The 121896-nt window shown below is 35.4% G+C and overlaps 2 protein-coding genes across 3 annotated transcripts; one reads left to right on the top strand and one right to left on the bottom strand.

Annotated features, from left to right (window-relative positions):
- Window positions 1–652: 652 nt before the first annotated feature.
- Window positions 653–64377, bottom strand: DNTTIP1_1 (Deoxynucleotidyltransferase terminal-interacting protein 1). Of its 2 annotated transcripts, XM_051209625.1 has the most exons (12): window positions 64343–64377; window positions 61836–62050; window positions 51786–52951; window positions 43732–43829; window positions 37577–37685; window positions 33244–33345; window positions 16134–17111; window positions 14045–14085; window positions 11876–12118; window positions 9669–9921; window positions 7449–7727; window positions 653–4809 (listed from the first exon to the last, which is right to left on the bottom strand). In XM_051209625.1, exons 2-12 carry the CDS (start codon window positions 61981–61983, stop codon window positions 4459–4461), a joined length of 3768 nt encoding a protein of 1255 aa, XP_051075082.1. In that variant the 5' UTR covers window positions 61984–62050; window positions 64343–64377; the 3' UTR covers window positions 653–4458. The 2 variants fall into 2 exon arrangements, with proteins under 2 accessions (XP_051075082.1, XP_051075083.1); XM_051209626.1 differs by lacking the exons at window positions 43732–43829; window positions 51786–52951; window positions 61836–62050; window positions 64343–64377 and adding an exon at window positions 40325–42588 and having other exon boundaries at window positions 653–9921.
- A 17556-nt stretch (window positions 64378–81933) lies between these two features.
- Window positions 81934–84003, top strand: MS3_00002066 (uncharacterized protein). Its single transcript, XM_051209624.1, has 3 exons — window positions 81934–82046; window positions 82096–82183; window positions 83402–84003. Exon 3 carries the CDS (start codon window positions 83409–83411, stop codon window positions 83889–83891), a length of 483 nt encoding a protein of 160 aa, XP_051075081.1. The 5' UTR covers window positions 81934–82046; window positions 82096–82183; window positions 83402–83408; the 3' UTR covers window positions 83892–84003.
- Window positions 84004–121896: the final 37893 nt, after the last annotated feature.

Raw genomic sequence — 121896 nt, 5'->3', positions numbered from 1 at the left:
TTAATGTTGTAAATATTTAAATAGAATGTATGTTAGTGAGATTCACGACTAGTTTTATTAAGACTGAAGGTCTTATGCGTTTGATTGTCCGTAGAATCTTGAGGGTATATAAGATATCGATTTTAGTTCAAACCAAATGGAGTTCTTAATTTAAGGTTTTAATTGTTACAGAAGTCTATTTGTATTGAGTTTTATCTTGTTGAATTCTTATTTTCTTCAATAAGTATGGTTTATCGGATAAATGTTCAAATGCCTTCTTATCCTAATCAGCTATATTCCTAATTACTATTAAATTTCCTCTAGCCGTTTTAGTTATTACAATGTATGTCCTGTTTTAATGTTTTGAAGATCTTTCGTATTACTGTTTTGGTGATATTAGAGGACATATTCCTTTCTATCATTAGAATGTAAAGATTGAGGTTATTTCTCATTTGTTAATGTTATGTTCGTTAACTTGAATGCTACTACTGATTCGTCTTACTCGGAACGGAACGAAGAATCAAGGATTCAGAGATTCGATAGGCTTGTTAGGTTCGAAGTTGTCACGAGTTCACTTAATTGGCGAACGAGAACAAGACTCGGTGACCAAAGACCAGTAAGCTAGCTATTGATGCATCCCAGCCCCGCTAACTAGAGGGAGAAGTCCAAGCTTGGAATGGAAAGTATATTCTGCAAAACAGCCAGAAACGAGCGATAACAACAAACACAATTCAAAACGTATATATACAGTGCAAAACCGTTTTTGAGAAGAGTTACCAAATAGCATACTAAAAGACTCAACGGATCAATAGCATTTAAGATATTTCCCAGTGGGAAATACGACATGAAGGTGACAAGTGCGCCTTTGGCGCAAAAACAAAGAAATCCAGACTCTCTAGACAAATTACAAAAATTAGGTCCTTTCCAAAGAGAGTTCTGGGGATCTAACGTCCCTAACAGTTAATAATTCGACTGTAAGTTTAATAATCATTGTTTCCTTAACCATTAATAGCTTCCGAGTTATATGTTATATATTGTTTTAAGATTTTTGATATCATTTGTTAAAGTTTAAACAAAACAAGAATGAGAATATTTACAGAATATAATAGATTGACTGTATTACAACTTATTATATTTGATTATTTCCATTTATTATTACAATATTCAATATGGAAAATGTATTAACAATAACGAATATGAACAAGGTTATATAATTAAACTCGTTTTAACACATTTTTGTAATTGTATAGAACGATATTTTTTAGAGTATTCAATAGAATGTCACGTAATATCAAAAAAATTGTTTTAAAAAGTTCAGAAAGAAAACAACAACAAAGGATGTGTGTATTTAACTCACTAGATTGTGATTAGAATTATTTTGGAAAAAAAGATCAAAATATTTAATTTACTTCTGTTAACAAAAGAGTTAGAATCAGAGGGGCTTTTGTGGAGATTGTAGTAATTTCATTAGTTGAGATCATGAGTCAGTTGAAGCTGTAATATCAGTGGAGTTCAACCTGGTCTGTTGTGAGATATTAACTCGCTGATGACAATGGTGGATGTGTCACTCAATTTCGTGGATTAGTTGAAGTTAGACATTAACACCGTTGGATGCCAGCTTAGTGATCTAGTGGTTAAGTGCTCGCGCACGAGACTGATAGGTCCTGGGTTCGAGTCCCGCGGAGCGGGTCTTGGATGCGCACTGCTGAGGAGTCAAATAATAGGACGAAACGGCCGTCCAGTGCTTCCAGGTTTCCCATGGTGGTCTAGCTTCAACTGACTTGTGACCTCAACTATTGAAAACAGTTAGAAGTTAGCTATCAACTCTTTGAAGGTAAGAATTACATTTTAAATGGAATGTTATATCAATAATTGGAAATAGGTAAATGTATTAGGTTGTATGTAGATAACGAGAAATTAATAAAATATTTTGCAAATATTCTCATTCTTCCTTTGTTCAAATTTGTGAAGGCAACCAAGTGTATGAAATTTGTCGAGGTATACCTTGGATATTTTCGTTCTGTTACTTCTTCCAAACTATTGAATATGAACTTGATTTACATATACATAAATCATAACGAGTATTTTATTAAACCCTTTGTATTGATTATTCTAATCAGTAAAACTTGGAATTTCATAAATTTATTTTATAGATAAAATATGATTAATTAGAAACTCTTGAGTTAGAGAATAATCCAATTACGGCTTACATAACTTCTCAAAGATGATTAACATTAAACATTTGCTTTTTTGTGAAATGCGTACTGATGAAGGCATCTTGCATGAAACTGAGAGATTTCCTGATCAACACACCAATTTAGTCCACTAACTTATACACTGAACACTACGAACATTTGCTAATAGATTGAAGTGTGTTAAGTAATTCAAGGTTACTTCTAAGTATAGTAATTTTCGAATTGGTTTTTATGAAAGATTTTACGAGATATAACTTATGGATTTCTGCTATGGTATTTCTTAATACAATATGAGTCTTCGTCGGTGGTAATATCTGATTGTCTACTCAAAGACTTTTTAAAACATTTAATATAATTCTGTAGTATATAACGCAATACTGTAATGTACGAAATTCCTGTCCTTAGCTTTCAACGACGCTTTAGTTACAACATCTGGTAATCCTATACAGATGCTCAGATTGAAGTTGAAGGGAAAGGGTCCGAACGTAATAACTAGCGGTTGAAAGTCTAATACATTAGGTAATAAGTTACCATCTCACTTTCAACTTTTCATTAGATAAGTTAAATCACATTACTTGAGACTGAATCTATTGGATATGTGCAATTGCTTACTTCAACTAAACTCAATAAGATAAAACAAACAGATGGTTGGGTCGTTCATTTCTTTCTGATTCGACCCAGTTGGAGGAATATAAATGAATCATATAAATAAAAAAGTTTTGCATCGCAAACAATTAACACCTGAGTAAACAAACGATTCTTGTTTACAATCGCAGAAGAGTATTGTGGGAATTAACCTTAAATGATAAATGCACAACTGAGTGAAATCAAAATGTGAATTTTCATCATATTGCTTTGAAAGTGACACTAGACACAATAGGAAAAATGACGTGCCTTAATGGTGATAATGACGTTAACAATCTTAGCTCGAAAACTGGGCAATTTTAAATAAGTATTATTTTAAAAAAGTGTAGTGATGTTTAATACGAATTAATGAGACTTAGATAAGTGATAGTAGTTCCATTACTTTAAAATCAAGGTCATTTTATAACAGCCTTCCTAAAATTATTAATACTGAAAGGCTTAAATTACCGAAATTTTGATGTCAGTTACATAAAATCTATAGCAAGCGTCGATAAGACTGGGTGACTGAGAAATGAGAATGACATCTTCAAATGAAAGGCAATAACAATTTGTTTTCACAGTCAAACTTATTAATGAATCAATACATCTTGACTATTTATTAAAAAAAAACATGACATTTTAAATGAGTGAACCAGAAGCCGTACATGAGTTATACAGACACCCCCCTCAAAGAAAAATGTACACACAGCACAAATATAACAAAGCATAATGATGAATTGTTAGTATCAGAAAATAAAAAGAGGTAGTATACAAAGACATCGTAGAAGTAGTAGTATATATGTAAGTATGAACTGCGTAACTGAAGCAAATAACAGCACCGATTTTATATGAATGAATACTGATTATTCAAAAACAGAAATGTGTATTTATAATATGTAGTGATTTAAATCAAGCTTGAGAAAGATAGAGAAAAGAAGAACCATACATACACATAATGAGCTGAATTATTCTTCATTAAAAAGGAAAAGAATATGGAAACAAAAGAAATAGGATGAAATCAATACCAGACGACAGTGAAAATAATAAATGATGATATAATATGAAAATAATTAGTACACAGCCATTATTACAGTAACAATATTAAATACATATATACAGACAGCCATATTTTAATGTTTATTGTATGTACAATATTCTTTTTTTAATACAAAACAATTACATTCACATGCACATACACGGAAAAAAAATGAAGAAAACGTAACAGGATTTCAAAGAACAAAGAGGACAGTTAAATGACAATCTCATTGACAAAGGAAGAAACTTTTCAAATAGGCCTATTTTTTATTCACTTTCTTTTGTTATCTGTTTGTTTGTTTATGTTGAAATGCACAAATGAAACAATAATCACAACTACCACCATCACAACAACAATACACAGTTTATCGTCTTAATTAATGAATAAAAAAATATTAGAGATTATCAACAACAAGCAAATTATCACGTAATGAGAAATGAAATAAGGAGAGTTGTTGAGAGAGAAAAAAAACGGAATATTCTAGGATCGAAAAAGAAATGGCAACAAGTGAGTGATTGGATGAACGAATAAAAATAAATCAATCGAATGAACTGAAAGACCAAGTATTAATTGAAAGCAAAAAACTGAACATTATCAATCATGCATACATATATCACTAGCTATTTATCTATTAGTAGTATAATCAAAACGTTCCAATGTTGGTGGGTTGGGACTAGGAAGTGACTGAATTGTATTTACTAAATTATTATTATTCTGATCAGTGTTGTCGATAGACGTAGTTTTTGAGTAAGAATTGGTTGATTTCCAATTTGACTTGGTGTAATGACGGTTTAATAGAACATTATTATTATTATTATTATTATTATTATTATTATTACTGTTTTGATTATTGTCCGTGTCATGATACTCCTGCACCGATGATGATGCAGCCAAAGAATATTTAGATGTGACAGATGAAGAAGAAGCCAACGACAATGACGATGGTGATGAGGAGGGTACTATAACTGGGGAATTCTAAATTTTAACAGAAAAAACTCACATTAAACAAGTAGACATGATTCAATCAAATTAAAACCATAAAATATAAGTTGTTGAAGAAAAAATAGATAACAAGAGTAATATGGATCATTGTTACTAAGTCACTAGGTCTACGGTAACATCAAGAGTGAAACGTAGGTCAAAATCAATCTACTTTGGTTGTATAATAATAGATGGTGATATGGTATACGTAACATAAGACAAAAGCAAAACATAAATGATTCGAGTTCTTACATTATCGATTGATACACTTTTCTCCTTGTTAAAAACCTAAACAGAATATACTAGGTGAACCGAAGACATACAACTAAATCATACTGATTTTAGTGTCACCTGGAAAAGAGAGGGTAGAGTTGAGGTTGTGATTGGATGTTTTCCTTGAACTTCAAGCTTTTCGCCTGTACCTACTACATCACATACGTTAGAAAAATGGAGAGAGTATGATATAACAGAAACTCGGAACATAGGCTGGAACATTTGATCTTGAATGGCTCCAAACTACCTAGTATTACCATGGGAAGACACACAATGAAAATTCTGAGCGACAAATATACGGAATAACGGCAAATTTCCATGTCATACAGAGGCAGCTGCTACCCCAATTTTGTGTACAAAATAACTTGTAGTTTACTTGGCACTGTTATATTGATCGTTTAACTGATAATTTTTCCTTTATTATTTCTCTCATTTTCGAAAGTTTGCTTTATTTCACTAATTTTATCTTTATTTACTTACAATAATACTTCCACTGTTTAGTTTAGTGATACTGTGGTGCGTGCTACTTATATTGATATAAGTAGTATATGACGCGAGTTAAAAACGTAATGTCTGGCAGCAGAAGATGGAGGAAGATCAAGAAAGGAAGAGCAGGAACACAATGCAATTTGTAAGAAAACGCATGAACAATGAAATGTGAGACAATGGATTGATATGTTGCAAATGAACGATTTACTATATGGTTTTTCTATTTTACCAAGTAGCTCGGTAATTTTGTGCTAAATACAGTTCGATTGTCCCCACCAGTGTTCTGTTCACTACAATACTTTCAATTCTAATTAATGGTTATTACAACTGGTCCTATCATTTCAATATTATTTCGTTTTCTCATGACGTCTTCAACTACTATATCATTATTATGATCACTATAGAGTTATTTTTTGGTAATTACTATCGTTTTCATCATTCTATCTATCTATCCATTGTAATCTTAAAAATCTGCACATACGATGAAGTCATATTCTCTCTTTCTTGCTGAATTCGCAAACATACAAGTTCATTTTATATAAAAAAGGGATATTAATTAAAATCATTTTTCATTAGTGAAATAAATGACTTTATACATGTTACATACATAATTGCATTGTAAAACATATTATTGTTTATACAAATCAGTGAGTTTGTGGGAGAATTAGAGCACCAAAAAAATGAAATAAATTTAATCAATCCCATAATATTTGTTATTTTTCATTCATATAAGGTTATCAATAAAGCTAATCCAATGAAATTGACTAATTTCTACTTATAATTTTCTATATAAATAGGAAAATCAGTTTCTTTTTCAAGATGGAAGCATGTAGTGAATGTTCAAAACAGAAATTTATTCAGACACGGAAACAACCTAAATCCTAATGACATTTTCGATCTGACGTAGAAAAAATGAGAATATATAGTATCTGTGAGTTGAATAGTGGTAAAAGGGATTGGATCATTAAATTTTCATTTGAATTAATTGATCATGAAAAAAAAAATCGCCACTGTTGATTTTTACATAAGAATAACCAGAGGTAGACCAAGTTTACACTATGATTGGGAGTAAAAATAGATTGCAAAAGCTAAAAAAGGCTTTGGGATTAAGTTTGAACAATAACTAAGTAGAATAATTACATAACTGGAACACACTTCTCATCTTCAATCTGACAAATTGGACAGGTGAGAATAAATGAAGTATTATATATATCCATGTTAACAAAAACAAGCAAGTTCGATTTGGACTTTCGTTAAATCAAGAATAATTGAATTAATGAGTCGGTCTAAGCTAGACCACAACTGAAAACCTGGAAGCATTGGACGGTCGTTTCTTCCTAGTAGGGGTCTCCTCAGCAGTGCTCACTCGCGATCCCACATACGGGACTAGAACCCAGGACCTTCAGTCTCGCGTGCGAACACTTAACCTCTAGACCACTGAGCCGGAATCCAACTGTGTTAATGCGCACTGCTGAGGAGTCCCATAATAGGACGAAACGGCCGTTCAGTGATTCTAGGTTTTCAATGGTGGTCTAGCTTAGATCGACTCATGAATTCAACTACAATCTCCACAAACCCCCATTATAATAGAAATCAAGAATAATCAACTGTTGAATCAAACAGTTTATATCAGCTTCATTGTAGTCAGTCGAATGTTGGATACACAAATTCGGAAATTACCTATTCACTGAGTTTCACTTGCCTATTTAATTATTTATTGATTTAACACTGTTAGTTCACATCAAGAGTCCTACCAGATATTACTTGACTACGGAATTTTCAATATGGATTTGAACAGCTTAAGATTTCAATGTGTCAATTCAAAATGATTACCGATGATTTCATGACAATGTAATAAAATAGAGACATACTAGGATTTTTCTAGATGATGGTATATTAGTAATAATATTGTGAGTAGTACAATGATTGATTTCCATTGGATTCGACAAAGATATTGAATTGTTCGATTTGGATTGACTAATATTTGGTCGGGATATAGACGAAGATGATGATTGTATAAAAGGAGAAGGAAATGGTCCATCAACTGATGAATTATTCTGTTTATTTTTTTCTATTTCGTTCTTCGTGAACTCTTGTTCGGTTGATATAACATGAACGAAAAATGAATGACGTGATGCGACAGTTTTAACCTTTTTTGATTTATAGAATAAACAACAGAATGAGTAAATGATGATTGAATTATAAAAGAATTTCAGTTATGAGTGTATTGGAATAGAAATTAAGGTAGGGAAATATTTAACCCAAGAAAAGCGATTTAATTTTGCTAATTTCTACGATAAGGTCTGTTGACTTATTTGGCTCTTTTACTTTTACAGTTGTAGTAGTGAACTAATTAAACATTGAATTGTTCTAAATTATCATTTCATATGTTGACAGAACAGTGAAATGGTCTCTATCATAGAAAAGTATTTCCCCATTTCCAATTGACTGGTTTTTTTTAAATGCCTACCATTTTTGGTATAACTGACTTGTTTTCTGCTCAAGGATAAACATACCATCATAATTATTGAATTAGTTGTAACAAATTTTTCACGAAGAATTGTATTCGGCAAATGAACAATAAAGAAATACCCTTCTCATTCTAACATAATCTCTAACCAGTTAGATTAAATGAGTTGAAGACAAAAAACCTATTTACTCTAGTCTTTATAACTAATATCTACGGTGTTGAAGTAAATCTAATTAACAAGAAGCTAAGTTACTTTAGTCGTTATTCAAACGACTGATTGGATCAAGCTTCCAGTAATAAGTTTTAACTACTAGTTAAAAAAAAGTAAAATTTGGAAACGAAAATGCTTAGATCGAATAAGTTGGAAATACTAACTGATATGAATCACCGATGAAACTATAGTAACAATGAACTCAGGAAAATAATCATTAATAGTTTAACAGTATAAAAAACGATAAATATTGAGAAATATAATTTAGATCAAGTAAAATCTGGTTATCGGTCGGACGATCATAATCAATGTAGAACTTGTAAAATATATATGTATTTGGGCTCAATTCACCGAATCATATCAGCGCATTCAGAGTTCAGATTATTAACACAAATACAAGTCATAATGATATCATTAGTAGTAGTATGGTGTGTACTGCTTGTACGGACAAGTATAAGTATTATATATTAAGAACTCAAAGTAGAACTCTTACGGACAAAAGGGGAAAACGAAGAGAAGAGAAAGGAAAACAGAAACCAATCGAAATAACAACAGGAACAGAAGAATGATGGAGTTTGTAGGGGTCAAACCAGGGAAGATAGGCAAATAGTGTATTTAATGTATTGTTTTCAAATTTTACAAATCCAATGTGTGATTTTGGTTCACCTTACCCAAGTGTTTGTTGATTACAGTAGTAGTAATAGGACACGTTGGACATAGATAGTAGGATTTTGGAAGTGAGGATAAGATCGTGAAATAACGAGTATAAGATAAGTTTATGTTTTATCGCGTTATCGGGGTTTAGTACGGTCCTACGATTTGGAGAAAAACAATTGAGCTACTCTAATACGATAGGTACTCTCTGAATTCGACAAAGGAAATTTACAAACCACATCAACACCTGATGGCCGATAAAGAAAGAAGACGGATTGAAGGGAGCTTGATATTTGAGGTAGGACAAGCAGTACAAAACGACCTTCAAGCATACAGAAATTTGACGAACTAAGAGCAATAACAATCAATCAGAAAGCGAAAGTAATGTGGGAAACTGAATTAGAAAAAATGCGCGAGTTATCGTTTCTGAAGGGGTTTCAGTATTCTTAGTAAAATTTAATTATGCATGTGATCACCTTAGAAGCCCAAGACTAAAGAATTAGGGAAAGACAAAGAGTGAATTGATTTACATTATTTTGACTCGCTTTGAGTCATATTGCCCAACGTCTCCTCCAAACATTAGTTGCAATAGCCATATGGACCCGAATTAAGTAGTCTGAATCTACCTACACAACTTAGTCCAACAGTCACTGATTTTGTGTACTGATGTCACGTTTTATTGTGGCCGTCCCTAACTTTTATCTAACACAATCAGGATTCATACATTATCAACATAAAATACCAATAATTTCATACTTTTTGTAGAAACCAATAAGGTAGTTTAAAGGTTTTTAGTTTTTCTATATCAGCTTTTGATGAATGTGAATTAATTTGTTGTGTAGCAATTTGATGTACTTGTTCAGCATGAACTAAATATGCTTTGACACCATGACTAATAATGAGACCAGTTTGAACAAGCCATGCTTTATCTTCATTATCACAAATATAACGAAATAATTCTGGATGTTTACTGTAAATACGACCACGTGCAGTACCCATACCAAGCCATCTAAAATATAACGGAGCAACAGAGTGAGAAAGAAAGAATATAAACGAGTCAAGCAAGTAAATACACTGAAAAATAATTTCAGATGAGAAAATGTCCATTGATAGTTTAAACAATATAAAGAAAGATCGATACATGTGACTTATTATTACTCCAGAAATATACAAAGGTAAGATCCAACATTTCATCTAAACATACATTGAGTATGGTATATCTATTGTTTTCGGTGGCCTATGCTCCATTGGGAGTAACAGGCGTAAGTAAATAAGTAATATCAATTGTTTAGTTTTAACTTGAGAAGTTGGATTGAGCCAAATGTTATTCAAGAAATATACTTATATTTGAAATTGAATTAGAATGATGATGAATTACGAACTCATTGAATTTATAAATGTTGGCCAATGAGAATGACGATTCAGTGGCCTAATCTTATTATCATGAGATTTGAATATCTCGGATTCGATTCAAAGAGTATGAGGATGTGAATAGGTGTACTAACGATAGGTCACAAACTAAAATGGATGGAACAACTAACAAATGGTAACTGAATTATCGTGACACAAGGATCCTCCAAAAAGGCTTTAGTTCTTACAAAGAGAGACTAACAGCTGAAGCCCTATAAATATGGGTAAATCCAAATAGAATTAATAGGAGATATGGAATATAATTAGCTGTACCATGGCAACAAATAATTAATAAGTAAATGTGAACCCATTACATCTCGTTTAATTTAATCCACCACTCATCATGTGAACAAAAACGATTACTTTCAACTGTTCTAATACGTTATTTCATCTTAGTATATGATCAACGATCAGCTTGGTCAATATTTATCTTTATTTTATGCATGTTGTGACATGTTTAACTCATATCATCTATAAGATTTCTCTCACTTTAGAGAACTGTTATTTTAACGAACTTTTCTCATACGCACTACAGAAATTTTTTACTTTCAACGTTGTTAACATGACTGGATGGTCTTAGTATTTTTATTCGATAATTTTGATGTTTGATTATATTTCCTTGAAAAAGCTTGGACCAGATTGGCAAGTGAAACGCTGGATTTACTTAAATTTCAGTTGCTGAGATCTTTACAAATATCATTTCTCCTCCTCACATTAACTCGGCGCCGAACTACTGTGAAATCATTCGTCCAAATTTAAACGAAAGTTCTTATGAATTATTTTGAGTTTTCAGCTGACATCAGTTCGAAATGAACATTTCTAAAAAAACTATCTCAATAAAATACAAAACGATGCTTATAAATTTGTCAAGTTACTGTTTAAATTTTCTAGTTCCGATGTATTATTTTCGAGAATCTGAACACTTTTTGAAATAAATTCAATATATCAAAATCTAATATTCGTTTAGACACAACTTGAAAGAAATTTTAAGGCGGATTTACGAAACATTGGCTGATATACTTTTTAATTGTTAGTAAATTACGCAAATCATTTCCAGATTACGTCTTTAGTGCTGTTAGTAAAGATTAGCTACTTACCACCTTCAACTAAGACATTTTTGTTCTGAACCTTAAACTGTTAAATAAGAAAAAGGAATGTCTTTCAACTTAGGCAGGTTTTAAATCCGGTTAGTATCGGTAAATCTGGAGACAACAAGTATAACTTTAGACTGACTTAGTCATTTATCAGATATTCTAAATGTGAGGCCTAGTGATAACTAAGTGGTCAACCAAACTGAATTAGGTGGGGTGGGGTTCGAACCTCAGACTTAATAGTAGATGATAGTCAAGTGGTTTAATCAATGAGCCACCACTCTATGGTTAACTGTAGAAAACCTGACTTTAGTTTTTAGTTATAGTCTGTTTGTCCCTATCCGGATGATAGTGAAAAAAGCTAATGAACTTGTAAGACACTATTTGTGATATCCACCGACTGGTCAAAAAATAATTACAACAACCATGAACTGAGAAGATAGAAAAAGACAAAGAACTTACGTATTTGCTGATGAGCCCAGTGCGAAATGCGTATTTTGATCAAATGTGAACTTTGTTACATTGCTATTTTTGGTGGTAAAATTATTCACAGTGCTTTTTATTGCAGTGCACTTTTTTCTAGATAGACGTGAAGACGTATTTTTACGTGCATTACTACGATTATTGTGGATGTTTTGATTAGAATTATGCAGATCATTACTGATATTGTTGCTAGCATAAATTACAGATGAAGTAACGGACTGACTAGTATGGTGATTGAAAAAATAAAGAAAATTACAAAGTAATGATGAGAATGGTCCAAAATGAAATTCGCAAATAATTCAGTCAGACAAAAAAATGGAGGAAGGAGAAGATAAACAAAAAAAAGACGATAACTTCCCAGCAAACTGACAGGTTTCTTTTCAGGTAAAATGAGTGATTTCCTTGGTATCTATCACTGCTACTAATACTACTTTAAGCACCCTTAAGTAATATCAACTTAATAAAATTCAAAGTCGTATAGATAAATCGTGATGCGTCAAGAGAACTAAAATTTAACATGATTGTCAAGCGATAAGTAGAGCGAATCAGGGAGTACAGAGTCAACATATCTTAAGCATCTATTGATCTAGTTATTAATCTAGGAAGAGTTTTATAACGTTTCAGTAGGTATCTATAAAGACTTTATTGGTCCGACATTATTCATAATATACAGATGTATGTGGATATGATTGGTTCAGTTGATTAAGGGCTTCAATCTCAATAAATTACTGTCTCATTTATTTCAGTAAGACAGAATCACTAGTCGAAAGACAATACGCTTTAGTAATTAATGTCCATAAGTACGACATGTACTTAGCACACTGTAAATGCAAAGTAATGCTCTAAGAATGCTAGAAGTATGTGCCAGTAGTCAAGCTTTATGATAAAGATCTGGAAATAGTCGACAAATTTGTGTATCTGGGTAGTTGTTTGAGTCCTGAAGAAGGTCTAAAAGAAGAGATATATTGTAGCTGTGAGAAATTTCGGTACTTCAGCAGGAAATTCATGAAACGGACGGCACAAGTAAGAATATGAATATAGTAGATGAGGATTTATTTAAAACCGAAAATTAAAATTACATCTAAGTGCGTTATTTTTACATCATTCATTTGCAGTCAGATTTGAATAAACTGAACTAAGTAGTATTGAACATCAATTATTCAATGCCTTGCAATGTGAACAGACATTTACAGTACCATAAAAGTAAACGGTTATGAGCAACAAATATACCTAATTTAGTAAATTATATAGTTACGCTTTCATAAAATGTGATTACATATTAAAGATGATAAAAAAATCAATACCGCATGTCACTCGTACTCCAATCAATCAAGTCCTATTCACTACATCACAACCAACCTACGTATAGTAAAAGTCCGAGCGAAATATAACAATCTGGACCATTTGGATGCTAGTCTGCCTGGAAATGAGTGGGATTACAATGCGTCACTGAGAGCACTTTTACTGTATGATTGCGAAAACTGGTTCCTCCAACTTGAGAATGTACAGCAACTCTGTGTGTTCGAACGACTGCTGACATTCAGTGGCAACCCAAGCTAGTAATGCTGATGTTCGTCCATGTGTGTTCGGATGTTACCATCTCGAAACACTGGCTTGGATACGTTATACGAATGTCTTCTCAGTTGCTTCTACACAGTGCATTATTTGCCGACACCGGGACTGAGTGAAAAAATCTGTGATATGAAAAAAGTTGTGTAGAACTGGCATCTATCGATCCATTACGACAACATGGTTGTGGTCCTAACGATGGTGCAACACATTGACTTGATAATTTATTAGGCATGGGTCACAACAGAAGGCAGTGACGATTCCGTTGTAGTTTTCCTTAATATTCTTTATAAAAACTTACTTTTCAATAATGTTATATCGTTAGCTACGTAGTGCATACTTTCTTGGCGTTCAGTTGTGCTGGAATGTTATGTGCATAGACCCAAATGAATTTTCTCTAACTAATATGTAATGATTTTGAAGCACGAAGCGAATTAAAGCAGCTTCATTTCTCCAACAGGTGTAACAATAATCTTTTATGAGGATGTGTATATATAACACATGTTGAATGTAAATGCTTGCAAACATCAAAATGAAACAATGAGTAGTCCAAACACATTCAATGGAAAAACAACTCACTTGGACAGTGTGTTGATAAATTGTCGATAATCATTTTCAACCTGAAAACCAACAATCGAAGAAAAAGTAAACACTAAAATAATATTAATAATAAGCAATATTACAGTTAAGAGCTTGGTTTGCCCAGCTAAGTAGCATGTATCGGTAGATGTCACACAAGCATTATCATAGTTCAAAGTCTATGATATAAACCTGTATATTTGATGGAAGAATTACTTTGTTCAGAAAATCGATTGTGATAGATAATTAATGCTATTGAACAGCATAAAATGACAGTTTAATATATGTTACAGGATTCCCTGTATAGCCTCATTTTACACATATTATATCAATGTGGTCAGCATTTTAGTGCTAACGAATTCCTTAAATTTTATACGATTCAAAAAAACAGAATAATGGTCTGTTTTCATTTGCAATTTTAATGTAGCTAACACAGATAAACAATGTTGCCCATAAATAGGTGTACATATATTTGTGAGTTTGGTCATTGCTATGGAAACCAAAAGACGACCAAACTATCCTCGGAAGTTATTATTATTTTTTTTCGTATACGAAACTACCATTTCAGCAAACAAATATAAAATTGGAAGTTAGAACGTGGAGTAATAGATTCCATATATATAAACAACACCGAAAGATGTAGAGAAAGGTGAGCGGAAAAAAAGACACTTAAAACAAATCCTATAGAGAGAAGGCAGTGAGAAACTAAACAAATCAACAGAACTGCAATCCTTATTAAAGAAGGATTAACTTGTGAAACTAAAAGAAATATGTTATGAGTCATAACAACTGATGGATACAATTAATACAAAGATGGTTATAGTGCGACTCAATAAATTTGAACGTGTCGTAAGACACAAAGACAATCCAATGATAATATAAATGTATGAATTGATAAAAAAAACTGGTTTATTTATAAGAGAACTTTTGTATTTCAAGAGGATGCAATAATATAAAGAAACCTCATTGGGGAAATAATATTCACACAAATTTGGAAAATTGTTTACTTAAAAGGCGATTGAATTCAAACATCCACTCGCAATTAAAAACAGTAGGTTTTAAGATGTATTTAAAGTTTCATATGATGATGATATTGATGCAGTGAAAGAACAGTAGGTCGACCATAAACAATGTAGAACTTGCAAAATATGTACATGGGTTCAATTCGCCAAACCATATAAGCACATCCAGAGATCAAATTAATGACATAAATAAAAGAGTAATAGAAGTCGAAAATAATAATAATGATAGAACACAATGGACATAGACAATGATTTTGGAAGAGAATGAAATCGTTAAATACAATGAATATAAATTTAAAACTCAAGATTTGACGGAAAGAGTCAATTGATTTACATCATTTCGAGTCATATCACCCAATATCTCCAATCATTAGTTACGATAGTCACATCGACCCGAATCAAGTAGTCCGAATCTACCTACACGGTTTAGTTCAATAGTTATTGACTTCGTCAACTAATGTCATGTTTTGTTTAGTCAGTCACTAACCTTCAGTCAACTTACTCCTACAGTAGTCAGCATCGCTCATCGGGGTAGGCGGTGGTTGGGCATACGTAAGATATGTCCCATCCACCTCAGTCTATAAAGATTATATCCCGAGTTGTCATCTTTACCTAGTACCCTGCATCTAACCACAGGATCGTCTACTACATGGTCTGAACATATGCCAGCAATATTTATAAGGCAGCAATATATAACTACTAGTAACCTATATTGTATTCTTAAAGATCACGTTTCACAGCCAGAACAGTTTGAACTTCTACGTAGTATGCTCGTGCTATGGTTGACAGATGGACGACAACCAAGCTTTCTGAGTCAGTGGTAAGATTTTGTAAGACATCACGTCAATCCACCAGGACCTATGAAATCTCTGAAATAAGGGTAGTAATCGATGCACTGAACCACTTTATTCCCTATAATTTAGATGAGTAGAAAACATTTATCTGATCATAGTCACATTCTTAATAAGAAATAGTGGAGATAAAAATATATTCCATTTAACCAATATCAAACATCTGAAAACTGTTGTTGTTTACCTATTCATGATACACTGCAATGATAAACTTACTAGTGAATTCTTCTCATCTGTTAAATTTTCATTATGTTTATCGTATTGAGTGTTGCTACTAATATTAGTAACTTTGGATTTGGATTTTTTTCCGCGAGTTCTATCCCACCATGGAGTTTTACGACCTCTTGATGATTTTGATTTTAGTCTATGAATTGGAGCATTGGAATTATTTTTTATAGTTGATGATAAACCAGGTGAATAATGAAATCCATAAGTTGATGATCTATTGATCTGTGTATTATTACTTTGTCCTGATAACTTGATATTTGATGAGTCAATTAATGTCCCTTCACTATCTGAACTAAATGGATCACGGAAAAATCCAACCGTAGAACTTGATGAAGCTGATGACGGTGAATGAGAAGACAATGGTAAACTGGTACATTTTTCTTGTAAATTATTAATATCACAGTCTGCGGCGGTGAATGATTCAGTATTAATTAAAAGATTATTACTATTGTCAGACGTTGATGTATCATAGGAAACCGGGGAAATTTTCAAACGACTGGATGGATGCAATCTTTTACGTACATTTCTAAGTGATGAATTATTAGAGATATTTCTTAAACTATAATGTGATTCATTATCTCCGGCCACTGGATTGTGTAGAGGTGAATATACAGTTTGAAAGGTTTTGTCAACAGTTGGATTTGGAATATCATTAGTAGATAGAAAAGATTTATCGAAACTGATCGGATCTGAGCTAGGTATCGGTGAAAGTTGAGGAGAGTTATTAAAAGACATGGATGACTCTAATGAATCAGGAGTTGGAATACGTGAATGTAGTTTCGAATCTGCCCATTTCGAAGGAAAAGCACTAAATGAATTTATTTTCGACTGCATAATCAAATCTGATTTCTGAATACTCTGCTTTTCGGGTTTGTTATCCCCAGTTTTTGGAGAAGGATTACTTCTAGTACCCTGGTGATTGATAAAATCCCTCTGAGGACGTTCAGGGAAATAACGTATGACGGCCTACGAATTAATGGACACAAGTATGTTAAGTAGTCAAAATGTTCATCTCAGTAATATGTATTATCATAAATATATAATCTAACTATATTCCAAGTAAGAAAAAAACATTGAAAGGGCTTTTTAAATATCGACTGGTTGAGAAGAAGACTTGTACTGAATGTACCGATAAGTGATACAATAATTGCTGGTTAGATTCCTAAGCCAAATAACGCTTCTTCAACTTCAATCATCGGCAACAAAAGTGATAAAAGACGTTTTCAAGGGATATGAAATGGAGAATTAATGATTTATACCTAACTGGCCAAGTAAATAATATAAAAAAAAACGACAAACCAAAAGGTCTTACCCTGGAAAGATGAAATATACATTCGAAGATTATCGAAGTGATCAAGTACTCGAACACATTAAATTATTATACTGCGGATAGAAATTAAAGTTGATAAACATGTTGGAATTTACAGTTAGTTGAATGACATATGAAAACCTTAGTCCTGTAGTTATTTTTGCTCTGAATAAACGTATTGGAGGACTGTCGTTTAATGTTTGTGAAATGGAAAAATGTAACCACGTGTAAGTGGGCAGTATATTTAAATAATAAGATGTACATTTATAACAAGAGGCTTTTGAAAGAGTCTAAATGGCACTATTTACAGCGTAAAAATGATTGGTGGAAAATCGAACTACTTAATAGTAGTGAATAGTATAACGCAATCAAAAAGAATGTGGGGAGGCATGACATTACGTTTAACAAAAAAATGAATTTAAAGGGAATAGGTATAAAAACCATGGTATTTTGAAAAGATTGATTGCATAATAGAATACAATGATTTATGTACCTTACAGGACTATTTCAAATGAATTTCATTCATGTAAGATAGACAATTATTGAAAATGTCAGTACAGGGGGTTGTGGAGATTGTTAAGTTTTGATTGAGATCATGAATCGACTGATGTTAGGCTACCATTGAAAACCTGGAAGCACTGGATGCCGGCACGGTGGTCCAGCAGGTTAAGCGTTTGCGCGCGAGACTAAAGGCCCTGGGTTCGAATCCCGCGAGCGGGACCGTGGGTGCGCACTGTCGAGGAGTCACACAATAGGACGAAACGGTCGTTCAGTGCTTCCAGGTTTTCAACGGTGGTCTAACATCAATCGGTTGATGATCTCAATCAAAATTACTGAAAGTCTGGAAACATTGGAAAACTAATTTGTTCCGGTATGGGACACATCGGAAGTGAACAACAACGACCCCGCTATACTGCGACGAAACTAATTATCTCGATAAACCCCGTGCTGAATGGATATTATTCATCATAAAGAACTTAATCAGTTAGCGCAAAACGCAACATGAATAAATGATTTTCTTAGTTCCAAGATATTGATTCAGTTGTTTGTAGTAGTAAGATAAAACTGATGACCTGAAATTCTAGTGTATAAGCTAAGAAATATTAGTTAGCAGAATACAAAGTTTAACGGAGAACTAATTAGAAGCTCCGTAGAACAGAAACGGCAGTTATTTAAGAGTTATTATATAGAAACCAAGATAAAATTAAAAAGGAATATAAGTATAAAAAACAATATGTGAAAAATTAGACGATATTCAATACACCATATATAAACAATTATTACATACATCTATAAAGATTATGGTTAATTTCAAATCATATTACTTATACACTACAATTTAGTCAGTTATACACAATGTAGAAACTGACATGAATATTGTGTCGGTTCAGTTTGTGACAATTTACAGTAGTAAAATGTGGCGGGAATTGCTCAAGATGAAAATTAAAAATAGTTTAAAATAACATCCATGAAAATAGAATTTGAACATAAGAAATCTAGTTCAAAAAGAATAATTCAGGCAGAAAATATGCTTCCATACTAGGAAGTGTTGTGCATATTCTTCAATTAATAATTTTCATCATTCCAAAAAAATTAACTGAACACGGAGTAAATATATTTTTCTGTATAGATTTGTAATGATTTTGATATAACTGCGATTGCTAAGCAACAGTAAATTCTAACAAGCTTAGTAACTAATTTTACATTGTGCTAGTTATATTTATATGCAGTATTGAAAATCTTTGACATAACACAACTATTCGATTTCACAATTCCAATTCTTCATTAAAAATGGAATATCCGATAATGAATTATGGAACTAAGGTGTTTTCCTAGTTAACTTAAACGTATGAATTGTAGACGTTAGAATTTTGAACCAAAAGACAAAAGAAAAACCGAACATCTACAAAATAAATTGTTCCAGCCGCGAAAAACACCACATCGGATAAAGTAGACGTCCCCTTCATCTTCGCCTGCACGAACATCAATTAGCGGTTAAAGGCCATGACGTATCCTAGTTTATAGCGATTCATGTAGACACACATCCAACTGAGAAAATATTGGGATCTTGGGTAAAGGGAATTCTAAAAACATCAGAGAATTTTAAGGAGCTTGGAACTCAAGTCAATCAGCTATCAATAAACACGTTGAAAGTAATCCAATCTATCAACCAATCAGAGAAATCATAGACAAATGTAGGACCAAAAATCAAACCAATGGGAGATACAATCAAAATAAACAAGTAACCAATGACAGGTTAAAGGTCAACTATAATCAATCAAGATCGAGGTCTACAGGACAAGAGCTGTGAGTCATATGTGGAGAAATTCGAACACTTCACTTCTATTTGAAGTTTGTGCTCTTGATGTTCTTCAGAGGAACAATGAAAGCTCCACGACCAAACCATGCAGTTCAGAGAAAAAACTACACCAGAAATTTGCATCTATTTTTCAGGGCACTACAACCAATTGTCTTTATTACTAATCTTCCAATTTACGTGTAATTTTTTAACTTTGAAGCTGTATATAACTTTGTTGTTTGGAGTTTGTTTCGAGATGAACGTGAATGCTAGTCGAAAACATTGATGAAATGGACCCGTAATGGTATTATTGAACTGGTGTGTGCATATGTGAAGTTCACAACAATTGAATCACAGATATAAAACTTGAAATTTATTTGCTATGCAATGGTCGAAGTTGATTCTCATTGGTTGAATGATGTATTATTTTGACAGCTATTTGCAATTCAAATGATCATGTTTGATAAGGTAAATTAACAAAGTGATTACGTAGTATTTTGTCAGTTAGTTTACAATAATATTAAATAAGTATGGATTATTCTTGCACGGTACATTTCATCATCATCCAGTCAGTCGTGAGAAAATTGTAATAATGTATATATCGAATTGTGAGTGCACCCACATGAAAATGGATTCACTGCACTTATAAGAATTCATATAAATAATGCTATCAATTAGGAGTCAAACTGTTATGAATAATTTAGTTTCTATTCATTAGAGAATGACACAACCTATTTGATTTCTTTTCGTAGTTTTTCATTAACGACTGATCTTTAACTGGATAAACATTGAGGACCAGAAACTAGTGGACAGTTATTTTGTTCCAGTATAGGACTACTATTCTGTAGTAAGTATCCACGGCACCACCATGGATTGAACCAGGTGGTTCCATGCTTTGTAAGGAGCACTTAAACTTGGGACTACTACTGAGTTGGTATCTAATGGTTTACACCTTAGTCAGTCAGCTACAACGTAGGACCAGGCACATATGTGCATCGGTCCAAGTTGCCATACCGCATCAGCATAACAAGATGAACACCAGATTCATAGCAGTGGTTATGTCAAAGGTGTTAATATATAAGAGAAAGATTACATATAGAGATATAGTACAAGAAGAAAAAATTGGTTCGTAGAAACAAAGGTATGAAGCGATTTTAATCTCTTAGTTTAAGGGAAGACAGAGAGTGTATACACCTATGACATTGTGATCGATTCTGAGCCATGTCACCAAGAGTCTCCAACCATTGGTTACGATAGTCACACGGACCCTAACCAAGTAGTCTGCATCTACCAACATGGCTCAGACTACAAGTTAGTGACTTCAAGCACTGATGCCACGTTTTGGTTTGGCCACCCCTAACTATCTTCCAGCCATCCCGAACACAGGTTAGCATTGCACGTTGTGGTAATCGGTGTTCAGGCATAAGTAACATGTGGCCCAACCATCTCAGTCGATGAAGATTCACAATTTCATCAACTGATTTACCATCATTCCCTAATACCATGCGTCTAACCTCACTATTACTTACCCGGTGATCCCAACAGACGCCAGCAATATTTCTAAGGCATCTGTGGTCAAATACTAGTAGCTTACGAGTGTCTTCTACTATTAATGGCCATGTTTCGCTGCCGTAAAGTAAAACAGAACGGACTGCCGCGCAGTATACTCGTCCTTTTATTGATAGACGGATATCTCGCCTTCGCCATAGGTGACGTAAGTTGGCAAAAGCCAAACGAGCTTTTCGAATCCGTTCTGAGATTTCGTCAGACACCAACCGATTTGGGCTGGTCGGACTTCCAAGATAAGTGAAGTTGTCGACGCGTTCGACTACTTCACTCCCTATCCTTAAGTTCAGGTGTTGACGCAGACCAGTCCTGAAGCAACAACTTGCATTTAGAGGGAGAGAAGCGCATTCCAAACATTCTGACATTGTTGCTCAGTGCTACCAAAAGACTCTGCATTTTATCAGCGTCTTCACCAAACAGGACTATGTCATCCGCGTATTCTAAGTCGACAAGTGGACCTCCTGGATGGAGATCAATACCCGAGAATTCAGTCGACGAGAAAGTTATTTCCATCAGTAGGTCTATAATTAAGTTAAACAAAAATGGAGAAAGTGGACAGCCTTGACGGACACCACCTGAGGTTGCAAAAGCAGATGAAAGTTCGCCATAAGCTCTGACTCGACTAGTAGTGTTCGAGTAAAGAGCCTTTACAAGGTTTATGTACTTCTGATGTAAGCCTTTCGATGACAGACATTACCACAGAATCTCGCGGTCTACCGAGTCAAATGCTGCTTTTTAGTCAAGAAAGACCACCATTGTCGGACGCCGATAAGTATGCCTGTGTTCTAGAATCTGACGAATGGTGAATATGTGGTCGATGCAGCCACGACCAGGTCTGAAGCCAGCTTGGTTCTCTCGTGTTTGCAGTTCACGAGTCTTAGTTAGGCGTCTGATAATTATCGAGACTAGTATTTTAGATATTATATTAGTTAAACTAATCCCTCTGTGGTTGTCACAGGATGATTTTGACCCTTTCTTATATATTGGGACGATAAGTGATTGCGACCAGTCAGATGGAATAAGGTCTAACTCCCAGATCTTAGCTAAAATCTTAGTCAACCTAATCGCTAAAATTGGACGACCATCCTTAAAGACCTCTGGAGCCAATACATCTGGGCCAGCTGCCCTTCCTCGTTTCAGATTAACTATAGCCTTTTGAACTTCTGCTAGAGTTGGGGGACCTACTTCAATGTTCCATTCACACTGTCTGGGAATACAGTTGTTGCTACCTTGACATGGAGGTCGGGCTTGCCTATCGTGATGAAGCAACCGAGCTATACTGGCTGGAACAACCGTTCCTCAAGGTCCTACCATGTCAGACAGGTCGGTTGAAGAGAGGTAAGGTCAAAAGCAACAAACTCAAGGTCCGAAGGCGAAGTCGTACTGCTGACTGTACAGAGGTGTGACAGCAGTAAGGTGTTTCCTTCAGGCAACCAGCGTGACAGCGATGCTGCCTTCCCACAAGGAGGGGTGGGGTTAGAAAAGGTCGACCCTAAAAATGCACACCTAGCCTTATCCCACGGATATCCGTCTCCGGCGGTAAGGTCTCAATAAGTACGGAGCTAACACAAAAATTACCCATAAAAAGGTCGTGTGTGACCGGCCTCAAGCAGTTGTCCCTTGGGCACTGCTCCCAGGTCACTAAGACCACCTCTAATCCAATTTCCTTTTCAGGTACCTCCAGAAGAACCCTTCCACGGTATGGGAAACCGGGAAGTGGTAACCGCCCTCATACCTCTAACAGCACTCAAGACCACTGTTTTCAAAATCAATACAACATATTAATTGAAGAGACCAATAAAAATGTGATTAGTAGTTGGCAGTACAAAGTAATCAGCCAAACAACGACTTAGAATGTGGTGCTAATGTACGACGACTTACGTCGCCATATATTATATTGATACAACAAGGGGATGAGAAATTAATGGAAAATGATAACGAAAACAATTGAAAGCTAAATGTGACAAATATCATTAAAACGTAAGGAACGAGAAATTTGGAGTGGGATTAAACTTGTGTTAAAAAAAGACAGAAAATTAATGCGACTGTGCCATTACGTTCAATTTCGTGCCATGTCATAAGCCTTTAAATATAGATTGCAACTATTAAGTACTGTGACATGTTTCAGATCCCTAGTCAAGAACTTCATGGATTGATATTACGGTTTAGTCTGCTCACCTGTTGACTCTCTTCTGATCTATATTTATGTGTTGTGGATTGGAGTAGGTGATGGGTAGGGACATGTCTTAACTACCGCAGTCAATGAAATTTTATGGTCTCTCATCGTGTCACTAGATACTTTATATCTAACCTTAGTACAACACACTTGGTAGTTGCACCATAACTATGCGATGATCGGAGGAAACTTATGACCAAATAACTGCAACCTACTTATGTCTTCTCCTTTTATAGGATATTTTCCACAAAACACAGTAGACTATTGTACGATATACACACCCACGTGGTCGAGAGAAAACCATCTCATTTATGCCACAGGTAAAGCAAGTTTTCAGAGACCAGGCAGATCTTTATATTAATGTTAAGATATTGTTAGCATTATAAAGCTCAAACTTTCTAATTACTATTGTATATTTTACTTTATTATATACTTTCTTTCAACTTCAATCAAAATTACTACTTGATTAGAGTAAAATAGTTAAAATATTAGAGCGAATGTCGAATGAAATACCAACATACTTTTATTCATTTCTTTGTCTTACTCAGTTGTCTGTCACTGAAGCATAAACGTAGAGAAAACTTATGACTAAATAAATTCATGGCAGATTGTGTATTTATCATACAACACACAGTTATTGGCAAAATATTCCGTTTGATATCACAAGAGTAAAATCATTTCTTTTCAGTTATCAATAGACTGTAGGTCTTGAATTATTAGAACCAAATTGTTTCACACAAACACATTCGAACAAAAAATACTATTTGTTGAAGCTGAATGGAAACTTTATTATCACGTACAAAACGGATCAATATTTAAATATGAATCCCACACAATAATACTATAATTATCAGGTTTACTGTAGTCTATATTTTAAAAAGAAACAATAAAAACAAACATCAAACCTGTTTGAATACACTAAAGATAAGTTCAATTTTATATGTTTTAATGTAATTAGTTAATTTTAACTCGTTGAATGTTACTAATACTTCATAACAATTCAATATGCAGTGTTATCGTGGAATATGATCGTTGACAGTGAGGTATAAATGGCTGTTCATATTTAATGATAATGAACAGAAAATGATATTTCCATAGAAAGGATTGTTTTTTAGCAGTAAAGGTGCTAGATAACATAGCTCAAAATCAATCATAATAATACACATAAACTAGTCTTTCATTGTTTTCGAAAAATCGTGGGTATACTAGATATTGTAATTTATCACGTAAATTCATGTCACGACTTACAATTTCAGCTGTTATGAAATCAGTTAGTCATATGTAAAGTAGAACTTTATACTGATATGGACGTATAAGTTTAAGTAGTCATGGATCACAATATCAACACATTTAAAGAAATAAAAAAAAGGAAATCCAGGGAAGCAGAACGAATGAAATCGTGAAATGAAGTTTATGAAATAATATTTCAATTCAAAATATAGGGAGAGAAAAAACATGAATTATACTATCTGATAGAGTGGAATTCAAACCTGTGGCCTAGTTATTGAAATTTGACTTGAAGAAACAATATTGATCAAATTAGAGATATGAGATTAAGTACAAGGCTTTTTCCAAACAGGAAGTGTACAAAACTAATAGATAACGTACTATATGATGTATGGTCTTTAACTATAGACTATAATAGTTAATGTGCCAGGCATTATGGGTGAAATCACTTGAATATTATGCAGTCTACTATGTTGGTGTACATATATGTATGTGATTTTGTTTGATATAAATTAATAAAAGTTGAGTGTTTTAATCACCGGTTCAATATTACAATAAACAATTAAATTATTACTTCAACTAGTTGATATGTTCCGTTGTTATTGACGTGTATATAGATACTTTGCAATTAAACATACTTCGTTCCATTTGGTACCAAGTATCATTAGACTAAGCACTGGCTAAATTGATAATGACAGCCATTTTTTGACCACTTAATGTTGAACAAAAGCCCAATGGATTATAGATAATTGAATGCTGAAGCAGAATTCTGACGATTACATAACACATATCGATAAATATGTAAGTGACTATAGTATCGTTGTAATCAATTATCTAATTGTAAATTATGAATCCAGTTAACATGCAATGTCTCGACATTTATAAAAACGGTTGATAATACTAGTGTAACACACACATGAACATCATACAATTTCGAACAAAAAAACACTGACATAAAACGAAATTCAACAACAAATCAATACCAAGTCATGACAGTAGTGATGAAATTGGGCGGAAAAACAAACTATAATTGTTTGTGTGATGTTTTGAAACGAAATTTCATTTTATAAACGAGCTCATTATGATAATAGCTAATAACAACTGTAACAATATGTTTTCTTTCATCATAGGCTAAATAAAGTAACTATGTGATAGGACGCAAATGATGGGATTTAATTGATTTTGTTTAGCGTAGTCCACGTTACAATGACAAATATATACATAAATGTGAATATATCAACTGTTTGTGTGAAAAATACTTTCAATGTCCTTTTTGGGTCCTACAGTTTTGTAGTAAAGTACAATGCTTATGTTATAATGAATAATTAAAATTGCAATGATCAATCATGCAGTTAAATAGACCTATTAAAATATCTTGAAAACAAAAAACAGCTGAGTTTAAAACATACTGTATAAATTTGTTAAACATTATGCAACTCAATGGTTTATCAATAAGCTAGTTTCATGACTCGATCAGTTGTGAGACTTGGTCTCGGCGGTGCCCACTGTTGAAAATAATGAAACAGATGTCCACTGCTTACTCGTTTTCGATAGCTGTCCAGTCCGCGACGCAAACCAAAACATAAGCGATCTCCATACAATGATGATAACTACACAAACCGAACAGTTGAGACTTCGAACCTTCATCGATTGAAATCGGTAGGACGTGTATAACATATATTAAATTACTATCTACTCAAATAGTATAATATAGGCTGATGTAGGAGTAGGTTGAAATAAACTTAGAGGCGGTCAAACAAAGAAGTATGCGTCTATTCATGATATCAGAAACTAATAGTAGGTGAGAAATATCTGACTAGGTACAGGTAATTATCATGATCAATGATTTGAGACATTGTTAAAGGCCGGTTGGAGTACCGCAAACCTATTCTCTCTTTGTATCTTACTAGGTCCTCAGTTTCGAAATTATTGTATACTTTTTATTTTGTGAATTCATTATCTTTTGTCCGATCATATCTAAACTTCTCGATTATGATTAATACTTCTATAACTCTGGGATTTATCTTGATAATCTCCCCCCCTGATGTCATGATATGGCGATTTTTCCCGATACATATTGTTTATGAATGATTAATTGTAAAATTGAAAAGGGGTTCAAAATAGTTAAAACAAGACAGTATTGGTCAGTGAAGTAGGTGAAAACTTCCTGGTATAAGTTACGATGTTACAGTCATTATCTATGTTTCGAAACTTCATGTAACATAGCTAGGAATCAATCACTTAGTATAGTAAATGTATTTATTATTTATATTTCTCTAAATCATGAATTTTAATTTCATTGTTCAAGATGTATAAACATTCTTTACTATGTAAATTATTTTTCTTAATAGTTTCCACATTTAATATAAACAATAAACATGGTGACTTTCTATTTTGAAAAAAAACAACAAACAGTTCATTTAACAACTACCTAATTCAGCTAAATATATATTCACATGATAAAATTCAATGATATTTAGATCCCCCTGAATAAATTAAGTCATACATACATTAAATATAGGCTAACAATGCTACTCAGTCATTTAAACTTTTGTAGGCGAAAGGAAAACAATGAATTTAGATTAGTCGTTTTTTGTTTTGTTTTTAATGAACAGAACATTAATGTTTACATATCCAAACTTACTTACATTAAACATATCATTTTAAATCATAGATAAACTAATGTTGACCAATGAGGCGACAGTTATGAAGTCATTTCTTACCTACAAGATTTATTCAGATGGATCTAAACTGTCGAGTATATGCTTGCTCGTTTAAATAGAACAAGACCTTTTTTAAAAAAGTTTTTTTCCATGGGAAACTGAACAAAATTTATGGTAAGTCTAATATACAAAAAAACACTTTATAAAAACTCTTCTAAAACTAAACAATAATTATTAAAAGACTAGTTTATAAGAAAGATACATGGAAAGGGACTTATCTAAATTTCAATAGCTTTTGTCCAATCAGTTACAAAAAGACACTTGTCAAAACAGTTTCACAGAGCAGAAAGAATATGTACTGCCGATACAATAGAAGAGGAAGTTATGAATGTTAAAAAGTGTTTAAGGAATAACGGATACCCACTGAAATTTATTGAGAAATATGTAAAACGTGAAGATAAAAAAAACCCAAAGAAACTACTGTAAATAAAAAACCTATTTTTATTCAACTCAAATTCAAAGGTGATAATGTCACAGGATCAATCAATATGAGGCTAAAAACTGCATTTTTTGATACACATAGTTCCCTTTATTATTTTAAAGAGAACAAGAACAAAGATTGGTGCAGAATAATATGAATTCATTTTATTTCGTTAGGTTCTCATCAGGTGCTTACAACCTAAAATATTTGAAAATCAGGGTTATTACATATATTGACGTACTTACACATAAGAGGGTGCCATCGCGAGAAATCTCCTTGACACAGGACACGAAATCGATACACTGAAGTCGTTCAAGCTAATTAACAAACAATTAAACTCAAACCTTTTGAAATTTGCAGAAGCGATAGCAATCAAACGTCTAAAACCAGATCTATGTTTACAAAGAGGCAGTGATAAATCTTTATTTGTCCTGGTAACATAAACCCCTCCTTTTTATTTATTTATTCATTACATCATTCATAACTGACTGATTTCAATTCATAGCTTTCTCTATTACCATTAATGTATTTTCAGTTACTTCACTATATAATCATCTAATGTGTTTTTTAATTCCATGAGTTCTAATCACAATTTCAATGTTCTGGAACCTTCCCTCTCAAACTTTATTTATTCGAGACAGCGAATTATTGATCGGACTAAAGACGCGCAAACACGTAGAACGACCTAGGGTTCATCCCCGAAACAGCATGTACAGACAGTAGCATATCCAGCTCACGAAAAGGTCCCATTGTTTTGCCAGGAAATGTGTCTCAAGCATCGAATAATAATCAAGAGCCTGGTACGGTTTTGTTGGACGCGGATTATCATAATGATCCATTATCTACTAGTGATGCTCCCCATAAATTTGATAACAATATCTCAGAAGATTTAAACTTGGATGATTTCGAATTGAATGGTGTTTATCCTCATTATCTGGTCGATTTTACTGAATTCCCCGTCCAATATGTCTTAAATGCAATCAAATTAATTGTAATTTGGGTTTATGAAGACCCAACATTGTTTCGCGGGGGAGGATAGACGCGAAAAAAATTTAAAATCCGGTTATCAACTCCGGATCTCCAAAAAAAGGAGGTGTTGGGATATTCAGGAAAATATCCCAAAAATTATTCTATTAAGTCTAATGCTATTCTTGGACTTGGAGATGGTATTATTTTCTTATTGGTCAGTGCTTATTTCACGTGTCATTTTCCTACTGGTCAATATTGTACAATGTTATTTTCTATTTTATGGTACGATGTGGTCTGCTTGATTAGTATATAAACAGAGTGTGTTTGAAATATAATGATTCATATATCCGAGGCTGAGACTTGCGTTCTGAACTTAGCTGGCTGGGCTAGACAGGGAAGCAGGGCCAATCAGAATCCTAGGTCGTTCTACGTGTTTGCGCGTCTTTGGTCCGATCAATAATTCGCTACCCTCTAATCTGCCGCCATCACAGTTATAACAAGTATGATACATGGAGAAAGAATTAGATCGTAGAAAGGATATAAGCTAGTGTTAATCTCATGGTTTAAGGAAAGACAGAGAGTGTATACACCTATGACATTGTGATCGATTCTGAGCCATGTCACCAAGAGTCTCCAACCATTGGTTACGATAGTCACACGGACCCTAACCAAGTAGTCTGCATCTACCAACATGGCTCAGACTACAAGTTAGTGACTTCAAGCACTGATGCCACGTTTTGGTTTGGCCACCCCTAACTATCTTCCAGCCATCCCGAACACAGGTTAGCATTGCACGTTGTGGTAATCGGTGTTCAGGCATAAGTAACATGTGGCCCAACCATCTCAGTCGATGAAGATTCACAATTTCATCAACTGATTTACCATCATTCCCTAATACCATGCGTCTAACCTCACTATTACTTACCCGGTGATCCCAACAGACGCCAGCAATATTTCTAAGGCATCTGTGGTCAAATACTAGTAGCTTACGAGTGTCTTCTACTATTAATGGCCATGTTTCGCTGCCGTAAAGTAAAACAGAACGGACTGCCGCGCAGTATACTCGTCCTTTTATTGATAGACGGATATCTCGCCTTCGCCATAGGTGACGTAAGTTGGCAAAAGCCAAACGAGCTTTTCGAATCCGTTCTGAGATTTCGTCAGACACCAACCGATTTGGGCTGGTCGGACTTCCAAGATAAGTGAAGTTGTCGACGCGTTCGACTACTTCACTCCCTATCCTTAAGTTCACGTGTTGATGCAGGCCAGCAACAACTTTAACAGTTAGTTAAATAACAAGCATAGGAAATATAAGCAAAAGTTTACAATAATCTATCTTCAACACAGTACTTTTATCTTTTCGCTGAAAACATGTAAAACGATCCACATTAGCAAGTTTTTAAATTTCTACCGCTGATATTCAAAATTGGTATTGTTCAGTTTCTGTTGCAATACATTCATTGTGAGCAGACTGCTTTGATATACTTTTTTAGTTAGGGATTTTAATGTATTCAGACTACGAGTACTAGTGGTCAGTCAGCCAGCAACAACTTAGAATGCAGGACCAGCGTTTCATTCTATTTTTGAATCGTATGGATTTAATTTAACGTTTCTCAACTAATAACTTCATAACCATTGGACAACTTCATGGCTATCCAGATTCATTAACCTAGTTATGATGCGAAGCCATGACCCGTGGAGTATATTGTGTCAGTAGAGCGAAGCACATACCCACTGATAGCATTGGCTAATAGTCGCAATAAATGGTTAGTCGATTGACAGAAGCTGAAAATATAATATTGTATTTCAACTCAATAGTGATAGTCGTAACAATACCTGTGAATCTAGAATCCATTATGACGAAGAGAGTCTCAAATCACGTACCAAGTCCTTTCAGAATTTCAATGATTTCCTACCTTGGCAATGGAAGATATCAAATATTGAAAGATTTTTATTTAGTTAAATTCTCTTTTATTGTTCTTAGAAAGAGGTTGATGAAAGATGAATTATGAGCAGAGATGGATGGTGGTTAGCAGTGGAATCCAGGACGCGTATCTCGTCCTACTTAGGACTCTTCAGCCAGATGTACCTGAATGAGAGTTGATTTTCACGCAGGGACTTAAACTCAGTGCCATTCACTTCAAACGTCATCATGTTGTTAAATTAGAACGAAACGCTCATCCTAAACTCCATTGCTAGACACCATTCATCTCTGCTTATAATGCTTGTGACTTAAGGGAATATAGAGGCAATCAGCACAGAATGTACATATGCAAAAAAACAGACTGATCAGTTACAGTCCCAAACATCAATGAGAAGATTCAAACAACCAATACAAATGAAAATTTATTTATGCTTTAAATTTGGAATTTTTTTTCAAAACCAGATAGATATGTTGATGTGCCGATGGGGATTAAATGTACAATCAATAATCATTGAGAAATGTAGGCTTGAAGATTCTAAAAATCCAGCTATCAGACATTAAGAACGTTATAAATTCGAATTTAAAGATTTTACTTTCCGCCTTCTAGCAATCGTACAATTATATAAGATCAAGGTTATCCGATTGTCTGCGTTTAGACGAAATGATTTTTTTTTCAGTCTTTTCACAAAAAATTGTACATAAAAAATACAGAGTAATCTTCTTTGAAAAGTAGACCTTTAATTGAAATGATAAGATGACATAATTACAGTTAGAGAAATGAATGTTTATAAGTTGGGAAACTGGATCATGCAGAATTTATAGAGGACTTTAAAATAAGTTTAAAAATATAATATAACAGATGAGAATAAGTTTGCATAAATGAAATATGAATGATAGCTGTTGTAATCACAATTGATTGATCACTGGGTGGTGATCAATGTCATGTGTGCCAAGTCCTTATTAGTGCAGATCGAATGCTATCGACCATGTTGCACTGTGACCATCAGTCTAGGTGACTCGACACTGCGTGCGCTATGTTGAGATTAGATGGGGATTAGAGGTATCTGTTGTTATTACTATCCCCGCATGGTTAAAACTTCATGAAATTGAGAGAAGCATGAGCTTAAGATCTTCCTACTAATTACGAGTTTAATTGCTTAAGTCAATGAGTGACGACTTTAAGAAGTGTTAACCTAAATATTTTTAATTATTTAACAGGCATATACCAGATGCAAGTGGAATGAAAAAGAATACACTCGATTCAAATGAACCATTTTTCCTTGTATTTTACATGAAAACGTTTTTAACTGAATATTGAGAACTATTCTAACTTGCATAAACCGATAGTTTCGAAAGTGATACATGACTATGGGACAGGTATAATGCAAAATTTATATTACTTTATAATCTTTTGGGGAAAATTTTATTTTGTTAGGAATATAGTGCACTATCATCAAAAAGATGATAAACAACAAGTGAATAAGTTATTGCTTACAGTTAAAATCCATTTTCATGCATGTTAACACTTCTCAAATGATAGTGGGAAGATTTCATGGTGTATTGAACAAAATAGAACAAAAAGAAGACTGAAGTGAATTGGAAATTATTAAATTCTCCGAGAGCTAAAGCACTAATTAATAAGTAGACTTCGGAAAATATAATCACGACTGAAACTGAAGCCTATTGATAAAGATCTAATTATGAAATAATACATATGAAGAACATTACACTTACAGAACACTCTTGATGACCAGTAAAATCAGTCACACATTCTAGTTATTGATAATTAATCACAATGTTTTTTAGTATACATCACGAACCAATAAACACCAGGAAGCACTGAATACATGTTTCGTCAATCTTGTTGCATGTGAACAAGGTAACCACTAATGGCATTAGAAGATAGTTGTATCATATCAAGAAGTAATTGAAATGAGAAATGTAAGCTGTCGTACGGCGACTCAGTAATCTAAAGATCTGTAAGTTATATATCCGATTCCAAGTGGGGTTGTGGATGTACATAGCTAAGACGTCGAGTGTTACACTGAGACGGATATCTTATGCCTCTCAGTTCTTAATATTTGTCTAACCAAAATCAGTTCGTGATGCAAAATGTAAAAATTTAACAAACTTTTAATAGTGATAATGATCACACTTTATTGATCTAATCGGCAATGCGGTCACAGTAAACAAAATAACTCAACATTTTTACACTATACGTGACGCTCGTAAGGCTAATCATCAGCAGAGAATAGATTGTGAGAATTAAGCTTTATGCACTGTGATCATCACTGAAGAAACGAATCAACACAGCATACAACATATCCCAATCATGAATATTACCACTGGAGTATTAATGATTATTATTTATTATTTCTATAGTAATACAAAGGTGAAATATTAAACAATGAATATATAAGTGTGAAAACATTTCTACCTTAAAAAAATCAATTCAAACCAATATTCAACAGACAACTAACTTACCCGATGGATTAAACTTTGACGAAATTTAGTCAAATCACTTTCAGACACAGATTGTTCACCTAATACATCACGAATATTATTCACAGCCAGTAGAATGAAATCCTGTTTTTTTTTTCATATACACACACGAGAAAAAAGTAGATACAAATTTCAAAGAAGAGACAAAAAAGGTTTCTGTAAATCACATAAATTACAATCATATGACTTTAGAAAGAAAAAAAGAAATCTTTTTTTTGGCTAAATTTTCTTTAAAAGAAAATCACATTAAACACATACAATCATCACTGAAAATATAATTAGTAAACATTTATAACAAAAACACAATGTTAGTGTCTACGTTCGTATTTTCTAGGAAGACGATTATTTTGTGAAGTTTTTTAATCTACATTGATGATTTTTTTTAACATGAAGAACACTGAAGAACAACAGTTGAAAACCAGGAAGAACAATATTAAATTGTTGCTTTGTCTTAAATTAGCAGCACATCATGACGCAACACCTAGTATACAAAATCTTAATTCACTGAATAAAGCCACATAATCCAAAGCTATGAAGAAAGTGGAACTTTATTTTACGTACGAGTAATGAGTACCGAAACATTTGATTTAAAGCGAAAGCTAAAGTCACAAATCCAGTGATTTGGATGATAATAATCATACTAAACAAGTGATACAATGCAATCAATGTACGCAGTTATGTATAAAACATTAATTCCAGTCTATTGGTCAGTTAGTAAACACTTCATTTGTGAATAAATGAAGACAGGGCGGGAACAAACTACAATTTCATCAGTAATGACGAAAGTTCGTTATAGATTTCAAAAACCTGACAGACAAAATTTCGATTATTACCATGAGCTAAGCGAACAGCTAAGAAACTATGAGTATTTATAAATCAGTAAAGCCATTTAATTCTATTACAAATAGATAAACACCAGCAAAATACAAAGTTCGGTATTATTTCGAACAAGTTTGTTTTATTCCTATTAATTTACAGTTACTTTCTATCTACGTCACTCTTTTGTCAAAAAAGTATGTGGGTAGTTATCACATACCAGTTGTCAATACCGTGGAAGGGCACTTTTTCTTGAAGTATCCGAAAAGCTAACTAGGTTAGTAGTGACCGTGGTGACGTGTGACAGTGACCATGGAGCCGTAGGGACAAGCACTCCAAGCCAACCTCACATTCGACGTTCTTTCAGGCAGGTCTTGGTGTAGCAGCTCTGTGCTTTAAGGATTTTACCGCTCTCTGTCAGAAAAGAAACAATTAGTGGTACTGTGGTGTATGCTTCTTATGCTGATAGATATAAGTAGCATGTAGTAACAATCGGAAGTGGAATGCCTACCAGCAGAAAACTGAAATGAAGAAAACAGGAAGTTTTCGTTCACTACAGTACGATATAGTCATAGGACTTTAGGTATTTATGTCACAGAGTTGCGTGTATAAATTGATGTATCTTATAACTCTATATTGATTGCGATAGACTTACTTGGGAATTGAGTTTTATAAATTGGATATTTATCTAAAATCGGTTCGTTTTGAGGAAGAAATACTTAAAATATCCTTCTTCTAAATAACAATTTACTTCATCAGACAAAACTATAGCTAACAAAAACATTAAACTTATCTGTTTGGCTGCTGAAATAACTAGACGAAAGGGGCTTTAAACACCATACGTAGCATTTACCTCTGTCACTAGGCAATTGCTTTCTACATACAACTGTATGATTTAAAATAGGTTACCAGAAGAAGCTAATAGGTCTCATCGTTGTTACTCACATCCATTATATATATATATCAAACCGTAGCTAATATCTTGACGAGTTGGTAGAGCTTGTCTGTCGAAATAAACCAAGCGACTTATATTGACATGTTCCATTCCTGCTTCGGTCTGGGCACCCGGGCAGTATCACAGCCCACACATACAAATATGGTGTGGCGCATATATATTTGGTGCCCTCTTGTACCCATATTTATGTGTTCAAATAAAATAAATATAAATAACATGTTCCATTAGGTCTACCGAAACTACGTTTTAAACTACGTGCTTGAGCTTTTAATGTTCGGACATTATGTCAGACGGGAAAAGACTGCTTTAGCTAGAACTCTAGGATCTCACGCTATCGGCGTATGCTGCATCGCCGAAACGCACACACAGTATCCAAGTACAGTCATTCCTATAACCTCACCTTAACAATATAAAGAACCACCACAATTTACCCTTCAAGTATATGGAGACTTTAGTGCTACTCCCCGTGGTCTCGCTGTTGTAGGTATAGCGTTAAGTCCTAAAGCGGAACAGGTTCTGTTAGACCGGATTCTAATAGACAGTTTGTGCGCTGGTCGACTAAACAGGATAGTAAAAGATCAAAAAGGTAGAGACACACGCCGTTGCCCATTCGTTGTCTTTGCATGAATTTCCACTTATTGCAGCTCGGATGAAGCTAAACATGAGGTTTCGGAAAGCTATTTAATCTTCAATGCTAAACACTGATAATAATGACAGGCGATTTTCTTGCCTAAGTAGGTAGACCAAATCAAACCAAGAGGCACTTATGCAGATCTTACAGTTTTGCGGCACAGCGAACTAAGCTCAAATAACCGACTATTTCTGGCACACACCGACGTTAAACATAAGGAGAAATATCGTCTGACGTGGTGACCACTATAATTGACTCAAACCGACCACATTGTCATTAGCCATCGTTGAAGGGGATCGATTGAAGACTGTCTGTTGAGTCGAATTTCCGAGAACTGCAACGGAGCTTTCAGAGGCCCTAAACGAGCCGAAGAGTCCTAGCCAATCAGAGCATGATGGAGCTTTCTAGAATATCAACGTGGCGTGCCAGTATTGGTCAGTAGCATAATATGTCTTTTAGCGGATTGGCAAAAATATGATGTTGACTTAACAAATGTTAACATCTATAAATACCCGTGTTTTTCTGTACAAAAATGAACCTTTGGAGTAAAGTGTTTTTCGCTTACTTTGCACCTTTTCTCTCGAGTTCAGGTCGCTGCGTAGTTCTAGCTTGCGGGTTACCAGAATAGCTTAGGAACAGAATAAAGTGTTCAAATTAACAAGACTTATAGCTGTCCCACATTCTAGAGCCCGGATCATGCTCTAGTTCGAGCACGTATTTGTCTGCATTTTACTGGTCGTGTGTCATGAGAGTAGAGTGCTAGGTTACGATGGGGTAGTAAATCTTCATCAACTGAGCTGGTTGGGACAAGTGTTAAGTGTCCTCACCCACCGCCTACATCGACGGGCAATGTTTTCTGGAGCAGAAGGCAGCGGCAAAACTAAATCATGGCATTAATACATGAAGTCACTGACAGTTGGATCTAGACATTTTAATAGGTGCTAAATACCTGGTTGAAGTCTGCGTGATTATCATAATCAAGGGTTAGAGACTTTGAATGATATGGGTCTAAACCGTTTGCAATAGCGAAGGTCGATTCATTCTTTGTCTTCCCCCAAATTCTGAAATTATCAATTTCTCATAACATTTTTTTTTATTTCACTAAGTTATATTCACTTCTCGAGTCATAACTTCGATGCCTAATCTACTACCATTGATATTGTTACTACCTCTACTATTGTGGGATTCGGTCTAGCAACTTCATCTCTCTGTGCTAATGAGGTATGACAACTTGAACCAATGTACATACGTTCAGGTTCTGTGTTGTGACTGATTGATATATGTACCGTAAACTGAAAAGTAGTCTAACAAATCAGTCAGTCAGTTAGAACAAGTCTAACGAACAATTAAAAAAACGGCACGTGTAAATGGATGAATGACTTAATGTAAACCGTTGATAGATACATTTGTAACGATTGAATAGTAGCTTTTTGTTTAAATATTAACCCATATAGTATTCTATTCAATATCAAATTACAAAGAACCAAAAATATGTTTCTAGACTAATTATGACGCAAACTCCAAATATATTTCATTCTTTGTTCTTCACTTAGAATATACATTTTTTTTCGGGTATTACTGTTGAGTAAGCCCTTTATGAAATGATGGATGCTTTTTCGTTGTGTTCTCTGAGCCTAGTGAAGCTTTCATTGTTGCTCTCGGCAACATGATCATTTTACTTCTACGTGAAGAAAAAGCTGATGTTGTCCAAATCAACGAGAGCTTTACAATTAAGCAATTGATCTTAGAAAACACACAAAGTTAACAAAACACATTTCATTGGAATCCTAATTCACAACAATACTTATCTAGTTTAACGCTGAGACAGTTGTCCATATATTTCCAATAATATTTATAATCTAATAATAACGGAACTATATATATATATATATATATATATATAATACACTTACATCCATATACTTTTTCATAAGCTGATCAAAGTCACGATTAACGAATGGTTGTAAGAATTTTCTTAATAAACGTAAAGTTGACTTTGCATCTAAAATTAGTCCAGTATGTCTAAAGTAGAAGAAAAGCGAAAAAATAAAGACAAATGAGCAAAGGAAGTGGAAAAATGAAAGTGAGCAACTAATACTAGAAATAAGATATATTGATTTATCTTATATCCAACTTACACACCAACGTGTTTACAAATATTTTCATCATTCATTTTACTACTATTTCAACAGTTTAATATATATAACATTGTGCCGATTATATATGATATAGTATGACAATTTGAGCTGATGTATATTTGTAGCAGGCTCCAAGGAGACGATAACTGGATGATATAAGTGTTATTGAGATCTTATATCTTCAAATGTAACCCTGTAGCGAAATAGATTTTCGTTAACATTTTACTTCGCACACACGTGCTATGATTTCTTTGTATGTGGACAAAATACAGGCACAGATGAGGACAGAAGCCAACCCCCTTACATACTAAGTAAAAACCATGATAACTACACTCTACAATACGTAACCATGTCAAGAGAGCAGATAGGTGGGAGTTTGCAAGCGAGATATTAAATGTTTGTTTGGAAAAATCCGTCATTAGATGGCTTCAGTGTTTGATTACACACCAATCAGATGACTTTTCAATTTACTTATTAAAATAATCGATTGAGTGAACAAAAATAACCGAAGTATACGATTTCCAAAATAACTGAACAAACTGATAATAAAGACAATAATAACTTGATTTGCTCAATGACCTCGTCGACAACGTCATAATGTTAAAAGCAGTAAGGCAGTAAGGTTAGAAGATTAAACTTTCAAGCAATACTTCTCCGCTTCAAAACCCAATATGTAGCACTTGAACCGATATTTTGATATGACCACGAATAGAAAATAACAATATTGTGAAGGCAGAAAATTAGAAAAAATTATGCAGCAAAAATAATCATAATAATGCAAAGAAATAAACTGTTACAAGGAACAAATAGTCTAAGAGTAAGAAAATATATTTGAAGGGAATATTTTTCTTTCTAAAAGCAGATTTAACTAGTTACCATGATAGATTGAAAAATAAAACAAAATTTCCGCCGACTTCGAGAGTTGGGGGTTTTTTTCGATAAAAGTTTCAGGCCACTAAATCATATGAACCTTGAAAATTAACACAAAAGCTGATATTTACCACTCACCATATGTAAATTCGACATAACTTTATTTCACAATGTGTCATTAATTAACAATCCTTAAGTCTCTTTGGTATACAGTTTTCAGAGTGCAGCTAAGGGACACATGATACGTAGTTTTTAATGGCCAGATCACCCAACACCTAATACCTCATTTTTACTTAAGTGTTGATATACAGTGCTGATATAATTTTTCATATCCATAATTTCATATGAATTTTTACTCGCACACACACAAGTTTTTATTTTATTATTTACACTACATAATCTAGTATTATAACCTTTTTGTCAAATCATCATGCTTATTCATAGGTCGCTACGGTATATATATATATGATTGTAAAGCGTAATAACCAGTTCACTGAAAGTTGTCTTCCCTGAACTTCGTGTTTTAATATATACAAGGCTCTGATACAGTAACCGAGTCATGCTGAATAAGTCCCTTAACTATTTTCATACCTTGATCATCAATACTTTAACTAGTACTTTTTAGATGAAACCAATCGTAAGAAATAATGACTTCTGCAGACTAAAATGAATTATCTGTCTTCCAGTGAAATAGCGTGGGTGTAATACGATCACATTGTAGCTTTAGAACGGTTCGCGTAGCAAATGTAACCTGTCTCAAGGTCAATCATGCTTTTTTCACTGACATAGTCATGGCTGTTATGCTTACCTAGATAGAAAACAAGCTAACAAACATTGGATAAGAATAGTATATGAATACAAATATGCGTTAATTTGTCTACGTGTGTACATATATACATTGCGTAGGCGTGGAGTCCTAAAATCAGTGTAAAAATGTAATCTGTAAAAACGTATATCTCGTGCAAATAGAAAATAACAGGCAAACAAAACGGTCAACAAGCATACTTTAGAAAATGGTGATTGAAATCATACCACTACTAGACTAATTATAATAATCTAGGCTAAAAATAAATCTAGCTGAAATCGAGTTTCCAAATTGTTTAAACTAGGCCATTTTAACGTTGGTGATTGATACTCATGACGAAGGAAAGTAGTGTATATTGGCATTTACGCGTGTATTGGTAGTACGAATGGCTAGACAGTCAGATAACCGATTATTTAGTCAATGCTATGTGATTAAACATACATGTGTTGTGATGATGTCAAGTTCTTTTGGCTTCATATATAATAATCATTACCACATGATACGGATAATATCAAATCCAATATAGACTATAAAACAAAACTATATCAACCAGAATGGATGGTATATATATAATGTGTCGTGAAGATAGGAAACATATACAACAAAATGAACGTAACGTTAATCTTTGACATGATACAGATGTTTCCCCAATGTAATACTACAACTGTCTTTAAAGCTTGAAACTGACAATAATACACAGAGAAAAAAAACGAATTTTCTTTAGATTGTGTATCTTTTTCTATTTTTGGTATTATCAGGATTTTATTACAGTGGTGAATTTGGGAACCCACACACCGGAACAACATAAAACAGAAGACAATATTTATTAGGAAATCATCGACCCTCACTTGATTAAATGGTTACTGATCATTTGTAAATTTCATGGCCATGGTTGTTGAAATTCCCAAGTGAATATTAGTCGGACAGTAGTCATAACCACAGTAAGTAAGAGTTGAGATAGATACATGTGGGGATCAGTCTATGTCGCCAAATCAAATTAGCATAGCCAGTTTGAAATTAACCAAATGAATAGAAAATAAGTTGAAATAGTCGTTAAAAAAAGACTACACGTAGAGAATATGAACCAAAAAATGGAATGAATTGGTTGAATAAAAAATATATAAAATAATATAAAAACCCAATGTCTTGAGGAATACACTGGATAAATCTATCTGTATTATTGCCAAAGATTTTGAGCCATTCCATCCGAGATCTTCAACCACTGATCGCGACTACTGCGTGGACAGTACCACCCTCTGAACTAAGTACACTGATATATTAGCATGACTAAAACCAACAGTCTATGACTTTATGACATGATGCCATGTTTCAGCCTAACTCTCTTAACTTACCCTTAAATCAGTCAATAATTTAATTAATAGCCTACAATGGGTGCATGCGTAAATTGTACAAATGATTTGTAGACTACAAATAACTAGTTCATTGTTTTATAATCGTTGAATTTCTTTTCGGATATGTGGCGTCTGACAACGTTGGTATCCGCAATGTCCTCTTACACAATAACCCAAAAAGCAAAAACAAATGGGTACAGTTATATGGTAGGTTTCAATCCAGTTTAACAGTCGGATCTTAATTTACTGGAGAGTGAGTAACCATTAAAAGTAATATCCTCCAATCATTTAATGAATTCTAACGATGTTTATTTTATGTGACAAAATATTCTATTCTTCTAACTACCAGTAGTATTCATTTGTTTCTTCGGCCATTCGACTCAATAACTGTGTCATGTGAGTAACCATCACTACTCGGTTAAGATATATCATTGTGTACATCTGTTTATCAAAGTATAGAGTTTTACTTATTTTAACAATTAGAAATCTCGTTTATTTATACAATCCACCTCTATAGCATACAAGAAAAATATAAAACAGACGATATTAATAGTAATAACAAAATGATATACAAGACCGATAGGAGCATAAAGAGAAGAAATGTGTCAGTAGTTTGGATCAGTGTAATTAATTTCGAGTTACAGAATTCAATGATCTCTTCTAACCATTTATTTTGTTTGTAATGTGTACTTCATCTAGATGAAAAAGTCTGTGATTCGGAATATGTTTTAGAAAAATTAATGACTAGTCTTAGTACAAATACCTTCAACTTTCACGCAAAACTTTAGCTAAGAACATAGACAGGTTGTCTTATGGTCGGTAAAGATTCAAAACCTTATCAACTGGTTTATCGCTTATTGAAAAACACGCATATAAATTTTAATATCATTGTTACTAATGTTATTTTGGCTTTTTTGTTATATATCTTATTAATTTCCTATCTCATACTACTGATGTACGGTTAAAGGAATTTGAACCAATGCATATTCGTGCCAGGTGATTAAATGTGATGTTAAATGGCTAGAGGCAGTCGACAGAAAAACCCTGAACATAGTTCTTTAGTACTGATCGAATTTTATCAATCAAGTTACCATGTGACTCGATTTCACGTGCACAATGTTTTGGTGTTAGTTGGTTAAAGATAGTCGACAGGAAATACTGAACCTAGAATTCGTGCTACTTGAAGCTCGTCAGAAACCTGATAGACAGAATTCGATCAGCACAAAAGGGAAAGACAAATACAACATTGGCCACTACACAGTGATTGATCACATGTTGATATCTGACGAACTGAAGTAATTAGTTTATATTTTGATACATGTCAATCATCTGTCTGTGGTACAACTTTTAAACTTACTGAGGATAAAAAAAGCTCAAATAAACAGAAATAAAATTAATAAACATTCAATGGTGTACACTAGTTAACGGTTTTAAAAGAAAATACAATAGAGATTAGAAATAAAAAAAGATTTTTTTGGATGAAATTAACAGAGAATACGGGAACAGAACAATGCGATTCATTGGTTAGAGAAAAAACATTATAGATAAAGGCTTTGTGTGGTTGTGATCAGCTTCGAACCAGTTTCATCATCATTCATAATTGATAATATGGAAAGAAAAGTCAAAATTCAATTGATTTACTCATTATGAGTTTTGTTCAACATTACTTCCGTCCTGATTCAATGTGATGATTATTTTTTTATAATTTATTTATTTTAACACATAGATATTGGTACAAGAAGGCACCAAATACATATGCGCCACACAGATCTCATTTGATATGTGTGAGTGCTGTGATACTGCCCGAGTGCCCAAACCGAAGCAGGTGGTTTTCTTAGGGGGCCACACCCGGAGCCTTCGACCTGAACGTCTGATCCACAAGGCAGTGGAGATCGTAAGGAGATGCAGTTCCATGGTAGCCGGTGACCAACGATTGGTTCATACGCCATTTGTCCTTTTAGGATACTGGAGCCCATGTGAACCACTGATTTGAAATCAGGATTTTCCAACTCTTCTAGGTGGATTCTCCGTGTTCACCAACCCAGTTAAAGCGCCGGACGTTCGCTTTTCGTCCACTCATCTATGTAAACAACACCCACGCCACGAGAAGGCAGTGAGTAGGACTTCCCTGGCAGAGGCTATGTACGAGTGGGAGAGGGAGAGCGGACTCTCCCCACTCTCGGTCGTACCAGGGCATTTGGGAGCAATGATTATTCAGTGTAATATTTGTTTTGTTTCCTCGTATGATATCTTATTCTGTATAATATACGATATTCTTGTATTCAATTGATATGAACTATGCTCAGTATATGATTTATTATAACTCTAAGTATTTTTTATGTGTGATTTCATTCTAAATATTAATCAAAATGGGTGTACGAATCAATATATAAATGAGTGTATTTTCGACTAGGGTCGTTGTCGTCATGTTTTTGGGGTTAATAAATCTTCACTTATACCAGTCTTTGTGTTCTTACTTTCGCGTTGTGGGAATTGCGGAGGTCCCTCGTTCCGAGTATAAGTGATAAGCGTTTCTGACATAACAATCAGCGGGGACCAGATACAGAAAGCAACACAACCAGCATTCAATTCACAAGTTATAGCAATAATATTCTCACACTGTTCATTGTACATATTATAATGATACTCAGGGCGATAGACCTTACGCAGAGTTAAAGTTAATTTTAACGTCATCCAGATCGCTTATTATGTTGATATAGATTTTATTCTTAATGAAATTAACAGATTTGTGACTACTTTATTTGTTGAATAAAGTATTTAACGAAACAGACGTCCAATGCTTCCTTTTATTCAATGGTTGTTTAACTAAAATAAATTGCATTAACTATTAAAATAGTGATAATAAATAAGTAAATAGTAGTAATAAACGCTAACTGACTTACTTAAGACGTCTTTCAAAGCCTGAATTTTTACGACTGGAATATTTTGGATAATGAAGTACATTAGTATAGCGTAAATTGAAACGTGGAAGACCGTTGCGCTAAAAACCACAGAAAAAGAAATTAAAATAATATCTAATTAATAATCATTGAAGACTAATGAAGATAATATTACACATAGCTATCAAGTGGTTTCGTCGACATTTAATTTCTACGACAAACAACGGTAAACTAAGCGCATTGATGGCATTTAATGGAAGTCAATAGGTATTAAAAATGTAGATGACAATTAGTTGGTACCAATCAATCATATACACAGTAGAGCCTGAAATATGTATGTCCGCCTAAACTGTCACACTTGGCATTAGTACACAGACTTTTATTCAGTTATCATCAAAGTACAGTCTGGCACGGATGTGCGTTGGTCAAAGTAGCCATACCATCGAAACAATCTAGTAGTAACGACAATAAGAAGGAATAAGAGTTGAGAATGTGGTTAGAAAAACAGGTCAAAAAGATGTATGTAGAAGGAATACTTGAATTCAATATTCACAGGACGATAAAGAGTGAATGGATCTGCGTCGCTGTGAAAGATTTTGAGCTGTCACATAAAGTCCCCAGCCACCAGGCAACAAACAAACAAGGGAAGGAAATTAACAGGATGAAAGTAAAAGTAGCCAAAATATTATTGTTAGTACCTGGAAAATAATAAAGGATGATCATATCTGGTTCGCTGTAACCGACTGTCATTCATGTCACATGAGGTCTCCAGTAGCATTGCAGGATTACATCGCTGAATAATATCAAGCCTGTGACTTTCAACACGACCTATTCCAACATTAAATAATTTCACAGACCAATACCCTGTCTAGGTTTAACCGCCATTAGTTATTTTCCAATTGACACCAAGGTAGGTGTTGACAGGAAATAAGAAAGACATCGAGATAAACAAACCGATTTACCACATACATATTAGTCAGTATCGATTTTTGTTTCCTGTTATTTATTTACTCAAAACATAAACAGCGGTACAAAAGGGTATAAAAATAAACATGAGTCACATAAATAATAAAATGAGATTAAGGGAGGAGAGGGGAACGTAACCAAAACAAACAGCGAATAAAAATACATTAACGAGGATAGTTTAAAAAGAAGGATACGGATCGCCTGAAAATACAAGAAAAAATACTCTTCAATTGACGGGGTTCCTCTAACTTTTGTGAAGAATATAAAAGAAAGATATGGCAGGATCGTTAATGACTTCTATCATGACCCGTTTCTGATAATGTCAGTCAGTCAGTAACAACGTAGAACTTCGTACGTACGTACATCAGTTCGAGTTGCCACACCACATTGGCATAGAGATGCAGTCGACTCGAATTCCGTAGTGGTAGAGGTAGTAAGAGTATAAGCAGTAATCGGAAAGATTAGGGTTTGGAGATGTTACTTAAAGAGTATAATACAGTGAAATAAATTTGGGAAGAGAAAAAAAAGAGACAAGGAGGAATAAGGATATCAAAATTTGGGAGAACACAAAGAGTGTACGCACCTGCACCATTGCAAACGATTTTGAGCCATGTCATTCAGGGTCTCTAACCATCGGTTGCCATCATCTCGCGGTCTCCAACCAGGTAGTTTACACCTACCAACATGACTCAGTCCGCCTGTCAGTGACTTCATGGACTTGTGCCATGTTTTGGTCTGGCCGCCCCTAGCTTTCTTCCGACCTACTCCTATACCACTGAACATCGCACGTCGAGGTAGTCGGTCGTTGGGCATACGTAACACGTGTCCCAGCCATCTCAGCTGATGAAGTTTCACTACGTCATCAATTGATTTGCCATCCTAACCTAGTACCCGTCCCCTAACAACTGCGTTACTTACTCGATGGTCCCAGGATATACGAGCAATATTTCGAAGACACCTATGATCAAATGGATGGTGGTGCAAGTCCATGGCTTAATACATTCTGATAATGTATTAAGCCATGGACTTGCACCATTTCTCGGATCCCAACCGTTGAGTTATTTATTTATTTAAACACATACATATTGGTACAAGAATGCGCCAAATATATATGCGCCACACAAAACAATCAGAATTTGAGGGGAATGAGAAAAAAAAGAGATTGATGTAAGGTGGTGTAATAATAATGATGGTAAAAATGGCGGAACAGACAGGTACAATCAGAAGAAATCTTTCAGGTAAGGGAGACACAACCACTTTTTATGAAGAAAGTAAAAGAAGGTTACAGCAGGATCGCCACTGGCTTCTATTCTGAGCCATATCTGATAACGTCTCTAGCCACTGTGTAGCACCATCTCTCGGACCCCAACCAGGGAGTCGTGAAGGACCGACACAAGCCAGTCCTTTGCAGCTTTCTTTCATGCCACGACACCATGTCATGCACTGACCACCTCTCCGCTTCTTCCAATCAGTCCCAGAGTCGGCAAATAATGCACGACGTGGAATTCTCTGGGATGACATTCGGAGAACATGTCCAAGCCACCGAAGTCGGTGTTTCAAGATGGTGACACCAATTGAATTATCATCTCTGTGCCCGAACACACGATGCCGAACCTCTGCATTACTGACATGGTGTTGCCACTGAATGTCAGCAATCCTTCGGAGACAACGATGATCGAACACAGAAAGTCGTCTAACGTCCTCAACTCGGAGAGACCAGGTTTCACAAGCATAGAGCAGAACTGCTCTCACCGACGCGTTGTAGATCCGACCTTTTACAGCCAGACTAACATCACGAAGGCGCCAAAGATGGCCCAGATTGGCATAAGCCGCTCTGGCTTTCACTATACGTGCGTTGATCTCATCACTCACACCCCCACCAGCACTTATGCAGCTACCCAGATACACGAACTTCTCGACTACGTCTATCTGCTCACCATCCAGGGTGAGTACAGGATTGGAATCCTGCCAGTCTTGTAGAAGTACTTTGCACTTCGAAGGTGCAAAGCACATACCATACCTACGGACACTGATTGCCAACTGATTAAGTGCGGATTGCATGCCTTGGGCATTATCGCACAGTAAGACAATATCGTCCGCATACTCAAGGTCGAGAAGTCTTTCTCCAGGCAACAGATCTACACCACCATTACTTACATTCATCAGAGCTGTTTCCAGAATGTCATCGATGGCAAAGTTGAAGAGGAATGGTGAGATTGGGCAACCCTGCCTAACCCCACTGTTTGAATGAAACAATGGAGAGAGGTGGTTGTATGCCCTCACTCTGCCTGAGGTGTTTGTATATAGGGCTTTTAGGATGTTAATAAACTTCTCAGGCACACCCTTCTTCAATAGACAATCCCAGAGAACAGTCCTATCCAACGAATCGAAGGCAGCCCTGATGTCAAGAAACACTACGATCGTTGGCCTTTGATAAGAATGGCGATGTTCTAACATTTGGCGGAGGGTGAAGATATGATCAATACATCCTCGACCAGAACGAAACCCAGCCTGCTCCTCGCGAGTCAATCTTTCTCGAGTTTTGAACAACCTACGAAGTATGACGGAAGCCAATAGCTTGGACGCAATCGGGAGTAGACTTATCCCCGATAGTTGTTGCAGGAACGACGTGAACCCTTTTAAAGATAGGGACAACTATCGACTCATTCCATGACGTTGGTACACTCTCTAGCTCCCAAACCTTCGTAAACAACGTCGTCAATTCCTTAGTCAAAAAGTCACCACCATCTTTAAAAAGAGCCGGAGGTAATTCATCTGGGCCAGGTGATTTGTAACGCTTCAAGAGTTGGAGTTCCTTGCGGACTTCTGCCTCATTTGGTGGGTCAGTCGTCACCGGCCATGGAGGGCAGGACAGTCTGACCGATGTTGCCGGAGCAGCAGGCCAGTTGAACTGCCCTTCGAAAAATCCTGCCCATCGTCCATGACGTCGATGGATGTTAGTGATTGGCATCCCATCATCCTCGCAGATTGTTTCACTCGCACCAGACTTCTTGCTGCCAGTGGCTCGGATGAGCTGGAAGAGCTTCCGGTAGTTACCAGGTGCAGCTGCTGCTTCCAGCTCATTAGCACGCTTCGACCACCAGGCTTCTCGGTCCTTACGCAAGCTTTGCCCAATTTCATTACGTAACATCCTTCGTTTATGGTCAAACTCACGGTCACCCGGAGTAGACCGACGGGCTTCAATGAGTTGTAAGGAACCAGAAGAAACCCAGTGCTTAAAAGCGGGACGTTTCGCGAACCTACAACTGACTGTACCCGCCATTTTCAGGGCGTCATGCAATTGCAACCAATGCTCATCTATACTTTTCAGTGGAATGGTAGCTAGTCTAGAGTCTAGCTCGGTTCGATACTCACTTGCAACAGAAGTTGCAACCAGCTTGCTAATATCAATCCTTTGCTGGCGGTCACTTCGTTGTCCACTGAAAAGTAAGGCAAGATTGGCGCAGACCAAAGCATGGTCAGAGTCCAGATAGGTACTCCAAAAGGAGCGGCAGTCTTTTACACAACCACGCCAGCGGTAGCTGATCGCGATGTGATCAATCTGAGTCCAGGCTTGAGATGCAGAGGGAGGACGCCAGGTGGCACATCGGCGATGACTGTGCCGAAATTTAGTGCTAGCCAGAAACAGGTTGTGGTCTGTACATAGTTGCAGTAGACGGTCCCCGTTATCTGACCTGCGACCAACAAGTCCCCATCGGCCACCTAAACGACTCTCTTCTGTGCCTAGACGCCCGACCTGAGCATTCAAGTCTCCGGCTAGTACTACAATATCTGTCGAACGCACTTTCTGGAGAAGAACAGATAACTGGTGGTAAAACTCATCCTTGATTGCATTCGGGCTGCAATCTGTCGGGGCATAGGCGGAGATAACGAAAAGACATCGTTTCTCACGCCGATTTCTTCTCACATTGATGGAACTTTCTAATCTAACAGCACATAACCAACTGTTAATGGGGATCCAATCGATTAGTGCTGCCTCAGCTCTGGCGCTTAATGCGACACCAACGCCAGCGAGACCAGACGAAGATGCCACAGGGTCCCCGGATAAGCGCACGTAAAACAAGCTTTTTGAAGTGACAGATGTAGAGCGAATTTGTAGTACTTCACCAGAGTCTTGAATACGGGTCTCGGATAGACAGCAGACATCAATATTAAGACTTTCCAAAGACATAGCCAGCCCTATCTGTTGTCCGACCTGCATAAGTGTGCGAACGTTGAAGGCAGCCAGTTTGAATGGCGCACGTGGTTTCAGAAAAACTGCTTCAGTACTCATATTCGGTGGTAACATACAATTTTCGACGGGACAGTGACTCGAGAACGTTTAGATACAGTCGAATTTCCACCAAAGACGAGCTGCTGTATGAACTGAAAAAATAAGTATAGACGGAGTAGGAATAAAGGAGGGTGAATAATGATGTAGTAAATAATAATAACAATAATAATAATAGTAATGATAATAATTTGGATCAATTGATTGTTTTTCGAAGCGAGAAAAGTAATTTCCATAGATATAGAGAGTTCATCATTTGTGTGTGGGCTGTGATACTGCCCGGGTGCCCAAACCGAAGCAGGTGGTTATCTTAGGGGGCCACACCCCGAGCCTTTGACTTAAAGGTCTAACCCACAAGGCAGTGGAGCATCGTAAGGAGATGCATTCCCATGGTAGCCGGTGACCAAAGATTGGTTCATACGCCATTCGTTCCCTCAGGATACTGGAGCCCATGTGCACCATTGGTTTGTGATCCGGTTAAAGCGCCGGACATTCGCTTTTCGTCCTCTCATTTTCGTAAACAACACCCCCGCCACGAGAAGGCAGTGAGTAGGACTTCCCTGGCAGAGGCTATAAACGCGTGGCCGTGTGAGAGTATTTCGAGAGGGAGAGCGGACTCTCCCCACTCTCGGCCGTTCCAGGGCATTTGGGGGGCAATGGATAGATAGAATCCAGTCCTACACAACTTTTTTTCATAACACAGCCCCATTTTATAAATCATACACCATTCTGCCTTTATCACACCGTTCAGATGTCGACAAATAATGCACTGTATAGAAGAAACTGAGAAGACATCCGCAAAACATGTCCAAACCACCGAACCCAGTGTTTCAAGATAGTAACATTAGTTTAGTTACCGTCACTGCATTCAAACACATATTTCCAAACCTCAACATTACTAACTGTCAACGATCCTTCACAGACAACGATGATCAAGCACAGAGAGTTGCTAAACATCTCCAATTTGAGAAGACCAGGTATCAGAAGCACAGAGGAGAACTCTTATTGGTGCGTTGTAAATCCAACCTTTAACAACCAGAATAACATCATGACAGTGCAAAAGATGGGGCAGATTGGCATAAACCACTCTGGCATTCACGATACGTCCGCCTTCTGTATTTAGTTGTAAAAAGTATTTAAACAGAAGCGCCAAGAGAAGAAAGTATGTCAAAAGTAAATCATGCTAAAAATTAGCTTAAGAATTCAATTGGTGTTAGAATGGCTGATTAAAATATCATCGTATAGACTTAGACTACAGGTTAATGAAGGGATAGCTTAGTTGTTAAAACATTATTAATTTGGTTGCAGGCCTGAATCTAGTTCTAGTTACTTTGATTCAGGCAGCCGAATAATCTATCACTCTCACATAAAAAGCGTGGCTCGAAGTAGAGTATACAAAGCTACGCTTATTTACCGAAATACATTAGTTTATTTACACTGTGAACTACTCAGTTGTGAATCAATTTATCAAAATTATGGTTTTACAATTTATTAAACTTGGACAGACAAATGAGAAAGAAACATAATATGTGACTGAATAACATGTTAGTTACATGATGAACATAAGTGAATAATCAATGGTTGTTTCTTAACCTTGATTTAAGTGATTATTTATTTATTTGTTAAGCTACAATAAATTAGTAATCATATTACTCTGTCCGGATATTCTATGCATCAATAATAGCATTATCCTATTAATATATATTAACAAAGTGGTCCTGCTACATAAAAACAACTTGGATTGGTCCCGTGAGTATCTTATTAGTCTGGAATGGTGTCTTAGTGGTTAAGGAACCCAACCACCATGCCCTAGGTTTGAACCCCGCTCCACGCACCTCGGTTTGAGCAACCTGGTAGCATCATTACTCCTCGTACTTGGAGGGTGGTTTCTATCCAAGTATATGTCGAATGAGTAATCATATTACAATATTTACAGTAATTCATAAATCAATTAAGCGAGCATAACAGCCACTGTATTGCCTTTAAGTATAAACGATAAAGATTTATTTTTAAAATGAAATACAGGGTTCTTCAACTTCTAAAATAACTCATAACATATTAGGATTAATCAATATGCGAACTTATGTCAAAAATTTCTCGATGACAGAACAAATGGTCATTCAAATTTAGCAGTAAGCCTGAGACAGTCGAACTGGTAATTTGCTCACCAGACAGGCATCAAAATCGCGACTGAAAAAATTTTGAGAGAAGAAACCGATAGTCAACTGACTATATATATATATATATATATATATATATATATATGTTTTTTTGCATTTTTCCGGTAGCCCAATACACTCTCGCTTACTGTTATGTTCTCACTCAATTAGTCAGTTGGGGGAATGGCGCGTAGTACACGGTGTATCAGTATCAGATTTTGGACACCGCCCGCCACAATATACACGCTACTAAATCAAATTATTTAGCTTATTGTTTATACATTGAAAAATTGATTAATATCCAAAGGAAATAGACAATTTAATATTGTTTCATACTCAATTTACTGAACCGATTAGTGATAATATCTAATGTCGTTCATCTTCATTTCTATAATAGTATTCATACCATGTAACATATTAACCATGAATTTGGCTTCGAGCCACACACAGTGGGGGAGCCAGTGATACTACCAATTGGGTACCAAAATTAAAATAAGTGGGATCAGAAATTGGAACCAACTTATTGAAGTTCTAGTGCTTTAACTATCATATCATTGCGACCCATACCATGCTATATCATTATAGTATTTACTACTAAAGCATAAAAGCCAAAAGAATTATAAAATCAAAAATGATCTTACTTTTTCGTCAGCACTTGTGCTTTCCAAAGTATTTGACTCAGATGAATTGTTAATATTAAGACTAGGCGATTTTTTGTCAATATTCAAATCATCATTGATAGTACTGATGCAACTAGTAGTAATGGTACTACTACTACTACTACTACTACTACTACTACTACTACTACTACTACTACTACTACTACTACCGCTGCTATTACTATTACTGTTAGTAATCAGCATACCATTTTCGAAGTTATTCGATAGATTATCGTTAGTATTATTACTAAGCAGTTGAGTTGGAGACACAGTAGAGGTTTGTGTTAATTGAGATACATTTATGCAAGTCAATGATGTTGATGATGGAATTAAGCAAGTTTGAGGAATATTTGAACTAGATGTTGGGAATTGATCAGCAACTGAATTAGTTAAGGAGTTATTATTACCACTAATATTTTCAACGATGGCAGAAATTTTAGGAGAGGCGAAATTGAAAACAGGTGGATATAAGAAAGAGGATTTACTGTCTTGATTAGATAAACTATCACTGGATGCATGATGTAATATAGTTGAATTTAATTGCTCGGATTGATGATAAGCACAATCTTCTGTTGTATTTGTAATTATAGCAGCGGTATTCATAGTCGCAGTTGTTATTGTCGTACTGGGGGCATTGAATGTAGCCGTTTGATTAAATGATTTACTATTGACATTATCCAGTATAATCCTAGATGACTCTAAATATGTATGATTAGAGGATAAATAAGGTTTAACGCTTGGAATAGGTTTTAAACTATGAGATGAGAAAGAACAGTATGAAGGACATAGATGGTTAGAAAATGGTACGGATGGATAAACAGACGATGGTAAATTATACGGACTATGAAAAGATGATAAACTGGACGATAAGGTTGATGACGATGAAACTGGTATCACTGAAGACGAAGTCGATTGTAGTAAAAAAGGTAACGGTTGAAACATCGATGGCACTGATGCAATATAATTATTATTTGAAGTCAAATTTAAATCTGTTGGTTTACAATAAGATAAAATCGGGTCTGAAGGAGGAATAATGGACGAGGTTATTTGTCGACAAAATGATCCCATAATAGTTTGTCGATTTTCAGGTACATAAATTGAATTTCTTATTGAACATGGTTCTTTGGTAGAATTTAGTGAAGCGATGTCTACTTGGAATAAAACGTAAATCATACATAACATGAATGGGAAATATGAGTCATAGAATAATTGTAACAATAGGTCACTACCAATATTTATATAATCGGTAACATAATAAACAATAAAAACATAGTGAGTAAGGTAGTCAACTCCCAATTAACAGGTTTTAAACTTGAACCTTGTAGCATCTACATCAGTTTGGGCAGCCAAGTAGTATCATTAACCTTGAAATACAAAAAGTGGCTCGAAGTCGATTACACAGTCCTGTACTCGATAGGAATGAATGAAACTCATTCTTATTCCCTGGAATTAACGAGTAACAGACAACTTACGACCTGGAAGGAATATCTGCCAATCCAAATTATCGTATTTCATATTAGGACAGTCAGAAAGGAAGCTAACAAGAAGCAGACGAGAAAACAATATCAACTGTAATGGAAATTTAACTATGAAGAGTCAGTCATCTATATGCAGTGTAGAATCTGGTACAAATGTGCATCAGCTCAGTTTCACCACATATCACCATAGTGATATACCAGAGTACAATAAACAGTAATAGCACTAGCGTAATAGATAAAAATGAGATCAGAGAATGGAAAGTGTGGGATGACACTAAATTCAAAAGTTATAGAAAGATATGGATAGATGTATCTGATCCAAGTCATACAACGTCTGGCAATCACCGCCTCGACCGCAGTCAAGTAGTTTGAATCTACCGACATGACCCGGTCTAGATCTCAATGATTGCAGAGACCGATGCCATGCTTTGGTTTGGTAGTCCCTTCAATCCAACATCGCGTCTCAAGGCGTGGTAGTTTAGTATACATAACATATGTTCTAGAAACTCTAGTCAGTGAGGATTCACAACTTCATCAATCAGCTTCTCATCTTTGCTTAGCGTCCCGAGTCAAACCTCAAAATAGCTGAATCTGGTGTTCTATAATAATTGAGAAATGCTACGAAGGCACCTATGGTGAAATATTCATGTCCTATTCATATCTTTTATTTTCATATGCAATATTTCCCAGACATATAAAGATACAGAATGAACCTCTGCGATAGACATCCTGCCTACGCCACAAGTGACAAACGTTACCAAAAACCAAACGACCTTTCTGAATCCGTAGCAAAATTTAGTTAGCTACCAACCCACCAGGGCTTATGCAACTTCTAGGATAATTGAAGTGGTCGATAAACGGGACAAATTTATCTCCTCTTGTCGTGAATCAAAATTTTGGAGGGAGAGAAGTATATACTGAATATGCTTGTATTGTTACGCATGACAATCCTTAAATAGGACTGCCAATTTGAGGTCGATGAGTAGGTTTATAGGGAGAAGACTAATCTCTTGAAAGTTTGATAAGGAACGTAATAGTACTAGGAAAATATATATAACGAAATTAGACAAAAAAAGATGACCAGTTATGAAAAACACCACTATAAGTTGACAATTCCCATGACCGCTTGCCATAAGCTCTGACCCGAACGATAGTTTGCGGCTAGTGTTTGCACTGCGTACGTCTATGGTAGATACCCTAACGAGAGATACAAAGCGCAACTGATGGGATCGAATATCGCCTTAAGGTCAACAAATGCAATTATGGTTGGGCCTTGGTAACATGCCCACGTTTCAAAGCCTGATGATGAGTGAATATTTGATCTACACATCCAAGTCCAGGTTTAAAACTGTGCTAGCTTTCCCGAATTCATTGTTTATGAGTTCCAGTTAAATGTCAGATAATCATTAAGGTTAACTTTCGAGACATTATTTAAAATGATACTTTTGTAGTAGGTGGGTGCAACCTCAAAGAAGTCATGTTTACATTAACAGAAGAATGTAGAATATAGAATAAAGGTTAACTAATTAAGAGAGAAAATAATACCCTGTATAGAAAAATGTGGACCACTTTGTCCTAAGAAAAAGCACAAAATGGCGAAGACGATTAATGACAAGGTATAAACAATTTGCCTCACACAGTATTTTGCATATATTTATTCTTAATAGAGATAAAAACAGAAAAATATATACGGATATCCAGTTCCCATACCCATACAAATGATAATTCTAAGACTTATTAATTATCGACACGATAGCGATTACAACTATATATATTGTGAAAAGGTATAGAGGGAAATACTGAACCGATCTCAATATATCTGTGCATGTGCCATTTAATTGAGAGTTTATAGCAATACCGAATGTCCTTAAGTGTACGGAGTGTAGATAAAGACATTTAGAATATTATAATAATAATTGGTTACATACTAAGATCTATAAGTATCAATAAAAATATGAAACTACTATGTAATACACATTCCATGCATAACAGTTACATGTAGCCAAATTGAAATATCCGCCTACAAACTTTCCTATTTTATCCACTTAGAACTAAAGGAAACAGAAATTTTTATAGGTAACTATTTGTAAAACTCATTCTAGTTAGGAAAAAACGAAAATCCCTCTTCCTAATAAAATTGAGTGCTTAAACAGAAAATGTCTGGAATTGAGATAAATAATAGTTTATTCTGAAATTATTCTGATAACATTTGAATGAGAAGCTTATATTCAAGCATAAAGGACGAATAGTCAAAAACAGTTACAGCGCAATGTACTAAAATACTAAGTTTATGAGAAATATAGCAAGCTTGTAACCGTCATTGAATATATCAATTAAAAGATAATGAAACCAACTCAATAACGCCTCTGAAGTGGATTCATCTATCTTACATAATATGATGATGTTGCATCGTGTTTTATTTGTTTCTTCGTAATTAACACGACAGCTCATACTTGAAATCGAATTGGAGGTATACATGTTCGAAGTTATAGATTGCTGAGACAATTTGATGCGATTCAATGACATTATTGCTTAGATTACAAGTTCAAAACTGCAGGCTTAAACTTAATTTTAATTATTGCAGTTCAGAAGACCGTATATTATGGCTATTTTAGGTTTTACATAAACTATGTAGTTCACACCCTAGTTCATAGAAGAGGTAGAAGCTACAAATTAATCTTTCCAAGTGTGAATCCGTCAACCTAAGGTTTGAATATTATTTCTCGCTTATGTCTGCTTTTACAATACAGTATTATTGCTAACTTTCTAAAACTAGGTATTTCATCAGAATTTAATAAACGTGCAGTCAGTCAATCACAAACAGAACAGAACCTTGGACAAATGTGTGACGATTTAAGTTGGAACATTAAATGAACTCAGAGAGGGTAAATAAACAACAAGGCAGAAGGCAAAATAGTAGTAGCAATGATAATAAGAATAAACATAGAGTATATGGCATGACAAGAAAGGATTGAAATAAGTTATGCACGGAGTGATATTGGATCTATGGATGGGATAGAGTCAATCCATTTGTACCATTGTGTAATTCCGCTAAATACGTCTAAATGCTATTTAGGGTTATCCTCCGGGCCCCCGAATGCCCTGGTACGGCCGAGAGTGGGGAGAGTCCGCTCTCCCTCTCGAAATACTCTCACACGGCCGCGCGTATACAGCCTCTGCCAGGGAAGTCCTACTCACTGCCTTCTCGTGGCAGGGGTGTTGTTTACGAAAATGAGAGGACGAAAAGCGAATGTCCGGCGCTTTAACCGGATCACAAACCAATGGTGCACATGGGCTCCAGTATCCTGAGGGAACGAATGGCGTATGAACCAATCTTTGGTCACCGGCTACCATGGGAATGCATCTCCTTACGATGCTCCACTGCCTTGTGGGTTAGACCTTTAAGTCAAAGGCTCGGGGTGTGGCCCCCTAAGATAACCACCTGCTTCGGTTTGGGCACCCGGGCAGTATCACAGCCCACACACAAATGATGAACTCTATGTCTATGGCAACTACTTTTCTCGCTCCGAAAAACAATCAATCGATTCAAATAATTATCATTACTATTATTGTCATTATTATTATTATTATTATTATTATTATTATTATTATTATTATTATTATTATCCACATTATTCACCCTCTTTTATACTTATACAGCGGCTCGTCTTTGGTGGAAATTCGACTGTATCTAAACGTTCTCGAGTCACTGTCCCGTCGAAAATTGTATGTTACCACCGAATATGAGTACTGAAGCAGTTTTTCTGAAACCACGTGCGCCATTCAAACTGGCTGCCTTCAACGTTCGCACACTTATGCAGGTCGGACAACAGATAGGGCTGGCTATGTCTTTGGAAAGTCTTAATATTGATGTCTGCTGTCTATCCGAGACCCGTATTCAAGACTCTGGTGAAGTACTACAAATTCGCTCTACATCTGTCACTTCAAAAAGCTTGTTTTACGTGCGCTTATCCGGGGACCCTGTGGCATCTTCGTCTGGTCTCGCTGGCGTTGGTGTCGCATTAAGCGCCAGAGCTGAGGCAGCACTAATCGATTGGATCCCCATTAACAGTTGGTTATGTGCTGTTAGATTAGAAAGTTCCATCAATGTGAGAAGAAATCGGCGTGAGAAACGATGTCTTTTCGTTATCTCCGCCTATGCCCCGACAGATTGCAGCCCGAATGCAATCAAGGATGAGTTTTACCACCAGTTATCTGTTCTTCTCCAGAAAGTGCGTTCGACAGATATTGTAGTACTAGCCGGAGACTTGAATGCTCAGGTCGGGCGTCTAGGCACAGAAGAGAGTCGTTTAGGTGGCCGATGGGGACTTGTTGGTCGCAGGTCAGATAACGGGGACCGTCTACTGCAACTATGTACAGACCACAACCTGTTTCTGGCTAGCACTAAATTTCGGCACAGTCATCGCCGATGTGCCACCTGGCGTCCTCCCTCTGCATCTCAAGCCTGGACTCAGATTGATCACATCGCGATCAGCTACCGCTGGCGTGGTTGTGTAAAAGACTGCCGCTCCTTTTGGAGTACCTATCTGGACTCTGACCATGCTTTGGTCTGCGCCAATCTTGCCTTACTTTTCAGTGGACAACGAAGTGACCGCCAGCAAAGGATTGATATTAGCAAGCTGGTTGCAACTTCTGTTGCAAGTGAGTATCGAACCGAGCTAGACTCTAGACTAGCTACCATTCCACTGAAAAGTATAGATGAGCATTGGTTGCAATTGCATGACGCCCTGAAAATGGCGGGTACAGTCAGTTGTAGGTTCGCGAAACGTCCCGCTTTTAAGCACTGGGTTTCTTCTGGTTCCTTACAACTCATTGAAGCCCGTCGGTCTACTCCGGGTGACCGTGAGTTTGACCATAAACGAAGGATGTTACGTAATGAAATTGGGCAAAGCTTGCGTAAGGACCGAGAAGCCTGGTGGTCGAAGCGTGCTAATGAGCTGGAAGCAGCAGCTGCACCTGGTAACTACCGGAAGCTCTTCCAGCTCATCCGAGCCACTGGCAGCAAGAAGTCTGGTGCGAGTGAAACAATCTGCGAGGATGATGGGATGCCAATCACTAACATCCATCGACGTCATGGACGATGGGCAGGATTTTTCGAAGGGCAGTTCAACTGGCCTGCTGCTCCGGCAACATCGGTCAGACTGTCCTGCCCTCCATGGCCGGTGACGACTGACCCACCAAATGAGGCAGAAGTCCGCAAGGAACTCCAACTCTTGAAGCGTTACAAATCACCTGGCCCAGATGAATTACCTCCGGCTCTTTTTAAAGATGGTGGTGACTTTTTGACTAAGGAATTGACGACGTTGTTTACGAAGGTTTGGGAGCTAGAGAGTGTACCAACGTCATGGAATGAGTCGATAGTTGTCCCTATCTTTAAAAAGGGTTCACGTCGTTCCTGCAACAACTATCGGGGATAAGTCTACTCCCGATTGCGTCCAAGCTATTGGCTTCCGTCATACTTCGTAGGTTGTTCAAAACTCGAGAAAGATTGACTCGCGAGGAGCAGGCTGGGTTTCGTTCTGGTCGAGGATGTATTGATCATATCTTCACCCTCCGCCAAATGTTAGAACATCGCCATTCTTATCAAAGGCCAACGATCGTAGTGTTTCTTGACATCAGGGCTGCCTTCGATTCGTTGGATAGGACTGTTCTCTGGGATTGTCTATTGAAGAAGGGTGTGCCTGAGAAGTTTATTAACATCCTAAAAGCCCTATATACAAACACCTCAGGCAGAGTGAGGGCATACAACCACCTCTCTCCATTGTTTCATTCAAACAGTGGGGTTAGGCAGGGTTGCCCAATCTCACCATTCCTCTTCAACTTTGCCATCGATGACATTCTGGAAACAGCTCTGATGAATGTAAGTAATGGTGGTGTAGATCTGTTGCCTGGAGAAAGACTTCTCGACCTTGAGTATGCGGACGATATTGTCTTACTGTGCGATAATGCCCAAGGCATGCAATCCGCACTTAATCAGTTGGCAATCAGTGTCCGTAGGTATGGTATGTGCTTTGCACCTTCGAAGTGCAAAGTACTTCTACAAGACTGGCAGGATTCCAATCCTGTACTCACCCTGGATGGTGAGCAGATAGACGTAGTCGAGAAGTTCGTGTATCTGGGTAGCTGCATAAGTGCTGGTGGGGGTGTGAGTGATGAGATCAACGCACGTATAGTGAAAGCCAGAGCGGCTTATGCCAATCTGGGCCATCTTTGGCGCCTTCGTGATGTTAGTCTGGCTGTAAAAGGTCGGATCTACAACGCGTCGGTGAGAGCAGTTCTGCTCTATGCTTGTGAAACCTGGTCTCTCCGAGTTGAGGACGTTAGACGACTTTCTGTGTTCGATCATCGTTGTCTCCGAAGGATTGCTGACATTCAGTGGCAACACCATGTCAGTAATGCAGAGGTTCGGCATCGTGTGTTCGGGCACAGAGATGATAATTCAATTGGTGTCACCATCTTGAAACACCGACTTCGGTGGCTTGGACATGTTCTCCGAATGTCATCCCAGAGAATTCCACGTCGTGCATTATTTGCCGACTCTGGGACTGATTGGAAGAAGCGGAGAGGTGGTCAGTGCATGACATGGTGTCGTGGCATGAAAGAAAGCTGCAAAGGACTGGCTTGTGTCGGTCCTTCACGACTCCCTGGTTGGGGTCCGAGAGATGGTGCTACACAGTGGCTAGAGACGTTATCAGATATGGCTCAGAATAGAAGCCAGTGGCGATCCTGCTGTAACCTTCTTTTACTTTCTTCATAAAAAGTGGTTGTGTCTCCCTTACCTGAAAGATTTCTTCCGATTGTACCTTTGCGTTCCCTGATTACTAGCACATTACCTTACACCAATCTCTTCGTTATTGTTCTCTCTTTTTTTTGTGCTCCTTAGCTTTTTTTTTCTTTCTTTGTATTCCTCTTCGAATATTCATTGTTCTGTGTGGCGCATAGATATTGGCGCTCTCTTGTACCAATATTCATGTGTCCAAATAAATAAATAAAGTTATCCTCCGGACCCTAGCTAGACAGTTTGGGCCTACCAACACGGTTCAGACCAAAAGTCGATGGCTCTGTAGACTGACATACCTAGCTTGCTTCCAACAGACCCTTACATAAATCAACATTACTCTGTGATGTTGGTAATGACTTGATATACCTGATGAATACCCTAACCATCTCTTATTAAACAATTAACCATATCTACCTAGTATTCTATTTTTAGCTTCAACACGGCTGGCTCTATTGATCCACCAGAAATCCTAACATTGCTTGACGACATCTATGACTAACCTACAGTAAAGTGTGAATATTTCTATTATTCAAAATCTATTCAACAGTCAAAAGGATTGGGTCGATGAGCGATATACTCGCCCTATAATAGACAGATATCTCGTCTACGTAAATGTATTTCAATTTTGTTTTCTTTACACTATAAAAGCTGGCGGGTATAGGAACTGAGATATGTCATTTAAAAGAGAATAAAATCATCAAGTATAAAAGGAAATTAGAAGAAAATAAAAATTTGAACGAAAATATTAGTTAAGAAAGTCCCTACTTCATTGCTGTGCTTCACTTAATATTAACATGAGAAGAAAAGCTAACGGTAAGATACTTAGTGTACCTGATGTATGGTCTTTCCATCGACACCCTGGTAGTTGTAGCACAGGATTAGAAGACTGCTATAATTGGCTACACACAATCAAGCAAGTTCTGCACAACATTAGAAAGCTCATGTTTCGACAATTAAATACTTGGGGCATAAAGAATTGGATAAACTGTATGTGTAAAGTGTTGAAATGAAGTTGTTTTGGTGTACATCGAAAGGTTGATCAGTAGGACTTTTAAAAACATCCTTAGATTTAAATGAGTAACCAGAACAATGCATCCACTCATATAATAAGGTCGATGTAGTAGGGTAATCAAGGGAACTTTTCGATTAGGCATATTCCTAACATGAGAAAGTCATATTGTGATTGAAATACGCGACTTATGTCCTGTGTTTAGAGTTAAATGCTTAATTTAGCTAGTACTTATGTGTTTAAGTGTTCAGAAAAGATAGCTAGTAATTTTAAACAATATGTAAAAGACACAAATACTTAAGATAATAGTATGGTATTAATGTTCAAGTTAAGTAGGTACTCAGTTAAGAAGATATGACAATAAACATTACGATATGATTGGAAACGAAATCAAAGTTCAATATGGAGGATAAAGTGCATTATATGTTAGATACTAAATTATTGACATAAAGGCTTTTTAAGATGGTCGATATTACTCATCTTTATTATCGGTTAGTCTGAAAACAATTTTCCGGGTACATTCAAATAATACATACTCAATGCTAAGCGATAAATGGTAATTTCATGTCGCTAGAGTTAGGAAACAAACATATAATAAGATGCAAATATTAATAGGATATTCGATGTAAAATAAAAGTCGATTTTTGCGGAACTGATTATGAAACTACGAGCGTTGTCCCACGCCATATAAAAAAACACATAAATTAACAAACAACCATCAAAGTTTTTCAATTATAACTTACGAGATTTATTATGTTTTTGAATGATACAAGGTAAATGACAATAATCACAATCTATTATACGATTTGCTTTCATTTGAACTCCATTGATTAGCTTGTTTTGCATCGATGAGGGAGAACAACAGCGATTCAGTTTAATTGATTGGTCCATATGTATAAACATACAAAAGGGACAGTGACCAGACGATTGGGAAACAAACAATTCTGAGATAAATAGCCTTTATAAAAAATTGAAACAATTAGGCCTACAGTTCTCGAATAGGTGTACTATTAAGTTTAGCTATACAAAGTTCACAATGATAATGAAATAGTAAGGGTCTTCCCAGAAATCAATCAACGAGTACTGTTGTAACTTAAATAAACCATAGTCAGGGTTTCCTTCTTCCTCCAATTTCTGGAAGACCATAAAGTGCTAATTCAGCTTCAGATTTCTAGCCTTATTATCTTAGTTTGGTGATTACCGATGGTCTAAAGTGAGAGAGAATCAGATGGAGGTAGTAAAATTGAGTAGAATTGGGTAAGCAGATTGGATGCTATGAACGCTCAGACACTGCTAGTTTTGATGTGTAATAATAAATGAAGCGGGATGGTAGCTTAAATGTGGTCATAGCAAGGCAAAAAACGAGTCTATTGGATTTATAATAGGTAGTCAACGCATGGACTGTAGGCATGACATTGAAAAGCTGTTTGAGCTAGACCACAAAGACACAAAATATTTATTTTCCAGACTGCTGTAACGGACACATCTTCAATCTATTTCTTTTTATCTTAACATCCAGAAATGTTTCTTTTGTAGTTCTTTACTACAACTAATACAATTGCTACTATGTCTACTATTTGTATTATTTATTCATTGTTTTATGCAGTGTAGGAACTTACAATGACAATAATATGATAAGTTTTACGTTTACCTTGGTACTAGCTGCCTATACTATCTAAAAAAAATATCGCTTTATGGAAACTAACAAGTGTGATTTCCAGGTGGTAAGAGAGCTATTTGGTTTGATCGGCCAATGAGGACAAAACAATCAGATCGATCTTAGGCTGTAGATAATGAGTGTCCTCTTAAGTTGTAGTCATAAAAGCTCCCAAATTCCCTGGCACAATCGAGGGTGGGAAAGTCAGCTCTCTCTTGGCCACGTATATGCAGCCACTGTCTTCTCACGGCTGGAGTTTTGTTTACGAAATTGAGAGGGCGGAAAGCGAATGTTCGGCGCCCTAACCGGGTTGGTAGATACGGAGGATGTACCTAGGGGATTTGGAAAACCCTGATTCCAAACCGATGGTGCACATGTGCTCCAGGACTCTGAAGAAACAAATGACGTATGAACCTATTATTAGTCACCGGCTACCATCAGGCTGCATCTCTTAACCTTACTCCACTGACTTATGGACTAGACCTGTAGGTCAAAAGCTCGGGAAGTGACCACTTAGGAAAGCGTTTCTTCGGTTTGAGAGCTCGGATAATATTCCAGTCCTCACATAAATCACTTGATTTGTGCTTAAATAAATAGACGAAGTTATAACAAAATGCGTGAGGCTTTTTGTGCGGTTTACCTCTGAACCTCACAGTGTTACAAAATTCGAAAGTGATGTTGTCATAGCCCATTAGCCTATAACAGTTTCATAGACTTATCGACTATCCACCTTTTTAGCTAGGGCTAGCATTTAAAAATAGCGAACTGTGGAATTCTCTTAGACAATATTCGTAGAGCATGTCTAAGCCATCTAGGCCAGTGTTTTTGAATGGCCATGAAAACTGAACGAAAGTAATCGTACCCGGGCACATATCACTGCAAATTCTCGTTAATTAGATCCACTACTCAGTATGAGCGGTCACTAGGAGATTTAATACGATTGAATATAAGTCACCGAACATTACTTCGAAGGGTAAGTATTGCAAGTACAGGACATGGCTGTTCACGTCACTGAAGAGACAAATTAGGTACAAGTATTCGTACTATGCTTACTTTAACAGTCAAACTGATTTTTGGCTGCTTGATGTTCTTATAATTTTATACAAAAACCGAGGAAATAAGTGATCTATTTACCTACATATATAATTACTCCGTCTCAAAGCTATCAACTCAAAAAAATGACAGTATTGGAAACTTATCTTCGAAATTTTGAAAGCTAATCCACCAGTGCATGCAAGTGAAGTTACTGTGCTTTTAGAGAAACGGAATTGTCGATCCTGGGATCGAAAATTAAGCAACCGATTCCAGGTGATTAAAGACAAAGATCAGATTAATTCGGGAAAAACCTAGTCTTCCTTAGTGAAATACGCTGTTTTAAGGAAATTTTTCGGTTACGGCGAAATTTGAGGACAGATTGACTTATAATAGGGGTTTTGTTGAACAAACTATGCTTATACAACAATCAACCAGAAGGTATTGGTATCAGTATTGGATTCAGTAGTTTTCAGCATAAGTCTTAGATGCTGAATGACTAGTGACCATGTAATTAATCCCCGTAACGACCAAGACTATTTCGGATGCAGGACTACTTACCCTGGAAGCAACGCATCTGTCGGAAGTGCCGCTTTCTTGGTTCAAACTTTAAACTGAGTTGAATTACTAGGCTGTTTGCTTTATATGATTTGCGTCTTAATAGTATATTAAAGTTCTCAGGTTAGTGACAATATATTCAGCTATTTTATTTAATTTTTTTGATCCACAAAGATTCCCAAACAACCAAAAATGTAATTTTTTATCATGAACTAATCCGATACATGTGACCTTTTTCTGCACTTATCACGCCCAATAATAACATTGCTTATTATTCTATATTGATTCATGTTTTTTTCACTTGTTATGTTACTCTTCACTTCTGTTCCTAAATTTGACTAAATATATGTAGCGGCAAATAGATACTGAAAATCAACAGTTCTGTAAGTCTTCGACATTGGATGCTGACCACACTGGTTTTAAGGGATTCACCTGGCCGAAAGCGCTCAGTCATGCATCCGCACCAGATCACGAGTATGAATGCTGTTCTCAAATCTTCCTACAACCGGTAACCAGTTTAGAGTAGTCAATTCTCGATATGTTGATAGTCTATCAAATATATCTTTGAACCTCTTCACTTGTGATTTCACTGTGTTAGCACGTTTGGATTATAGGTGTTACTGGTTAAGGTGGCATCTGAAGATGTCACAAGTATTTTCAGTTTGACAGCGTTTTTACATCTAGCACCTTCATAATCGCTGGCCACTGTTTCAGCAGTGATGTCCTTGATACGCACTGCTTCTGGCCATCGAGTGAAGCAGTCTACGCAGGTTAAAAGATAAGAGTATCCATTTGAATCTGTTAACGGTCCTACCAAATCCAGATGAACATGATCGAATCGAGCACTAGGAGTTTTGAATGGACCTAAGGACATTTGTTGTTTCTAATAACCTTAGATTTCTGGCAGCTTACACAGGACCGTACCCACTCCTTTACGTCTTTATTCATACCAGGCCAGAGGAACTGTTCTGCTATAAGCTTGATGGTTGCACAAACAACTAGGTGAGGAAGTTTGTGCCACGTATTGAAGACGTTGCGTCGATAATGTTTCGACACGATCGACAGATCCCTACTGGTAGATGTGTCGCGTAGTAAAGTTTCCATACCTGTTCCCATCATTTTTAATGGGCAGTTTAAGGTTAGTTGCGGATAACTCGTGCCGAAGATCATTGTCTTTCTCTGAAGCTGGGAGAGCTTAAGAAGGTCGATTCCTTGGAAACTGTTCAAGGAAGTTATACGAGACAAGGCGCCTGCGACTACATTGTTTGGTCCAGAAATGTGTTGGATGTCTGAAGTAAACTGCGAGACGTTTTTGATCTGTGAAAAGAGTGAATTCTCGACGTATAATAGAGTGTCGAAAGTGCCATACAGCACAGGACATGGCTGGAAGTTCTCTGTCATACATTTAATCGTCTCAAAGGGAATGCCATAGGTTGTCATGTGATATTTGCCCATTGCTGTAGCATATTCGTACCAATGATTGACACAGAAACTCCTACAACAATAAAATTCTTGCGAATGGGTTTTTGTAAGCATACGTTTAGATAAGCATACCTTTTACTGTGTGTGACACTCGGTTTCCCAGCCTATCACGTGTAGATTTGCAGTGTATTGATCTATGTCGATTATTGCAGGCCTACCCGAGTTGGACGGGTGTGAAGCAACCCTTTAGCTGTTATTGAAGTCACACCTCACGGTTCATATTTTACATGTATTACCCTTTTATTGCACCCAGGTACGACTGCTATTTAGATGGCCGCACAGTACAAACAACGTTATTACTGAAATAAATTAGTAGAGTGGCTATAAAGAACCGAGTGCGAACACAATCTTGTAAAGAGTTCATGGAGTGAGATCAGGTAATGAGCGTTGGTTATCCCTGATGAGTAAATCTTGATCTTGCCTGTAAATTGGCATATCTCACGTAACTTATTTTCATTGAGGATAAATTATTATTGTTAATATCGGTAAACAGTTTGTTATTCATTGACCTGACGGCCGTATGATTTGGCTAGGAACCAGTGACATTTCACTGACCTTATAATTCAAAGGAGGCTGAAATCTCGGTACCACAAGTCATTTTTTGATCATGTTGCAGAAGTTTTGATTTTTGAAGCATAAATTCACCGAGGGTTAATAGGGAAATCCAGAAGACAGTCTCATAAAGAAAGGAACTTGAGTAATAAATTCTATTTATCATTTTATTTTCAAGCCTCTCTAACTCACCGTCTTTTACAACGGGAATATAGCTTGCTTAGCTCTGTAACTGAATTTATAGAAGCCGCTATCCTTGTAATGACCGACAAACCATAATGTGTCAACGCGCCCTCAGTTGCCGCTCCACAGAATTCACAGTGGAACGAGAGCTTATACTGAATATACTGCAGCACAACGGGTTTGTATCAGGACTCTGACTGCCAGAATAACTCACCCCTCCTCCATCTTTTCAATGAATTTATATATTCGACCCTAATGACCCGTTAGATCTGCTCACCTCCAGTCACAATCAACCGACATCGTCTTCCAATCCGTTTTAACGTATAGTGCATACCTTTAGGTGTGGTCTATGTAGGACCCAATAATTATTTAGATTGAGAATTAAAGCACCGGACCATCGATAAAAACAGAAAAGAGGATATCAGCATTGATAGGCTGAAAGTCTTGTATACACAGGTTAATTCCTAACTTGTCAGACTTCCTACTATGCCACCCATCACCGAGATAGAAATCCCAATGCCACACCTAACAACCGCCAACCAAATGAAGGCTTATTAGTAATGTCTTATTGTGCCGTACTTAGAGTAAAAATCCTACTGGTTGATTGTGGTCGACCAGCCATAAATTTGAGGAGAATATACTATTGAGTAACCTGGATTTTTGTGTCTCTACTAGATGTATGACAGGTGGAATGTGTCAATACACATTCCAGACATTCATTTTTATTTCATGACTTCCGGATACATTGCAGGATATTACAAGATCTTGATCTTCTGTGTCACGTTTTCGGCTTGTGGTGGATCCCAACAAAAGAGCTTATTGAAGATATAACAATACGCAAAGTTACCAGTGTTATGCCAAAAAGAATTAACACTGCAAACCTCATTGTGTCTTTATGAGTAAAGCAAAAGGCAACAAATTACAGTTACAACATAAATGGTATATTAAATAACAAAATGATAACAGTAGTTATGAAACGAATGTTACTTATAAGCTGCTCTCTGAGATAACAACCACAAATGAGTTCACTTGATTAACGAAGGTTTCTCTGCACGTGGTGGCGTTAGTGGAGTAATGAGAAAGATTAAATCCGATAGTATTATTTAATAATGATCCGGGCCAAAACTCCAACGTAGTGTGGGATGACCTAAAAGGATGTTCTGACACTATTATAATCTTCAACTCAAGGCCGTGTCCAATTAAGCAGAAGAACAGACGGTGGAGTAAGCGTTTATTTTTCAACAATCATGGTAATGTGTGTGTATATAACCAAACAATTATACCCATTTCTTCACCACTGATACAGTGTATCGGTAAATAAATAGCCCTGTAAGTTTTCGACATTGGATGCTGACCACATTAGTTTTAATCGGCTCACCTAGCTGAAGGTCATGCCTCCGCACCAGATCACGAGTGGGAATGCCGTGCTCAGCATCCCCTGCAATTACTAGCCAGTCTAGATCAGTCGGTCCTCGATATATCGATAGCCTATCAAATATATCTTGGAACCTCCTTGCTTCTATCTTTCGATTTCACTTGGTGGGTAATATTCATAGTAGGTGTTACTGATTAAAGTGTTGTCGAACTCTAAATATCTGTGGCATCTTCAAGAGAAACGATATATATTGAATAGAAATGTGGTTACATATAGTGTGACAAATAGGAAAAAATGTGGTTTGTCTTTACAAAAATCATTGAATATACATGCCACAATAGGCTTAGCTCAAAACACGGATGCAGTGATATAAAAACCGTCTAGTGAATTTGCTCAGATAGCATGTTTAACTATCGTTCAATAATTCGACAGGATCATATGAAGTATAAACAGCCTATACCATCAAAATCATGCAAACGATCAGGAAACAAAGTGATATTTTGATTACCCTAATTCATATTAGGAAATGTACTGGATTATCTTCTCCATATAAGACAAAAAATCATTCGTAAAAATCTATGAAATGCAAAAAATTCAGTGACAATGAATTCAGCGATCGAAGCCACACATACTTGTGGACAGAATTTCTAAACTCTTCAAGTCTAAAATATTTTGTTTTGATAAATTGTGAGTTAGTTAAGTATTAAGCACGAGAGTATTTATTTTCAAACAATTCTTAAGATCACAATTGTATTATTACTGTTATTATTATTATTGTTATTATTAATAACATTCATAGACCAAAAAGCACGAAACAGTTTTCGCCAGTCAAGTATTTTAGGTATGACTGAACCGAGGTAACAAACAATCAATGAAATTTACACTTCATTTGTGATATACATATGTAAGTAGTTCAATTAATAGAAAACTTTAATTAATCCTAACAACATAATCAATCCAGAAAATGAGAAACTTATTATTGCACATTATTTTCCACATAGCAGTAGAGACCAGTCTTGAAATAATTAGATAAGATCAGTTGTATAAAGAAATATTGTTTCCAGTTTACTTAATTCCACTAATACATAGAATTCTACAAAAAATTATCATTCATTAATTGCAACCCAGTTCATGAATCTATGATAATTAGAAGTATTCGAATTAATGTACTAACTAATTGGTGACACAACACAGCAGAACGGATTGAAGACACAACTTTACTATTCAAGAGTGGTCAGATGCTGGAATTCGCTGCCGAGTGAGCTAGTTCAAGCGACCTCCCAGGAGTCATTTAAGAGGAAAGTTGACATATCCTTAAGGACTAAGGATAGTATCTTACTCCACAACCGTTTGAACCATTTGAACTAGGAATTCCCAAAATATTTCAATTTAAGCCAGGTATAACTAGATGAACACAGACAAACGTATTGTATTTGGAATTCGTAACAAGCGGGTAATCAAGTACAAAGGAATCATCAGTTCGTAAAAATACTACATTGGACGCAGCTTAAATGAGAATCCAAATTTATGTTGTCAACTGTACTTCTTTTCCTTAAGTGTGCCTGTCCGACTGTGTATTAGATGTGGACTGTGTATGATCTAGAATGTTCTCATTAGTATTGGAATTAACAACGGTAGTTGTGACAAACTCACCTGGATCCTTGTAACTTATTCTGTTGTTATGACTAGCTTGCATATGAACCATGGATTTATTGACCTCTTTTAAGAAACCTTTCATAGACTGTAGAAAAGGAAGTCTCGTACGAAGATTTTTTCGTTTAAACTATTTCATCATTGTTTCTTTTGCGTCTGGCAATTCTGCACTGAAGTACTTTATCTACTCTTTTCTTCGGGTCTTTGAATTTTGAATTAGTAATAGAATTGATATTTGTTTTCAGTCTTGAAATTCCTTGTTTGCTCATGAGAATGAGAGGGACTTGCTGTCGTATTTTTTTTCTCACTTCGATTCCGTAGTTAACAAGTTGTCAAACACTCCATTGGGACCTCCTCCAGTGGTCAGTAAAGAAAGCTGTCCCTAAAGCATTCTTAAATTTTCTAGACTTATGATAGATGGTCAACAATCAGTAATGAGGAATTCACAATTTAAGATTGAAGATTTATCGTTTCTAATCAGCAAATTACAACACCCAAGAATAGAAAGTTTATGACCAGTGATACTCGAAATAGAAACTTTGGTAGGTATAATTACAACATCAGAATTTAATGACTTCAACATTCCAGCCGAAATAATGGACTTAATACTGTCAGCGTCAACACTCGACAGATATAATCATTTTTGAATATTAAAGTGAATTATTGGAAGTTGTAAATAAGGATAATATATGACTATTAGAATCACCCAAATTAATGGGATCCGAATTACAAAGTGGTTAGGCCATAATTTATGGACGAACCAATCAGATTTTCAGTAAGAGGTCTTGGATTTTGGCGCGAAATACATCCATCCGTTTGGCTAAATAATGTTTATAGTGTTTGTTAATCACCTTGAAAGACTTCAGTGTATCCATTAGAGGTCCTGTATCAAGATGTCTCGAGATGACACTGTGTATACAAAGCCACGTGTATCTGCCAAAGCAGTTACATTGGTAGAACAAAAAGGAGAGCCTACGTCCAATCCAAAAAACATGTTCGAAAAAGTCTAAGGACAAATAGATCAAAAGCATTCAGCAGTGCCGTCTCGAGACATCTCCGATCTTCTGAAATTTACCGAAGCGATAGCAATCAAGCTTCCGAAACTAGATCTATGTTTCCGAAAAGAAGCAGAAATAAATGTTTCTTTGCCCTGGTAACATTACATCCTTTTTATTGCATCATTCATTATTTAAACTCTTCCTAAGGTTTAAATTACATTATTGTCATTTTCCTTTAAGTTATAACTGACCAATTTCAATTCGTACCTTTCTTTAGTACCATTAATCCGTTTTCAGTTACTTCATTACATAATCATTTAATGTTTGTTAACTCCATGAATTCTAATCACTAGTTTAATGTTCTGGAGTTTTCCCTCTGAAATTTTATTTTTTTTTCTAGTCCGAAATAAACAGTTTTTATAACCTTATTAACTCTTCTGGATTCTTCGATACATTGTGATATGCATATTCATCTCTAGTCACCTTCGTATTTATTAGTATATCAATATTTGTAATAACTTTGATTTGAAATATTATAGATTGTAAGCGGGTGATGAGAATATAACTAAATAAAATGACTATATTGTTCTGCACTAATCTTTGTTTTTACTTTCTTTAATATAATAAAGGGAACTGTATGTTTGAGAAGTATGATTAAATAAGAACTACCTCCAGAAGCTTTACTTAGGCTCTACCTTGTATCATTATGATATATTTGTTTAGAAAGAATTTCAATAATATATGTGCACATACATGAATAGAAAGCAAGTTTCTACTGACGTATATGTTATCTCTAATTATGTGCAACAAAAAATTACCTTTTAATTAATCTGATATTTAACATTATATGTGAAAATTATATTTGATATAATCTCAGAGATTGAAATTCAAATAATTCCAACGTTTCGTTCAGCAAACTTGTCTGGACTTCTTCAGGATAATAGTCAACATCAAAATCATCAAAGAAATATATAGCTTTCTAACAGTCATAACTATACTGTGTTACACCAATCAAATTTGGATGTTGATTTTTGTAAAATAGGATAAAATGAGTCAGTGAACTACAATTCATGTGGAAAAAATTCAACTACATGGAAATAATTAACTGAATAACAAATTGTATGTGTGTGAGTGTGTAGGTTATGATTGTTAAGAAGCTATATATTTCTTTGATGATTTTGATGTTGACTATTACCCTGAAGAAGTCCAGACAAGTTAGCTGAACGAAACGTTGGAATTATTTAAATCCCAGTCGCTGAGATTATATCAAATATAATTTTCACATATAATGACTTCTTTTTACTCGCCGCCCAATTTCTGTCAAACTATTCATTCTAATCTTGATGAATATTCGTATAAACTGATATTTCACAGATTGAAATCATGAGTCAACTGAAGCCAGGCCACCATGGAAAGCCTGGAAGCACTGGACGGCCGTTTCGTCCTAGTATGGGACTCCTCAGCAGTGCGCATCCACGATCCCACACCCCGCGAGATTCGAACCCGCGACTAATCAGCCTCACGCCAAGCGCTTAACCAACTAGACCACTGAGCCGGCTTCCGATGGTGTTAATGTTTAACTTCAACCAATCCATGAAGTTGCGCCACTGTATACCATTGTCTTCAGTGGTCTAGCTTCAATTGACTCATGATTTCAATCTGTGAAATTTCTAAAATCTCCACAAACCCCTTCTCATAAAACTGATATTTAACAGTTTATGTCATTTAAATGAAATTTCGAAAATAACGTTTATAATCAAAACTAACCATCTATTGAAACTAAACATAATCTGTACTGGACTTTCATAGTAATTAGTAGACATTAACCAAACAAACTGATTATTTGGTAGATCTCAAAATCTTGATAAGTGGAAATTTTGATTTCTGCCTTTTTACAACTTGATGTAAATCATTTCTTCAGAGGGTAAATAAATAAATTTATTAAATTTAAACTTGTATCACAAACATCACTGTTTTAAAAAAAATTAATTATTTAACAGATAAATTCAAATAAACGTTATTACATTATTTTGTATATTAAATTATTAATATGGATTCTGGTAACTCCGTCTGGAGTCCCTCCGAGGGCTACTGCCGGTCCCAAGCCCGGATAAACGAGGAGGGTTGGGTAGGGGGTTAGCGACCCCATCCCATAGAAAACTAACTCGCTGAAAAACGCTAATCAGAAAAAATTATTCAAAACTTTTAAACTCTGCTCTGGGAGTCAGAAGGTCTTCATTTAGAAGAACTATGACGCCTCATGATGAAAGCCGAATTCCTTCGGAAGTTACGAGGCCGATGCCCCTTCTGACAACCAGAGCAACCATTTATTTAGGTACATGGAATGTTCGTACAATGTGGGACACCAGGAGAGCCTTCCAAATCACTGCAGAAATGAGGAGATACAACCTGGAGGTGCTAGGGATCAGTGGAGCCACATGGACTTCACCGGATCACATTACGTAGGATCAAATCGACCATATCTGCATCAACAAAAAGTTAAGGAGGACGATGGAGGATGTGAGAACCAAGAGAGGAGCTGATATAGCATCAGATCATCACTTGCTGGTCGCCAAGATGAAAATGAAACTCAAGAAGCACTGGACAATGGGGCGGACAACATCACAAATTTTCAATACGGCCTTTCTTTGGGACACTGACAAACTCAACAAATTCAAGATAGTCCTCAGCAATAAGTTCCAGGCCTTTCATGATCTACTCAATGGAGAAGGAACTACTGTGGAGAGCAACTGGAAGGGGATCAAATAGGCAATCACTTCAACATGTCATGAGGTCCTGGGCCACAAGCAGCACCATCACAAGGAATGGACCAGTGTTGATACATTGGATAAGATTCAAGAAAGGAGGAGCAAGAAAGCAGCAATCAATACCAGCCGAACAAGAGCAGAAAAAGCCAAGGCACAAGCTGAATACACAGAAGTAAACAAACAAGTGAAGAGGAGCATCAGAACCGACAAACGTAAATATGTGGAAGATCTAGCAATGACGGTGGAAAAGGCTGCAAGAGAAGGAAACATGAGAGAACTGTATGACACGACAAAGAAACTCTCTGGAAATCGCCGCAAACCAGAACGACCAGTGAAAAGCAAGGAAGGAGAGGTAATTGTGGTGGTCGGTATTCGACATAATCCTTAAACTTCGTATACAGCTCGTCTTGATAACCGTTCTATATAACGTCCCAACGGTATATTAATCAGAAGGCAGATACGAAGTGTTGATTACGTTTATTGCGAGACCACACACATATATCCAAATGTACAGATGCGTTAAACAAGCATAGAAGAGTTGTGCCGAAAGGCAAGCAAGCGAGCGAGAGCCAGAGCAAGAGCGAGACGAGAGTGTGTGTGTGTGTGTGTTGAATATGAATAACATGGACATATATATACCTAGTGAAATGAATGAGTAATCGAATCAAATAAGCAGTTAGTAGTAAGACTAGCACAGTGAATAAATGCGTAGGCAGTAAGCAATATTCAAGCATACGTATTTCATACAAGCACAAAATAATAAGGGTACAATAAGTTGTTATAGTGCAGATGACTTTGTCCGCTAAATGAGTTAGCAAAAGGGTTTAACTGAGTTAAATGAGGATAAACTCAATTGCACGTGAGTCACTATATAATCACCAATATTGAAGAACAACAAAACAGGTGGGTAGAACACTTCAAAGAACTCTTGAATCGACCAGCTCCACTGAACCCACCCAACATCGAAGCAGCACCCACAGACCTCCCAATCAATGTTGGCCCACCAACAATTGAAGAAATCAGCATGGCCATCAGACAAATCAAGAATGGCAAAGCAGCAGGACCAGACAACATTCCAGCAGAAGCACTAAAAGCAGACGTAGCGGCAACTGTAAAGATACTCCACATTCTCTTCAACAAGATTTGGGATGAGGAACAAGTACCAGCAAACTGGAAAGAAGGACTTCTGATCAAAATTCCGAAGAAAGGCGATCTCAGCAACTGTGATAACTACAGGGGTATCACTCTTCTCTCAATACCGGGAAAAGTCTTCAACAGGGTATTGTTAAACAGGATGAAGGACTCCGTAGACTCCCAACTTCGTGACCAACAGGCAGGATTCCGTAAGGATAGATCGTGTACAAACCAAATCGCAACACTACGGATCATTGTGGAACAATCAATTGAATGGAATTCATCACTCTACATCAACTTCATTGACTACGAAAAGGCATTTGATAGCGTGGACAGAACAACACTATGGAAACTTCTTCGACACTACGGTGTGCCTCAGAAGATAGTCAATATCATACAGAGTTCATATGATGGATTACACTGCAAAATCGTGCATGGAGGACAGTTGACAAAGTCGTTCGAAGTAAAGACCGGTGTCAGGCAAGGTTGCTTACTCTCACCCTTCTTCTTTCTCCTGGTGATCGACTGGATCATGAAGACGTCAACATCTGAAGGGAAACGCGGGATACAATGGACATCTAGGATGCAGTTGGACGATCTAGACTTCGCAGATGATCTGGCCCTTCTATCCCAAACGCAACAACAAATGCAGGAGAAGACGACCAGTGTGGCAGCAGCCTCAGCAGCAGTAGGTCTCAATATACACAAAGGGAAAAGCAAGGTTCTCCGATACAACACAGAACGCACCAATCCAATCACAATTGACGGAGAAGATTTGGAAGATGTAAAAACCTTTACATATTTGGGCGGCATCATTGATGAACAGGGTGGATCTGATGCAGATGTGAAGGCGCGGATCGGTAAAGCAAGAGCAGCATATTTACAACTGAGGAACATCTGGAACTCAAAGCAACTGTCAACCAACATAAAGGTCAGGATTTTCAATACAAATGTCAAAACAGTTCTACTGTATGGGGCAGAAACCTGGAGAACTACAAAAGCCATCATCCAGAAAATACAGGTGTTTATTAACAGTTGTCTACGCAAAATACTTCGGATCCGTTGGCCGGACACTATTAGCAACAACGTACTGTGGGAGAGAACGAACCAGATCCCAGTGGAGGAAGAAATCAGGAAGAAGAGCTGGAAGTGGATAGGACACACATTGAGGAAAGCACCCAACTGCGTCACAAGACAAGCCCTCACATGGAATCCTGAAGGCCAAATGAAAAGAGGAAGACGAAAGAACACATTACGCTGGTAAATGGAAATAGACATGAGAGAAATGAACAAGAACTGGATGGAACTAGAAAAGAAGGCCCAGGACAGAGTGGGTTGGAGAATGCTGGTCGGCGACCTATGCTCCATTGGGAGTAACAGGCGTAAGTAGGTAAGTATGGATTCTGGTAGTTTTGTCACCTCATATCATGGGACGACATGGACTGATTGGGTGAAGGGAACGAGAACGGTGAGATATTTGCAAATTTATGTGCATTCAACAAAATGGTTATCGGTGGTACAATATTCCCATACATACATTCACAAAGCTACATGGGTCCAACAAGATCAAACTACACAGAATCAGATCGATCATATTTGTATCACTAAAAAACTCACAAGGTAAATGAAAGATGTGAGAACCAGGATAGCAGCTGACAAAGCTTCAGATAACCACCTAGTTGTGGCCAAGATGAAACTGAAGGTAATGAAACACTGGAAATCTGGGGAAACAGCATCACGTAGGTTTAATACAACCTTCCTACGAGATGCTAACAAACTCAACGAATTCAAGATAAATCTCAACAACAGGTTTCAAGCCTCACCAGATCTACTGAAAGAAGAAGAAACTATGATGGAGGACAGATGGAAAGGTATCAAAGAAGCATTAACTTCAACGTGTCAGGAGGTGCCGGGTCTCAAGAAAAATCACCATAGAGAAAGGATCTCTATGGAAACCCTACACAAAATTCAAGAAAGGACGAACAAGAAGACAGCAATTAACAACAGCCGAACACAAGCAGAGAAAGTCAAGGCGCAAGCTGAATACGTAGATACAAACTAGCAAGTGAAGAAGAGCATTATAGCCGACAAGCAGAAATACGTGGAAGGACTAGTGACGACAGCGGTAAAAGCTGCAAGAGAAGAAAATATGAAACAACTATGGTATAACCAAGATGCTAGTAGGGAAATATAATAAACCAGAGACACCGGTCAAAGACAAACAAGGCAAGACAATCACCACGATTGAAGGACAGAGGAACAGATAGGTAGAGCACATCGAGGAACTATTGAAAAGATCAACTTCATTGAATCGATCGGATATCGAAGCAGCACACACAGACCTTCCTATTGATGTCACTCCGCCGACAATGGAAGAAATCAAGATGGTTGTCAAACAAGTCAACAGTGGGGAAGCATCAGGACCTGCCAACATACCAGGTGGAACACTGAAGTCATACATAGAAGTGACTGCAAACACAATTCACACTCTATTCAGGAATATTTTTGAGGGAGAACAAGTGCCAACAGACAGACTGGAAAGACGAGTAGCTCACCAAGATGCCAGAGAAAGGAGATCTGAGCAACTTTGAGAACTGCACAGCCACCACACTACTTCAAGTACCAGGAAACGTTTTCAAAAAAGTGTTGCTGCAGCAGATGAAAAATTCAGTGGACATATAACTTCGAGATAAACAAATTGGATTTCGTAACAATTGGTCTTGCACAGACAAAGTCACGACAATACGGATAATTGATGGACAATCAACTGAATGGAATTCGTCTCTATACATGAATTTCCTTGACTATGAGGTGTTTGACAGTGTAAATAGGCAAACCCTATGGAATTTTGTCCAACAATACGGTATACATAAGAAGGTTGTCAACATTATGTGGAACTCATTCGACGGACTACAGTACGAAGTCGTGCATGGAGGAGAGCTGACAGATCCATTCCAAGTAAGGACCGGAGTCAGACAAGGCTGTTTACTCTCACCCTTCCCCTTTCTCCTGGTGGTCGACTGGATTATGAAAACCTCGACATCTGAGGGGAAGCACGAAATAAAGTGGACAGCTTGGGATCAACTAGACGATTTGGAATTTAAAGATGACCTAGCTCTAATATCCCATACACAACAACAAATTCAGATGAAGATAACTAGAGTAGCAGCAGCCACTAAATCAATGGGCGTCAACATACACAACTTAAAAGCAAGATCCTCAAATACAACACGGAGAACACCAACCCAATCATACTTGATAGAGAAACTCTGGAAGATGCGAAAACTTTCACGTATCTGCATAGACACCATCGATAAACAACGAGGATCGGGTGTAGACGTAAAGGTGAGGATGGGCAAAGAAAGGACAGTATTCATATAGTTGAACAAAATATGAAACTCAAAACAACTATCTGTCAACCAATATCAAAGTCACAATCTTCAATACGAACGTCAAAACAGTCAGTTCTACTGTATGGTGCCGAAATTCGGAGAACTACCACAAGCCCCATCAACAAGGTAGACGTATTTATAAATAATTGTCTACTCAAAATACGCAATGTCCGTCAACCGGATACCATGAGAAACAGCCTACTGTGGGAGAGAACAAACCAGCTTCCAAATGAAGAGGAAATTAGAAAAAGAAGTTGAAGGTGGATAGGACATACATTACATAAATCATCAAGATGCATCAAGAGGCGAACGCTCACCTGGTATCTTGAAGGGAAATGGAAAAGAGGAAGGTTGAAGAACTTACTGCGTCGAGAATTGGAAGCAGGCATCAAAGGGACGAATAGCAACTGAGAAAGATTTTCCAGGACATAGTTGGATGGAGAATGCTGGTTGGTGGCTTATGCTTCCCACGAAGGGTAACAGGCCTAAATAAGTATGTAAGTATATTAAATGCTGCAGTCAGGATATTTCTTGTAGATTGATTCTAGGACTATTGTGACGGTGGAGATTTGTAGCTCAGGTGGACGATTTTGATGGAGTTTTGTTCTCTGAGGTAGACTTCTACCTGAAGTTTGTGCCGACATTGTCATTCAGAAGAAAGATAAAAGTTTCACTACCAAACTATCCAGCTCAGAGAACAAAATTTCATCATAATCAGAGTATAAATGTAAGTTCTATATGATGACTTTAAATAACATTTTTACGATTGAAATTACAAAATATATAAAAAAACCCAGTTTTTTTAATTCACCATATCTATCCATGAAGTTTATCTAAAAGTAGTAATTAAAAGAATTGAAATTAACATAAAAGTTAACAGATTTGAAAGCTGAGACAATATGAATAAAGTCAATGAAACTTCAACAGAAATCAATTGTGAATAATTTGTAGTGAGATTTGTAAGATATAACAAAGAAATTAATACGTAAAATTAAATTATACCAAAGAAAATAATCGTCTTTATTAATTAAACATAATCCATTAGATCCCTCAATTGTACTCATGATAGACTAACCATAAATTATATGTATATATATAAACATTCTATGAAGAATCAATATGCTTTATAAAGAAACTCAATGTGTAATCTGTCTCTTATTTTCTTTGCATTCGCACTTTGTGGTGGACCAGACGATATATAAACGCAAAAAGTATCAACAAAGTTAATAAAAATCAGTAGTAATATTAATATATACCAGTTAAATGTTACAAATACAATAAAAATGGGACTTTACTTAAGTTCACCCAAAATGATGCGTGTTCAGCTTTAGTCTGGTACGATAAATCCACAATTATAGATGCTTGGTATTTCCAAACGTATCGATGAAATCCCCAGTGGTGTAATCCAAAGTAAAGTATGGTGTATTCGCTCTCACAGTCTATGAATGTAAATAATATTTGTTTTAGATCTCAGTTAACTCAATCACGAATGAAAATAGAACGAGGAATGTGTGAGAAACAGTGTATTTGTTAGCCAGCAACGGTATGTCACGCTATGTTAGTATCACAACGGAAAAAGTGTTCAAGGTCATTTACTAAAACAACAGGTACAATCATTTAATGATAAATGTACATGTAGTGAGAAATTGACAAAATAAATACCAATAATATTAAAAACTATTTACAAAATAAGCTTGTCAGACCTATCTCCACAACTTTCATATTATGCTATACTTTAATTTTATACTTAATTTGCAGAGTTATTTGAGACCTATTTATTGAACCTGATATTATCCATGTTTCATTCATGGACTTTATTTAAAGCAACGAACTACATAGTCGATCTATTTGTGCATTTACTTCCATAATTCAGTCCCTTGTATTTTTTTTTCAACTTGTAACCGTTTTTCTACCAACTTCTAAGGGATAATAATCCTAATAAAGATTTTGTATGACTTCATTTTGAGAATATTTATACCCACTTATTTTAAGTACCATGTTAAATATTTCATAACTTCCTACTTTTATTATTATCTGTGTCTTATTGAACTCAACTTCATTGATTATTTATACTGATTACAACTCTAGGTCATTTGCTGTTGATGAGAAGTCCTGAAATATAATGTTTTTCTGTACTAAATCGTCGTGTTTATTGATGTTTTCATCTATGTGTAAAGAAAGAATGATGAAAATATGATGCACGTTCAATGGAATTTCAGTAAATACTTTGAAAGTTAAGTTTGTGTCTATATGGTAACTAAATGTTTCGAAACAGAGATTTTTAATTGCTCTCTTTTCTTCTTTGATTTCATTCCTAACTGTAAAAATTATTTATTGATGTAGAACCTTGATGAGAAACTATTTCTTATCTTATATTTTATCTTATATGTCTTGATGGGAATATTTAATATACATTGAGATATATTAATAACAGTTAATATTTATACTACAGTTAATTCTTCTAATACTATACTCGTTAATTTCGATGTTGAAAATGTGTTAGCTTGACTTACACAATAACTAGGGCTTAAAAATCCTAAATAAATGTTTCATCTAATTAATAAGAACTTTCGTCTAAATTTGAACGAATAGTTTCACAGTATTTGGGCGCCGAGTTAGTGTGAGACATTAAAGAGGAAGAAGTTATTTGTAAAATCTCAGCGAAAGAATTTGAAGTCAATCCAACGTTTCACCTGGCAATCTGGTCCAAGGTTTTTCATCTAATTTACCCTAAACTATTCAACATTACAGTTTCGGTTTATTTTGTTATCAAGATAAAAGTGTTAATAAATCAATTATGATTATACAGTGTAATGAATAACAATTTTTAATTTTCTATTCATAAAAGTTAAAAAATTCTAAAAATATCGTTGTGATATTTAGACCGGTTAATTACCACATGACTTATTCACCAATCGGAATGCGACTTATACAATCTTAGTACTGTGCTAAACCAATGACCTTCGACCGGTATGAGCAGCCTAGAGTCCCTTCTTGGTCCTTTTTCCTGCCTAACTCTACCAGTTGAGTCCAAAACACCAATATCAGCTTTCATTATACGAATCATATATTTCAAACATACCTGATTTATATACAACCTAAACGGACCACACTACATTATAAAATAGGAAATAAAATTTGTACAAGATCAAGCCAAAAAGTGTCTATGAACGTGGGAGATTGTAATTAATAAACTGGACATAACAGTAGATCGTATAATAATAGTCTATAGGTCGGAATAAAGCTTATAATATATAGATATACACAATTTAGGTACTGAATAGTTATACAATAAGATTAATATTAGTCCATTAATAATTCTCAGAAGCTACCCGTATTTTAATCTTAACTAAGATATAACAAATATGCATATGAAGGAATTAATCACTGTTATCCAAACATTTCTCTGAAATTCGTGTTTAAATAAACGGTGGTTAAGTTGAAAATGATACCACTTTAAATTTAGTTGTAGATCACCAAGGTATATAATCTATGTCAAATGATTGGAAGCTTACTCGAGTTAGACGGGAATGATGTGACGAACCAGCTAACTTCGAAATCACACTTTACGGTCAACATCTAACGTGGATTACCCCTTCGACGCATAAAAGTATTATAACTGCTTTGAAGACCGTATAACATTAAGGAAGTCATTAAGGAAATATACTAGTAAGAATGAGTACAGAGAAGATAACAAGACCACCACTGCATGCGCCAGTCCTTGGCATACGATTAACTGATGCGCGTTGGTTGTCCGCGACCCTGACAGGGATCGACGATCAGTGACCCAACTGCCGGACGATTTGGCTGGCGCTCAGTGACATTTCACTGACCCTACATAGTCAACCACTTGTGTATGTATATATATGTGTATGTGATATAAATAAGAGGTTAGCTCAATGTAAATAAGCATATAATTTTCAGTTAATAAAATAATTGGATAATTTTCTGTTTTAGGATAGGCAATGATGTAATAGATTGTATTCAATTTGTTACAAGAAATACAGGAATACAGCTCATAATATCGAATTTATGTTTATGGACTAACTTGATATATATCAACATGACGCAATCAAATGTATTCTAAGTCATAAGTAAATAGAATATATGAGTTAAATTCATTCAAGTATTCCCTCCAACCACGAATTCCAAATTGATTTGATTTGATTGGTAAGACAATGTATATATGTACTTATTTATATTCTGTGCACCCATAAAGGATTACTTATAACTTGGAAATAGTAAGTTATTTGTACAGCTTTAATTGACAGTCTGGACAACATCTTCAGTGCCTATTTTATGTAAAAGTGAGCCTTCCAGTTATTCCATAAGTGTTATATCAGTGCATTCTGATGACTTAGTGTATGACAGACTGTTTTCTTAGGTTTTATTGTATTCGTTTGTTCCTGTAATAATGTTAACTGTCTTTGAATATTTGATCCATGTGACCTGGTTTCCTGTATATTTGTGTTTCCAAAGATCCCGTATTTATTCTGTCGACTAAAACGTTCAAAAATAAGATTTTTTTTCTCTTGTGGATTTGACGTCATCAGAAATCTTGATGGCCAACTTATGAGTACTTTCAAGCAGATTTGTTTCCATGGTAACGAAAGCATCATTTGCATAACGTATCCGAATCTTTACCTTGATTACTGATGGAGCTATAATCTTGCGCTTTTGCATCGTAGCTCCTGAAATTAGTCTTGATATGGGAGATCACGTTACAGTTACTTTGTGCAGCCTGTAAATCAGACGGTTAAACAGGTTACATGTTATTAGACACAGGTTTGTGAACATTCTCGCATCTGGACACCATATTTGTGTATGTCTGGTGAGTTGTTCTTTGTTGCTGAACAAAAGAACTGCAATATAATCTTCTATATCAAGACTGATCTCAGGAACTGTGATGCATCATGTGCTTCAGGCCAAATAAATTCAGAGCGTATTGAATCTATTTTAGAAATAATGTATTGTTGAACCATATTTTTTCTATTAGATCATCATCAAGCTTCACTCTTGTATACAGTAATATGTTCATGTGCATATGTGAAAATATTGAGACACTTTAGACAATTTGAGAATTAGCAACCTTCGCATATATAAGAAACCATTAATGTATGAAACTGTTTTAGAACAAGCGATGATCAGTTATCTGTCAGGAAGAATTCAGAAGTAATTATGATTGTAATATATACATTTGAATAAAGGGGTTCACTTGTGTGCTCAGTAGAAAGAAATGATTCACTCCGAGAAATTTGTTTATGAACGGATAAATTCGATATCAAAAGGCAAGCTATGGTCCATTTTTCGAATAATAATAATTTAATTCATCTGATAAAACTCTGTAAACCGTATTAAGATCAGACATGTTTGGTGAAATGAATAAGGATAACTGCCCTCTATGTATGACTTCTTTCCTAGTGTAAATCACACTTAATAGAACTTTAAAAAATCTTACGGGTTTTCATTTTACCAACGACTTACTGTCCAACTAAATAAAATTATAATCCCTACATTCTGTTCAGACAGGTGATGAATAAAACGTCATTAAATCAAACCCAAATAGTGTACGACCGAACACCTGAATTCAAAATTCCAAACAACACCTTTCCTATGTATTCAACTCCGCTCCACTCATCGAATTCAGTTAAATGCAGTGAACTCTGCCAGTACGACATACCAAACATATCACTTAATTTGGCTACTTTATCGCTAGAAGACTATGACAAAACTCCAACAACTGATATCTCAACAATGAGAAATCGATATTCTCGAAAAAGCTTACTTTGCGAATTACCGGTCTCCGATTGTTCACATAGAAGGAATTCGTATGTGGAATGGTGTCACCATGATTTTACTAATGATGATCATTGGCGGATTGTACGCTATTATTTTGTTCAATCTAAACATTTACAAATGAATAGAAAGGCTTATTTAGATGATGGAGTGAATCATTCCACCAGGTTATATCGTATTTATATTGATGAAAACGGCAATAAATATTCATTTTTTTAATCAGTTGTATTATTTTCGAACAATTAATTTGTATAAAATTTGATGGTAGTTTTATTTCAAATATTATTTATCACATAACTAATGTATTTTCGAAATGGCTTTTATGAAATAAACACTCTAAACTTCTTAGTGTTTTTGAAAGTCACTGTAATTTTAATTTTGCATAGACGAAGATCATTTTGTATGACCGTTGCGAAGTTTATGTGAAATGGTACATGTATTTTGTTAAACTGAAATATCATTACAAACTCATCATGTTCTAAGTCAAACAAGATTTATATATCTGAAATGACCTGCTTGAATATCTGGGCTACCTGTTCCTTCCATCTAGATATTTCAACAAGTTATATGTTTCCTTGTTGTTGTAACAGATCATTATGTCAATTGATTGAATAACCTATTCAGGTAGGTTTGTGAAAAGTCTAAAATCCTTCGTTGTAAAAGTTAAAAAATTTACAATCGGAGACATCGTAGTGGTTAGCAATGTGCATTGAAAAGAATGAACATTATTCAGATGTCGATTAATAAACTGGTAGCATCTAAACTTAACTCCACCTGTAGCTCTTATAGGGTTGCTGCCGGTGCCAAGCCCGGGTAAAGGAGGAGGGTCGGGCATGAGGTTAGCGTCCCCATCCCGTAGAAAACTAACTCGCTAAAAAACGCTTATCAGAAAAAATAATCCAAACCATTTTAACTCTGCCCTGGGAGTTAGAAGGTCTTCATTTAGAAGAATTATGACGCTTCATGGTGAAAGCCGAGTCCCTTCGGAAGCCACGAGGCCGATGCCCCTTCTAACAACCAGAGCAAAAATTTTTATAGGTACATAGAACGTCCGAACAATGTGGGAAACCGGGAAGACCAGTCAAATATCAATGGAAATGAGGAGATACAACATAGCAGTACTGGGAATCAGCGAAACCCACTGGACCCAAGCTGGACAGAAAAGGCTAGATACGGGAGAGATGCTGCTATACTCCGGTCACGAAGAGGACAATGCTCCACACACTCAGGGAGTCGCTCTTATGCTGTCCAAAGTAGCACGAAATGCACTTGTAGGATGGGAATCTCACGGATCCAGAATCATCAAAGCATCATTCAAAACAAAGAAGGAGGGGATCTTAATGAATATTATCCAATGTTATGCACCCACCAATGATAACAACGACGAAATTAAAGATCAGTTCTACGAGCGGCTGCAGTCAATCATTGAGAAATGCCCAAGAAAGGACCTCACCATTCTGATGGGAGATCTAAATGCCAAAGTCGGAATAGACAACACCGGATATGAAGATATTATGGGACGACATGGACTGGGAGAAAGAAACGAAAATGGAGAAAGATTTGCAAATCTATGTGCATTCAACAAATTGGTCATAGGAGGCACAATATTTCCACACAAGCGTATACACAAGGCTACATGGATCTCACCGGACCACACTACAGAGAACCAAATAGATCATATTTGCATCAACAAAAATTCCGAAGGACAATGGAAGATGTGAGAAGCAGGAGAGGTGCTGATGTAGCTTCAGATCACAACCTAGTTGTAGCCAATTTAAAACTGAAGCTAAAAAAGAACTGGACGAGTGGACAAACAGCACTACAAAGGTTCAATACAGCCTTCCTTCGAGATACTGACAAACTCAATGAATTCAAGAAAGCTCTCAACAACAGGTTCCAAGCCTTACAAGATCTACTGAAAGAAGAAGAAACTACTATGGAGGACAACTGGAAAGGCATCAAGGAAGCATTAACTTCAACGTGTCAAGAGGTTCTCGGTCTAAAGAAATACCATCATAAGGAATGGATCTCTACAGAAACACTGGACAAGATCAAAGAAAGGAAGAACAAGAAGGCAGTAATAAACAACAGCCGAACACGAGCAGAGAAAGTTCAAGCACAAGCTGAATACATAGAAGCAAACAAACAAGTGAAGAGGAGCATTAGAGCCGACAAGAAGAAATACGTTGAAGAACTAGCAACGACGGCAGAAAAAGCTGCTAGAGAAGGAAATATGAAACAGCTTTACGATACAACGAAGAAACTAGCAGGGAAATACTGTAAACCAGAGAAGCCGGTCAAAGACAAAGAAGGCAAGCCAATCACTGAAATTCAACAACAGCGTAACAGATGGGTAGAATACTTCGAGGAACTCCTGAATAGGCCGGTTCCAATGAATCCACCGGACATCGAAGCAGCACACATAGATCTTCCTATAGATGTCAACCCACCAACGACGGAAGAAATTAGAATGGCCGTCAGACAAATCAAGAACGGGAAAGCAGCAGGACCCGACAACATACCAGCTGAAGCACTGAAATCAGACATCGAAGCAACCACAAGCATGCTTTATCTTCTATTCAAAAAGATTTGGGAGGAGGAACAAGTGCCGACGGACTGGAAAGAAAGACACCTCGTCACGATTCCAAAGAAAGGAGATCTGAGCAAATGTGAAAACTACAGAGGCATTACACTACTGTCAATACCAGGGAAAGTCTTCAACAGAGTGTTGCTGAACCGGATGAAGGATGCAGTCAACTCCCAACTTCGAGATCAACAAGCTGGATTCCGTAAGGATCGGTCGTGCACAAACCAAATTGCAACACTACGGATCATCGTAGAACAATCAGTTGAGTGGAACTCGTCAATATACATCAACTTCATTGATTATGAAAAGGCGTTTTTGACCGTGTAGATAGGAGAACATTATGGAAACGTCTTCGACACTACGGAGTTCCTGAGAAGATTGTCAATATTATCCGGAACTCATACGACGGACTACAATGCAAAGTAGTGCATGGAGGAGAGCTGACAGATGCATTTCAAGTAAGGACCGGAGTCAGACAAGGCTGTTTACTTTCTCCCTTCCTCTTTCTTCTGGTGGTCGACTGGATTATGAAAACCTCAACATCTGAAGGAAAACACGGAATACAATGGACAGCTCAGAACCAATTAGACGATTTGGACTTCGCAGATGACCTAGCCCTCCTACCACGTACACACGAACAGATGCAGATGAAGACAGCCAGTGTAGCAGCAGTCACTGCATCAGTAGGCCTCAGCATACACAAAGGGAAAACCAAGGTCCTCAAATTCAAAGCGGAAAACAGCAATCCAATCACTCTTGATGGCGAAACTCTGGAAGATGTAGAGTCCTTCACATACCTGGGAAGCATCATCGATGAACAAGGAGGATCCGATGCAGACGTAAAGGCGAGGATCGGCAAAGCAAGGGTCGCATTCCTACAATTGAAGAACATATGGAACTCAAAACAACTTTCAACCAATATCAAAGTGAGAATCTTCAATACGAACGTCAAGGCAGTTCTACTGTATGGAGCTGAAACTTGGAGAACTACAACAACCACAATCAAGAAAGTACAAGTATTTATAAATAACTGTCTACGCAAGATACTCAACATCCATTGGCCGGATACCATCAGCAATAGCCTTCTGTGGGAGAGAACAAACCAACTCCCAGCTGAAGAAGAAATTAGGAAAAGACGATGGAAATGGATAGGACATACATTACGCAAATTGTCAAACTGCATCACGAGGCAAGCCCTAACTTGGAATCCTGAAGGGAAGCGAAAAAGAGGGAGGCCAAAGAACACATTGCGTCGGATAATAGAAGCAGATATGAAAAGGATGAATTACAACTGGACGGAGCTAGAAAGGATTGCCCAGGACAGGGTTGGATGGAGAATGCTGGTGGTGGGCCTATGCTCCTTCACGAGGAGTAACAGGCGTAAGTAAGTAAGCACCTAAACTTACTTACGTAGGCCGCTCACCAGCATTGTCCATCCAACCCTGTCCTGGGCAATCCTTTCTAGCTCCTTCCAGTTCTTATTCATCCTTTTCATATCTGCTTCTATTATCCGACGCAATGTGTTCTTTAACCTCCCTCTTTTCCTCTTCCCTTCAGAATTACAAGTTAGGGCTTACCTCGTGATGCAATTTGATGATTTATGTAATGTATGTCCTATCCACCTTCAACTTCTTTTTCTAATTTCCTCTTCATTTGGAAGCTGGTTTGTTCTCTCCCACAGTAGGCTGTTTCTCATGGTATCCGGTTGACGGACATTGAGTATCTTGAGTAGACAATTATTTATAAATACGTCTACCTTGTTGATGGGGCTTGTGGTAGTTCTCCGAATTTCGGCACCATACAGTAGAACTGACTGTTTTGACGTTCGTATTGAAGATTGTGACTTTGATATTGGTTGACAGATAGTTGTTTTGAGTTTCATATTTTGTTCAACTATATGAATACTGTCCTTTCTTTGCCCATCCTCACCTTTACGTCTACACCCGATCCTCGTTGTTTATCGATGGTGTCTATGCAGATACGTGAAAGTTTTCGCATCTTCCAGAGTTTCTCTATCAAGTATGATTGGGTTGGTGTTCTCCGTGTTGTATTTGAGGATCTTGCTTTTACCTTGTATGTGTTGAGGACTACTGATTCAGAAACTGCTGTTACACTGGCTGTGTTTATCTGAATTTGTTTTTGTATATGGAATAGAAGAGCTAGGTCATGTTTAAATTCCAAATCGTCTAGTTGATTCCAAGTTGTCCATTTTATTTCGTGCTTCCCCTCAGATGTCGAGGTTTTCATAATCCAGTCGACCACCAGGAGAAAGGGGAAGGGTGAGAGTAAACAGCCTTGTCTGACTCCGGTCCTTACTTGAAATGCATCTGTCAGCTCTCCTCCATGCACGACTTCGCACTGTAATCCGTCGTATGAGTTCCGGATAATATTGACAATCTTCTCAGGAACCTCGCAGTGTCGAAGACGTTTCCATAATGTTCTCCTATCTACACTGTCAAAAACGCCTTTTCATAATCAATGAAGTTGATGTATATTGACGAGTTCCACTCAACTGGTTGTTCGACGATGGTCCGTAGTGTTGCAATTTGGTCTGTGCACGACCGATCCTTACGGAACCCAGCCTGTTGATCTAGAATTTGGGCGTCAACTGCGTCTTTCATCCGGTTCAGCAACACTCTGTTGAAGACTTTCCCTGGTGCTGACAGTAACATCTGAACTTGTGATCACTTAATATTTATCGTCAATATCGATCAAGAAATCAGAAACGGAAACTCTCTGAAATAATTTATGCTGTGAATTCTATATCCTACCAAAATTATACTATTGAATAAGTATAATAATACTAACAATAGGTATCGTTACCAAGGTTTGATTTGATAATTTCGAATAAATTGAGCATTAGGTAGATTGTTATAAATAATAATAATAATTTCAGCCAACTCGCTATAATATTTAACTGTGGTTGTACTGAGAATACTGCTAAAGCATCTCCTAAATAACTGAAGCCTCAGTTTTGAACAAAGCTTGGGTTTTGATCATGGAAAGCATCGTTGAAGAAGTTGTCCTTTGATATTTTTGTGGTTTAGTAGTCTGTTTACTACCAACCTTCTTTAATATTTTACTGTATATTACTTTTAATTAACAAGTAGTTTAATAAACTGCTTCTTGCTTTTAATGATGATTTGAATCATCGTATTTTGTGAAGAATCTCCTAGACTAATAAACTATTTGCTCACCTGAAACTGGTTCAAAAAGCAACAATGTTGTATTCTATGGCAGAAGTGAATTACCTTCATGTTATCAAATTGTTTCTTCGATTTAAAATCTTGTTAACTTGCGAAATTAAGATGTCTATTTATTTAAATATCACAATCGGCATATGAACTGAATCATTGTTCCCATGTTCGACTGAAAACTTATATATTAAGTGTAAAGTCTAGTTTGAATGTGAATCTATGTAATATCTCTCTATGTAACAGTCCTTTAAAGAAATGTACAGTTTAATAAAATTATATAGATTTATGTAAGAAACAGATGTAATTCGTAAGTAGTACACATATGATGCATAAATCCAAAGTCAAGTATCACATCTTTTTGACTTTGATAATTTTTCAGCACAACAAGAAAACAAATAAATTTATTCAAATACTCAGAAGTTAAGATACAAATCCAATGATAATAATAAATATATAAGGAGAACAACTAGAGTAATACTTTTGTACAAGAAATGAACTTCATTTTGTGAGATTCCAGACTTTCATTATGGATTGTGTTCATTTATTGATTGATCGGGATCGTGGATGCGCACTGCTGAGGAGTCCAACAAAAGAATGAAACATCCGTCCAGTGCTTCCAGGTTTCCAATGGTGGTCTAACATCAATTGGTTCACGATCTCATTCATAGACGGATAACTTGAAACATCATTGATCATTTATAAAATCTTAAATGATTTCATATTTATGATAATTTCATTGAATAAATAATAAGTCACATTTCTTGTTAAGCAAATAAATTTTCTTCTCTCTCATTAAAACAATAGAACATAAGACTGTTATTGGTGGAGTTTTGCTCTCTGAGCTGGATGGTTTGGTCGTGGAGCCATCATCCACCTGAGCCACAAATCTTCTCCACCATCTCATAAGTTCATAGTGAAATGAGAATTATAACTTATATGAATTATGCAAGTATAAAATAAAGCGACAATGTAAATCTCAATAAGTTTATAACTAAAAATATTTTTATAAAAAAAGATACACATTGTAACATTGATAGTTACATTCTAAACGGTAAAACACTTTATATATGAAAATTATATTTGAAATATTTAAAATAGTTCCAACTTTTTTGTCCAATAAATTTGTCCGGACTACCTCAAGGTAATAATCAAAAATAAAACATCTGAAGAAGTTCAGACAAATTTATTAGACGAAATGTTGGAGTTGTTTTAAATTTTAGTCGCTGAGATTATTTCAACTATAATTTTTACATATAATGACTTTTCTATACTTGGTGCCTAATTTTTTTGTCAAACTATTCGTTCTAATATTGACGAATATTGGTAAAACACTTTTATTTTTCAAATGATTTAACTCAAGTTCTACAGTTATTAAACGAAATTACTGATCCCAAGAATGATTACGTTTAAGGTATCTTTTAAATTTATAGTCGATGAATTCAAAATAGATTACTGTATCATATAACAAGTTCTGTCATATGATCTATAGAAATTCCAAAAAAGAATATCACCATTTGACAATAAAATAAAAATCAGATAAGTAGTTAACCAATCTGGACCAATATGAAACCAGCAGTTCTGTTTTTAAATGAAAAATACTTATTATGTTATCATGACAACTTGTATTGTATAAATGTAACTTGGTAGTGGCAGTACACAGGATAAATGTGCAATTATATATATATAAAGTTTTAACAATGATGGGAATATTTTTTGTAAGAGTCATGATAAAACAGTGATTAATTGAATGTTACCATGTAAATACCACACGATTCGAAGTGACAGTAATGGCATTTTCTATGGATAAAATGGAAAAACTAAATGACAAAATTCAAACGTTTATATATATATATATATATATATATATATATATAGCGGTAAATCAATCCCCAAAATCAATAGCTCTGTAAGTCTTCAACATATGATGCTGACCACATTGATTTTAAGGGACTCACCTAGCTGATGGTGCTCAGTCATGCATCCTCACCAGATCACGTGTGTGTATGTTGTGCATAACTTCTCCTACAACCACCAGCTAGCTTAGATCAATCACATCTCGATATATAGATAGCCTATCAAATATATCATTGAGCCTCTTTGCTCCTGTGTTGGCACGCTGAGATTATAGAAGTTGTTACCGGTTAAGGTGTTGTCAAACTCCAAATACTTGTCACATCTTTATATATAGTAGTATTGGCTTTAAAATAAGTAAGATTTTTGCATGATGAATCGTTGAATATGCCGAAATTCAACTAGTACATTTTTTGGTATTTGGTTAGATAAAGCAAATGAAACCAGTTAATCAATTCTCTTTACATGCATTCATCTATAATGTTAAAAATATTTAATTATCGATTAGTCAAACATTAATGGGTCATAATTATCAAAATATCTATCAGAAAAGTTATGATGATTTTAATCTTCATCTTCATGGGTGATTCAATTATTTAATTTATGTAAAGGAAAGTTCAGTTGATATACTTGAAATAACCAGACATTGTATGCAACTTAACTGATATTCAATAAGTAATATACAAAGGCATTAGTTTAATAAAAAAAAATAACGTAAACAATGACATGAAAATGCTGTAACCAATTTCTACAGAACATATTGATTAACAATTCCTTTAGTTGGTTGTTGTTAATCTTTGAGCGATATTACATTTACATTATACCAAATCATCAAAAAGACAAAACACTTGGAATAAATCAATAATCGTTGATGAAATAATGTTATGTCACAAGGAAATAGTAGTAAATAGAAAAATATGCTTTCTTTTCTCTTTAGAAATAAAGAAACATTCGTATTCAATAAACAAGTGATAAAAAATGTAGGAAAAGGTTTAGATAGAACCTACGCACACATCAAACGGAATCACGAAGCAAGGCACAACTTGGAATCGTGAAGGGAAGCGGAAAAGAGGAATACTAAAGAACACACTGCGTCGAGAATTGGGAGCATACATGAAAAGAATGAATCGCAACTGGAAAGAACCACAAAGGATTGTTCAGGACAAAATTTGGTAGAGAGTACTGATGGGCGGCTTATTCTCCTTCGTGAGGGTTAACTGGCGTAAGTAAGGTACTTTTGCAGTGAATACATTTATCGTTTAACATTTATTTGAAAATCACTGTTCCGATTGTCTCGACAAATGAACTTGATAATAGTTGATTATAAATATGGAAAATTTACTTTTTCAACTGAATAGACTGCAGATGTTCTTTCTTTTGCAATGATAATTGGACAGAAAATAATCGAAAAACAATAATACCAGAATTACTGAAATAGCTTATTTCATTAAAAAATGTCTCGTTATTTAAATGTATCCTTCTAAGTAAAAAATCGTAATTCACTGATAGATGATTCCATCCTTGAGTTTCGTGTTGTCGATTTTACAACTTCTAGCGTAATGTATTGTACTTATGCTAGCAGATATTAGTAGTATGCAACAGCTGTTCGAAGTGAAATGTCTGCAAGCAGAGGATTGAATTGAAGAGAGCTGTAAAGGAAACAGAGAGGAGTGGGAATAACAACTGAATTGGTGGAGTAAAGAAGTATGTAAAGAACACCTGAAGAAAGATGTACAAATAATGTGATTAGTGTATAATTTTCACATTTTAAGAAAACATTGTGTAATTTCGCTTCAAACGATAAATTATTTTTGTCCATCTGAATTCTCGTTCCCTACACTATTAGTAAAGTATATGAAATAATTCAACCTCATCAAACTTGGCTTGTTCTAAAAGTGGAATTTAGTGAAAATATGTAACTTGTAAGTTATTGAGTTTAAATATGCTAAATTAAGAATTTAAATCTAAACAGTAATAGAAGATGACTTTATACGAGGATTTTACCCCGTTCATAAACTTTTCGAATTCTATAATAAGGTTTTCAACAATGAATCCAAAGTATATTTGACACAGGTACTTCACCTTTTGAGTTTATATCAATTTACATCTAGATTCATTCTAAAAATGTAAACGTCTTTATAAACAACTTCACACAGCTTTCGCTTTGCTTATGTTTTTTAATGAATTGACGGAATACCTTTACTGAAAAATAACTTTGCGACCATATCCAAATATTTTTGAATATTTACACTATCACATTGTTTACTTTCCAGCTTATTATTAAAATGTGTTTCAAGTAATAGATATGTGGTGTATGCTACATTTGTCGACAGACAAACGATGAAGTTTGTAGGGGACAACTGATTGAATATGTGTAAATAAAGTATTTAATGTATGGTTTTCATATTCTACCAAGACACTGTAATTTCGCATTAAAGAGTAACTTGATATCCACATCTGACTTCTCGTTCACTACAGATAAATATATCTTGATGAATTATTCATTAAGCTTTTTGTAGTAAGCATAACGTTTTGAATTTTGTGCCAATGTGCAAGATTTACTTTGTTAGACTTGATTTATTCAATGTTATTCTGTAATTATGGTTTATGGTTGAATTAAATACACAGCTTAACTTCCCTAATTCAAATAATATCATGATGAAGAAATTGATTCACTATTGAACGCCATTTTAAGTGTTCTAGTAAATCGATACAGTTTAGATAGATCAGCTTTCAAAAATATATTGCACTCCAGTACTTAATTACTTACACCCGTTACCCCTCGTAGAATAGCCTAGGCCGGCCACCAGCACTCTCCAACCAACCCTTTCCTGGACGATCCTTTCCAGTTGTTATTCATCCTTTTCATATCTGCGTCCGATTCTCGGTTCAGTGTGTTTACTTCAGTAGCATTTAAAATTCAAAATTAAATTATCTAACGCGATAAATTCTCATACAACAAAATAATTCAAAGTTCGCTCTGTAGTTTTATCTTGTTACGTTCTTTTGTTGTTGAAATTTTTCTCTTATCCTAAATGATAAACAGCTTAAGTTCAAAAGTGTTTTTCTGTTGATTAACTAAATTATTTTATGTGGTTAATTTAAAACTATTTGTTTACTAGTAGATTGAAAATGTCAAAGTTACTTTAGATCTTTCAATTAACTAATGATCGCGTTGAACGTAAAGAAGGATAAATTTATTTGTTTGTTTTTCAAATAAAGCAATTTATTTATGTCAAGGAGTCATTCAATAATGTAGGTGATCGAATGAAGAGACTATGTTATGTAATAAATTTCAGTTTATATTAAGTTCTTTTGAAAGTTTATGGTACTAAATTGAAACGATTTCATCTACTCTAAAAAATAATGGTGTTTATGTAAAAAAACAAAAAAACAAAAATCATTGTTTCAAATCCCGGAATTAACAACGACTTCGGGATGCAGGTACATCCAGCTGATGAGTCTCAAATAAGACGAGACTCGAGTTCTGGATTCCACTGCTAGCCACTATCCATCTTTGCCTGAAAAAAGCTTGTGACTTAAGGTTATATCGAGCCAATTCGCACAGGATGCACATATGCCAACAAAAGAGTAATCGATTGAAGTCTTAAATAACAATCGGAAAATACAAGTAAAACAACAAGTGAATTTAATTAACAGTATAACTCAAATTTTTATACAGTAAATTTGAGTGAGTTCTGATTATCTTCTATCTTTAGACTTGATCCAATTGTGGCTATTTTAGTACTTATATTGATTAGATCTGAGAACTACTAGCTACTAATATTACTCTAAACCATCATGAAAACTCTATTTTACTCGATTTATTGAACTAGATTCTATCCTGATTATGTCATCCATTTAGTTTATCGCTTATTTGTATTAGTTGTCTCCTTGATATCCAATGATTTATGATATCAAACGATTTACAGTTAAGAATAATTTAAATCTCAGAAATCAGGTGATAGGTCATCTGTGAATCTTTCTAATCTCATATCTATATATAGTTCCGATTGCATCAGCAAGTATAGAGTACCTAATCATTCGTAAATGCTTTTTGTCTTACCATATAAGATCTACATCAACCATGAACTTGAAAAAATATGTCCTTAATGCTAGTCTCTTCACGAGAGTCTAATATGTGTTAGTTTTGTATCTAGTTTTGTAAGCCTATTAGAGTTCCGTATTTTTGAGGTTTCTGACTGTTTAGATTTGGGATTATTTTTTTTAATGTAAGAATTATGATCTTAACATATGTCTTTCCAATATTTTTATTTTCATAATGAGAAATATCTCTGTTTTGTAATCATGTTAAATTTAAATTTACTTCACATTATGTTGTACATTGACTAGTTATGCACCAATGCGTAAAAGTTACAGTAAACTGATGTAATCAATATATTGTGCTAGTTAGGTTGAACTACCTTTTTATTAGTTGAATTAGGAAATTCTCTTTTAAAAAATACATCCTCATAAACGATTTATAAGGGTTTGTATTTATCTACTGTTGATACAAAGGAAAGCGATCGATCACTCTCTATTATTATTGACATTTATGAATCATGAGTAAACTACCTTTATATCGAAACTTAGGCACAAACCTTTATTAAAATTAAATAGCACTTAGAAGTGGAATTCATGATGTCAGTTCAGTTCTGTTTAAGACTTGTCAGTTGGTTTTAACTGCATCCTGGAGTTGTTGTTACAGATTAAATCTATACCCGTTGCACGAGCCAGTAGTTATCTAGATTCAATAGCTCAATGTATAAAGCGATTATATTTAGAATAGAAAATACTCGGTTGTAGTCTCAGATTAGATAACAACCCGTGTCCTGGATTTCATTGATAGCCACTATCGAACAATAATAAAAACTATATAATATAGTCGTTAACTTCATCTAAATTTTTGTTCACTCATGCATTTGATCTTAGGTTATACTTTTAATATACGTGAGTTAATTTATCATCATTTACTGTTAACCTTGAACAGTTTCATTCATTGAATAAGGTCTTTTGCATTTCTCTCTCTCTTTCATTTAGCTAATCCTACTAGGATAGTGAACTTGTATTTAGCTTTTCTTACGTCGATAGAAATGCTTAGACCTGAAAATATAACAAATGATTAGGTTAGAAAAAAATATGTATGAGAGACTTATGGTTTATCAGAGTCATACATTCATATTAAGAAGTTCTAATTCATCCTTGACCGAAATGATATTATTCGATTGTAATAGAAGAATACGATTATAAAAACTTAGGTTGTTCTCTGCCTATAATTTTAAATACTTTATTCAGTATACAGAGCTTTTGTTTTATTATATAGTTTCATCATTTAATGTATGAAATCTTTCAAATGATAGATATGGAAGAATTGTCAGTAAATACATTGAGACAGAATATTTTTTTAACCATTCTATGTTTGTTCAGTAAACATTTTGTACATATGACGTATATGAAAATGCTTTATGACTAGTTATGATTTGATAAAGTTATTTGCACTGCAGATAACTGGAGATAAATGACTTTACACAGTTTCGTATAGAAATGAAAAATGTAACAAATGTTTTTGTGTTAGGAAGATTTAGAAAACTCCTCTAAAAAAGCTAACAAAACCTCTGAAAACGCTAAGAACATCTTATTCAACTAGCATTCACCAGAGGTTTCGCCAGATACATCTAGAAAGCAAAATTTCACATGCTGAGTTTCTAATTGGATGATTACATATACTGCTATTAAGTAGCGTTCCAGAATTTTTTGGAAACCCGAGGACATCTAAAATACTATAAAAACTCTAGGTTTTCTGTACATAAACGAACCTTTGTAATAAGGTTTCTTCCATATCTCGCGCCTTTTCTCTCGTGTTCATGTTGCTGTGTAGATCTAGCCTGGGGGGTTACTAGAAGATCTTAGGAACCGAACCTAGCGCTCAATAAAAAAGACTTATCACTTTCAAAACACAGATATTACGCAACGTTGTGTGTTTAACAAATGTTGTATAATATTACAAATCAGATTAAAAATTGTATTTAAAATATCTTCCGAACTATAACATGAGTAAGTTAGCATTTTTCACTATTGAAAATATACTTTCACAAGTAGTGGGAAACTTAGATTACGGTAAAAATATCCATCTTTAATTGACCGTCTACATTAAACAGATGAAACATAAATTTTGAAAGTGAACATGATTTTTACATAAAGACTAGTACATACTTTGTAAGAAAAACTATGCAATTTTAACTAATCCAAAACACCAGTGGCTACTTATTTCTTTAAATTCCTCGGCTTTATCTTTCTGACATCATTATTATGGGATTTCTTATTTATCAATAATGGTGAATGCATGCTCAAATATGTTAGAGATATTCTTTATCTTAAATTGGAATCAACTACATAACCACAGGAAATCACCAACGGCCGAAAGGCTACTCTGTCTTTGTTTATGACTCCTTAATAGTCTCGAGTGGTAAGTCAGGTAACAGTGTCAGTGAGCTATTGTAATTAGTATGTTAATCTTATAGAAACGATTAAGTCAGTAGTCTTAAATCAGCATAATAACTAATATTATAAAGAAAACAGTTATAAATATTAAAAAATCGTCTAGTTATCAACTGGAATTCTTATAGTTGAGTTTTCTTTTCTTTTTTAAAAATGACGAAATAATAACGTAATTTTTTTTCTTAAATCATGTATTTTTTTGGTAATAAAAAAAGGGATGAATCAAGAGAAGAGATTTCTCTCCAATTAGTTTTTCACACCCTCCCACCCTTTTCTCAAATATACGTTGTACGGTCCAATCATCTGAACACATCTTATTACGTAATCTCATGATCATCTTATGAATGTTAATTCAGTGTCTAAATTTTTCTAATCATTGACCTATTGCCGATTATGTAACATCGATTTAAGCCTTTATTATTCTTATCACATCTAGTACACTTGTCATCACGCTACCAATTTGTACTTACTTATTATATTTATTTATGTAATCTATTCCACTGTTATCATTGACTCATAAACTGCCTTGACTGGTTTAATAATTTCATATATGCATTTAAATATTACTGTATATTAGAGTAAAGCCTGATAAGGATCTAATCGAAAACAATATTGTTCGATTATATGTGTTGTTGTAAATTAGTTTTTCATCATAGCTCCATGTTAATATGTATGAGCATGATTTAAAACAGTGAAATTGTGCTCATCGAGTATTTGAGTTGCGTAATAATTATGTAATGATATATTGACTATAAACTAATATTGACGAATTGGAAGTAGGAGGATTATAATAATCAATCAGTTGCTACATTGCATAATCTATAAAAAAGAAGTAACCTTTCATCACCGACTTATTCTTTTTCTTAATTCAAATTTAGATTTGATGTCTCCTGTTTATCAGTTAATTATAAAACATTACTTCTCAATAAACTATCAAATGATAACAGAGGAAATAATTTAATAGTTGAATTCATGAGTCAATTAAAGCTAGACCACTATAGAAAACGTGGAAGTATTGGACGACCGTTTCGTTCTAGTATGGGACTCCTCAGCAGTGCTCATCCACGACTCCACCTCGCGACAATCGAAACCAGGACCTACGAGTTTCGAGCGCGAGCGCTTAATCACCTGCATCCAACGGTGTTAATGTCTAACTTCAACCATGGTGGTCTAGCTTCAATTGACTCATGAATTCAACTATTAAATTACTATAATATCCACAAAACCCCAACTGATACTGATTTAATTGTTGTTAAATTGCATGTGATAAATTTTAAAACAAACTTAACCATTGTTGTTTGAATAGTATAATCCCTTTATATTTCATCAATCCATCCTTTAAGTTAATTATAACCTAAAGCATTTGTATTAATCCTATGAAAATAAGGTTACATATATATACGTGGATTGTAAATGGTATAGGATAACTGAATATTCTCGTAAGAGAATATATGAAATTCGAAGGCATATGAGAATTTAAAGTCCAATCTATGGATATTTCGATATATATCTTTATCATCAATATGTGAAATATCAATCATTTCAGATAAATCAAAGATGAGTAAGTTTTCTAATATGTTTGGTTTAATTTTGGCTATAAATATTTCATTAATCTACGGTTATATTTATGAAAAGAAAACCTAATTTTGTTGAGAAATATAAATTTATTTACTCTTGGAAAGTCATATGTACAAGATAGTTCAGATTATCTAAGTCTTAATTCATTATTTGATTATTCTTCCTACTAAAACCTACCGTAACTTTGTTGTAGTATGTTTTCTTTATTGTTAGCATGGTTACAATCGTTCTAACTGATTAGACAGGAAATTTAACTGTTATTACAAGACCAAACTTGTATTACTGACGTAGATGTTTATTTTGACTATATTTGAGGACTTCTCAAGTCAGAAATTGACAATATTTCTATAATAAATCAGAAATTTCGTAAAGCTGTTTGATATTCAATTTGCAATATAGTAAACTGACTGATGATATAGATAAGCTTTTCTTCAACTGTTGTTTTTAATCAAGATAACTAATAGTAGAAGGTATTATCAAATTGTTTGTACAACGTATCTAGAGGAGAGTTTGATATACATAGTCTTAGTAGTTGAGTTCTGTTATTTGATGGTTTCAGTAAAAGTTCGAAACAGATTTTTATGTGTACATTTTAGGACTTTGTAACTTCTGGAAAACTCTGTAGCCAATGATGGGAATTTCCAGGGTGGTAAAATTAAAAAAATTGTTTAGAAAAGAAACGAGTAATCAAGTATTGTCTCCATAACCTGAGCTCAATTCAGTCCTTGAATATATTGCCTCTGAAATAGGTCTTTGTCTTATCAGCACAAACTAGGAAAGTATACTTGTAGTTTCAATGAAAATCATTTTCGAGTAAATAATTGAATTACAGTCAAAGTTATTTGGTTGTATCAGGCATTATTCACTAACTTACAGATTACTACAAACACTTATACAGGTCAGTCAAAACTGAAGAGATCAGCTTTAAGCTATGACTATAAACTTAAATGTCTCAAATTCTAAGATAAAAACCGGCATATATTTTGGAACCGTCTAATTTATGGATGTGTAAAATTGGAGTATACTATTCGTAAAATAAGGGATAAAAGCGTTCTTCATGTTCTTTTGGAGGAAAGTTTGGAATAACTAGAATAACCAAATGTTCTCAATAAATTTAAGTATTTGGCTATCTATCATTCCAAATTGGTAATTTCTAAAAGATGTCTACCAATCTTTTCACTTCAATCACTTTAAGTGATATTGACTTATTAACATACATTCTTACACTCCATTCCTATTGAAGAAATAAATCATTACTGATTATCTTGATTGAATATTTGTGATCATTGTTTTTCTCAAAAGATAAACTTAATTAACTACTCTAATAAATCAGCTCTTATTGTTTACCTTTCAAGTAAGTTCAAAATTACGATTAATAAGACGTATAATCTAAATCATATTCATAGGACGTCCTCAAAATCTTTACCGAATTCACAAATTTGTCATTTTAAAACTGGGAAATCTAATGTGAATGTACATAGTAATTGTATTATTTATTATAACATATCTCATTTTCAAGTTTAATTGTCACATAGAACTGATATTTAATAAACTTGAATTCATAGTGTAGTGAACGAGAACACAAATACGGACAGCCAAATGTATTTGAATACCAAATTACAGAATATCTTGGTAAAATCTATGAACTATACAGTAAATACTTCATTTGTAAAATTTCAATCAATTGTCTCAGAATTGATTGTTCCTTAGTTTCCATACTAACCTTTCTCTGTTATAGTACGCTTTGAATCATCATAGCCTTCCAATTTTAGTAAATGTTTTATCAAACTTTCCAAGTGAAAGATAAACAATCCTGGAAACATTTTTCTACAAAGCAATTGTTCAATTATCTATTCAAAAGTTGATTTTGTTTACATAAATGAATGTATATCATTTATTTACAGATATGCTTACAAAATACTTAGTTCATATTACATTCAACGTCAACTTGAATTCTCTGATTAATTTAAACTAAACAGGTTTACTAATTATGTAATTGTTTATGTCATTTAACAAGTCCTTAATATTGAAATTTCTTGATGTCGTTATTAATATAATGAAAAATCAATCAATGTGTTTGATGTACTCTGAATAATTTCGGAATATTTATTCAATGTTACCATACATAAATGAGTTCGTCACTGATATAAACTTATGTTTCTTTTAAGTTTCAACAATATTTTATATTAATTTGAATGGAGTTTATTATATACTACCTCAGAAACTAGTGTTTTTTTTTAGGCTAAATTGAACATTTTAAATTCGTTTGACATCTAATTTCTATTCATCAAAGTTTCCCGGTAAATTCAGTTAAAATACTACGAAATATCTTAACAACCAATTAAAATCATACATCGTCGGCAGCTTGTATAATATTTACTCCATTTGTGTAAATCATCCCGTTCAATGTGATCTTCACATTGTGCTTTTTTCATTTGTTTTATGACTTCTATACAAAATATGTCTTTTTGTAGTGTGTGCTACTTGTTCGGACAGGTATAAGTAGTATGTATCAGGAATTAAAAGTAGGATTCTTACTGACAGACCAGGAAAGTGAGGAAAAAAGCAAGAGAAATAAAAGCAATCAGAGTGGCAATAAGAACGAATGACTTTTTACAAGACAATGCAAGCAAGATTTGCAAAAGGTGTATTCAGTTTGTTGTTTTCATATTTTACAAATGTAGTGTGTGACTTTATATAATACGCTAAAGCAATTTATCTTGACCAGGTCTTCGCTCGTTGCCCCTTCCGTTCGTAAAAGGCAATGGGTTGTGTTAGCTGCGATAATTAATTTATAGTGTCCCATTATTATGAGTTTCCAGATCTTAAAGATAATTCACTATGAAATACTGGATTTAACAAATAAATAAAAAGTATTCATGGATATTGTATGAAAAAAATTGTCAAACCACTCAACAAACAGATATCTATACTAAGATATTATCAAATGTCTATGATAAATTATAGTTTAATGATGTATACTGTCTTGAGGTGGATAGCATCTTATTCATTTGAATAAATTAATTATACACTGCAAAATGATCCACTAGGATATCAAAACAAAACTGTATTCAATTTCAAATTTTTTTGGGACGGTATAATCAATTCTTTTGTAAAAAATAAAGAGGTTTTCGCTGTCAGTCAAGATGATAAGTAATCTCGTTATTAGCAAAATATTTATGTATAGACATAGAATGGAAATGATATGATTATCGTCTAAACTGACTATAATGTTTTTCAGCCTAAATGAATGCTTTTCGTAAGGATTCGTTCATTAAAATCAATAGTTCAGTTGAACTACTTTTACTGTCGATGAGGAAGACACTAGTAATGCTCTCGTCGAATAGAAAGATAATGAAAACCTGAAGATATCATCAATCAACTTAGTGAATAAAAACACTTCCAAAAACATGCTTAATGTATAAGATAGGATCATTTGACCAAATTCATTATCTCGGATGGGAAATTACGGGCATTTTTCTGTAGGATACATTCATTTGCAAAATTTTGTATTTATAAGAAAGTATCTAGTTGTGAGAAAATGTGTTTCCTTATGTAAACTTGATCATTTGGTCAGATGTTCACTTAGTGAAGATAATAATAATGAAGAAAATAAATTATCATGTCCATTAAAAAAAAGACGAATTTTAGTTGATAAGATCTCGGGCAAACATGTAATTTAATAGTGAATTTGTTATAACTTGTGCCCTGTGTCCTATTCATGTACAACGTGATGATACCGCCAATTAGAGAACAGTGATTTATCGACCGGACCAATGACGCATAAAACCCATAAGAGCAGTCTAGAGTCTTTATCAGTCCTTCATCCTGTCTAGCCCTGCCTGTTAAGTCCAGAACACCCGTCTCAGCCTATGCAATATGAACCATTTATTTCAAACATACTGGGTTTGTATACAAACCAAACAGACCACATCGTACCACAAAATAGAAAGTAACATTTGTACAAGATTTAGCCAAATGTGGTTGTGAATAAAGAAGATAATAAATGATAGACAGGGAATAACTCAAGAATGGTAAATCGTATAATAATAGTTCATTGAGAAGACGTAGTTTATCAGAATTATGTGATATATTTGAGCAATACATTTCGAACAATCTTTATTGAAGCCTTGGCTATACGAAAATTGAAACCCCCTTTATGTGTTCAAAAACAATTTGTGCTTACACTTAACCTACCCTGGTAGTACTGATTTACTATCCAGAGTGGTAATCACATTTGTTTTTGTGTACTTTAATATTTTTCCTTTGTTATGACTTACCCTTAACCTGTCTAGTTGACCTTTTAATTTTTCATATATAAACGTTCTTAACAAGTAAATGTGTGATCAGATTGTTCGAAATGTATTGCGCAAATATATCTCATAATTCTGATAAATTTCGTCTTCTCATTGCATTATCGAAATTTATCAAAGCGACTAATTGTCTTAAATAGTTCATTGGTCAAAATAAAACTTACGATTAGAGGAACATAAATATGAATAGTTTAGTTAATTAATAATTATACAATAAAACTATACGTACAGTATTGGTCCATAAATGGATCCCAAAAGTTACCGTTCATTATTCTCCCCGGGATATAATAGAATTATTATGATGTGATTTGTTTGATAAAATTAGATAAAGATCATTGTAAGCGAAGTAATTATTTTTATAGAAAAGTTTCTTTACTTCATCACATAATTATTCTCTTGATACCCTAATATAGTGTTTCACCTCATATGATAACAGTAAAATTACTTTATCTATATTGTATTTACAAGCGTTTTGATCCTTTCTATTTATTACTTCATGAACGTCGAATACTTCTTCGCTTTCAATAGTTTACAAGACGGCTCAAGTTAATGATGAAGATTACTCTCAAAGTATACAGAATCTCTATGATATCACCCGTTTAACTTATAATCTTTTGATTACTGGTGACCTATTTCTTGAATTAAAGTAATAAAATGTGATCTATGAAATAAATTAAGACTAGAAGGTATATAACAAATTGAAGACATTGAATGATTATCGCAATATGCTTTTACTTTACTTACGCCTGTTACTCCTCGTGGAGGAGCATAGGCCGCTCACCAGTACTCGCAACCCAACCCTGTCCTGGCAATCCTTTCTAGCTCCTTCCAGTTCTTATTCATCCTTTTCATATCTGATTCTGTTTCCCGATGTAATGTGTTCTTTAACCTCCCTCTTTTCCTCTTCCCTTCAGAATTACAAGTTAGGGCTTACCTCGTGATGCAATTTGATGATTTATGTAATGTATGTCCTATCCACCTTCAACTTCTTTTTCTAATTTCCTCTTCATTTGGAAGCTGGTTTGTTCTCTCCCACAGTAGGCTGTTTCTCATGGTATCCGGTTGACGGACATTGAGTATCTTGAGTAGACAATTATTTATAAATACGTCTACCTTGTTGATGGGGCTTGTGGTAGTTCTCCGAATTTCGGCACCATACAGTAGAACTAACTGTTTTGACGTTCGTATTGAAGATTGTGACTTTGATATTGGTTGACAGACAGCTGTTTTGAGTTCCATGTTTTGTTCAACTATGTGAATGCTGTCCTTTCTTTGCCCATCCTCGCTTTTACGTCTACACTGGGTCCTTCTTGTTCATCGATGATGCTTCCCTGGTAAGTGAAGGATTTCAAATCTTCCAGAGTTTCGCCATCAAGAGTGTTGTATTTGAGGACTTTGGTTTTCCTTTTGTGTATGTTGAGGCCTACTGATGCAGAGACTGCTGCTACATTGGCTGTTATTATCGTTATATACTACAAATTAATTAAAGATGAAAATGCTTATAATTCACTTTTGAATATATGCTCAGATCACTCATCCCAGTCATGAGACTTAAAATTACCATTTTGAATACTAAATTAATTTGTAGCTACATATTACTAAAATGTGGGATAATTTCAATATTAAGTACCGGCTAATTAGATTGTTGAAACTATTATTCCATTACAAAAATTGATAATGTATATCATTTCATAACACACTATTATCATGTATCACGATTGTTCTCGATTAAACTTTGGACTATTTCAGTGTTGTTTGTAGTTTAGAAATGAACTTATGATACTTTATTAACGTTTTACTTAACTCTAAAAAAAACAATTACACTCACTGTGATGCAAACGTATTCATCTAGAAAGTTTCAAAATATGACGAGATATGTTTTTGAGATGGTGCACAAATATAGGAACAAAAATCAAACCAATGGGGGACACAGCCAAAACAAAGAAGTAAACAATGACAAATTTAAAGTCAATAAGAACCAATCAACACCGAGGTGTACAGACCAATCTGTGAAACGCATATGGAGAAATTCAAACACTTCACTTCTATCTGAAGTTTGTGCTGATGATGTCGTTCAGAAGAACGATGAAAGCTCCACGACCAAACCATCCAGCTCAGAGAACAAAACTCCAAAAAGATATGCTTTTTGGACAATTCAATTACCCATTTATGAACCTAATATAAAAATCTTTAGATTATAGTGTCAGTTGCTATTTCAATCTCACATAGCTTATTCTAGCTTTCGTACAAGTCAGTTTATTTATTCTTCTCAAGCTACATTTTGATCTTGATAATTAACCTTGACTGCTGCTTTGTAAGCGTATATGTGTGCATTTCCTATCCTATTCATCACATATCTGTAAATTATTTTTGTCTGACTATAAATATTGAGTAATTCTTGGTTAAATTAATTTGACTCACATGCCTTCATCAGTCCGTTTTGCTTCGCTTCTTCACTCTGATTATTTGTTCTAATCAACAATTCTACAAAATATACACATTCAAACTTCATTCTCGTATTTGACTTACTTAACTCCGTTATTCACTAACACGATATAAGCCGATAACTTTATATGAAGATTGACGATATATAAATTTCTATAACGATAATCAAACTATCAAATTAGAGTCAGATATTGTAGAGCCATTAAAAAATAAATCACTTTAAACTATAAAATTCTATTATCATATTGAAAAGTCTTTTTTATTATTCAATCTCATCAATTGATTTCTACTTGGACTAAAAATTGGATATATTAACCTCTCATCAACATAAATGTTATCAGCATTCCATTCTAATTAGAAAACACGAAAACTGTATTCATCTGTTCATGTTTTTTGTTGTTGTTGGAAAACATAAAATACTGAAAAGTTTTGTTTGGTTATTATGCCGTTTTTTTTGGTTATCTTTTTTATAAAAAATTTTTTTTCATTTTTCTTAAGTAAATTCTTTTGCATGACACAAAAAATTGATGGTAAATTTTTAGTTTATTTTCTTGCTTCATCGTTTATCATGCAAAGAAAAAACAAAAAAAGGAAGAACAGAAATAAGAAAACTTAACTAAACACTTCACATCAGTGAAGTAGATACAAACTATCCGCATTGATTTTATGTCATTGTGTTTTTTTAAAAATTATTTTTCGGTCTAAATTTGCATTTTAAATTCATCATGGGGAAAGAGATTCCTTGTGTAATTTAACATAAATAACAGTTAAGTAAATGCTCTTGAATTTTTTCTAACAATAAACTACAAAATTTAAGTAAATCATTTTCAATTAAATTCAAATAAATGATAGTTTCAACATCATCGATATATTGTGACAATGGGCCGTTTTCTAGTTTAAAGAGGAAAATGTCAGACAATATAAGACCATCGTTAGATTCAAGTTGACATTTAAGAGAAAACGAAGAACAACAAAGGAAAAAACATGATTAGTTCATAAGTAAGTACAATAAATAATCACCATGATTTAATTAGTAAGAATTCATGATTGACAGACTAAATTAGATAAACAAGAAAAGTATTCCAAAAACACAAATATATTTCGTCAAACACATGAACAAAATGATAAATTTGTATATTGCAATCCATTCAACTGAATCTATTGTCATTGAATCTCGTCATTGTAATCTATCAAAAACCTACATAGACACAACTGATATTCTCGAATGAAGTGAGATCCATCTCAGATACAATTCAGTGTGTAATGGATTGTAGAAATTCTACATTACCAATCATTGTGATATTTCCAGTTCATTCTCAATGTGACTGTTGTTTGCAAAGTCAACCTGAAAACACATAGAACAGATTATTTGAATATGGGAATATGAAACGGTGTTTGATCAGTCAAAGGAGTTACTCACAGTGATAATTGAACAACAAATAGGCGTAAATGGGATTTCTCTACTTTGTAAATTGCACTTGAAGAATGATTTACACAAGAGTGCAATGAACAAGTCAAGTAAATATTGGAAGTGACAATAACCACATTTTCTTAAATGTGAGATGTTCATTTGATTTCATGGAATTTCTTCAGCTCCAAGTAGCATAAATATGGAGAACATAATATGATTATAAATAATAAAATTTAGAAAGCTGTTAGAAATGGAAGATGAAATCACAAATTATGGGTCAGCCACAAAGGGTACCCTCATCCATGTTTAGAGAGAATGCCATTATATTGGAAAAATATGTTAGTACAACAATCAAGCTATACTTCTGTTCATTTGATTACTCAACATAACAACAAACGAAAATTGAACAAATCGAACTTAGATCATCACTTTTCCACTGTAACTATCAATCTTAATTACGAGTTTAAATATGATTATACAAAGAAGCATATGTAAAAGATAAGAAGAAGGATGTTCATGGGACTATTCAACAAGCGGCAAATAAAGTAAGGTTTTTTATGAAGTTGAAATTAAAAGTGAATCATCTCATCCATCCAATATGAAATTGGTTGCGTAGACAATCGGAAAATTTTTAATCAGTATAAATTTGCTATTCAAACCTTATTTGTTTGTAAAAAAATACTCAAAAATATATCTCACTGTGCATCATGCAGACATGACATGACATACAACATTCAACAGTCTCTACACCAAACTATTCAATTCATAACAATAATAAACATTTTACACCGAAGTACAAAAAGTGTATAGACAATCGGTAATTTTAATAGTTGTACTAACGAACCAATCTAAGCTAGACCACAATTCAAAATCTGGAAGTATTGGACGATCTTTTCGTCTTTGTATGGGGATATTCAGCGGTGCACATCCTCTATCCCATTTAGAGTGGCTCGTGAATTCAACTGTTAATATACTACAATCTCCACAAATCCCCATACTGACAATAGTCAATTATTTATCACATTGGTATCAATGAGTCCCACTTTTCTGTAAATTCATTATGGGAATAAAACGTAAAATAGTAATAAATTAATTAACATTTTTGTTATACCCCAATGAGTAGAAAAATTAAATTTTCTGACGTTTCGTGACTCAGTGTAAGCCACTTCTTCAGGGAATAAATAACCAAATCAAAACTAATCCAAGTTTAAATAGTATAACGGAACAACAAGAATATTATGAACTAAAAATTAGATATATTAACCTCTAACCAACTTGAATGTTATCGACAGTCCATTCTAATTAGAAAACACGAAAACTTTATTAATTTGTTCATGTTTTTTAGCGTAACATACTGAAAAGTCTTGTTGTTCCGTTGTATTATTTAAACTTGAATTAATTTTGATTTGGTCATTTATTCTCTGAAGAAGTAACTTACACCGAGTCACGAAACATCAGAAAAATCAATTTTTCTACTCATTGGGATATTACAAATATATTGATTTATTTATAACAATCTACCCAATGTTCAATTTATTCGAACTTATCAAGTTAAACCTTCGTAATGATACCTTAGAATAGTAATACTCATTTTAAGAATCGGGGTTTACTGAAACCCTAAAACATCGTTCAACTAAAGCCGATAGTAGATTCGATGATAAATGATATTATATTTGATAACGATATTATCTGAATAATCCTTACAGAAAAATGAGTATTAAATATCCCACTTCCAGTTAATTTGAAATCTTTCAATCATTTACGCAAACAATCTGATACGGAATGAATGAGAGGATTTATTTATTTACGATTCAGTATCAACCTTCGTTCTAGAAGTCACTTCTTACTTAATTACCCCTGTTAACCCTCGTGGAGGGGCATAGGCCGACCAGCATTCTCCATACAACTCTGACGTGAACAATTCTTCTCATATCTGTTTCCAATCCTCGGTGCAATCTGCTCTTCGGCACTTTTCTTTTATGTTTTTCTTCAGGATTCCAAGTTAGCGCTTGTCGCGTGATGCAGTTTGATAATTTCCGTAATGTATGTCCTATCCACTTCCAACGTCATTTACTAATTTCCTCTTCTTTCGGAGGCTGGTTTGTTGTTTTCCATACTAGGTTGTTTCTGATGGTAGACAATTGTTTATAAATAGTTGTAATTTTTTGACAATAGTCGTGGTAGTTCTCTAAGATGTTTCCAAGATTCTCCTAAATGTCACTAGTTCATACGTATTTTATGATGCTCTCAGTGACTTCGTAATGTTTTCCAACCTACTTGTCATGTAAATAATTGTTGGAATAGAGGAAGACCTAGATATAACATCATCCTTTTCCGATTAAAAACAAACAGAAAAAATAGTTAAGTGTTTAACGCTTGTTAGTCAACATAAATTTTTAGTTCATCGTTTTTTATTAACTACTTTTCTAATTCTATTTCATTTAATCCTTTTTAGCCAGACTTCTACTAAATGATTCTCCTTTCAAACAGGGTAGTTTTGTGGAGATTTTAGTAATTTAATAGTTGAATTCATTGGTCAATTGAAGCTAGACCACTATGAAAAACCTGAAAGCACTGGATGGCCGTTTCGTTCTAGTATGGGACCCCCCAACAGTGCGTATCCATGATCCCGTTCCTCGATAGTCGAACCCAGGGCTTATCAATCTCACGCACGAACTCTTAACCTATAGACCATTGAGCCTTTCTTATAAATGTTATCAAACAGTAAGAATTTGCTTCAAAAAACTCATTGTCATCATCATCTGGTATTTAACTTTTTTTCATTCGTTTCTATTTTATGATAAACTCAAGTAATTATTATTTCAACAAAACTATTTATCACTAGATTTTACTGAAAACTTTAATATTCAATCTGGTTATAAATAGTTTGTTCATAATCATAGTTGTTAATTTATTATAACTAACTCTGATCGAACTTCGCCTGGAGTCCCTCCGGGGGCTACTGCCGGTCCCAAGCCCGGATAAATGAGGAGGGTTGGGTAGGGGGTTAGCGACCCCATCCCATAGAAAACTAACTCGCTGAAAAACGCTAATCAGAAAAAATTATTCAAAACTTTTAAACTCTGCTCTGGGAGTCAGAAGGTCTTCATTTAGAAGAACTATGACGCCTCATGATGAAAGCCGAATTCCTTCGGAAGTTACGAGGCCGATGCCCCTTCTAACAACCAGAGCAACCATTTATTTAGGTACATGGAATGTTCGTACAATGTGGGACACCGGGAGAGCCTTCCAAATCACTGCAGAAATGAGGAGATACAACCTGGAGGTGCTAGGGATCAGTGAAGCCACATGGACTTCACCGGATCACATTACGTAGAACCAAATCGACCATATCTGCATCAACAAAAAGTTAAGGAGGACGATGGAGGACGTGAGAACCAAGAGAGGAGCTGATATAGCCTCAGATCATCACTTGCTGGTCGCCAAGATGAAAATGAAACTCAAGAAGCACTGTACAACGGGGCGGACGATATCACAAAAGTTCAATACGGCCTTTCTTTGGGACACTGACAAACTCAACAAATTCAAGATAGACCTCAGCAATAAGTTCCAGGCCTTTCATGATCTACTCAATGGAGAAGGAACTACTGTGGAGAGCAACTGGAAGGGGATCAAATAGGCAATCACTTCAACATGTCATGAGGTCCTGGGCCACAAGCAGCACCATCACAAGGAATGGACCAGTGTTGATACATTGGATAAGATTCAAGAAAGGAGGAGCAAGAAAGCAGCAATCAATACCAGCCGAACAAGAGCAGAAAAAGCCAAGGCACAAGCTGAATACACAGAAGTAAACAAACAAGTGAAGAGGAGCATCAGAACCGACAAACGTAAATATGTGGAAGATCTAGCAATGACGGTGGAAAAGGCTGCAAGAGAAGGAAACATGAGAGAACTGTATGACACGACAAAGAAACTCTCTGGAAATCGCCGCAAACCAGAACGACCAGTGAAAAGCAAGGAAGGAGAGGTAATTGTGGTGGTCGGTATTCGACATAATCCTTAAACTTCGTATACAGCTCGTCTTGATAACCGTTCTATATAACGTCCCAACGGTATATTAATCAGAAGGCAGATACGAAGTGTTGATTACGTTTATTGCGAGACCACACACATATATCCAAATGTACAGATGCGTTAAACAAGCATAGAAGAGTTGTGCCGAAAGGCAAGCAAGCGAGCGAGAGCCAGAGCAAGAGCGAGACGAGAGTGTGTGTGTGTGTTGAATATGAATAACATGGACATATATATACCTAGTGAAATGAATGAGTAATCGAATCAAATAAGCAGTTAGTAGTAAGACTAGCGGAGTGAATAAATGCGTAGGCAGTAAGCAATATTCAAGCATACGTATTTCATACAAGCACAAAATAATAAGGGTACAATAAGTTGTTATAGTGCAGATGACTTTGTCCGCTAAATGAGTTAGCAAAAGGGTTTAACTGAGTTAAATGAGGATAAACTCAATTGCACGTGAGTCACTATATAATCACCAATATTGAAGAACAACAAAACAGGTGGGTAGAACACTTCAAAGAACTCTTGAATCGACCAGCTCCACTGAACCCACCCAACATCGAAGCAGCACCCACAGACCTCCCAATCAATGTTGGCCCACCAACAATTGAAGAAATCAGCATGGCCATCAGACAAATCAAGAGTGGCAAAGCAGCAGGACCAGACAACATTCCAGCAGAAGCACTAAAAGCAGACGTAGCGGCAACTGTAAAGATACTCCACATTCTCTTCAACAAGATTTGGGATGAGGAACAAGTACCAGCAAACTGGAAAGAAGGACTTCTGATCAAAATTCCGAAGAAAGGCGATCTCAGCAACTGTGATAACTACAGGGGTATCACTCTTCTCTCAATACCGGGAAAAGTCTTCAACAGGGTATTGTTAAACAGGATGAAGGACTCCGTAGACTCCCAACTTCGTGACCAACAGGCAGGATTCCGTAAGGATAGATCGTGTACAAACCAAATCGCAACACTACGGATCATTGTGGAACAATCAATTGAATGGAATTCATCACTCTACATCAACTTCATTGACTACGAAAAGGCATTTGATAGCGTGGACAGAACAACACTATGGAAACTTCTTCGACACTACGGTGTGCCTCAGAAGATAGTCAATATCATACAGAGTTCATATGATGGATTACACTGCAAAATCGTGCATGGAGGACAGTTGACAAAGTCGTTCGAAGTGAAGACCGGTGTCAGGCAAGGTTGCTTACTCTCACCCTTCTTCTTTCTCCTGGTGATCGACTGGATCATGAAGACGTCAACATCTGAAGGGAAACGCGGGATACAATGGACATCTAGGATGCAGTTGGACGATCTAGACTTCGCAGATGATCTGGCCCTTCTATCGCAATCGCAACAACAAATGCAGGAGAAGACGACCAGTGTAGCAGCAGCCTCAGCAGCAGTAGGTCTCAATATACACAAAGGGAAAAGCAGGATTCTCCGATACAACACTGCATGCACCAATCCAATCACAATTGACGGAGAAGATTTGGAAGATGTAAAAACCTTTACATATTAGGGCAACATCATTGATGAATACGGAGAATCTGATGCAGATGTGAAGGAGTGGATCGGTAAAGCAAGAGCAGCATATTTACAACTGAGGAACATCTGGAGCTCAAAGCAACTGTCAACCAACACCAAGATCAGGATTTCCAATACAAATGTCGAGACAGTTCTACTTTATGGGGCAGAAACCTGGAGAACTACGAAAGCCATCATCCAGAAAATACAGGTGTTTATTAACAGTTGTCTACGCAAAATACTTCGAATCCGTTGGCCGAACACTATTAGCAACAACGTACTGTGGGAGAGAACGAACCAGATCCCAGTGGAGGAAGAAATCAGGAAGAAGAGCTGGAAGTGGATAGGACACACATTGAGGAAAGCACCCAACTGCGTCACAAGACAAGCCCTCACATGGAATCCTGAAGGCCAAAGGAGAAGAGGAAGACCAAAGAACACACTACGCCCGGAAATGGAAATAGACATGAGAGAAATGAACAAGAACTGGATGGAACTAGAAAAGAAGGCCCAGGACAGAGTGGGTTGGAGAATGCTGGTCGGCGGCCTATGCTCCATTGGGAGTAACAGGCGAAAGTAAGTAAGTAAGTAACTCTGACCGATTTTTGCCTCGTTTCATAACTTACATTTTTATTTGATTTTTTAGTCAAAATGAACCACATTATGATGTAATACTTGTACTGTTGTTCAACTACACAAACACACTATAAGTAGATTTTCAGGTTTGATGATAATATAATTCATAACTGACTACTATAACTTCAACATTACTGGATATCATAAATACATCTATCATATAGAACTTAAGCTTCGTTTTAAAACTCAAACTTGGAAAGAGTGATCTCATTATGTGAATTCGAAATCCTCTTGTTACTTCATGGAGTTCACTTACTCGTTGGTCAACTAAATAATGTTTTATTATCTTATGTTGTAGTGGTTAACAAATAAAGTGATGTTTAATAACCCATACATCTATTTGCTAGCTTACTATAACGCTGTGTTACTGTATCACCATTTGCATTCTTTTTTGCATAAATGTTATCTGCGTAAAAGCTATCTCTTTAAGCTATTCACAAACAAATGCACAAGTTTCTAGTTGTTATTGCTTCTTTTAGAATGTCGATACTATTGAATGCCCTTAACCTTTTTATAACAAGCTACCTTGTATGAAATGGTGGTTGAAGGTAGTCGACAGGAAGCCCTGGACCTAGATTTCGTGCTATTTGGCACTCGTCAGCAAGGCGTACCAGTAATCTTGTGGGAACTGATACTCCATAACTAAATCGATCCGGTATCACTCAGCTTAGTGGTCACATTTCAACGTGGTCGGCAGAATTCGATCTGTACTAAGAAGGACCTGACACATGTGACATTGGTCACTACTCAGCGACCAATCAATTATAAAGCTACCGTGTATGTTTAGAGCGTAATCTGGTATTCATTTTCACTGCGAGACAAGCTGACTAAAGCGAAACTTTAAAAGTTTACTACCGAGGTTATAATTAAAATATCATTCCATTTCATGCTCCGACTAAATTTTTTGGTAAGTCGTCTCTGGACTGATTTTATGGTACAATACAGGGCCTCATTACAACATGATATCATCTAAGAATAATTTCTCCGAATTATGTATGTGTATATATATATGAGAGCGAAAGAACCTATTGAAATTTTATTCATTCTAAATCTAATTATTCTTACAGAGATGTTATTAAAGACGAAATATCATTTAGTCATACTTTCTGTATTAAAAACATTGAAATCATAAACTGAATATATTGAAAATTAAAATCCCTACAATTAATGGTTTTCACTTCATCTGATCTTATGAGCTTGTAGTGTCGGTTATTATGTTAAACCCATCAACCTTATTTTAGCTTTTGGACAGACCAATCTATTCATTCTACTTGAGTCACATTTTGACCTTGTTAATTATTCGCTTATCAATCTTGACTGTTTTTATATGAGCGCTTAAGTGTGTGTACACTTCCTATCCCATTACTCATCACATGTCTGTAGATTATTTATGTGTGACTAGTATATTGATTAACGTTTTGTTAAATTGACTTGGCTTACACGCCTTCTTCACTGAGCGTCATTTCGTTTCGCTCTCTTTTATTCTCTTTATCCCTCTGATTTCCTGTCCAGATCAGTGAGTGTACAAAATATACGAATTCAAAAATCCATTCTCGTATTTAACTTATTTATTTCGGTTATTGACTAACGCGATCTAAGTCGATAATTACATGACAGTATATGACGGTGTGTATATCTCAATAGCAATCAGATACTGGGCCACTAAACGCTTCGTAAGTTTTAGTTATTCAAATAAACTATTTTATTTTATATCATAAAAGGTAATAATCAGCATTAGAACTCAAGTCAAGCACAAAAATCAACAAAAGGATCACCCTACCATATATACAAGGAATATCAGAAACCGCGACGAGACTGCTGAAAACCTTCGGAATAGGTGTGGCACACAAACCGACAAAATCACTACAATCAATCTTATGCAAACCAAAAGATGAAATAACAAAGGAAAACAAATCAAACATCATCTACAAGATAAATTGTGCCAACTGCGAAAAACACTACATCGGACAAAGTGGACGCCCCCTTCACCTTCGCCTACATGAACATCAATTAGCAGTCAAACGGCATGATATCTCTTCACTTATATCAATACACGTGGACAACTGCGGACACTCATTCGATTGGAAAAATGTGGAAATCTTAGACAGAGGAAACTCCAAAAACATCAGAGAATTTTTAGAAGCCTGGCACTCAGGTCAATCAGCAATCAACATGCATATTGAAATCAATCCAATTTATCAACCAATCAGGAAAATCATGCACAAACATAAGAACAAAAATCAAACCAATGGGAGACACAACCAAAACAAAGAAGTAAACAACGACAAATTTAAGGTCAATAAGAACCAATCAACGTCGAGGTGCACAGAACAAGCTTTGAGACACATATGGAGAAATTCAAACACTTCACTTCTATCTGAAGTTTGTGCTGATAATGTCGTTCAGAAGAACGATGAAAGCTCCACGACCAAACCATCCAGCTCAGAGAACAAAACTCCACCAAAATCATCCACCTGAGCTACAAATCTTCTCCACCATCTCAAGGTAATAATCAATACTGTGTGGTGTGTGCTACTTATATTGACATAAGTAGTTACTTTGCTTTACTTACTTACTTACGCCTGTTACTCCTCGTGAAGGAGCATAGGCCCACCACCAGCATTCTCCATCCAACCCTGTCCTGGGCAATCCTTTCTAGCTCCGTCCAGTTGTAATTCATCCTTTTCATATCTGCTTCTATTATCCGACGCAATGTGTTCTTTGGCCTTCCTCTTTTTCGCTTCCCTTCAGGATTCCAAGTTAGGGCTTGCCTCGTGATGCAGTTTGACAATTTGCGTAATGTGTGTCCTATCCATTTCCATCGTCTTTTCCTAATTTCTTCTTCAGCTGGGAGTTGGTTTGTTCTCTCCCACAGAAGGCTATTGCTGATGGTATCCGGCCAATGGATGTTGAGTATCTTGCGTAGACAGTTATTTATAAATACTTGTACTTTCTTGATTGTGGTTGTTGTAGTTCTCCAAGTTTCAGCTCCATACAGTAGAACTGCCTTGACGTTCGTATTGAAGATTCTCACTTTGATATTGGTTGAAAGTTGTTTTGAGTCCCATATGTTCTTCAATTGTAGGAATGCGACCCTTGCTTTGCCGATCCTCGCCTTTACGTCTGCATCGGATCCTCCTTGTTCATCGATGACGCTTCCCAGGTATGTGAAGGACTCTACATCTTCCAGAGTTTCGCCATCAAGAGTGATTGGATTGCTGTTTTCCGCTTTGAATTTGAGGACCTTGGTTTTCCCTTTGTGTATGCTGAGGCCTACTGATGCAGTGACTGCTGCTACACTGGCTGTCTTCATCTGCATCTGTTCGTGTGTACGTGATAGGAGGGCTAGGTCATCTGCGAAGTCCAAATCGTCTAATTGGTTCTGAGCTGTCCATTGTATTCCGTGTTTTCCTTCAGATGTTGAGGTTTTCATAATCCAGTCGACCACCAGAAGAAAGAGGAAGGGAGAAAGTAAACAGCCTTGTCTGACTCCGGTCCTTACTTGAAATGCATCTGTCAGCTGTCCTCCATGCACTACTTTGCACTGTAGTCCGTCGTATGAGTTCCGGATAATATTGACAATCTTCTCAGGAACTCCGTAGTGTCGAAGACGTTTCCATAATGTTCTCCTATCTACACTGTCAAAAACGCCTTTTCATAATCAATGAAGTTGATGTATATTGACGAGTTCCACTCAACTGATTGTTCTACGATGATCCGTAGTGTTGCAATTTGGTCTGCGCACGACCGATCCTTACGGAATCCAGCTTGTTGATCTCGAAGTTGGGAGTTGACTGCATCCTTCATCCGGTTCAGCAACACTCTGTTGAAGACTTTCCCTGGTATTGACAGTAGTGTAATGCCTCTGTAGTTTTCACATTTGCTCAGATCTCCTTTCTTTGGAATCGTGACGAGGTGTCTTTCTTTCCAGTCCGTCGGCACTTGTTCCTCCTCCCAAATCTTTTTGAATAGAAGATAAAGCATGCTTGTGGTTGCTTCGATGTCTGATTTCAGTGCTTCAGCTGGTATGTTGTCAGTATCTCGAAGGAAGGCTGTATTGAACCTTTGTATTGCTGTTTGTCCACTTGTCCAGTTCTTTTTTAGCTTCAGTTTTAAATTGGCTACAACTAGGTTGTGATCTGAAGCTACATCAGCACCTCTCATGGTTCTCACATCTTCCATTGTCCTTCGGAATTTTTTGTTGATGCAAATATGATCTATTTGGTTCTCTGTAGTGTGGTCCGGTGAGATCCATGTAGCCTTGTGTATACGCTTGTGTGGAAATATTGTGCCTCCTATGACCAATTTGTTGAATGCACATAGATTTGCAAATCTTTCTCCATTTTCGTTTCTTTCTCCCAGTCCATGTCGTCCCATAATATCTTCATATCCAGTGTTGTCTATTCCGACTTTGGCATTTAGATCTCCCATCAGAATGGTGAGGTCCTTTCTTGGGCATTTCTCAATGATTGACTGCAGCCGCTCGTAGAACTGATCTTTAATTTCGTCGTTGTTATCATTGGTGGGTGCATAACATTGGATAATATTCATTAAGATCCCCTCCTTCTTTGTTTTGAATGATGCTTTGATGATTCTGGATCCGTGAGATTCCCATCCTACAAGTGAATTTCGTGCTACTTTGGACAGCATAAGAGCGACTCCCTGTGTGTGTGGAGCATTGTCCTCTTCGTGACCGGAGTATAGCAGCATCTCTCCCGTATCTAGCCTTTTCTGTCCAGCTTGGGTCCAGTGGGTTTCGCTGATTCCCAGTACTGCTATGTTGTATCTCCTCATTTCCATTGATATTTGACTGGTCTTCCCGGTTTCCCACATTGTTCGGACGTTCTATGTACCTATAAAAATTTTTGCTCTGGTTGTTAGAAGGGGCATCGGCCTCGTGGCTTCCGAAGGAACTCGGCTTTCACCATGAAGCGTCATAATTCTTCTAAATGAAGACCTTCTAACTCCCAGGGCAGAGTTAAAATGGTTTGGATTATTTTTTCTGATAAGCGTTTTTTAGCGAGTTAGTTTTCTACGGGATGGGGACGCTAACCTCATGCCCGACCCTCCTCCTTTACCCGGGCTTGGCACCGGCAGTAACCCTATAAGAGCTACAGGCGGAGTTGACATAAGTAGTAGATGATGTTAATCGTGAACAGAAGTTCAGGCAACAGAGACAAGAGGATCAAACAATAAAGAATGGAAACAGAATGCAAGCTGTATAAAAAGCAAGAACAATGAAGTCTGAGTCATTTTGAGACAATTGATGGACATTTTGCAAATTAAGCATTTACTTTATGATTGTTAGATTTTATTAACAAGTCCTGTAATTTTATGTTAAATACATTCGATTGTATCCACTGGTGTTCTGTTCACTACAATATTGTAGATATGTTTAATACGAATAATGGCTTTGTTCATCACTATATGTTTGGTAGATCAGGGACATTTCAGCATACAGTACTACTAATAAAGTGACAGTTTAATAATTCTGGTTACGGAAAAGTATTCTGCTACTTTTAAGTTGTATGAAAAAAATATGAAAGCTTCATCATTATCCCTGGCTCTTAGTAATCTTTCCACAAGGTTTGTATTTAATTTATCTTAACACCCTAAGCTATAGTTCATTGTTCTTTGGATATTTTTAAATACAACTAATACTACAAATTAAACGGATCGTGTTTTAATATGAACTCCACCTATAGCTCTTCTAGGGTTACTGCCCATCAAAAGCCCAGATAAAGGAGGAGGGTTGGGACGTGTGTTCAGCATCCCCATCCCGTAGAAGACAACATTGCTAAAAAGAAACTAGTCATATTAAACAAATTAAATCATTTACACTCTGCTCTCCGACTTGAAGGATATTCATTCAGAAGAATTATCAAGCCTCATAATGAAAGCCGAGATTCTTCGGAAGTCATGGGGACGATGCCCATTTTAACAACAACAGGAACAATCAATATAGATACATGGAACGTCCAGACAATGTAGGAAACCGGGAGGACCAATCAAATAGCTGTGGAAATGAGGAGGTACAACTTGACGGTTCTCCGTATTAGTGAAACCCATTACACCCGAACTGAACAGAAAAGAATAGGTGTATGAGAGATGTTGCTGTACTCTGGTGACGAAGAAGAAAATGCTCCACACACTTAGGGAATCGCTCTGATGCTGTCCAACGAAGCACCTGAAGCAGTTAATGAATGGAAATCTGATGGATCTAGGATCATCAAAGCATCCTTGAAAAGAAAGAAGGAGGGGATCACGATGAATGTTATTCAATGTTATGTGCCCACCAATGATAGCAATGACGACAATGAAGATCAGTTTGATAAGAGACTGTAACCAATCATGGTGAAGTGCCCAGGAAACGACCCGACCATCCTGATGGTAGATAACTACACAAACCATTGACATTCCACCATATATGTGACCATATAATCTTAACTACGTAGTTTCATTCATTACTATTTGACCATTTTTAAATAAATATTTCTTACAATAACATGTTCAAATAATCTAAATAAGATATTTTCAGGAATTTCTTGTGCGCATCACTATCTCTTCAATATAATTAACATAACCACTCAGCTCTTGATGCTGTCTGACTACCAAACTGAAAAGAAGCAAATAGAAACTACAAAATATTGATGAGAGCATTATTTACAGCAGATTTTAATTGTTTTTTAAAGTTTGTCGTAGAAAAAAATCAATTTGTAATTGTTTAGTGAAATTAACTGAAAAACAACAAATTCCTGAACTGGAATTAGGACAATGAACAAAAAAGAAATTATTTAGTAGATAAAATGAAGATTTGAAGTTATTGGCAAGCTGTAAACATTATTGAAGATTTAAATGTTGTTGTTAAAGTATTTATCTATTCGAATAGATCACTTAACAATAATCAACTTATTGTTAAACTCTTGTTTAAGTATCTAGTTTCCTTCTAAACTAAGCGATTCAACAATTCTGTTGAGCATAAGATTTTTGTTGTCAATCGACTAGATAAATCAGATATTATCAGATATTACTAGTTATCTGACCATAAAAGGACGAAAATAAATGCATATTCAGTTAGAAATAATCTTACTGTATTAATATCATCTATATGTGATAAGTTTTAACATTTTTTTATTATAAACGATTGTCGAGCAATATCGTGAATAGATTAAAGTTAAACATGCAAAAGGTTGGATATCAGTTCAATGAACTAAACGTTAAACGCTCACTGAAAGACCTTAAAGTCGTGGATCCTACTACCAGTGTGGTTTTGAGTTTAGACTGAGTCGGAATTCCATATCAGGAACGAAAAGTTATCAACTACTTCCTGGTTTTCAATGGCTGTCTAATTAAGATCAATCTGTGATGAAGATGTTCCTATTTGTCTCAAATTAACACTGATGATTTTAGTTAAATACGGTCTTTTAACTTAAATGGAACAGTCAAAATCAAAGTGATTAAAACAAAGATATCTCGATTAAATTCACTATATTGGGGCGATCTAAGGACAAATGTAGAAAAATCTGGCTACTTTACGAAGTACTAAACAGTTTACTAGACATCTCATAATTGTTCATATTTTAGCAATATCTGATATAATACATGAGCTGAATATAGTGTTGAGATAGACCACTCTTGATCAAATCAAGCAAGAATTCTTTGAGAATTCATTTTGAATCAACTAAATATGATACAATCTCTGCTCTACAATTAACTTTTTTCATCATTTAAAAAGGATAAAAAGTTTTTATTATGGTACCTTCATTGAAAATGTTGATGGAAAAATTACTCATTTAAATTCCAGTAAAACACCTAAAAAGCGATGTACAAATATACTTTCCATTTAAACATTAAAAACACGAAGTTCGACGAAGGGACCTCTGTTCATCAAATTTATTATCAAGCCGTACAATAGTATATATGAAATTCTTTCTATGTTAAAGTACTATTTCCGTGAGTACATACGAATAAGCAATAACCATGATGATGCAATCGAAAGGTTATAATAATAGATTATGTTACATGAATGACAATAGACATAATCAGTTAGTAACGAATTATAATGTGGACACAGTAAGATGATTAGAATGTTTTTATTACAATAATTGAAAGTAATTAAAAATAATAGA

Source organism: Schistosoma haematobium, chromosome 1 (genome assembly GCF_000699445.3).
Source record: "Schistosoma haematobium chromosome 1, whole genome shotgun sequence".
Taxonomy (NCBI): Eukaryota; Metazoa; Platyhelminthes; class Trematoda; order Strigeidida; family Schistosomatidae; genus Schistosoma; species Schistosoma haematobium.
Note: the sequence above shows the minus strand (reverse complement) of the source record. Positions and strands in the feature narration are given on the sequence as shown.

Coding starts and splice junctions, on each gene's coding strand:
- DNTTIP1_1 (XM_051209625.1), bottom strand. CDS start 61,983: ATGGACCAATCAATTAAACTGAATCGCTGTTGTTCTCCCTCATCGATG. Junction 12,119..14,044: donor TTTATCAACACACTGTCCAA/GTGAGTTGTTTT, acceptor TCACCATACTAG/TCAGTCCGTTACTTCATCTG. Junction 7,728..9,668: donor CTTATTGGTTTCTACAAAAA/GTATGAAATTAT, acceptor AAATCAAAAAAG/GTTAAAACTGTCGCATCACG.
- MS3_00002066 (XM_051209624.1), top strand. CDS start 83,409: ATGAATAAAACGTCATTAAATCAAACCCAAATAGTGTACGACCGAACA.